The 140,565-nt window shown below is 44.9% G+C and overlaps 11 protein-coding genes and 1 pseudogene across 14 annotated transcripts in view; 5 read left to right on the top strand and 7 right to left on the bottom strand.

Moving 5' to 3' along the window:
- The window catches only part of LOC149285154 (gap junction gamma-1 protein-like), a 2,591-nt gene extending 656 nt beyond the window's left edge, over window positions 1–1,935 (top strand). The window contains 3 exon segments of the mRNA XM_089495707.1: window positions 1–289; window positions 291–486; window positions 1,928–1,935. The exon segment at window positions 1–289 is cut by the window's left edge and continues 656 nt beyond it. Coding sequence (XP_089351833.1) covers window positions 1–289; window positions 291–486; window positions 1,928–1,935 — 493 coding nt within the window.
- Window positions 1,936–7,862: 5,927 nt separating this feature from the next.
- Window positions 7,863–9,870, bottom strand: LOC149285153 (inhibin alpha chain-like). Its single transcript, XM_089495706.1, has 2 exons — window positions 9,501–9,870; window positions 7,863–8,791 (listed from the first exon to the last, which is right to left on the bottom strand). The coding sequence occupies exons 1-2, from the start codon at window positions 9,868–9,870 to the stop codon at window positions 7,863–7,865; spliced, it is 1,299 nt and encodes a 432-aa protein (XP_089351832.1).
- A 14,227-nt stretch (window positions 9,871–24,097) lies between these two features.
- Window positions 24,098–49,483, top strand: LOC149285152 (obscurin-like protein 1). The gene is made up of 26 exons (XM_089495705.1): window positions 24,098–25,250; window positions 25,808–26,074; window positions 26,274–26,534; window positions 29,110–29,385; window positions 29,964–30,236; window positions 31,209–31,481; window positions 32,949–33,221; window positions 33,834–34,106; window positions 34,243–34,515; window positions 34,731–35,003; window positions 35,549–35,821; window positions 36,843–37,115; window positions 38,427–38,699; window positions 41,225–41,494; window positions 42,194–42,469; window positions 44,119–44,394; window positions 44,963–45,238; window positions 45,682–45,960; window positions 46,050–46,316; window positions 46,538–46,917; window positions 47,188–47,341; window positions 47,485–47,646; window positions 47,957–48,061; window positions 48,175–48,441; window positions 48,871–49,140; window positions 49,442–49,483. The coding sequence occupies exons 1-26, from the start codon at window positions 24,098–24,100 to the stop codon at window positions 49,444–49,446; spliced, it is 7,401 nt and encodes a 2,466-aa protein (XP_089351831.1). The 3' UTR covers window positions 49,447–49,483.
- Window positions 49,484–52,488: 3,005 nt separating this feature from the next.
- Window positions 52,489–57,287, bottom strand: LOC149285151 (transmembrane protein 198-like). 2 transcript variants are annotated; one of them, XM_089495764.1, is made up of 4 exons: window positions 57,125–57,287; window positions 56,462–57,037; window positions 53,057–53,264; window positions 52,489–52,642 (listed from the first exon to the last, which is right to left on the bottom strand). In XM_089495764.1, exons 1-4 carry the CDS (start codon window positions 57,285–57,287, stop codon window positions 52,489–52,491), a joined length of 1,101 nt encoding a protein of 366 aa, XP_089351890.1. The 2 variants fall into 2 exon arrangements, with proteins under 2 accessions (XP_089351890.1, XP_089351891.1); XM_089495765.1 differs by having other exon boundaries at window positions 52,489–52,632; window positions 53,065–53,264.
- Window positions 57,288–63,952: 6,665 nt separating this feature from the next.
- LOC149285150 (peroxisomal N(1)-acetyl-spermine/spermidine oxidase-like) lies at window positions 63,953–66,798 on the bottom strand. The gene is made up of 3 exons (XM_089495704.1): window positions 65,615–66,798; window positions 64,600–64,783; window positions 63,953–64,090 (listed from the first exon to the last, which is right to left on the bottom strand). The coding sequence occupies exons 1-3, from the start codon at window positions 66,796–66,798 to the stop codon at window positions 63,953–63,955; spliced, it is 1,506 nt and encodes a 501-aa protein (XP_089351830.1).
- Window positions 66,799–72,230: 5,432 nt separating this feature from the next.
- LOC149285149 (chondroitin polymerizing factor, non-catalytic subunit-like) lies at window positions 72,231–81,591 on the top strand. 3 transcript variants are annotated; one of them, XM_089495754.1, is made up of 5 exons: window positions 72,231–72,392; window positions 72,456–72,532; window positions 78,452–79,016; window positions 79,557–79,739; window positions 80,332–81,591. In XM_089495754.1, the coding sequence occupies exons 1-5, from the start codon at window positions 72,231–72,233 to the stop codon at window positions 81,589–81,591; spliced, it is 2,247 nt and encodes a 748-aa protein (XP_089351880.1). The 3 variants fall into 3 exon arrangements, with proteins under 3 accessions (XP_089351880.1, XP_089351881.1, XP_089351879.1); XM_089495755.1 differs by lacking the exon at window positions 79,557–79,739; XM_089495753.1 differs by having other exon boundaries at window positions 72,231–72,532.
- A 7,942-nt stretch (window positions 81,592–89,533) lies between these two features.
- LOC149285148 (AN1-type zinc finger protein 2A-like) lies at window positions 89,534–94,092 on the bottom strand. The gene is made up of 10 exons (XM_089495759.1): window positions 94,076–94,092; window positions 92,914–92,975; window positions 92,651–92,745; window positions 92,437–92,568; window positions 92,158–92,309; window positions 91,961–92,059; window positions 91,451–91,505; window positions 90,772–90,848; window positions 90,373–90,447; window positions 89,534–89,585 (listed from the first exon to the last, which is right to left on the bottom strand). Exons 2-10 carry the CDS (start codon window positions 92,966–92,968, stop codon window positions 89,534–89,536), a joined length of 792 nt encoding a protein of 263 aa, XP_089351885.1. The 5' UTR covers window positions 92,969–92,975; window positions 94,076–94,092.
- A 959-nt stretch (window positions 94,093–95,051) lies between these two features.
- Window positions 95,052–102,807, bottom strand: LOC149285147 (autophagy-related protein 9A-like; annotated as a pseudogene).
- A 3,407-nt stretch (window positions 102,808–106,214) lies between these two features.
- LOC149285146 (tRNA endonuclease ANKZF1-like) lies at window positions 106,215–113,967 on the top strand. Its single transcript, XM_089495703.1, has 15 exons — window positions 106,215–106,220; window positions 107,497–107,725; window positions 108,842–108,933; window positions 109,128–109,230; window positions 109,326–109,522; window positions 109,815–109,930; window positions 110,029–110,182; window positions 110,335–110,554; window positions 111,304–111,459; window positions 111,934–112,014; window positions 112,311–112,572; window positions 112,839–112,950; window positions 113,043–113,210; window positions 113,492–113,562; window positions 113,850–113,967. The coding sequence occupies exons 1-15, from the start codon at window positions 106,215–106,217 to the stop codon at window positions 113,965–113,967; spliced, it is 2,085 nt and encodes a 694-aa protein (XP_089351829.1).
- Window positions 113,968–114,762: 795 nt separating this feature from the next.
- LOC149285145 (beta-galactosidase-like) lies at window positions 114,763–122,763 on the bottom strand. Its single transcript, XM_089495702.1, has 16 exons — window positions 122,713–122,763; window positions 121,561–121,730; window positions 120,819–120,969; window positions 120,198–120,258; window positions 119,549–119,643; window positions 118,911–119,091; window positions 118,570–118,628; window positions 118,310–118,431; window positions 117,794–117,834; window positions 117,360–117,478; window positions 117,136–117,210; window positions 116,707–116,796; window positions 116,525–116,638; window positions 115,919–116,050; window positions 115,302–115,526; window positions 114,763–114,966 (listed from the first exon to the last, which is right to left on the bottom strand). Exons 1-16 carry the CDS (start codon window positions 122,761–122,763, stop codon window positions 114,763–114,765), a joined length of 1,890 nt encoding a protein of 629 aa, XP_089351828.1.
- A 1,609-nt stretch (window positions 122,764–124,372) lies between these two features.
- Window positions 124,373–128,384, top strand: LOC149285144 (serine/threonine-protein kinase 16-like). Its single transcript, XM_089495761.1, has 7 exons — window positions 124,373–124,458; window positions 125,043–125,262; window positions 126,189–126,322; window positions 126,484–126,604; window positions 127,060–127,155; window positions 127,639–127,760; window positions 128,246–128,384. Exons 1-7 carry the CDS (start codon window positions 124,373–124,375, stop codon window positions 128,382–128,384), a joined length of 918 nt encoding a protein of 305 aa, XP_089351887.1.
- A 3,677-nt stretch (window positions 128,385–132,061) lies between these two features.
- On the bottom strand, window positions 132,062–140,225 carry LOC149285143 (tubulin alpha chain). Its single transcript, XM_089495680.1, has 4 exons — window positions 140,188–140,225; window positions 133,921–134,143; window positions 133,219–133,367; window positions 132,062–133,035 (listed from the first exon to the last, which is right to left on the bottom strand). The coding sequence occupies exons 1-4, from the start codon at window positions 140,188–140,190 to the stop codon at window positions 132,064–132,066; spliced, it is 1,347 nt and encodes a 448-aa protein (XP_089351806.1). The 5' UTR covers window positions 140,191–140,225; the 3' UTR covers window positions 132,062–132,063.
- Window positions 140,226–140,565: the final 340 nt, after the last annotated feature.

Genomic DNA, 140,565 nt, shown 5'->3' with positions numbered 1-140,565 from the left:
CGTGTCCCGTCCGACGGAGAAGACCATCTTCCTCCTCATCATGTACGCGGTCAGCGCGCTCTGCCTCCTGTTGAATCTGTGTGAGCTCTTCCACCTTGGGGTGGGTGGCATCCGCGACTCTCTCCGAGAAAAGAACGAGGAGACGGGGAAGCCTGAACTGCCCAAGAAGGCCCCCAGCGCGCCACCCAACTACCACTCCGTGCTAAAGAAAGGGAAGGTGCCAAACGGGAAACTCTACTCCGACGCCGACGCTTCAGAAGCCTACGAGTTGCCGTCCATGCATTCTGGGCCTCCATGAGCTGGACCGGCTACGGCAGCATCTCAAGCTGGCTCAGGAACACCTTGATCTGGCCTTCCAGATGAACCCAACCTCTGACACTGCCCATGTGTCCCGGAGCAGCAGTCCCGAGGCCAACAGCATCGCGGCGGAACAAAACCGGCTAAACTTTGCGCAGGAGAAAGGAGTCGGAAGCCACGAGAAATCCGGTAAGATCGCCATTAACCCTTCAAAAGCAACTTGCTGATTTCATAGCTGTATTGTTAAAAGCATTATTATTATTTATTATTATTATTTATTTATACCTGATCTGTATTAAGTTACAAATAATAGAATATTTGTTACAGAATAATTATAGATAAACCACCTAACGAGGTTTCTTTGTTGGGTTGATGTCTGTTCTTTCTTTTTCATTTTATTTTTATTTTGTTATTTTTTTTTTTAATGCTTTTATTCATTGGAATGTTTGATATTGCATCATATTTGCCCTAAATCCCTGTTTTAAGGAAATGCTACATTTTCTGAATTCCTAGAGTCTTTAGGCTTTTTTTGCCTATTTTTACGACGGTTAAGTGCACCACTGCACTGGTCGCCGTGGCGACTGCACCAGAATTAAATTTTTAGATCCACTGCATATTGGTTCAGCGTGTAAAATGTGCATGGGATAGCCATATGAATCCTGAATCTAAGACAAGACCAGCGACTTTTTTGAGTTTTGAGTCTTCGCAGCAGGGAACACGGGGGCCGATCTGCCAGCAAATTCGGTTTCTCCTACGAGGGGAGTCCCTCTCGCTCCGCACCCGGGCGACAAACGATCGTTAATGCGCTTTGTCGTAGTCTATTAAAATTGTCGGCTGGGATTTGGATGCTTGTGATTTCTCAAGATAGTTTCTATGCTGTAAGGTGCGGCCCTTTTTAAAACTTGACATTTCTCAGAGTCGCCCTAAAACCTAACATCGAAAAAAGCACCATTTGGCAGTTTTTTAGAGTGGTAATTATGACGGATATCTAATTCTGCATCCCTCCTAGATGATGAGCAATCGGGAAAGGGAGTGGAAAGACTTCTGTAGCTATGGACACGGGGTAAAAAATACTATGTAACTGTGCAGATATATTGCTCACTTTAGCCCATTTTCTCTGTTGGTTGAGCAATTCTGCCTTTTGTTACTTTTTCTTTCCTCCCACCCATTAAAGGAGGATATGTTGGTTATGATTAATAGGTCCTTTCTGTGTCTGAATCAAAAGCTGTAACCGCAGGCTGGTATAAGACATGTTTGCGGAGCGCTTGGTTAATTAACCAATTAATGTCTAAAGCACATGTACAAAAACCATTATATGGACTTCCTAAAATGTATTTTTGCGGGCTGTTAAGTTTTATCAGATCTGTATATACACTTGTAGTGTGCAGCGCCACCCTACTTGTACAGGCTGTCAGAGGTACTGCACCCAAAAATCCTTGATCAGTTATAATCGCCCCTTTTGAGTCGTATATTCTTAGAATATATTATTATTATAAATGCACTTATATGTAGCCAAGATGTCTCTGAACTGAGGGGTCAGCGGGGGTTCTAGAGGGGCTCAATTTGCCAGCAGCGCACACTAATTCCAAGTAACGCTTCTTAATTTATTTTTTTTTTCTCTTTTCTGCAGGTTTGTGATCTTTGGAGAACTGGGTAGCGGATAGGGGGATTTGAGTTCTGCGTATCTTACAACATGACTGGAATTGAATCGCCAAGAACTCTCCCCTCCTCTGCCTGGGAGGGGGGAGAGCTGTACAGAGGATGAAGAGAAGGGATCGTTTGGGGAGGGGGGTCGGGTTTTGTGAATGAGCCTCTGTTCAGCAGACTGCTCAAGCTGCATCTCATCTCTGGAAAGTTTGTAGTAATGACCTTTTACCGGTGCCAGCGCGGGTGACCCCGCCGGTTCATACGGGATTCTCACACCCTTCTACTTGTAGAAGGCAGCCTTGAATATTTTTATACCTTTTGTGTCCCATCTACTTATAACTTTTAGTGTCAAACAGCTGTGACGTTTTGTTTTATTATATTTTTTATTTTTTTTTACATAGGATAAGCAGCCTTTTTTGGTGCAAAAATAACCCAAAGGTTTTTTACTTTGTTCCGAAGAGCCAATAAACTTGAAAAGTTATTATTTCTACTTAAAGAAGCGATTCCCAATAGATGGAATTCTATAAAATAAAACATTTTTGACAAGGATTTCTTCAGTCTTCCCGGGTAGATCTGTTATTTAGATACTGGTTGGTATGAGGAAAATAACTTTGAGAAAAAAAGTACAAAAAACATGGGTTAAAGTTTTGTTGGCCTGAGAAAAAGAATCAGAAGTAAGTTTAGTGGCTTTTGAAGAGAAGACAATAGAAGAATGGATGGAATTGCGCTGTAGCGGCACTCTGGGATTGGGTATAAAGTTGTTACGGTACTCTAGGGTTCGATGTTTTCGGGAGTTGCGTCACCGGAGGCCGGTTGGGGGCTCGGGGGCCGCAGGGCTACCTGCTCCGCTTTGTATAAGAAGTCAACCGCTGTTTGTATTTCCCTCCGGATGTTACGGATTGAATAAGGGAATTTGCGTTACATTCTAGGCTTTGTCCTATAGCTTTTGATGTTGTGTTTTTTTTTGTTTTTTTTATATAACACTAGTTTTAATTTCGTTATAACTGTCATCAGCCCGCATCGTACACTCTCCATCGTCACGACTCTTTTTTCTGTCGATCTGGCTGGCATTTAGACGATTTGACTCGTCAGGTTCTTATGAGCAGTGGGGGAGGGAGACTCGTTTTCTATTCCATCCTTGTTTTTTTGAAAGCTTTAAACATTCCATTCAGTTCCCCCCTTCCCTTTCTTGAGAGTAGTACGATCTCACGTGGATATGTTGAACATTCCAATATGCGAGTAGGGAGGATATTTCTTTCTTTTAGCGATGCTACTGCTCGAGGAGCGATACATTATTTTTATTTTAGATTTTTAAGGCTTTTCTTATTGTATTTTTATATCCCGGTCTTCCAATCTCCGCTTCATTCCACCCCCCCCCCCCTATTTGCAAATGCCAGATAAGACCCCTTTGCATAAAGTTGGTAGGCTGGTCTTAATGGCTCTGTTCCACTCTGCTGCGTGGGACGGGGTCGGTCTATCCTAAGCTAGGCATGCTTGAAAAATTATACAGTTCATCTCAAAACCTTAGCGAATTATTTTATTTTTTTAAATAGGGCATTTTTTGTATGGGGGGGTTTACATGTTTTTTTCTTTTTTTTCTTAAGCTGAATATTTCATGGTACTGGAAATTGTTACTTTTGTTTTTTTACACTTGTAATATTAAAAATTAATTAAAACAAAACGTGCGTGATCTGATTATTTAACCCTTCGAACGCTGATACATTGTATTTTCTCGTGATCTTTAATTCAAGTAGCTGGAGCCCTAAATACTTATTGTGTGATGTGCTTCTTAACCCCTTCGCGACCTTTGCCGGTTCAGGACCGTCATAACAAGAAGGTCACTAAATGACCTTTGACGGTCCTGAACCGTCAAAAAATTAAATAAGCTTAGAAAGTGATCAAGGATCACTTTCTTCGCTTAAACGGCCTTGCTGCAATGCCTCGATGTCGAGGCATTCAGCAAGGCCGAGATCGGCATCGGGGGCCATGTCTGGCCCCTCCCCGGGGCGTCAACAGCCGCCATACATTGTATGGCGGCGGACGCCCGTTTTAAAAGCGTTTAGGAGGCGATCAACGATAGCCTCCTAAACTTAAATGGTGTCGCTGGAATGCCTCGATCAGGAGGCATCCAGCGACACCAAACACTTACCTCTGGGTGGGCTGCCGGTGATCTTCGCCATCAAGCAAGATGGCGGCGGCCCTGGAAATAAAACAATAAAGACGAAAAAGTTCGCTAGAGGGTCTCCAGACCCTCTAGAGAACTGGCTCCACTTGCTGGTTGAATACAGGTACTGCATTCAACCATGCAAGCCAATGGAGCCCAGCTTTCTAATCACTATGTGATTAGTAAAATATTAAAAAAAAAATAAAATAAATAAAAAATGGAAAAAAAAATTAAAAAAAATGTGCTAACATTTAAAAATAATTATGCAGTGATGTCACTAGATGAACCATCCAGTACCAGCAAAATGTGTAAAAAAAAATATAAAAAAAGTATTAAAAAAATAAAATAAAATTAAAAAATAAAGTTTATTTTGAGCAAGTGCTAAAATTTCTCAAAAATCTCAACAAAGAGTTAAAATAAAAGCACTTCAAATACCCAAGGGGTGTCTAATATATAAAAAAAAATGGCTGATGGGGTAAATTGGAGTGGCCTAGCTCAAAGATAGGGCATAGGTACAGACTGACCAAAATGGAGAAAAAAAGCGCACTTCCCAAATGTGGCATTTTAAATCTGAAACAACCCGACAAACCCATGCATGTCGGGTATCACTGCACTCAGGAGATGTTCCTGAACACACATTGGTGTGTTGTTTGACAGTGGCATATACCAGAACCTGTATATCTATAACTAAAGTACAATTTGTGTGAAAAAAAAATTAAAAAAATTACTATTACAAAGTTTGACAAAGTGTAGTTCTATAATTGGTGCATGGAAAGGGTTAAAATAACAGCATTTGGAATACCCTGGGGTGTCTAGTTTTCAAAAATATATGGTTTGAATGGGTTAAATTGAGTTAACCGGCTTCAAAGATGTTCCAAAGAGGAGATGGAGGCAGAATGACCAGATTTGTTAAAAAAGATTTGGAAATCATAAAACGCTGCTTGTACTTATTGCCTTATAACTTACAAAAAACAGCAAAAAAACATAAAAACATTGGGTATTTCTAAACTCAGGACAAGTAGTAGAATCTATTTAGCTAGTTTTTTTACTTGCTTTTTTAGGTGAGTAAAAGATTTTTCAAATAAAAGTCATAAAATGTGTTTTTTTTTTTCAATTTTTCACCATGTTTTTTTTATTTTTTTATAGTAAATAAGATGATACGATCAAAATAATGGTATCTGAAGAAAGCCCATCTTGTCCTGAAAAAAACAATATATAACTTATGTGGGTACACTAAATGGGTGAGGAGAAAATTACAGCTGAACACAAGCACCACAAAAGTGTCAAAACAGCCTCGGTCCCACAGGGTACAAAACGAAAAATGAGCCCGGTCCTTAAGGGGTTAAAAGGGGTGTTTGTTTTTTTGTTTTGTTTTTTTTTTATTATGTCTTCTCATAGCATGGGCTTGGTTTAAAATCAGATGATGATGGAATGTGTCAAATCTGTGAGCAAAAAAAAATAAATATATAATATTATAGCTGTATATGCATTATATTTATTATAGACCGGCAGCTGATCCCATCATTATTTTATCTGGAAAGAGACAAAAAAATTTTTAAATGGCATTAACATACAAACTTTACAAGGCATGCGTGCACCCCTAGGACGTCCTGCTGCAGAAGGGGGTTTTGGTCTTGTGGGCTTACGCTCTACTTGGGAGGTCTAGTGGAGCGTTACAGGTGTTGAGCATCGTGTATTTAATTTGTGCCGAAAACACATGGAAAAAGTACATCTCCTGTGTCAGAATGTTCTGTTCGCACGTTCCGGAGAAATCCTTTATCGCTGTAGAGTAAACACGGAAGGGGTCCGTGCCGTGGGAAGCTTCTGTTGGGTGAGCAGGTGAGGAGTTAATGGGATGGGTCGTTTCGTTGTCAGAACTGATCCGTCGTTAAGCGTTTTATTCGTTGGACCTTTTCCTGCCGCTGTGAAGGAGATCAAAGGTCTGACGCCTTCTTTCCAAAAGGAATAAGAGGAGGCGACGCGTTGGTTTCCTTCCCGCCGTGTGAAAGACGCAGATGGTCGCCTTGGCCGGTGGCATCAACAATAAACACTGAAGTCCAAAAAATGTTAATTTCGCAGCTTGCTTGTTTTGGTCGGCTTTTAAAGCTTTTTATTTTCTGATACATTCATTGAAGGTGTAACAGTTTTTCACACTCTCTCCGTTCTGCTTGTGAGAATTAGTGACGTTCTAATCCTTAGGGGGGCAGAGGTTGAGCTTGGTGGGATTCTGGATCTTTAAAGGAGACGCAGGCAAGGACAACACACTTCAAATACCCAGCTTGTTACCTAAAACTCTCGGTTTTAGTAAATAAAGCTATTTATACCTCCGTTCCCATTCTCTCCCAGGCTTTTAACGGTGCTGTTCCACTTTGATAAAAATACTAATTGCGCTATTTAATATCTTAAGTAAATAAACCTTAACAGATCCATTTTATTAACTTTTAAGATCTGATCACATAAAAACAACATAGTAACTTTTAACATGTTTTCGGTTTCTATGGCAATGTCCTATCGGTGACAGTTTTTTCTATCACATGACCATTAAGCATTCCCAGGAAAATTCTACATCATTTGAGGTTAATTCAGAGAAAAGTTTGAATATTCAGTAGCTTCTGACACCGCTAATTACACAAGTGTTGCGTTCGGCAGAGTAAGTGGATCGGCCGGTAAAGTAATCTCCAGACTTGTTGATCGCATTCCTGAACCCTTACCATTTATTTTGTTTTCTTCATGTCCTGGAACACGTACCGTGCCCTGACACGTAACCACCCCCGTCCCGTGCCAACGTTCTCCAGCGCCAACGTGACCTGTTACATTGTACCCAAATACTTAACCTTCTCGTTACTCATTAAGTACACAATCAGACTCGTTCAGAAGCAGATGTTTCGCGTAAATGCGGCTCATTTTGGCTCAGTTTTGTTTCGTGAATCATTACGTTTAATTTGAAAGCTAGGTGTGCTTCGTCTAGGAGATCACTTAATAAAAAAAAAAAAACATTTTAGAAACCTTGAGTAAAATGGTTTAAGTACTGCATTAAAAATACATTTAAAATATTACTTTTATTTTTTTATTTTTTTTATTTTAAACCAGTAGTAGATTCCCCCCCCCCCCCCCTCCCGGTAATATGTTTTCAGGCAGCTGCATATCAGCCGTTTATATGAGTTCTCGCTCTGTTACCTGAGCCCTGATCTATGAAACACCCCGACTTCTTATACTGCCTGTGGGGAACAATGGAATGAATTGGTCTTAATCACCCAGCCGGACTCTCTGAGTAATGAAAGTCTATGGAGGATCGGACTTCATTAGCATCGCCATAAAGCATCAGCTCAGTGTGGTGCTTGAGCCGGGAAAGTCACCCAAAATATCACATGACTGACAGCAACGGCAGCTTCAGCTCTGCAGATAAAGGAAGTTTATTGGGGCAAAATTAGATAAAACCAGGTTTTTGTCAATACCGACCAACATTACTATATACAGAGTTGGGAGATATATTACTGTATACAGCGCTGGGGGTTATGTTCAAGGCACTTTAAGGCCAACAGCTGGATATTCAGTAAATAAACTTTTAAATGGCTGAGCATTGTGGGAGAGTTAGCTAAAAAAAAGTAAAGAGCTACATGCTAGCTTGTATAAGGTAAGACTTCTATAGCTTATATAGTAACCAAGACAAAGCAGCTAAGACGTAAGTACGGGAATAAGGAGGACTTTCTTGATATTGTGAAGAGGTCTTAAATATGAGCTCATAGAAATGGTTTTAACTACAGGCGCAGTCTTGAGTCAACAGGTTGGGTACAGTCTCGTATCTGTAGGAGAAGCCGCCATCTGTCGTGGTGGTCACCCATAATGACTTCATGGTGCTGGGCAATGAAGCACAACAGTAACCCCAGTGCATTGCTTGGGTCAAGCTGTGGTTAGGAGAACAGGTGCCATGGCAGTAGTGGAATTGGAAGCTGCCAGGGTGAACGATCCACTGATCCCACCCGAGCTCCCCAAAAGATATGTTGAGTGAGCCACGGTGGCATTGGGTGCTGTCAACTCCTGATACTGGAGGACGTTGCAGCAGCTCCAGAGCAGAGGGTGACCAGGGAACCCTAGACCTTCGACTCCGATGGGCAGGGCGTGTGCTGTAGGTAAGGAATGGGGTAAATTCAGGCTGGTTGGTACACGGGCATGTAGGGCAATGGACCAGCAGTACAAATAGGCCCTGGGTCAAGTAGTTCTGAAAAGCTGGTGCCAGGTAGAAAACAGTCCAGTCATCAAGTCTTTTCACCTTGGATGTTGCTACAGTCACCGCTTTATCGCCTGACAGCACTTGGAGGTCAAACAGTGGGTGCTGAGCATCATCATTCTCATCATCATCTTCATCATCAGTGCTGTTAAAAGAAGAGGTGGCAGTATCGCTGATATGGTGTTCGGAATGGCTAGGCGATTCCCTTGATGGTGGTTGGTACTCATGTCCTGTATTTTGGGCTGGTGGCGTGGGGTGAAGCGGGACGCGATCCAGCCGCTCCTCATCAGGCAAGTTCTGGGACAAGCCGAGGTCAACGCTTCCAGTGTAAAACCAGAGTTGAACTGATACAACTTTACGGCTCAGGATATGAGGAGAGGGACGAAATACGTAAGTGAAACTGTTGGTAAGCCCTTCTTGAGAAGCGTTGAAATTCGGCGTCTCGCACAGGACATCTGAAAACAACACAAGTATCAAGTAATTAAATGGCTGTAAGGAAGGACCAGCCCAGTAAAGACTTGGACCTTAATCGGTCCATAACAACAGTTAATAATTCAACAAACCTTGATTAATCTGCAACTGGAGAATATATTGTTTTATTATATATAGATGTTTAATACTAATGTCAGTCTACATTGTATAGCATAGTCCAGGTTCTCATTGGGCAAGATAGGTCACAATCCAACAACTGTGAACTAGTGACACCTACTGGCGATTAATGATTACTACACCGGGGAATGAATAATAATCTGTTTAATGGGAAGGCTGTACTTTAGTCCCCAAAAACTCCTCTCAGCCCAGGTTTTTAGGTAACACAAAGTTAATCAGTGAAACCATATATTTTTGCCTATATTTTAGCCTCCATGCGTTGCTTTAGTTAGCTGGATGAGCGTCTTTAAAATGGCCACGTGGCTTAACATTTTTCTTTTCTAGTTGAACATGCATCTTTAAGGCTCTCAATCTTTATGTCATTTCAGTTCTTGTCCTATCTGGATCCTTGTCGGGACTCCAGAAGGTATCACAAAATTCTAATGATTCTACCCTTGGCCAACGTGGCAAAACATGGAAGACTGAAACCTAGGAAGCACAATATATACAAAGAATAAATGCTATTAAAAACGCAGCGTCCCTTTAAACCCGTGTTTTGCAACGACAATGACATACCTGAAGAAGGAAACAGAATGACCTGGGAAACGTCCTCGAGGCCACCGTTGCGGACCCTGCTGTGTCTTTTCCGTATGTTCCTTTGTTCGGATTTCGTCCGTGGGCTTGGGGACGGGGCCGGCGAGGAAAGTGGAGTCTGGGTCGGAGGTGGCCCAAGGGCCTCTATTATCTTTGCCTTGATCCTGGTCAGAATGAAGAGGCGATCGCCTTCCGGAATCTCACAGGTCTGCCCTGCGCTGGGGCAGTTTAATGCCACCCAAACGAACAATGCCACGCACAGGAGGAACATTCTCAGGTTATAGTTTGTAGGCAGCTCGCCGCTTGTCTTTTCACCGGCTTCTTCTGTCGTATTAAACATTCGTTCCCCCATCTTCATATCCCACCGACGTCTGGATATCCTCGATTCTCTTGCTGTCCCTTGATACTTTACCTTTTCTTGACGAATTTAAATCTTATTTAACCCTCAGCAGCTCTTATAGTTAGAAGGTCTCTTCTGTTGGGATAAACCTGCTTCTGTTGTTTTGGGAGACCACCTAGTCTCTAAGAAACCCCTTCTAGATAGTTCACTGTATCCGTCTCTTTTATCCCAAACTCTTCTAGAGGTCTTCTTCTCCTCTCTGGTTTGAAGCCGATGACACCAAAGATGTTCTCCCTGGAAATAAGAATCTATCTCTTCTCTGCGGAAGTCTCTGCCTGTCTGAGGATGTCTCCGTCTTACTAAAAACAAAGCCTTTTGCACCTTATCAGAGTTGGCAAGGAGAAGATACTGGGCACACACTGAGCATTATCTGCAACAGACGCCTGGAATTCATTGTTTGCCCCAGGGACGAAGCAGATATCTGACCGAGCTAACCAGAAGTTTCACACGGGAACCTGCCCCCTCCTTCCAGGGCAGCGCGGATATCGGGGGCCGGGGCACGATGCTGCGCGGTTTTGGGTTTACGTGAAATCTGTGGAACACGTGAACCCCGTATCACAGGGTCGTACAAAAAAAAAAGTGACAGCTGAGTACTTTGTATGAACACCAGCGTCCTTCACAAGGCTGTTTACAGGATCGCTGAGTGACCCCACAGATCCGCTTACGTCTGCGTTACCGGGGATTGGGGAGACGTCACCCGCGCATGTCTTACCCAAGTGATCACCAGTCAGAGAACATACACTCTTATTATAATTAGACTTGTGCATTCGTCTTCGGGCGAACATGAAAACGAGCACGAAGAGGCCGTTTTTTTGTTCGTTCCGAAGGAACGTAGAACAGAATACAGTGCCGGCAAACCGTAGGCGAAGACGAAGACTCACAATCACGAAGATTCGAAGATTCTTCGTGATCGTCTTCGTTTTTGCCGCGCAACCGCCAAAATTTCAAACAGGAGTGAGCTGATCCTCGTCTGTCCAATCAGCTCACTCTTGTGACGTAACGCTAAGGGTCTCGTCCAATGCCTGTGCTGCTGTTTTTTGAATTCTGAAGGCGCCTTTATAAGACCAGAGCTTGCCTGAGAGATCCATTCATTTTTCGCTGTGACTGCTTTGGCAACACTGCTGTGCTGCATCCGAGCGTTACAGAGAGAGATTGTTCTGTTCTGTGTGAGACTGGTAAGCCTTAGCCTGCCATTTCTCACTGTGTACTTCATCCTCACTTCAGTGCTACTTAATTAATATATTTAATAATAATAATTTGATTAATTTAATTTTTTTAAAATTAATTTGTCATCAACTTTAGTGTAAGTGCTGTTGAGTTGACAGTGCACCCAGTGCCTCAGTGGCACTGGGGTGCCCTTGCCCTGGGCTGGCACTAGTGCCTATTGCCTGTCCTGCTTAAATAAATTAAATAGAATTTATAAATTACAATTTAATAGAATCTATAATTTAATAGTTCATTATAATATTATATATATATATATATTTGTCAGTCATATATATATATACTATAGTATACTAGTGTAGAGTGTACTGTAGACATTCATCTACTAGTGTCTAATTTAAAATCAGTAATATTAATTAATATAATTAATAATTGAATTCATTATAAAATTATATATATATTTGTCAGTTATAGTTAGTAATAGTATACTAGTGTAGAGTGTACTGTAGACATTCAGAACATCTACTAGTGTCTAATCTAAAATCAGTAATATCAATAATTCTCTAATTCTTTCTTATCTTAATAGTTAATTAAATTAGCTATAAATAAAAGTAATAATATTAATTAATTACTACTAGCGTATAGTTCAGCTAATCTTATTAGTACTGGTGCTGCAGCTCTATAGTTTGTGCTTTGTTTTAGCAACAGTAAGAGACCAAGTCAATTTTTCTTAATTAATCTTTCATTTTATTTCATTTGTTTTGCTCACCTCAGTCCATCAGTGAAGTGAACTTGTTGGGCTAGTGAGTGCAGCCGCATAAGTGCTGTGTTTTTTTTTGATCAGCAAGCAGTGACGTTAACTGTTTTGCAAAGATTTTCTCATTTATTTTACATTTTATTTCAATTTTATTAAAAGTACCCTTAGTGTTTTGCTCACCTCAGTCCATCAGTGAAGTGAACTTGTTGGGCTAGTGAGTGCAGCAAGCAGTGAAGATAACTGTTTTGCTGTGACATTTTATTTTATTTCTAATTCTTTTCAAGAAAAATTGACTGTGACGAGCTGTACTAAGCAAAGCTTCAAGCTACTAGCTGTAGTACTAAAATAATTCTAATCTTCTTTAATCTTAATCTATAATATATTATAAATAATAATATTCTAATTCATAATCTATAATATAAGTAATTCTAATTCTAAATTCTAATTCATAATCTATATTCTTCTATCTATAATACATAATATATAAGTAAATTAGTTCTAATCTATTAATATTATATAACTTAATATTAATTAATAAATCATATACTGAATCTGATTTAACCTCACTTTAGCTTAGTGGGTTTGAGAGCGTCTGCCTAGAGGTAGACTTATAGTAAGGAAATATAGCTTTAGGCTAGCATAGTGGTAGGCTAAGCTCTTAGGCCCGTGTAAATTCAAATTAAAAATAAAATACTGCTAGTTATTAAATAGTTAATCTTGAGTTAATAATTTCAATAACTTTAGGATTTTGGCAGATTGCACACAGCACAGTGCAGTAGTGCATAGTTTTACTTTTTAAGCAGTAGCACTGAAGAGAACTTCCTCTAATTTTTTTGTCTTTAATTCGTTTTTCCTTTTTTTTATTTTTATTTTTTTATTTTTTTTTTTATAGTTTTTTAAACACTACACTACACTACACTACACTACACTACACACACAACACAAAATTTGAAATGGATCCTCCTTTTGGGACTAAGGAGGGACAAGCTCCATCTACCACCACCACCACCACCACCAGCACCACCACCAGCACCACCACCAGCTCTAAGATGCAGCCTTTGCGTCAGTCTAGTCGGCCAAGTAGGCCAAGCTCTCGCTTATCATTTGGGGAAGCATTGCTTGAAGGATCATCAAGTAAAGGAAAGGCACCAAAAGCAGGCAGTAGTAGTGCGGCTAGGCCCACAAGCTCTATGGTTTTTTACGGAAAGCCTAAAGCACCAGAAGCACGTTCAAAGTTAAAGGGTAGCACAAGTAGTACCAGCCCAGTGACTAAAAAGAAGTGCCTTTTGCCCCAAGCAGCATCTTCCCCATCCACCAGCAGCATGCAAGGTACCAAGCAGAGCCAAATTAGCAGCAAGACTCAGAGGGGTCCCAAACCAAAGCGATCTCATTCCTTTGTAGGGAAAACCACCACCACCACCACCCCCGCCTCTACCACCACTAGTGCTGCGCCTACTGTTCCCACTGGTACCGCCACGCCATGTCCTCCTAGTACCTCTAGCAAGCCACCAAGTCCTTACAAAATTTTTGTAAAGACAGTTAGAGAGAGGGCTACACATAGTGGAACTCCACCTAGCGAGGTAGCAGAGGAGCCTGAGACTGAGAGGCCAAGTGCAGAGTCTATTCTTCCTGCTCGCACTACTACTAGTCACGAGTCTCACGACGATATCAGTCTTAGCTCCAGCCTAGCAGGAATTCCATTCGATCTGGCTAATGAAGAGCTAGACTATGAGCCAGAGGAAGTAGAGGAGATGAGTGGTCAGGAATCAGATTCCTCAGGGAGCAGTGTCCAAATGACTAGTGCACAATTTTCCCCTGAGCCTCCACCTTCTCCGCTACGATCATCACCATCACCACCACCAGCAGCAGCAGCAAAACCTAGCAAATCTAAAGCAATTAGCAGTCCCACTATGGCCAGTACTGTTACCACCAGTCCCACCACCACTAGTTCTGCCTCTGTTCATCCACCCCGAGCAGTAAGAGCAGCACCCAAGGCACACTCCAAGGCTATGCGCGCCCCAATTTGGGAGCACTTTGAAAATGTTGAAGAAGGGCGCTATGGAAAGTGCAAACATTGTGGGAAGCTAATAAGCAGAGGGAAAGTGTCTGGCCATTTTACCAGTGCTAGCATGAAGCATCACCTCAGCACTCAACACAACGCTGTGCTATTGGGGAAAGATGCAGAGGTAAAACTTAGTGCAGGCAGCATAGCTGGTGGCCGTGGAAAAACCCCAACAGCTTCTTCTTCTGAGCCAATAGCAGCAGCAGCAGCAGCAGCAACTAGTGCTGGCAGCCAGAGACCAAGGCAGGTTGGAGCACTGCATGCCCAGCCCACCCTGGAAGAATTTGGGGCATTCCACTCCAAGAGAACGATGCCCAAACAGCAGGCCAATAAAGTAACGCGACTTATTGGTCAGTTCATTGCTGTTGGAGGGGCATCCTTCTCCATGATTGAAGGGGAGCCTTTCAAACAATTGATGGCGGCTGTGGCTCCACAATACACAGTTCCGTCACGTTCCACTTTCAGCAGGAACATTGTCCCCTCGCTGTATCGGTCCTGTGTTGCAGCAGTGAAAGAGGAGCTTTCCAAGGCTGCTGGTCAGTGTGTTCATTTCACTACAGATTTGTGGAGTGCACCTAGCGCCCAGCATGCCTTTCTTTCTTTGACAGCACACTGGTGGCAGCCCGGTGTGTCTAAGGAAGTTGCTGCAGCAGGCTACCGATCATTCCTTCTCCATGCAGAAGTGATGGATGAAAAGCACACTTCCCAAAATATTCTGCATGCGATTAGGAAAATGTTTAGCCTTTGGGTGGGAGCAGAGGCGGGCACCAATGTTGAAGTTGGTTTTGTGGTAACTGACGGAGGTGCCAATATGGTGAAAGCGCTGCGAGATGGTCATATTGTTGGTGTGCGCTGTGCAGCCCACATCATCCATCTTGTAGTGAAGGCAGCAATGTCAGAAGGAACTAATGTGGCAGCAGTAGTTCTGTCCCGCTGCAGAAAGATCGCTGGGCACTTTCACCATAGTGTTAAGGCTAGCCAACTTTTGAGGGAAGAGCAAGAGAGGTCAGGTCTTCCCGTACACTGCCTACGTCAGGATGTCAGTACACGGTGGAACTCCACGTTAGACATGCTAGAGAGGATTTTGGAGCAGCAGAGGGCAATCCATAATCTTGCCTCAGAGCACAATATTGGGATTACCTCTCCATTGAATAGGGAGGATTGGACAGTGATCGCCCAGCTAGTGGCAGTCCTTAAACCATTCAGGGATGCCACAGAAAATTTAAGCTCAAACACTGCCAGTCTGGCCCAGGTAATCCCAGTGTTCTCCCATCTAGGCAGCAAGATGGATGTGTTCCTTGGAAACCGTGAGGCTGTTCAAGGTGGCACTCTACATCCTGACGTAGCAGCCATAGTCAGGAAGCTGAAGGATCTGCTAAAAGTACACCTTCGCAAGCGAATGGAAGAGAGTCCCGAAATGATGCTAGCGTGCCTTTGTGATCCAAGAATTAAGGGAAAGCTAGCTTTGAAATTCAATGTTCTCAGTAGCTACCGGGAGCAATTGGTCAACAAGGTGCGTGACTGGCAGCGTAAAATGGGAATGCTGTCCGAGGAGGGTGAGGTGCAGGAGGAGGAAGAGATGATGTGGTCTGCTACCCCTAGCAGCAGCATCAGCAGCAGTGCCACAAGCAGCACAACACAGCTGAGTGGAGCAGCTGCGTTTTGGGAAGAGGCACTTGGCAGTATAGTTGGACCATCTGACAGAGCTAGCAGCAGAAAGGAGAGTAGTGCTGCTGAAATGGTCAAACTTTACCTCTGTGAAGTTCCTTCTGCTCCTAATGTTGATCCTCTTAGCTACTGGGATGAAAAGAAGAGTGTGTGGCCTGCACTCTCATGGGTTGCGCAGCAGCTTCTATCATGTCCGCCAACCACTGTTCAAAGTGAGCGCGTGTTTTCTATGACTGGAAACATACTGAGTCCACAGCGCTCACGCATGGCACCTCATCTGATGGAGCAGATTGCCTTTCTTAAATTCAATCTGCCCAAATTGGGTTACCCAGCTCTTAGCTTGGAAAGTTAAATTTTTTCTCTCTAATGTTTAAGGTAGTTTCTCCCCCTGGTTGCACTTGCTGCGGTGTGGCAATGCCTGCTACCTCCGCCAATGTAGCCAGCTTACGCTAGGGCCTTGTGTCTGAGCTCTGGAAGTCTGCTGCCAAACGTCTAAGACTGACAGTGTTTGGGTGCTTTGCCCTGGGGTGAAACAGGTGAGTGGGTCGCCAATTGCCCACTCATTCGCCTTTTCAATGCTGCTGCTGGTGGTGGTGCCAGCATCTCTTCTCTGCCAGTTCGCTTCCTGGCTAGTGTCATGCCTCAAATGTCCCTAATTGTAAGGGCAGTTTCTCCCCCCTGGCTGCCTCTGTCTGCGGTGTGGCAACGCCTGCTACCTCCGCCGGAGTGGCCAGCTTACGCTAGGGCCTTGTGTCTGAGCTCTGGAAGTCTGCTGCCAAACGTCTAAGACTGACAGTGTTTGGGTGCTTTGCCCTGGGGTGAAACAGGTGAGCGGGTCGCCAATTGCCCTCTCATTCGCCTTTCCAATTTTTCAATGCTGCTGGTGGTGGTGGTGGTGGTGGTGGTGCCAGCATCTCTTCTCTGCCAGTTCGCTTCCTGGCTAGAGTCATGCCCAAAATGTCCCTAATTGTAAGGGCAGTTTCTCCCCCCTGGCTGCCTCTGTCTGCGGTGTGGCAACGCCTGCTACCTCCGCCGGAGTGGCCAGCTTACGCTAGGGCCTTGTGTCTGAGCTCTGGAAGTCTGCTGCCAAACGTCTAAGACTGACAGTGTTTGGGTGCTTTGCCCTGGGGTGAAACAGGTGAGTGGGTCGCCAATTGCCCACTCATTCGCCTTTTCAATGCTGCTGCTGGTGGTGGTGCCAGCATCTCTTCTCTGCCAGTTCGCTTCCTGGCTAGTGTCATGCCTCAAATGTCCCTAATTGTAAGGGCAGTTTCTCCCCCCTGGCTGCCTCTGTCTGCGGTGTGGCAACGCCTGCTACCTCCGCCGGAGTGGCCAGCTTACGCTAGGGCCTTGTGTCTGAGCTCTGGAAGTCTGCTGCCAAACGTCTAAGACTGACAGTGTTTGGGTGCTTTGCCCTGGGGTGAAACAGGTGAGCGGGTCGCCAATTGCCCTCTCATTCGCCTTTCCAATTTTTCAATGCTGCTGGTGGTGGTGGTGGTGGTGGTGGTGCCAGCATCTCTTCTCTGCCAGTTCGCTTCCTGGCTAGAGTCATGCCCAAAATGTCCCTAATTGTAAGGGCAGTTTCTCCCCCCTGGCTGCCTCTGTCTGCGGTGTGGCAACGCCTGCTACCTCCGCCGGAGTGGCCAGCTTACGCTAGGGCCTTGTGTCTGAGCTCTGGAAGTCTGCTGCCAAACGTCTAAGACTGACAGTGTTTGGGTGCTTTGCCCTGGGGTGAAACAGGTGAGTGGGTCGCCAATTGCCCACTCATTCGCCTTTTCAATGCTGCTGCTGGTGGTGGTGCCAGCATCTCTTCTCTGCCAGTTCGCTTCCTGGCTAGTGTCATGCCTCAAATGTCCCTAATTGTAAGGGCAGTTTCTCCCCCCTGGCTGCCTCTGTCTGCGGTGTGGCAACGCCTGCTACCTCCGCCGGAGTGGCCAGCTTACGCTAGGGCCTTGTGTCTGAGCTCTGGAAGTCTGCTGCCAAACGTCTAAGACTGACAGTGTTTGGGTGCTTTGCCCTGGGGTGAAACAGGTGAGCGGGTCGCCAATTGCCCTCTCATTCGCCTTTCCAATTTTTCAATGCTGCTGGTGGTGGTGGTGGTGGTGGTGGTGCCAGCATCTCTTCTCTGCCAGTTCGCTTCCTGGCTAGAGTCATGCCCAAAATGTCCCTAATTGTAAGGGCAGTTTCTCCCCCCTGGCTGCCTCTGTCTGCGGTGTGGCAACGCCTGCTACCTCCGCCGGAGTGGCCAGCTTACGCTAGGGCCTTGTGTCTGAGCTCTGGAAGTCTGCTGCCAAACGTCTAAGACTGACAGTGTTTGGGTGCTTTGCCCTGGGGTGAAACAGGTGAGTGGGTCGCCAATTGCCCACTCATTCGCCTTTTCAATGCTGCTGCTGGTGGTGGTGCCAGCATCTCTTCTCTGCCAGTTCGCTTCCTGGCTAGAGTCATGCCCAAAATGTCCCTAATGGTAAGGGCAGTTTCTCCCCCCTGGCTGCCTCTGTTTGCGGTGTGGCAACGCCTGCTACCTCCGCCGGAGTGGCCAGCTTACGCTAGGGCCTTGTGTCTGAGCTCTGGAAGTCTGCTGCCAAACGTCTAAGACTGACAGTGTTTGGGTGCTTTGCCCTGGGGTGAAACAGGTGAGCGGGTCGCCAATTGCCCACTCATTTGCCTTTCCCATTTCCTTTTCCATTTCATTATTTTCCTTCTGATACACAACCAACCAAACATAACACACACAATAACACATATAACACATATAACACACAGTGACATCACACATAACACACATACACACACACTTACAATGCACAAAACACAAGGACCTTTTCCTTGTTATTTGCCCTGGCCTTCACTCACTAATAGCATTACATTAACACTATAACTCACACTTCACCCTATAACATTTTTCCATCCACATACCTGCCAACAGACCCAACTTTTTCAGGGACAGTCCTGCTTTTTTCCAGTCCTGTCCCATCTAATTTAGCTAAACTAGGTATGCAAAATGCAAATACACATAGGTAGTTATAGCTCGGTAGGTAACGCTACTATAAACATTTAATAAATATAATCAAGTACTAAATAATAAATCTAACTTTAAAATACATTTAAATAAACCCCTATTTTTTTTTAAAAAAAAACATTAAAATTTAATTATTATTATTTAGACATAATCCATCTTTAACCAAACCAGTGCACTGCTACTAATCTTAAACATAACCGTACATTAACCCTAAGCTATTTTTTAGTTCTTGTCCAACATTTTTCCATCAGCATACCTGCCAACACACCCAAGATTTTGGTGGACAGTCCTGCTATTTTCCAGTCCTGTCCAATAAGTAAGTTGGGTTGTTGCAAAGTATGCCATTGTAAATAGGTAGCAAATGTTAGGCATGTAAAGTGGTCCAAAATCAATTTAAAAATGTAAAATATTCCCTATTCTTTTATTAAACATCTATGGACAGTACACCTCGGTATGTGTGTGCAACTCTATTGGTCGTTTCGGCAGGGGGCTCGCCTGCCATCAACGAATGAAGTGCATTCTGCAGTTCTGCAATTCACTCGTTGATGCCAGACCAGCCCCCTGCCGAAACGACCAATAGAGCTGCACACACGTACCTTCACGGCAGCTGCTGCTGCTGTGATGTGTTATTAACCCCGTATTAACCCCTGCTAGGCAACCAGGAGGAAAACGAAGATTAAACGAGCACGAAGAATGTCCGCGAATATTCGCCCGAAGAGAAGACAGGAACGGGCGAATATTCGCGGAATACGAAGATTTTTTTTTCCCCGAAGACGAGCACGAAGACGAACACGAAGAGCCCCCTGGTGCCCAAGTCTACTATCTATCTATCTATCTATCTATCTATCTATCTATCTATCTATCCATCCACCTATCCACCTATCTATCTATCTATCTATCTATCTATCTATCTATCTATCTATCTATCTATCTATCTATCCATCCATCATCTATCTATCTATCTATCTATCTATCTATCTATCTATCCATCCACCTATCTATCTATCTATCTATCTATCTATCTATCTATCTATCTATCCATCCACCTACCTATCTATCTATCTATCTATCTATCTATCTATCTATCTATCTATCTATCTATCTATCTATCTATCTATCTATCCATCTATCTATCTATCTATCTATCTATCTATCTATCTATCTATCTATCTATCTATCTATCTATCTGTCTGTCTGTCTATCAGGTGCTGCACCTTAAATTAGACCAAAGAATGAATATAATTAAAAATAAAGTAAAACGACTTTCAGAGTGAATAATAATAATAATAATAATAATAATAATAATATTTTGGGGCAGAACAATGATTCGCTTCACTGAAGACAGGGAGTTTTTCTTCAATTCTTCAGAAATGACACATTGTAGGCAAAAATAAATTCCGGTTGGTATGTCCGGAGGTTACAATTTTTTTTTTACAGAAGGACACAAATCCTTTTTGTGTTAAAAAAAAAAAGTACTTTTTTAAGCTCCTAAAAAAGAGGGACATCAGGGGAGGGAAAAGTAGCAAAAACATTAAAACATTAAAAATCATGAAAACAAAAAAGAAACCTTTATGGATTAATATATAATAATAATAATAATAAAATATAATAATAATAATAATAATATATTCTAGGCAGTAAGCTATATTACTGTAAGCATATAGTAAGCATATTTTTATGCATTTCTATTTTTATTGTTTATTCTATTTTTTTCTCCCATTTCCAAAATCACTTAATTTTGGCCTTGACAAAGGGGTTCAGGGGGGTAGTGTTAACCAGGGGCAGCAGCCCCCCTGAACCTTTAACGAGGGTGATTATTTTCTGATAAAAAAAAAGGACCCCTCAGGAATGCAAAGAGTTAATAGGATCCGCACTGTGAAGACTAGGACCTATGGCACATTTTATGTAAAATCTGTTGTCGCTTTTTGATACATTCTATTTTAGTAATGGAAATCCACGTTCTGCCCGCAGCTGCCCCTCGCACCATTCTTTAGGTGAACCTCGCCGAGGTGGGGCACGTAGGGCACGTCGACTGCCCCTCAATAACATTTCTGACCCCTGCGCTGGATTCTTTTCGGATCGATCATCCCCGAAGAAGGTTAGAACTTGCCCGTAAGAATGGATCGGTATGAGGCAGCTCATTCTGGCAATGATAGGGTTAATTTCCCAAACGTCCCAAACAATTACCCCCCCCCCATTTTTTTTTGGAAGCGTAGATTTCAGGAACCTTTTCCTTCATTTCTAGCCCCCTAAGAATAATAAAAATCGTATTAAAGTAGGTGAAATGGTAGAGAGTTCTTGCTGAAGGGTCAGCATCTCCTCCAGTTGGCAAAGTTCCACATCATCTACTAGAAATATTTTCATTAAAAAGATGTTAAACGCATCATTTTTACCGCATTAATGCATTTACATATACAGTGTATGAATATATATCGATACTGCATCATTTTATATATTTATATATAAATATATTTGGGTAAAAGGTATTATTTTTGTAATGATATATATATATATATATATATATATATATGTTACATTTTCCTTATCGTGCGTCAGCAGATTCCATCGCATTTGCAATAACAAATAACAAAAAAAAAACATTAAAATTAACAGTTTACAAAATGAACAATAATACGCACGCATGAGACACACCGGTACAGAAACAGCAAAGGGCTCTGATCTCGTGAGCTTACAATCTATTAGGATATTGAATGAGACAGAAGGTGAGAGGCTGCTTTGGCCAAGGGGTTTGTATTGACGGCCACATGGAGTACTTGGTGGTCACAAGCTCTCAAGGGTGGGAAGGACAGATGGTTTCTCTTCAAAATGCTCCTTTTTGGGCCATTAAGAGGGTATTTATTGTATGCTTTGGGGTTTTAGTGGGTATTTAGTATTCTCCGGGAGACCGTGTAGCTTCTTGGAGGATTTGCACCTCGTGTTTCGCGGTTCCTCTCGACGCGGTCTGTGAAGGAGCTTTCCATGAAGTCGGTATCGCATCTCTGAAGAGGTCCGGAAATATACTCTATGTTGTGTTAGTTTCTCTGCGGAAAAGGTTAACGGGGGGGTGTGATAATTTAGGTTTACAGAAGTCGTCTGTGTGCCTGGGACTCTATACATAGGTCGAAGTATCTGAATAGCCAGACTGGCCCGTGTCGTCACCCTGATATTTTTGGGCACGGCAGCTGCAGGAATCCATAAGCCCCCTCCTCGTACCCAGCGCTGTGTCTGAAACGTGGTAGGAGATACGGATCCACCACCCGCTGCGCTTCTCGCAAGACGAGAGCCGAGGGATCATCAGAGATCTATCTGAAGGATCCCGGGACCTTGAGACCCCAGACGAGGCCACCGCTAGAGACAGGAGCGGAGATACATTCACAACAGGGGGTATTATTACAACGGCATGGACACAAAGACCGTACGGGGCCACGGTCCAGGAACGAGGCGCTATCTGAGTGTCACTCAATGAGGTGACGCTCATTGGAAAAGAATTAATTGTCCTCTTAAAATAGCGCATTCCTGCCAGCGCCGGGGATTTGCTACTTGAGATCTGCACACGGGCAGAATGTCGTTTTTTGCCCCGCGTCAGGGGGTTATACAGGGTGGCGTCCGAACTAAAACCTGGAGAAACCTACGATCCGCCACCCAGAAAAAGGAGGGGGGGCGGCTGGTGCAACGGAAACGCGGACGCCGTTCGGTTATCTTTGATAAGCAGGCCAGGGCAACCTGATCTGGGGGGGTCTAACGAGGATCTAACGCGCGGCATCGGAGAAGTATTTAAGAGTCTACAAGAGTGGACTTGCAGAGCTGGTTTATGAGTTGAGTGATACGTAGTCGCGATAGGAGTGAGGACAGGCGTTTAATATAGGAAGGGGGTCGGTAGCCAGATATGGGCTAAGCCGCAGTGCGTTATACTATCCGGCTCGTGCCGGGGGGCATGCTGTGACAAGCTCTTGCCAAATATCTAAAGGGGTTCTTTTTTTGTCAGAAGGGACACCGTTCATGCTAAGGGTGGGTGGTAGACTGTCCCGTGGGGGGGGGGGGTAGCGTGATGGATTGCAGGCTATGGCTGTCCTGTGATTAAGTCGGAAGTGATAGGGCAAGAATGCATTACTCACATTCATATAGTAGGTGGGGGTAGTGCTAAACCATTACGTTATCTTATAACGGGGGGGGGGGTCCATGTCACATGCCCCTGGATACTTATTTGTGCCAATCAATCACTTCCATGGCCGCCCCGCACTCCCGAGCATGTAATAGATACAGCCAGGAGCCGCATGCGCTTGGGTTTCTCGGAGTCCACCTGTCCCCGCATTGCTCTCTTTCTTGCCCCCCGGTTGGGAGCGTCTGCGCCTTTCCCGGTGTTTCTGGGGGCTATGACAGGATCAGCTGCTAGAACATTTTATCTTTACACTAAAATTAGGATTGTTTCTTTGTGAGGAGGAGTCTTTGCCCCGGCGCGTGGCCGGCTGCATCAGAACAATTAGACCTCAACCTACAGCAGCCAGAAAGGCACGAGAAGACCGGACCGAGAGGCGCGAGGTGGACTTGGGCAACCTGACCGGCCACAGAAGCCACAAAGAGGAAAACTCGATATTTGGAAGAGGTAAGGACAAAACACGGTAGCTTCTCAACACAAATGGTCACATCTAAGAGCTACTTCCATCTGACGAAGAGCCTTTTGAGTTTCCGAAAGCTTCTGCAGCTCTACATATTTTTCTATTTTGACCCAAAAAATAAGGTGCCGACCTCAACCAGACCCTCGGGTTAATACGGCTTCGTCCATCTTTTAATATCTAACAGTTACTGATACAATTACTGATACAAATGTAACTGGCATATATTTTTGACCTCAGTATTTGTTTCACGTCATAAACCCCATTCTATATTTCGTTGATTACTATAAATAACATTTAGCGGCTATCGAGGCTTCGCTTCATGAAACGGACCCTTCAAGAAAAAAACAACTGTTCGCTGGTCAACTTGTTGCGTCTTTTTTTAAACAGTTCCGCGCTGTGTCTGTTATTTTTAGTCGACGTCCTTTCCATTGAGCTTTTTATGTTGGGGGCAAATCGGACGCTGGCTGAACCTGCATTCCCCATTCCCGTTTTGTGCCCCAAGTAGCCCATCAATACAAGGTTATGTGCATGCTAAGGTATATATTAAGAGTATTAATATTTTTATAATATATAATAATTTATAAAGCACCAGAAATGTTTACAGCTCTTTACAGGTAATGTAAGCAAATTTTACTTTACTCAGAGGTTAGTAGATAAACGGAACAGCCTCCCGGCAGAAGCCGTAGAGGCTAATACTGTGGGATAGGCTTTTGGCTCCTGAATCTAAGACAAGACCAACAAGTGTCTCTCTTAATGGTTAGGCTGGTTTCCTACAATTACAAATGCGTTGTCATCTGTCGTTGCTTTGTGTCCCCCCCTTCTGGTAAAGTGTTATAAAATACTTCAAAAGAGCTAACCAATATGTAACCCCGTCTCTTTTTTCCCCAAGGTAGATGGCGGCACTGTCTCTCCCTCCACCCAATTCACATGCGGCTCTTGAAATGCCAGGGGGAGCCCCGCGCTTCTTAAGTTTCCCCCGCTCTATCAAGGCCCTCGTCGGCTCCAGTGCTGTCCTGAGATGCCGTATCAGCGGAGATCCGCCACCTTGTGTCCTATGGGAACGCGTGGGAAATATCCGGCTGGAACTAGGAGACAGGTGCATGGTCCAACAGGATGGGGACTGGTACCAACTGGTGATCACTGACTTGAGATTGGAAGATTCAGGGCATTATATGTGCCGGGCGAGTAACTGGTCAGGAGAAGGTTATGCTGGAGCCAAACTCACTGTGATACCAAACGTTAATGAAGTTACTGAACCTCACGCCCATGGAGCCTTTCCACCCTTGGCCATAAGACATGGTCCAAGTGCTTCCATACCTTGTGTTGATCCAGTTGCAGACACTGTTGCATCTTCCTTTGTTCCACCAAGTCAAGACACCCCCATTTCCCAACAGCTAAGCTCTGATGCTAGTTACTTGCTGTCTTCCAAAGCTCACTACTCCGAGATCCCCGACTTTCCTCCCCACTTTCTGCTCGTTCCGACCTCTCAAAGATTATGCCGAGGTCAGAGCGCGGAGCTTTCATGTCGGGTATCTGGAAAGCCAGAGCCTACTGTCCGATGGGAAAAGGATGGAAGGAAACTGGAAGAGATATACGATGGTTCTCATTACCGATTATCTCCAGAGGGTCACACCTTGTACATTTCCCAAGCTCATTCCCCTGATGCTGGCGTGTACGTGTGCCGGGCCAGTAACTCAGTAGGGCAGTGCTTGGCCGCTGCTGTACTGCTAGTGGATCCAACGCTGCGCCAAGGGCAAGAACCAGCCCCGGGAGATCCTCCACCACAAGTCAAAGTCTTCACGGTCAACGAAGGGAAACACGCCAAGCTCCGATGCCTGGTGACGGGTAAACCACGACCAGAAATTATATGGCGCAAAGATGGCCGCGCAGTAAGCCCAGGGCGCAGAACGCTGATTTACGAAGACCGCGAAGGACACTTCATTCTGAAGGTGCTGTTTTGCCGACAGCAAGATCGAGGTTTATACGTGTGTGGTGCTTCCAACACGGCCGGGAACACGCTGAGTGCTGTCATGTTACATGTAAGAGGTAAGTCAATCACACACTGAACAGAAGTTCCACTATGATACAAAATAAGACTCTACAAACTTGGGGTACTTTGACGCGGTGGCGGGTTAAGCAATATATATGGCCGTATAGCGTGACGGAATTCCCAATATTTATGCCTTAGATCTTGGGGTCGATTTATGATGGGAATACCCAATGGTCCCCAAAGATGCCTTACTCCATCCCTCCCTGTAGATGGTTCGGATGCTATTTTCCTCCATACAATGGCGCTTCTTCTAACTTCTCCCGTCGGTTTCCCCTCTCTTTCTTCTTCATTTTCTTCCTGTGCCTTTTGTTCTTTTGTCTCCTTTTTGGACACTTTTCTGTTCAGATGGGTTTTATTGTCAATGAAATGCTAAGGGTTTGCGTTCATGGTTGACCAGTTCCATTTTATTTAATAATCAGAAACATTGTGTTCCTTATCCACGATTTTATGGGTTGTCTCAGCTTGGCCAAAGTCTACTTGTAGACAGAGTAAAGCTGACATTATCAGAGTGTCTGTAGATGTTCGTAGTTACCCGCTTTCTTCTGTCCTCCAGAGGTAGGTGAGCAATTCCCAGCTCCCCTCAGGGACATCGCGGTGAGAGAGGGGCAGGATGCCGTGCTGGAGTGCTCGGTCCCTGATGGCTCTCGAACATCCTGGTTTCTGGAAGACCAGCGACTGCACCCAGGGAAGAGACACCTCATGGAGGAGCAGGGCTCAATCAGACGGCTCATTATCAGAGGGGCTCGAACAGATGATGATGGAGTGTATCTTTGCCAGACTCAACGAGGGGCCCAGAGCATCGCAGAGGTCGCTGTTAGAGGTGAAACCCCCATTCCCAAACCCTCCAGTTCACTAAGCTGCCAATGGAAACTCTGACCTTTGCCGTATGGTTACATTGGTGGATGGGCATCAATCTATCATCACTAAACTCATCGTTTTTAATGAATTTTAATGAATTGCCCCAGATCTCCCTGATTTCCACTTTTCTTGCACCTCACATTCCGTCTTAATGATTTTAGGGTCCATTGTAAAGAGGCTGCCTCGCCGTTTGGAAGTGACTGAAGGTGGGAACGCGGCATTCTGCGCAGAGACAGACAGCGACGTGGAGCAGGTGGGATGGACCCGCCATGGGGAGATTCTTTCTGAGGATCACAGGACTGTTCTGAAAAGTTTTGGGAGGACGCACGTGTTGGTGCTGGTTGGGGTAACTCAGGAGGACTCCGGTATCATCCAGTTCCACGCTGGGCTTTCTGAGTCAACTTGCCAGCTGCGTGTAAAGGGTAAGGAAGAATGGAGGGTCTGTTCCATACTTTTTATTGGGGCTTTTTCCTTCTTTACCCCCCCCCCCCCCGCCAGCCGCACCCTGTTGGGTATCTTCTGTATCTTTATTTTTGGAACCTCTTGGGGATTTCTTATCATATTGCAATCTGATCATAAAACGTTAGAAGGCAGATTATCCAAAAGGGACGGCGTCCAACTATGACTTGAACATATTTCAAAATGACATCAAGGCGGAACGGCGCGCGTCAGCGATTCCCAGGGTTCCCCGTCCTACAAAACGATTTTGCTGGACTAAGCAGCTCGGGTTGCGGTGCCAAAAATTAAAAAGACAGGTGGGAGTCTGACAAGGAAGGGCGTCCAGGAGGAGGAGGTGGTGAGATGGAGGATTGCAGGATGGGGGGTTTGTTTACCTCTTTCTTTGGGGTTTGTTGCACGACTGCTTGGCAACGCAGTGAAGGGGAGGCTGAATTTTAAGACGTTACAGCCCCGCTGAGTCACATTTTCTCAGAACAGATGGCGCGCTGCCCCTTTAAGTGCCGCAGACGTAACCTCCGATGGGTTAACCAGATGTCTTACTTTCTCCAAACGCCAAAAGTGCTCAGATTTCTGGGTTTAAAGGTCCTGGCAATAAATAAATAAATACATGTTTTCTCCTTGAGCAGAACCCCCAGCTGTATACAGTAATAACCCCCAGTGCTGTTTACAGTAATTTAACCCCGCAGCGCTGTATACAGTAATATAACCCCCAGCGCTGTATACAGTAATATAACCCCCAGCACTGTATACAGTAATATAACCCCCAGCGCTGTATACAGTAATATAACCCCCAGCGCTGTATACAGTAATATAACCCCCAGCGCTGTATACAGTAATATAACCCCCAGCGCTGTATACAGTAATATAACCCCCAGCGCTGTATACAGTAATATAACCCCCCAGCGCTGTATACAGTAATATAACCCCCAGCGCTGTATACAGTAATATAACCCCCCAGCGCTGTATACAGTAATATAACCCCCAGCGCTGTATACAGTAATACCCCCAGCGCTGTATACAGTAATATAACCCCCAGCGCTGTATACAGTAATATAACCCCCAGTGCTGTTTACAGTAATATAACCCCCAGCGCTGTATACAGTAATATAACCCCCCAGCGCTGTATACAGTAATATAACCCCCAGCGCTGTATACAGTAATATAACCCCCAGCACTGTATACAGTAATATAACCCCCAGTGCTGTTTACAGTAATATAACCCCCAGCGCTGTATACAGTAATATAACCCCCAGCGCTGTATACAGTAATATAACCCCCAGCACTGTATACAGTAATATAACCCCCAACACTGTATACAGTAATATAACCCCCAGCACTGGATCCAGTAATAACCCCCAGCGCTGTATACAGTAATATAACCCCCAGCGCTGTATACAGTAATATGCCCCCAGCGCTGTATACAGTAATATAACCCCCAGCGCTGTATACAGTAATATGCCCCCAGCGCTGTATACAGTAATATAACCCCCCCAGCGCTGTATACAGTAATATAACCCCCAACACTGTATACAGTAATATAACCCCCAGCTCTGTATACAGTAATATAACCCCCAGTGCTGTTTACAGTAATATAACCCCCAGCGCTGTATACAGTAATATAACCCCAGCGCTGTATACAGTAATATAACCCCCAGCACTGTATACAGTAATATAACCCCCAACACTGTATACAGTAATATAACCCCCCAGCGCTGTATACAGTAATATAACCCCCAGCGCTGTATACAGTAATAACCCCCAGCGCTGTATACAGTAATATAACCCCCCCCAACGCTGTATACAGTAATATAACCCCCCAGCGCTGTATACAGTAATATAACCCCCCCAGCGCTGTATACAGTAATATAACCCCCAGCGCTGTATACAGTAATAACCCCCAGCGCTGTATACAGTAATATAACCCCCAGCGCTGTATACAGTAATATAACCCCCCAGCGCTGTATACAGTAATATAACCCCCCCAGCGCTGTATACAGTAATAACCCCCAGCGCTGTATACATTAATAACCCCCAGCAGTGATAACCCTCCATTTAGTTTAGGAATCTGACGGCAAAATACTCTTCCAGTGCTAAATACGTGCAGTGACCCTGCGCAGATCCTATAGAATGTTACGGTTTCATATGATATTATGTTGCAGATGAATGGCGATCGTATGTAGCGTAGATTCAGGGTCTATTTTAAGAGATTCCCCTGCAGCTCGTGTGACGGTTATTATATTGGTGTCGGGTATATATAGAGAGTTCATGCTCTGTGTTTTATTAAACGTTTTATGCACCAGCAGATGGATAGCACGCCTAGACATACAACAAAGTTATTTTACACACATTTAAACATTTCATTTTAAGAATGTTTGTTAGTTAATAAAGTGAAATCAACATTGTTTTATGTTCCCAGGGATAAAATTAATTAAAACATGTCTGTGGGTTACGTATTTTAAGCTAAAACCAGAGACTGCAGTGGTTTTTAACCCTTTTGGTGTGGTGGGTACGTCGATGACGTTCCTCTTCCTCTTGCAGCTCGTGGGGTGAGCGTCTCTCCTGCCTGCGGAGAGCCCCCTAGCAGAACGCTGGACGCCGGGCAACCCCTCGCCCTCAACTGCCACGTGCCCAGCTCAGGAACCAAAGCTCGTTGGATGAAGGATGGCCAAGAACTGGAATCGGGAGGCCATGTGTCCATCAAGTCAGATGGCAGAATGCGTCGGCTTCTCATCTCATCCTCAGATCCGTCGGACTCTGGGACGTACACGTGTCACGCCGCTAATGACTCCGTTAGCTTCTCTGTCACCGTGACGGGTAAGCAGGATTACCAAAAAGAATGATTTTTTATATTTACCGATCCCTTTTTATTTATGGCTTTCAGGAACTCAGGAACCTACAGAAGAACCTTCAGAACGTTACATTGTTACATTAATCAGCTATAAACATAATAATATAATGTCATAATATCATGTAACACATTCTGTGAGCGTTGCCCTCAAAATGAGTTATGTGTTCCTACAGGGTCACCTTTGTAACGGGTCATATTTCCACAAAGCACTGTTTAGTGAATAAACCCCACTGTCTGTTGTTCACATTTGCTTCGACATTGTTGTCCAGCCTGCAGCCTGTGGGCAAGTTAAGCCCCCCCCAGGGATTTTAAATGTCCCGATCCAGAACAAACACCCACATGATCTTTAATATCGTATTACATCATTCATTGAATAGCGTCTGGCCCCCAGGGACATGATATGTGGCCCTTGGCTTTAAACACTTAAACAACACCGCTTTCCACTGAAAACGTAAATTGTTTTTTAGCGCTTTCGTGGCTCGCAAGTTATTGCAACAGAAAATAGGGGATTTCGTTTATAAAGCTTCTGATCGCTTCCCCGCAGAGCCTCCGGTGAAAATCATAAACACCAGCGACGATACGGATCGTACGTGCGTGCGCGGGGAGAGCGTGGCGCTGAGCTGCGAGGTGTCCCGGGAGAGCGCGCCAGTGCGGTGGTACAGAGACGACGTGGAGGTGGAGGAGGGCGAGAACGTAAGGCTGGAGGCCGAGGGAAGGCATCGCCGGCTGGTGATCTGCGCCGCGCAGGCGCAGGACTCGGGGGAATTTGTCTGCGAAACCGGTGATGACTCTGTCTTTTACAGGGTTAACGTGACAGGTGAGTGACAGCTTGAATCCAAGAATGAATTCTAAAATCTACCGGCTTCTACGACCACATTCATTAATACGCTAAATCATCATCATCCTCATCATCATCATCATCATTTATCCCACTTCTGCCACCAGTTGTTATGGACCTGGGGGCCACCATCAGCCAACTCTACCATGACTTAGGTAGTTTTTCGATGGGTAGAGAGGTGACATCACATGACCCTCCACCAATATAATGCCCTGCGCAATCATTCTTACATTTACACATCATAGTTCCCGACTATCCTGAAAATTCAAGGATCAATGGTCAAGGACAGCTATGCGCTTTTTTTTATCCCCCTCCCCGCGTGTTCTATCTTTGTTTGGCCTACTCTTGGTCTAAGGCCGAGGGGTCCCAGGCAGCTGGCATCATTTACGGCACAACTAATTCCCATTAAAAATAGTGGAAGCAAAGTCGGGTCAAGGATAAACCGAAATAAATAAATAAATAATTAAATAATAATTAAAATGACCTTAAAAGTGTAATTAAGTAGCAATCGCAAGCTCTGATGGTAAAATTGTTTTAGCTAAGGAGCCTAAAGTGAGATGTAATCAGTCATTTGGTAATTAAGTTGATAAACAGTGCAATAAATCTTGAAAAGTCGCTGATTTAGCCGAGATATCCCGTGGATGCTGGTCGTCATGGGTCCGTCTTGACTACATTGGAAACACATTGTTGCAGTTATCTGGACAGTTATAGGTTTTTTGGGAACCCTTATCGATTTATTTCCTAGAAACCCCTCTAAAAATAGTGATTGGTAACGGGCATTTGGGCACATGGGGTGTATTATTGATGGGTATTGGGTACTAGTAAGGCCCGGTCCCCAGTATCCTTTTGCATGGGGGGCATTATAACTTCCCACTACAGCTGGAACTTTAACAAAACGCACCATACGCCATGACGTCGCCCTAAACGTACTGAAATGTCCTTTTTTCATAGAACCCCCGGTGAAAATTGTGAATACGAGCGAAGATACAGAACCCCAGAGCGAGAGCGGGGAGCGCGTGGCGCTGAGCTGCGAGGTGTCACGGGAGGACGCCCAGGTGAGGTGGTACAAGGACGGTGCGGAGGTGGCGGAGAGCGAGAACCTAACGCTGGAGTCAGATGGAAGACGTCGCCGGCTGGTGATCCTGGCTGCGAGGACGCAGGACGCGGGCGAATACGTGTGCCACGCTGGAGAGGACTCCGTCTCTTACAATGTGACGGTGACAGGTCGGTGACAGAATGTTCACACCTCCGGCTTCCTGTAACAACGAAACAAACCCAGATGTCTGCTAATCCTCTAAAGAGTTACCCAGACACTGTGTCTGGAGACACCGCTAGCAATAATGAATGAAAGTAAGAGATAAGCGTCCCTAATATATAAAAAAGATAACGTGAAAGCCAAAGGAAACAAACCAAAGCAGCTATCGGTCTAACGGACCCAGAAAAAACACCCTAACCCTGTAAACGGGGTCATAATTTGGTACCCTGCCAGGGATCCGGATTTTGGAGCCAGTGTAAATGCATTTTCAACAGTAACTGGACTTAGTCTATATGCGAAAGATACATATACTTACTTTATTTTATATATATATATTATATATGTTTATATATATATTATGTATGTTTATATATATATATATATATTACCGTATATATGTTTATATATAATTATTTTATATAATATATAATTATTATATATATAATAATTATATATAATTACATATTATTATATATATTATATATATTATTATTATTATAATATATTATTATATATATTATTATTATTATATATATTATTATATTATTTCATATCATATATATACATTGTTATAAGCGGGAGATCAACAGAAACATGATACAGAGTTAGAGAAAGGAACGGCGGCGTTTGTTCTCGTTTATCAGACGTTTCTACGCCCGGTAAATGAGCCGTATCCTCGTTATACCGCGTTGTTACTTCTTAACAATCGCTTTGCAGCCGAGCTTCTGATCTCTGAAAGTCTCCCGGTCCGCAGGAAAGGTAAATAACCACTAAGTCTGCGGTTACTTGAGCTAACGGAGATAAGATTAGAGCTTTCAACGCACTTAACCTTCAGCCAGGACCTTGTATCGTCATTCAGCGCGTCACAAAGCAATAGAAACATCGTTATTTTTGTACAGGGTATTTTTTTTTTTAGACAGAGCTGATAATCCAATTTATAATATAGAGGTTGGCTTCCTAATTTATAAAGTTACCTGTCTGGGAGGTTAGCAGGAGACAAATTCATTGCTACATATTTGACACCAACGTTTCCCACCGATAATACCAGCTAGATGACTACTTCTACTCTCTATTGCAGGGGTGTCCAACCTGCGGCCCTCCAGCTGCTGCAGGACTACATCTCCCACAATGCTCTTTCAGCTAAGGGGCTGGCTGAGTTGCATGGGAGATGTAGTCCTGCAGCAGCAGGAGGGCCGCAGGTTGGACGCCCCCTGCTCTATTGTATCTGTACCTGAACCCCATTATAATCAGAGCCATGTACGAGCTACACCTCCAGTGTTGGCGCAAGCGGCTACTCACGCCTGGTCCTTTATATGCCTTTGTTTGGATGGACGTGATGGACACTAAGCTCTAAGATCTAACAAAGCCTGTCCGAAGGCAACATCCTTCCGCATTAAATGTATTGAACCGTCATTATTTTTTCTTTGTCCCTCTAGAGCCCCCAGTGAAGATTGTGAACACGAGTGACGACGTGGAGCACAAATGTTGGAGCGGGGAGCGCGTGGCGCTGAGCTGCCAGGTGTCACGAGAGAAAGCCCTGGTGCGCTGGTACAGGGACGGCGTGGAAGTGCAGGAGAGCGAGAACGTCTGCCTGGAGTCGGAGGGGACGCTTCGCAGGCTAATTATTCACACCGCGACACCACAAGACTCAGGGGAGTTTGTCTGTGACACCGGAGATGACTCCGTGTTCTACAACGTGATAGTGAGAGGTCGGTGGCAATTATCTGCACTTCTTATCAATAATGTATAAAGAAAAAAAAAAAACTAATAATAATAACTCTTAAAAAAAGATGTCCTCGTTACCCTAAAGTGTCAAAGAGTTAATCATCTGAGATGTTTGATGAGTTCTTTGTCTTTTAAGTGCCTTGTAAGCCCAACTGGTGATTTATCCAAAGCTTTGTACACATCCAGTAGCTTTGACGCCTTTATGGCTGCTGCCTGACACTGTGCTGAGGACACTTTCAGATCAGTATCTTTTGTCCTAATAGGTCAGTATGCTTCTGGGAAGCTTCTCTTAGAACTTAGAAGCCTATTATACTTGGATATTGCTCTAGGCCTGACCCGGGACAGGGCTCCTGGCAGTCTCAACCGCCCCAGAAACTACCTCTAAGACTGCTATGCCTTCTACTGATTGCCGGAATATGACATCAAATGCCAACACTACACCTCAGCAGGACACAACATGTAAATGGGTTGGAGTGATCAAAGATCTCCCCTATAACTGGCCATTGAGCAGCAGAGCACTAAAGGAGCCAAATTGCCTAAGAGGTTCGTTAAGTGCTTAGTATATAATCTCCTAAACGTTTCTTTCTTCTTTGAAGAGCCACCTGTGAAGATCGTAAACGCAAACGACGACGCAGAACTGGAATGTCTGCGTGGGGAGCGGGTCGTTTTGAACTGCGAGTTATCTCGAGCGAATGCCCGCGTTCTTTGGTACAAAGATGGCGAGGAGGTGGAGGAGAGCGAGAACATACTACTGGAGTCAGAGGGGAAGCATCGCCGGCTGATTATACCCTCAGCACAGGCGCAGGACTCGGGCGAATATGTCTGTGATACAGGAGATGACTCTGTCTTCTACGATGTGAGAGTAACAGGTTAGTGCGCCCCCCTCGCGGGCTGCAGACTGACATTGAGCTGACAGCTTCCTAAATCTTTATGGGATAAAATGATTAAAAAAAGCGCCACATTTATTATATGTTGTTTGTATTTTTCATTTTCTTTCATTTTTAGAGCCCCCCGTGAAAATCGTGAACACAAGCGATGACACGGAACAAAAGAGCGTGAGCGGGGAGCGCGTGGTTCTGAGCTGCGAGGTGTCCCGGGAGAATGCCCAGGTGCGATGGTACAAGGACGGAGTGGAAGTGGAGGAGAGCGAGAACGTCTGCCTGGTGTCAGAGGGGAGGCTCCGCCAGCTGGTGATCCGCACCGCACAGGCGCAGGACTCGGGGGAATTCGTCTGCGATGCTGGAGACGATTCTGTGTTCTACAATGTAACAGTAACAGGTCAGCAAGAGTCCTTTTTGAGAATGTCACGAAACAGTTGAGCCCAACCTCTTCATAAGATTATTTCACTATTTTAACACTACGGGGGTCTCTACTCATACAGTGATATGTGTAACCCCCCCACCCCCCATCTACAAAGATCTAGAAAGAAAATGGCAAAACCCATCAGGATTAAAAGCATCAGAGTGACGTTTCGTTTATTGTCCGTCCCACAGAGCCCCCCGTAAAAATACAAAATACAAGCGATGACGCCGAGCCCAGGTGCGTGAGCGGGGAGCGCGTGGTGCTGAGCTGCGAGGTGTCCCGGGAGAGCGCGCAGGTGCGATGGTACAGAGACGGAGTGGAGGTGGAGGAGAGCGAGAACATTCGGCTGGAGTCGGAGGGGACGCTTCGAAGGCTCATTATTGACGCCGCAACACCAGGAAACTCGGGGGAGTTTGTCTGCGATGCCGGAGACGACTCCGTTGTTTACAACGTGACGGTGACGGGTCAGTGAAAGCTGCTTAGAGGAATCTGACCTTCCAATAAAAGAACGGGGGTCACGGTGTCAGAGATTTAAAGGAAAAGCCAAGTTTCATTAGTGTGATCATTATGGTTTCCATGGTGATTGCTCCACACCTTACACTAATGTATGTGAATCACTACAAATTCTAGTTCGGGGAGATGCCCCATTTAATACAGCATTATTCTCATAAACTATAAGTTCTTGGACAATGGCAACGAGTTGCATCAGTAAGCTCACGGGAGTTGGATGAAAGTCCAAAGTTGGATGATTCACCAAATCCAACTCGCATAATTAAAATAGGAAATCACAACTCGCATGCCCTCGCCTTTAACTCCAAAAAATGACTGCCAAAGCAACAAGCCATATTAGTGAAGTTCCTTTGTGTTCCCATGCGAGGCATGCAACTATAGTCAAGCCTTGTCTGTCACGTTAACCATTAACTTGATCGGCCACTCAAATTTTTGTGAATTGTCTCCATCTCCAATGGCTATTCCCCACCCCCCCTAAACACTTTCTCTTGGCCAACAGAGCCTCCTGTCAAAATCACCAACACGAGTAATGACACAGAGGAGAGGTGCCTTACCGGAGAGGAGGTGATCCTGAGCTGCGAGGTGTCCCGAGAGAACGCAGCCGTGCGCTGGTACAAAGACGGAGAGCGAGTGGACGAGAGCGACCGGATCAAGCTGGAGTCAGAGGGGAGACTCCGCCGGCTGGTCATTCTCTCCGCGGAGTGCGATGACTCTGGGGAGTTTGTCTGTGACGCTGGAGACGACTCCATCTTCTACTATGTATCAGTAAAAGGTCTGTGGATCGCATCGAGTGTTCACTCCATTCCAGAACCCCATTCTATTCCTACAAATACCCCAGTATAAAAATAGACAATTATTTAGAAACTACCGAAAACTTTCAAAACTTATATTCCCTTTATGTAAGAGTAAAAAAAACCATGAATTTAGAGCATCGGTGTGAGGTCATCGGTCCAACAGCGAGAAGAAGGAGGACATTGTCGATGGCCAAATTATCCTAAAGATATTAAGATATATATATATATATAGAGGGGGGGCGGCAGCTGAGAGGACAAAGGTTACCCCATTTTTTTTCAGAGGTTGATGATTTATCATCTTTTCGAATGGAATTACTGAATACTGAAGGCGGATCTTTATCCTAGGGAGCAGCCATCTTGCTGTTCTCAGGATCTGCGTGATTATTCCTCCCCGATAGGTTTTCTGTGCCCTATTGTTAAGTCGCTGCGGTTCGTTTATGAAGGTTCTCCTAATTTATGATAATAGAACTGTAAAAAAAAGCTGGTAATCAGAGATGATTAGCGGGGGGGGGTATCAGATATAGAACGTTTGGCGCGGCTCCCTTAATTACAGGAAAGAAAAGATTTAGTGCTTTGACTGTAATTTTTTGAGATCTTTTGCATGTTTCCACGCAGATAACTCGGGAATTTATTAACTTGCGTGATTTGATTTTAGAAGACATTTTTATGTCTCGGCCACTGCCGGTGCCAGCAGATCGAGAGGGACCGTAATTGGCCTCTAGCACTTCTGCTGGGAAGCTGTTCCACTTACCCACCCCCCTTCTAGTGAAATAAAACTTCCTTATATCACATCTAAGCCTCTGAGCCTCTAGTTTTATATTCCAGACTCATGTTCTAACTTTTCTCCTTTGAAGGTCATTGAAGGACGTTCCATACATCTCCCCACAACAGGGCAGCGGAGGCTTGTCGGGGTTGGCCCTTCGTGATGTATAGCGAAGTCATGCTGTTCCTGCAAACTTCAGTGAGTAGTTTAGTAAAAAGTATTTCCTTTTTCTGCAGAACCTCCTGTGAAGATTGTGAACACCGAGGACGACACGGAGCACAAGAGTCTGAGCGGTGAGCGCGTAGTGTTAACGTGCCAGGTGTCCAAAGAGAATGCCCAGGTGAGGTGGTACAAAGATGGCGTGGAGGTGGAGGAGAGCGAGGACCTCATCCTGGAGTCAGACGGGGGATATCACAGGCTGATCATTACCAGCGCACAGGTGCAGGACTCGGGAGAATTCGTCTGCGATGCTGGAAGTGATTCTCTCTTCTACAGCGTAACAGTAACAGGTCCGTGTGTTACATAAATACCCAAAGGAAGAATTATTATTATTATGTTTATTATTATGTTTATTATTATTATGTTTATTATTATTATTATTATTATATTATTATTATTGTATTATATTTTTATGTTTATTATTATTTTATTATATTATTATGTTTATTGTTGTTATTAGTAGTAGTAGTTTGTTTATTATGTTTATTGCTGTTAATATTAGTAAGAGTTGTATGTTTATTATTATTATTACTATTATTATTATGTTATTATTTTATTATTATTTTGTGTATTGTTGTTATTAGCAGTGGTAGTTTGTTTATTATTATTATTATGTTATTATTATTTTATTATATTATTATTATTTATCGTTGGTATTAGTGGTAGTAGTTTGTTTATTATGTTTATTGCTGTTAATATTAGTAAGAGTTGTATGTTTATTATTATTATTAATAATATTATCATTATTATTTGTATTATGTTTGTTATGTTTATTATTATAATTATTATTATGTTGATTATTATGTTTATTGTTGTTATTAGTAGTAGTATGTCTATTATGCTTATTATGTTTATTATTACAATTATTATTATTATGTTTATTATGGTTATTATCTGTTTATTATTCATATTTTAAATCTTCTTTCTGTTGTAGAACCTCCGGTGAAAATTCTGAGCGCGAGTTATGATACGGAGCCCAAGTGCGTGAGCGGGGAGCGCGTGGCGCTGAGCTGCGAGGTGTCACGGGAGAGCGCGCATGTGCGATGGTACAGAGACGGAGTGGAGGTTGAGGAGAGCGAGAACATTCGGCTGGAGTCAGAGGGGACGCTTCGCAGACTAATTATAGAGGCTGCGCAGGTGGAGGACTCCGGAGAGTTTGAATGTGTTGCTGGAGATGACTCTCTAATGTATTGTTTAGCAGTGACAGGTTGGTGGCAGCGACACGCGTTTCGTATTCATTAAATTGTTTCATTTTTGCAGGGAGGGCTGCGTAAAAAATATGTAATGCAGTTATTGTAAATGTTGTAAAAAAGAGCAGTCTTCTTAGCTTCTACAGAGTTAATTCTGTAAACTTCTGCTCCATTTTCAATTTTTGCTGGGAACACATAATTGTCATGTGACACAAAAGCATGCACTGATTGGTTGTTGCCATAGAAACTGAAAAAAGCTTCTGTGTTGTTTTTTTATGTGATTAAACCTTCAGAGGAAAGAATAAAGTCATCAACAAAACACGTTATTTCTAATTCAGTTATGATGTAATAATTCATAAAGGGGGCGATATTAGTGATCATTATTTGGAACGCTCTCTCGTTTCTCCTCAGAGCCGCCTGTGAAGTTTGTGAACACGCGTGATGACACAGAGCTGAGCTTCGTGACCGGCGACCGCGTGGTGCTCGGCTGCGAGGTGTCCCGGGAGAACGCCGCCGTGCGCTGGTACAGGGACGGCGTGGAGGTGAAAGACGGCGATGGCGCCAGGCTGGAGTCCGAGGGGCCTCACCGCAGACTCATCATCCCGGAGGCAAAAACCCGGGACTCCGGCGAGTTTGTCTGTGACGCGGGGGATGACGCCGTGTTTTTCAGCGTAATCGTCACAGGTCAGAAGCCTTACATGCATGTAGAATATACAGAATTATAGAGGCCCTTTATCACTCCCATCACTCCTGTGTTCCAATGGCCCTTTATCACTCCCATCACTCCTGTGTTCCAATGGCCCTTTATCACTCCCATCACTCCTGTGTTCCAATGGCCCTTTATCACTCCCATCACTCCTGTGTTCCAATGGCCCTTTATCACTCCCATCACTCCTGTGTTCCAATGGTCCTTTATCACTCCCATCACTCCTGTGTTCCAATGGCCCTTTATCACTCCCATCACTCCTGTGTTCCAATAGCCCTTTATCACTCCCATCACTCCTGTGGGGTTTTTTTCATGAAAACCGCTGTGTGACTCCAAACTTTTGAACAATAATGAATTGATCTGTGCGCTGTGTGGGCCAAATAGACAGTAAATATTTTACTCAAATAATATTTTTCTTCTCCCAGCACAATCGACTTTTACGGTAATACGTTAAACGATGTTTGATCTATACAGCGTGTCCCAAAGTACAGGAGGGGAGTTTATTGCAAAGGAGGAGAAATGTTAGAACGAGAGCCCATAATCTAAAACTAGAGGCTTAGACTGGATGTAAGGAAGTTTTACTTTACGGAGAGGGTGGTAGACAAGTGGAACAGCCTCCCAGCAGAAGTGGTAGAGGGTAACAGAGTGAGGGTATTAAACATGCGCGGGATAGGCATACGGCTCCTGAATCTAAGACGAGACCAACGACTGATTAAAGGTAATAACGGGACTGGACTGTGTTATTGTAAAGGCTGAGGATACGCCGGGTCTCGCCGTACATCTTTGGCTGCGTATCGGCTTCGCACTAATAGCTTGTGTGGTCTCTGGTGCGCATGCATGAGGCGCTCCCTGAGACCACACAGTTCCCCTGGGAGGTTGCCCTGGATTTCTGGCGGTCGCTACAGACGCGGCTTATCAGTTTTTGAGGTTTTCACGCAGGATCGTCGGGATGGGAACCGCCACCGCTGCAAAAAACCCTGATTTTTCACTAGTTGTCATAACAACCGCATATACATCATCTTCATCTTACTGGGGGGTTAGTGGGACCCTCACTACCAAGACCCCAACCCCCTCCTGCTCCCCCACCTTCTTTTGTAGAGCCGATTAACCCCTTGGTAACGCTTTCATTGGATCTGTATCTCTCCGCGGAACAAACCACGGCCCTGAATTCGACGTCCAGCTTTGTGACCTGAAATTCCTCATAATTCTGTTTGTTTAAAAATGTTATTATTTATCATCAGAAACACCCGAGCCCCGCAACAAGCATTTTCTGTAAATTCAGGGCTGTACAAATTATTATTTAAAAAAAAAAAAAACATCCAACAGACATTCTTAATTAAACAAAAATTAATTTAAAAAATCGATATTTTTAAAATTGGGGGAAAAAAAGGAAAAAATGAAGATATTTTGTATGTAATTTTTATATTAATCACACGATCTGATTTATTGTATCATTAAAATGCCGTTTTCAGATTGTGTCCTGCTGATAATCTATACGCGGAACGGTAAATTAAATCTGTTTTAATTACTAGATAAATATCGCTGCGGAAAACAAAACATACTTTATCTTGATGAATGGCGGTCGGAGCGTATGATGTCACACAATTAATTTATTCTCTGTGATAAACACAGTACAGGGACGGTTCTGTTAATAATGTAGCTTTTGCCGAGTTTTTCTTGTAACACAAATGAAGGTTTTTGTTGCTCGTTCAGCGTCTGGCGCAGTAATCACCAAGGTCGTCGTATTTTTCCATTTTAACCCTTTGTTGATAAAAAACAGATTGGAGGAGGAAGTGAATTTTTTCTTCAAAAAGTCAATCGTGTTATAATATTTAAGCCAGTTTTATGAAGAATTAATCTCGCCCGCGATTATTCTCTTCGGTAGAGCGACCCGGCAATAAAGGTACACGGGAAATATAGAAATCTTTGGTCTGTTTATTGGAAACCCAAATGTTACTTAATGTGTTTGGGGTAATTCAGGTTTGGAATATAAAATAATCCGCCTCAAAGTAGCTGGTCACTTTGGTTTCAATGGCGATTGGTCATTGTTGACTTTAGTAAGGCCTCAAGGAAGGTGCGTCATGAGTCCGGGGCCAGTTCATTTTAAAGGTGTACTATTTTAATGCTAAGTGCATATTGGAGCCCATTTTGTACCAAATCCGGTGCCTTTTACGGCATGCAAATCGGTGTAGGCGTTCTTTAGTTATCACAGTTAGAAGATGAGACGTCTGTCACTTTTAGCTCCTCCCCCGGCTGCCTGTACTGAAAACAGGAAGTGTTCATCAGTACACTTACTGCACATGCTCAGTAGAAACTCTCATTTTACTCAATGGGAGCTGAGCTTCTATTGAAATAAATGAGAGCGACAGCAACCCATCACCTCTTTATTATCCGAACGCCGACGTTGCGCTAGGATTGGTGGATTCCCAGCCGCGTTACTTGCTATTGAGGCACGTTTAGGCTCTTCCATGTTTATAGCGATAGTTTATATTTTTCTTTCCAGAACCCCCGACAAAGATCTTATTTCCGGAGGATCGCTCTCAGGAGCTGGAGTTCCCCGCGGGGGACCGGGTGGTGCTCTGCGTGGAAGTATCACGGAGAGATGGCACGGTCCGCTGGTTTAAAGACGGCTTGGAGGTGGACGACAATCTACAGGTGACATCGGATGGGTGCCGTCGATGCCTGATCTTGGCAAACGCCGACGTGGACGATTCCGGAGAATATATCTGCGACACGGACGACGACTCCGTGACATTTGATATAAAAGTATCAGGTGAGAAGGTCAGGCCGCCATACTTTATAATAACGTTCACGGGGTCAGAGAAGAAGCAAAGCATTGAACATCTCACCACTGAGTAACTATACATGACACGGAATGACACGGAAACATTCACACTGTAAGTTCCGTGATTTCTATAAATGTTTCTAGAATTACAATAAATGAGAATTTCTCTGCAAAAAAGTTCTGCTCGGCAGACATTCCCCCCCCCCCATGGAGATCGCATCAAAATAACCACCACCTTTTCTGCAACCTTATAACATAACTTTTGGGTACAAAATTGTCCTTAAAGGGTCAAGCGGCCGGATGTTCTCATTCTGTTCAAGTGCCCGGCCACTTGGGGGCGCACTTTATACTGATACATAATAACTCCCCTTACTGACCGGTTGATAAATGGACAGGCGAGCTTTTTTTTAGTATAAAATATAATTGCTTTGGAGATATTGAGTTTAAGTGTGATGTCATGGAAGCTGAGAACAGTGGCAGCTTGTGGCAGAGTCAGCATTATCTGTACGGAAGTTCTCTCCGCTCCCGTCCTTAGAAAGGCTGCTTGAACCAATCAGCGACAATCAGCAGAAAAGGAGCGATAACTTAATGGGGAGGAATAATTGTGGCGATCCCAAGAAAGAGACAGTTTAATTAGGAGTTTGGGAAAAGCAAAATTCTAATATGACATATCATGCTCACCCACAGAGCCCCCCGTGGCCATCGTGCCCAGTGGCTGCTCCCCTTCTGTGCTGCGCGTCACAGAGGGAGACCCCTTGTGTATAGAGTGCGAGCTGTCTCGGAGCCCAGCGGCCATAAAGTGGCTGAGGAACGGAAAGGAGGTGACCCCTGGCGACAACGTAACTTGGGATGGAGTGGGGACCAAATGCGTTCTTCGCCTTGAGTCCGCGCGAGAAGAAGACGCGGGGCGGTACGAGTGCAACGTCGGCACGGACTCTCGTGTCTTCACAGTGCACGTGGATGGTGAGTAACGAGGGTGTCATTAGTTATACTCTCCCGGTACAGCTCGGCATAAGTCCTGCCCATGGTTCCTATTATCTCCAGACAGTACTCGTAAAGTATAAAGCTGATAGAATTATTACAATCCCCGGATGAGTTATAGTCGCTGGCAATCCCACCCTGCTCCTCGCTACCCAATGACTTTAATGGCTCTTTAATTTACGAACTAATCGCCTTCCAGTCTCCAATTATGTGAAATAAGTCTGCAAACTCCATAAAACTTTTATCTCCAGACAGGAAAAAGCCTTGGTTTTAAAAAAAAAAAATCCTGACATTTATTTAAACAGTATGGTCGAGGTGATACCAGCCAAGGTCCCATAAACTGACTGTATATTTTATTATTTATTGTTTTATGTAGCACTATCATATTCCACAGCGATGTACAACATACACTATATACGGCCTCTAACTAGGATAAAGAAAATCTGCTTAAGGACCCGAGCGCAAGTTGCCTTCCAGTCCTCCTTGGCCCGTAATCCCCAAGAAGTATTAAGGTTTAACTCGTAGACCCTCGCCTGTTGTTTATAAATGGTCAGCCGGATCAGAAGGGCCCTCGCATGGTTAATAAAAATAAGAAGTCCCGTTTACACCTGTCTTCGTCCTTAGCGTCCTTTAAGACAGGTGTGTGAAATAAGGCATGTTTTAGGACTGGCCTCCTTGACCATTCCTTGGAGTCTTACTTGTCCAAGATACCCAACGCGTTTTATTAATTGACTGTGAAGGGTATTCAGCTTCCTCTCTGTGGTCATCTGACACATTAGCCACATTACAAAAAAATGTGCTGCCCTCAGCATATTTCTAGACTAGTCCATGTGGCTACTTTAATTTTAGGAGAATTGGGCAGACTAGACGGGGCCGAATGGGGCCGATCTGCCGGCAAGTTCTACGTTTCTATAACAGAGATAGAAAGAATTTTACTCAAGGCTGCCACCCGGATGACCAGATCCTGGCTATTTTCTTGCCCGGTGGCCATCGCATAGGTTCTCCTGACTATTTTGGGAGAACAACAAGTGACAGGGGCTTCAGATTGCCGAGGGCCACCGTCATTTCTGCGCGTCACATAACATCTTCCCCAACCCCTCTCCTGTATGTCTTTCCATGCACCCAAAATCCAAACAGCTTCCCGATGCATGCAGAGCCGACTGCCCTCTATGTTACTATTAGGTCCTCTTGGTATTTCACATGATGACATGCAACGCTACATACGTGTGCCAGTGTATATAAAAATCACATTGAAGGTCCCTAGACAAACCGATGTTATATCCGTCTCTCTGTCTCTCCGGTATTAGGGACAGAGTTAAGTCACCCAGATATTTTCTTGTTGCAGAACAATTGACGCGTGTCCGGAACTTGGCCAATTCTTAATTGGCGCTTTATGTCTACAATCTGTTCCTAGCTCAATGTTTCTAAGTTTGTTCCGTCTCTGGAACGCAGAGAGGTGGAATATTCTCAATACCTTGCTTTATAATATTTGCTTTTTCGTTATTTTAGATCGCAAATTAGAACTTGCTTTCAGCCTAAATTAAAACAGGGTTCAAATTGCAGTTAAATTCTGTCCTCTGTCCATTGCCGCCCCGGGGCTCTAATTCCTGTCGGTGTTTGGTTCTTGGAAGAGGCTGTAGTGATGATCTTAGGGCGAGAACAGATCATGCCGCGGAGGGTGTGCATTGTGTCTGAGGACCTCAGGCTGGCACTCTCCCTGTCCCGATCTGACGCGGAAGTGAGATGGTACAAGGACGGCGAGCGGCTGAGAGACAATCCGCACACACTAGTGGAGGAGAGCGGTGCAGAGCGCTCGCTGACCATCCTTGGAGTGACACGCGCTGACGCGGGGGAATATCTTTGTGATGCCCGCCATGACAACTTCAGCTTTTATGTCACTGTGGGAGGTAACAGGAGAGGCGAAGGGGCACTGCAACCCACAACTTGTTTGCATCTACCCCCCAAGTGCCTGCACCCACCGTCCTGCATGTTGACGTCCCCAGGTGTCTGATTGCAGCCCTGCTTTCTAAACAAACTACTCGCCACTAATTGCCATCTTAGTCCCTTTAATCGCCAATGTTCTGCCCAGTTCCTTGGAGTATGTACCCGATGCATCTCCCCGATGAACATTTTCCATAATATTTGCCCGCTTCCAGTCCTGCTGATGCTAATTTCTTGAAATGTATGGCGCGTTCATCATTTTCCAAGACCCTTCCTAACCGGCACCATTGTGTTCTTGCTCTGCCTCCTTCCTCCTCCTGAGACGCCTCATTTAATGCCTGTGATGTCTCCACCATTCTCCTTCATCGCTTGTCAAAGTCTCAGTGCCCCTCTCCAGACAATGTTGTCCGTAGTGAATGTTGCGGTCTCGGCTGAGTACGGCTGCACTCCAAACGCTTCTTTTTTTGCCATCGTTTTGTGGTTATTGCCGCTCTGGGCTTTTTTCTTCTCCCTCAAGTGTCCTCCTCCCCTCAGAACCTCCGGTTGTCATCGTGGGAAACACAGGAACCCCCGAGCACCATGCGCTCATGACAGGCGATGACCTGGTCCTGTCCTGTGAGCTTTCCAGGCCTAACTTCAAGGTGCGCTGGTTGCGCGATGGAGAGGAACTCCTGTCAGGTGGACGGGTGAAAATCGTGGCACGGGGTGTACATAGACAACTCACCATACACTCACTGCGACCGACCGACTCCGGCACTTACACCTGCGATGCTGGGACTGACCAAATGCAAACTACGGTCCACGTAGAAGGTAAGAAAGAGTCAAGTGCACTTCAAATGCGCTCTAATTTAATCCGATTATTATTAATGTTGTCAAAAGTTTAAAAACTATGGGAGGTATGGAGACCACCTCGTGCCTCCCACATGCCCACATCGTTTTCATGGTGGAATTGGAGGATAAAAAGTAATTAATACCCCCAAGGCCCATAAAGCCAACCTATACCATCCTTCCTCCATAACCTGCCCATAAGGGTATAGTATGGTTAACCCTCTAAGGAGGCATGGTGGGATCTCAACCTGGGAGGTTGACCATCACCATACAAGCTGTTTCGTGTGTATTAGAACGCAAGGACGTCCGTCAGTCTGGTCAGTTACGTCTACCTTTTACTGTACCAGCCACCCAACTTTCTCCTGCTATCTACGATGTTAACCATCTTTAGGTTTGGGGTTAAGCGTTACGTCTTTTTGTCTCAGTCCCCCGACAGGTGGAGTTCATCACCGAGCTGGAAAACATCACTGTTCTGGAAGGGGAGACGGCCACGTATAAGTGCGTAGTGTCCCCCGACGATGTGGATCTTCTGTGGGAGTTGAACGGGTCCTCGGTTTACTCGGAGAGTTTACTTGATAGAGTCAGGCTGTCGAGTAACGGGCTTTGTCACTCCCTCACCTTGCATTCTTGCCGGATCTCTGACTCGGGCATCATCACGGCCAACGCCGAAGGGAAAATCTCCAGGGCGAGACTGAGAGTGCAGGGTGGGTAGAACGCACCGTAAGAACACTGTCTGTTCTGCCCTCTTTGTGAATTCCTTCATTGATGTGTCTCCTTTACCTGTCCACCATAGAGGCCCAGGTGCTCTTCACCGAGGGTTTGCAGGACACGGAGGTGGAGGAGGAGCAGGATGTGACCCTGCAGGTGAAGGTGACTACAGAGAAAGCAGAGGTCCACTGGGTGAAGCAGGGGGTGGTCATCCAATCCGGCAGCAAGTACACCCTGCGGACCACCGGACACGTGCACTCGCTCACAATCCACTGCGTCGAACCATCCGACCGAGGGCGCTACAGCTGCGAAAGCCTCCATGACCGGACCGATGGTCGCCTCAACGTGCTACGTAGGTGTTATCTTAATCCAATGAATTATATTCCAAAAATATAGTTTATATATCAGGAAAGGATTTATTCGATTCCTTTGTTTCATGTTTGGGGTCCACCAAACTACATGATGGGGGGGTCTAAATACTTTGTTAGAGATCATTAATTGGTTGTTGTCTTCATTTAATTCATGTCACGCTTTAACGTTGTGATATATTTGTCTATCTGTGGCCCCCCGCAGCCAAGAGCATAGCCGTGAAGAAAGGGCTAAAGGATGCGAAATGCATGGAAGGAAGCAATGTAGAGTTCTGTGTCGAGCTTTCACATGAAGGGTTGGTTGGGGAATGGTGGAAAGGCGGTGTGCGTCTGACCTCCGACGACCGATGTGAGATCACCGCAAAGGGACGCCAGCACATTCTGCGCTTCTTCAACCTCGCCCTCCCCGACTCTGGCGTCATCGCTTTCACCACCGACGTTCTGCGCACCACGGCTCAGCTGACCGTCACTGAGCACCCGCTCGCCATCACTCAACCGCCTCAGGACTTTGTGGTAAACGAGTCCGGATCTGCTTCGTTCCAGTGCGAGGTGTCCAAACTAGAGGCCGTTGTCACTTGGAGCAAGGTGAGCTCAACGCTGGCTTTCTCCGGGGGAAAAAAAACCCTCAAATTACATTTTTGGGGTTTTTTTGGAGATCATTCGTGGGTCCTAAAAAAAATGTCGAATCTTCAGATAAAACAGAAGTGAAACAAAGTAACTCGGGTCTCACTTGCGATAAACAAGGAAAGTGACCCCAAACTTTTGAATGGCAGTGTACGTGGGTTGTGGGAGTATGACTGACGTAGGAGCGATGCATAAATGTTCCTGGTCTTAGTGACGTAATCCTTATTACAGGACGGGGAGCAGCTGACTCCCACCGCAGAGCATCGCGTGTACTCCGTCGGAAGGCGCAGAATCCTTCAGCTCAGCAACTGCCGGCTGCAGGACGCGGGGACTTATGCCTGCCACGTGGGTGACATATCTGCATCTGCCACGCTACGTGTTCTGGGTGAGGTTTCATTCATCATCTTCAGCGGTTAATGTAACAAGTCTTTGTATCCCTGACCCCCCCTCCTCCCACGGGAATCCTCTCTTTTTAAAGTTATTTTTTTCCCATTTTTTTGACCATGTCACATTTTTTATTTTTCGCAGAACAAGAGCCCGTGATGGTGAAGGATCTGCAGGACGTGGATATCGTGGAGAACGAGAACGCCGTGTTTACCTGCGAAGCGTCCTGCGCTCAGGCAAAGGGGGAATGGTTCAAGAACGGGGAGAGAGTCAAAGTCACGACCACCACCAAGATCCGCCAGGAAGGTAAATCCACGGCACCAACGCGGCTGTAAATTTGTTCATTCCGATCCGTACACATTACATTTTAATGGAATTTGCCAATTTTGTTCGTATGAATGTCCTAAAACGAAGAGAACAAACGAAAACGAAGCAGAGAGCTCGGAATCTTCTTTTCTCGCTTTTCCACTTATTCTTACTCATGCTCTATCACCCTCTCACTCACTTTCTCTCACTCTCTCTCTCTCTCAATGTCTCCCTATCATCTCCATTGACCGATTCCGAGTCCCTGCCTCCTTTTCTTCTCTTGCTCCTTTTTGTCTCACTGTCTTCCCAGGAAGGAAGCATTTTCTGCTGATATGTGGAGCTCAGTGTGAAGATTCGGGAGAGATTGTCTTCAGAGCCAGAAGGGCAGAGTCAAGAGCCCAGCTCCGAGTCGCAGGTGAGCTGAAGATCTTACCTTAGTCTGCTTGATTCTAACACTCCTAGCGTTAGAAGCACCGTTTCAGTCGTTCCTCTGACATTTAAGGTTATTGTCTCTTCTTCATCCATCAGAGCTTCCGGTTCGGATAGTGAAGTCACTCAGGGACAGGACAGCGCTGGAAGGTCATCGAGTTGTACTCGAGTGCAAGGTCAGCCCCCCAAGGGCTCAAGTGACTTGGCTGAAGGGAAGTCGGGAGATTGCCCCGTCCTCCAAGTACCAGATCTGCACCGAGGACGCATTTCGCAAACTAATCATCAGTAACGTTGGCCCAGAAGACGAGGATTTGTATTCGGTGAAAACATCCGGAGGGCAGAGCTCTGCACGGCTGCTTGTGGAGGGTAAGGTCAACAGCTTAATGCCCACAGGGGGGCATCCTGAAAGCCTCATAGAACCAGGGGTCTTTAGCCAGGATCCCTGGTCGGCATGTTAAGTGTCTGAAGTGCCTACCTTTCCATGTTACCCTATGGAGAAGGGGGCAAATCTGCGGGGATCGGCTCAGGCAGCCGGGCCCAACATCTATCGTATGCGGCCACCCGATGCTCGGCCTAAAATGTCTTTCCCCTGCTGGCAACCAGCACTCCCACTCCCATCAAGCCTCCCCTATCCATTATTACTACCCAGTACCAGTAAATAGAGCATTCACGTTACCCCGGCCCCATCGACTCCATTTGTACTCAACCTTTTGCCACTTAACTTCTACCCATCCGTGGACAGCTTCTGCGTCACCCCTTCACCGGATTTATTCTGGATCCTTCTCATCTCTCCAGGTCTGGCCATCCAGCTTCTTCGCCGGCTGAGTGATGTGAAGGTGAAGGCTCCCGCCAACGCCTGCTTTGAGTGCGAGGTGTCCGTTCCTCTGTCCCGAGCCCCTCAGTGGAGTTTGAACGGCAGACCGCTAAGTGCCGGACCGAATGTGATCCTGGAAAACAGAGGAACCCGGTACAAACTCACCCTGCGTGGAACTCACCCCGGCATGACGGGGACCGTGGGATTTACAGCCGGCAGAGCGCATTCCGAGGCCAAACTCACTGTGCAAGGTATACGAGTAGTCGCCGGGGGGGGGGGGGCGCAATACACAGGCGGTGGTCTCTAGCAAAAAGACACAATGGGGGGGTAGGTATAAAGTGCAATTCTAGCCCAAAGTGCTTAATGGAAAGCAATCGGCAGGAATATTCTATTGGTTGCCATGGTAACTGCTCCACATTTAAAACTGTGGCATATTGGTTGGACATTTAGCCATACGAGATGCTAAAGGGAGCAGAGTTAGTGTAAGGAGGTACAGGGACGGTAAGAAGTGTTATATAATCAGACCTGGATTGTGATTTTTTGTTTTTTTAGAATAACCGACCCCAGAATCCAGAGATATCTCTTCCGACTGTGTACACCCTACCTGTATCTACCCCCCAAAAAATGCCTCCCTGCCCCTGCCGGTTCCTCTGCGTGACTTGGTGGAGCTGTGCTCACACCGCCAAGAAATGATCCAGCTCTTTATAAACCATTATGATTGCCGCATTCTAATGCCTGACGCGCAGAAAAGAGCGTGAAAGTTGTGGAAGACGAGAAAAGAAAATAGAATTGTAGAAGAAAATGATATAAAGCAGGTGAAATTATTAAAAAGACAGAAAAAAAGAAAGTGTGGACGTAAATACCATGAATAATCAGCACCACGGGGTCATCAGAGCCAATCTGTGAGCAATAAATATATTTATGTATCTTTTTCTGCCTTGTTGATTCATTGTCCGGCTCTGGTGAAGAAGAAGAAAGAAGAAGAAAGAGCTACAATGTAACGTTAAAGATAAAGGAATTGCACTAACGGTGAGGGTGATACGGAGTGATGTCGGGGTTTGCGAATGACATTTTAATGGACACTTTGCGAGTGGAGCATCCTACGTGCTGACGATCAACACCCATCCCCAAATCTTCTCGCCTGGCCATATCCCCCGGTGATGTCATCTACGTGCACAGCGTGTCATCCGGCTTCACAATTAAATTTACTGCTCACTCTGGTCTTCGCTTCCTTTATTTGAGAGCATAGTGCCGAAAATGCAATATCGTGACCATGTGCACTACCGTTCAAAAGTTTGGGGTCACTCCTGTGTTCCAATGGGCCTTTATCACTCCCATCACTCCTGTGTTCCAATGGGCCTTTATCACTCCCATCACTCCTGTGTTCCAATGGCCCTTTATCACTCCCATCACTCCTGTGTTCCAATGGCCCTTTATCACTCCCATCACTCCTGGGTTCCAATGGCCCTTTATCACTCCCATCACTCCTGGGTTCCAATGGCCCTTTATCACTCCCATCACTCCTGGGTTCCAATGGCCCTTTATCACTTTATTTTGCCATCATGTTACAGACAGAAATGTCCTTGTTTTCCATGAAAGCAGCTGGGTGACCCCAAACTTTTGAATGGTGTGTTGCATTAATCAACGACTAGAAGAACCCAATGTGGACCCAAACATGCAGACTGTGGTTGGCGGCGGTCCTTCTGAGGTTTTAATTTAGAACCACTAAATTCCGATGTTTTGACTCCATCCTTCGTAAATTGTTATTCTTAGTAAATATAAAAACCCACCTTGTTAATAAAATATAAAAAATAAAAAAAAAACAGTCACTTTTATCTGAACGTATAAATCATCCAATGAAGATACCGGGAATTCACCAAACACCCTCTCAGCGAGATGATCTGCGACAAACTTATAATTAAGAAGAAAACAGACATTCCGATTGAAGATTTGAAATAAATTACTTTAACGATGAGGAATCTGATCGTATTTACAGGGGGTCCAGGGGGTTTGGCACAGATAAAAAATATTTAAAACATGACAGTCGCCCTCCCCAAGAAAACATACAAACTCTGATCGCTTCACACAAAAATCCAGCAGTATCCCAAAATACACCTACCCTCCGTGCCACTAGCTCATGGGAAATAGGAGGCTGGGTGAGTCCAGTTCTATCGCGGCGTTCCCGATTGCCCCTTTAGTCCATAGGTAAAAATGTAAGGAAGTTTTACTTTACTGAGAGGGTGGTAGATAAGTGAAGCAGCCTCCCAGCAGAGGTGGTAGAGGCTAATATAGCAAGGGAATTTAAACATGCAGATGGCGTGAAAGACGAGACCAAGGACTGGTTAAGGTTTTGAGTCTTTACAGCAGGACTAGACAGGCCGAATGGGGCCGATCTGCTGGCAAATGTTTCTCGAAAGGATAGTGGTGGCGGAAAAGGGTAGGTGGGAAAGAAGGGTGAAAGAGAGGAGGGAACGGGACCGTAAATTTGCACGTTACCCGATCCAATGCCGTAGAGGGGGCAACCAGCGGGGGTTCACAGGACAACAGCGGAGATGTTAGCTAGCCATATGAACACTACACGTTTCAGCTTTAACTAGCCCAGAGATCATCGACAACACAGTATGGAGATATGGGTGAGCTGCGCCTTCCGTCCGAGATGGTAAAGGCAGGTGTTTACTAGTCCATTGAATAATGGAGGCTGCTGACCCCGCCGACAAGATGACAAATGAAAAGGGATGATGTACTGATGGAGTGGGGGATGGGTAGAAGACACGGGACCTTGGTACCCAAGTAGTCCTATCCTGCAGTCTATCAAACGCACCTCAACTTACGTATCCTCAAACTGCGCTACTTCATAACTCCCCGCCACCTCAATTACAATAATTTAAAAAACCGAACGCCCGCCGAAAAGTCCGTAAAAGTCTTTAGTTTTTTTGTTTTGTTTTTTTTTCTATCCAAATCTTGTGGCTTTTTTTTCCTGAAATGCATGGGCTAAAGTCCAAACCCCCAGCACTGACCGATCCAGCAGATAGATATCTTCCCGGGTGAAACGGACCCTTTTCTCCGAAGGACAGTCCCCGTTGTTCTTACGCGCGAGCACTAGGTGGCGCCGACGCGCACCCCGGAACCGGACCGGGAAGGGCACCGTCCGTACAGTGGGTCGGTGGGATGTAGGCACGCAGGTCACCGCCTGGCTGGGTCTTCCCAGATCCAAAGATGATGCTAGGAAGTCCATGTAGGGAGGAGAAGAGGCTTTCCACCTGAGCGCAGGGAGGTGGGGGGGGGACAAACTGTAGTGCATGTAGTACTCATGGGGAGGTAGGTAGAAGTTCAGGTTGTATAGTGTTAATATAGTGTCACGTACCGCGGGATGCGGTTTTTACTGCGTCGGGCGCATGTCTGCATAGGCTCGATGAAATGGTGGCAAGCAGCGGGGGGTCACCGTACAGCTCCGGGGTGCGAGACCATGTCGGGTTTCCGTTAATCCATCGGCATTTTCACTGTCACAGTATTTTTGGGGGGGTTAACACACGATATCAGGGCGTACAAAGGACCCCCCCAGCTCCCTGCTTCTCCTGCCCACTCTTCCTCGGGATGTGCTATACTCTGACGGCCGAAGCCGCTCCGGATGTTAACGGCACCCGCGAGCCGCAGTCATAGTCCAAATCCACCACGGTGTGAGCCCCGGTTATGCAGCCTCTCGAGGAACCCGTCTGTTGGTCCCGGAAACTCTGGATGTAACTCTGAGGACACAAATAGACAAAGATCTTTGGAACGATGGACACGGCGAAAGCTCTGTCACAAGAAACGCATCACAACGCGAGGTTCCCATCTCATCCGACCTAATGGTCCATCCAATGGACCGTCGCCTGACACCTCATGGTGTTCTATCAAGAATTCTACGTATAATCAGCATTCCGGACTCAACTCATCACGTTAGTAGATCCTAATTCCAGCGGCTATTAGGAGCATACTCACTAAATATGAAATTAACTGAAGTTCATCTTTTTTGTATAAAACACAATAAGTAAAGTAAGACACCGAGTTGAGCGTTCTCCTCGAGGTTGAGGAATAAGTTCTAAGGACAGAAACTTAATTGAGGGCTGGTAAAAATGCTACTACTACCTTTTCACCCCCTATAGCAACTGTGCCATCTCTGCGCACCCCGCACTTACAGGGGAGATCACATCCCCATCGAAGCGCCGGATGGGGGTGGGCTTCCTGCGGAAGGCCGGCTCGGGTGGGTGAGGGGTCTTATGCTGCGGGTTGGGATGGTGGTGATGAGGTCTCTTCTTCCTCTTCTTCTTCTCCTTGCGCTCCTCCCGCTGCTTTATCTTCATGAGCTGGACCCGGCGCTGCTGCCGGCTGATGATAACTAGAAGGGAAGGCGTTTGGATTAGTGAAAGGGTTCTGGATTTAGCAGTTATATCCCGTGCGATGGCTGACTGTCTGATATTGGGATGTCTAAACTGGATTTTTGATCCATTTCATGTGATTTTAAATGGACAAAATGTGCTTTTCTTAAAAAACAAAAGGACATTTCTAAGTGATCCCAAACTTTTGAACAATACTGTACGAGTTCTCACTCATTATTATACTTCCCGTGAGAAACACTAGAATGACTCAGTCTTAATCACCCAGCTGACCACCCTCCCAGTAAAGTAAAACCTCCCAGTAAAGTAAACCCCCCCCTGGCCATTTACACCAAGTTGTCAAAAAATGACCTTTAGACTCCATTGAGCCGGGAATCGGGTGACTGTTCGATTCGGTGCTTTCAGGAGAAAAAAGGGGAGAGCAGCAGCTCTGGAGGAAACAAAACACGGACAGCCGTGGGATTCCTGATCACCGCGTTCAAAGGAAACGGACCCGGCACTTAACCCGTCGGTACCGCGGGACGCCTCCGTACGTTCTAAAGCATGGAGCACAATAGATACTTTTCCTTTCCCATTAAAGATTCAATTTAAAGGAACAGATAAATGCCGCCTTTGTTCCCAGGTGAATGAGCGGATATATGAATGTGTCACCTAATTCCTACACAGCCGGGCCGACCCGCTGAGAGCTTTAAAGCGACACATTCATTCGCTTAAAGAGCGCGTCTGGGAACAAAGACCCTATTCTTATGTTCTGTTCCTTTAAACTGGGAAAAAAATAACATTTAAAGACCAATTTAAAGCAAGAAGTGTGTGCAAAGCGGTATATGCCTTCCTGGGAACTCTCAGGGTTTTTTTCCCCAGTATCAGGGTGAAGGGGCAGATTCTCCGGGTCACACAGTCGGAATCTAACACCCTCTTATTCTTCCCCCCCCTCTGTGATCATATATAAGACTCCCAGTTGGTGCTTTTGCTCACAGTAGGTTATGGTCGATATCCCTGCTTGAATGCAGGTGAAGCAATTAAGTGAATTTTTAGTGACAAGTCAAGGTTTCCATGACAACCAATTATCTTTTTATCGACTGGACCTTTGTCACATCGTATATATATACACACACACTACCGTTCTAAGGTTTGGGGTCACTCTGTTTTTTTAATGGAAAACAAGGACATTTCTGGCTGTAACATAATTACAAAAGGGTTTCTAACCATCAATTAGCTTTTTCGAACTTAAACTTGGATCAGCGAGCACAACGTGCCATTGGAACACAGGAGTGATGGGAGTGATAAAGGGCCATTGGAACACAGGAGTGATGGGAGTTATAAAGGGCCATTGGAACACAGGAGTGATGGGAGTGATAAAGGGCCATTGGAACACAGGAGTGATAGGAGTGATAAAGGGCCATTGGAACACAGGAGTGATGGGAGTGATAAAGGGCCATTGGAACACAGGAGTGATGGGAGTGATAAAGGGCCATTGGAACACAGGAGTGATGGGAGTGATAAAGGGCCATTGGAACACAGGAGTGATGGGAGTGATAAAGATTGGAACACAGGAGTGGTGGGAGTGATAAAGGGCCATTGGAACACAGGAGTGATGGGAGTGATAAAGGGCCATTGGAACACAGGAGTGATGGGAGTGATAAAAGGCCATTGGAACACAGGAGTGATGGGAGTGATAAAGGGCCTCTGTACGCCTACGAAGAGATTCCATTAAAAATCAGACGTTTCCAGCTACAATAGTCATTTACAACATTAACCCCGTCTGTGCTGGATTTCTCATTCATTGCATGTTATTTTAATGGTAAAAATGTGCTTTTCTTTCAAAAACAAGTGCGTGACCCTAAACTTTTGGTGCTGTACTTCCCAATATTTTAAAATGGCCAATGAGGGAATATAGTAAGAGAAGCATTTATTTAGTTTCATGCATTTAATGTATTAACCCATTTTCTGATGTTTCTATATAACCACAAGATACCTTCATACCCAGCAATCATTCACAGAGAAGGGGGTCGTCTTGGTTTGGGCCACAACGAGCCCTTCTAATGAGGGACACTTGGGAGGTATTATAGATTTCATATGGAAGTGTATGCTGAGGGATAACTCCTATTAATCAATAATGCAAAAGATTATATTTTTTATATATTTTAGCCAGATGGCCACAGCTGAGACTTGGGCTGCCTGTTAGCTGGCAACAGCTTTCAAAATTATTGTGTTTTTTACCCCAGTTGTAGTTTTTGCCCCATAATATGTTTTCAGGCATTTAATACAGGAGGTCCCATAACATTTCCAGGCATGTGTGGGGCCGTTCAGATATTAGGCAGAGGACACTGCATTTGGTTGATGCTTTTTACTTCTACTTTACTCAACGTTCTTATCATTGGGGTATTTAGAGATGTAGTTTTGGGGTCTGTGTTTAGCTCTCATATGGCTTAGCGTGCTAATACCAAAAAGTCCCTTGCGCTTGGATCCTGACCACGACTTGACCCCTCCGGCCTACAGAGTCGCATCGTGACATTTTCATAAACCTTACGGACGATCCGGTTTTAGTTCAGTCACAATAAATAATCTATGACAGCGTTCAGACAATAAGACCAGAGCTCCAACCAGGGGCCCGATCCAACTCTACCGGTGACCTACGGCGTTCCTAAACCTACAATAATTCACACTGAGCTAGGCCGGAGGTCAGGAGATACGAAGCTCCAGTTTTGGAGGACTTGTCTCCTCTCCGTGTTCCTTCCTTAGAACCTCGAGGTTGTGATCTCAGGTTTCTATTGGCTGGACGAAGTCAAAATGACCAAGAGGAGCCTCTATCGTCCACCATGAAGAACTGGTCTTCAAAAAAATGAAAACATTGTAACCCAAATGGTTACGTTGCGAAGCATTAATATCCTACGTAAGACCCCCAACTCGATAAGAACGTTCCTGCCTGGAAATGTCATACGTGCGGTGCTACTTTTATCTGTAGGTTAATTGCTTGAGATCAATAGAACGAGGGACATCTCAATGGGAAAGGACTTAGTTGTCTCTAATTGTTTGGGTTGGAAATATTATAACTTGTAACCTTAGCTACTTCTGGACTTTCTGTAGGGATACAAATAGAATTCCGATCAAAGTTTTATGTTACAATTCAGTGATTTTCTCTTATATTCTCCATCTTCTTACACAAGACCTCGTTTTGACCGTATTTCTGCAGACTTACCTTCTGTATGCGAGTAGCCCTCAGCGGTGACCTTCCACTGTACGAGAACTCCCAGTATGCTGAGTACCGGCCAGATCCCGAGGATGACCCAGCTGTACCAGCAGACGGCTTGCGGAGGGGCCACCTTCATGCGCTGGTACACGTACTGCACCAGGAGAAAGAGTTCAATGAAGTAGTCAACCGTCACTGTCATGATGGCGCTGCCAAAGACGGCGGTGGAGAGCGTGGTGAAAAAACGCTGCCACTGCAGGGTCAGGACGGCAAAGAGCATCCCGATGCCTAGTAGAAGGGCCACCGGTACCCACACGGTGCGGGGGTGATAAAACTGCTCCATGACGATCAGGGTGGCAATGGCAAGAAGCAACCCCAACAATAAGCCCACCATGAAGAGTCCCACGCTCCGCACCAGCATGGTGACCAGCCCGCACAGGACTCCGATGCTCAGTCCGATGCCGACGCTGGCTTCCACGCTCAGCTGGGTGTCCAGGACACGTTCTTTGTAACACAACATGAAGATGACCACCGAGCCGAACATCAGGCCCGTCAGGAACATGACTGCCTTAAAGCAGCGGTAACCTATTTGGGGAAGAAAAATAAATCGCATATAGTTTTACTCTGCTGGGTGACGGGGCTCGTGGGTAAACTTATCAGGCCGGCACTCACCAAAAAAGCAGTAGATGATTCCAAAGAGGCAGCACATTGCGCAGACCACCGACGGGACCACCTGGTACCTCCTCTCTATCTCCTGCTCGCATGGCGGAGGCCAGTCCTGCCCCGGGTCTGGGGGTAGCAGCTGGAAGCGTAGCGTTTGCATAGTGGTGGTCATGTTTCCCCCGGGGGGGGGGGGCCTTGCCTGGATCCTCCACGCGTCGTCACCCTTCCACAACCTTTTTAATGATCCAGCCCCATGCGGAGTCTGTTATCAGCAATCCAGCCTGGGTTTAAAAACATGCGTGGAGGAACCGATTACACGCGTGATTAATTTAACCCGTGCACCACATACACCACGCGGGAGTACCTCACCTAGAACACGTCTGTTCAATGCGTGTCCCTAACATTCTATGACACAATTAGATTCCTGATCATGACGTTCTCTTTGTGTCCCCCCCCCCATTCATTCCCCTTCTAGATGTTATTCTCATTGAACTCCGGTCTCTCTCATGCACTGTTAAAGCTCATTAGATGGAATGTAAGGAAGTTTTACTTTACTGAGAGGGTAGTTAATAAGTGGAACAGCCTCCCAGCAGGTGTGGTATAGGGTAATACAGTGAGGGTATTAAACATGCATGGGATAGACATACGGCTCCTGAATCTAAGACGAGACCAACGACTGATTTGATTCTTTACAGCTGGAGAAACGGGCGACTAGACGGGGGCCGGATGGGGCCGATCTGCCGGCAGATTCTATGTTCCTTTTCCTCCCCGTCTGTGCCTTGCAGGGGATTACTGATTAACTCTGCGATGAGACCCAATAGGGGCAAAGCCTGTAAGTCACAGCTGCGACCGGCTCCCGGGAGAGTTCAACCCGGAACAAGCAGCGTTAACCCGAATAATCTCAGCGTGTAACAACCAACTCTCCCAAATAATATGACCATTCCCTCCCCGTGTACACATTTCAAGGCCCCATCGACCACACCATCTTATATAAACATCTAGATTGTAAACTCATGAGCAGAGCCCTCAGAAGCCCAACGGTCTTTCCAGGAACTCCCCAACTCCGGCGGTATCTGCCTGTGTCAATGTTTATACGTTATACACGTTACCGTTCAAAGGTTTGGGGTCACTTAGTAATTTCCATATTTTTGAAAGAAAAGCTAATTTTGTCTATTAAAATAACATGAAATGGATCAGAAAACCAGCGCAGACGGGGTTAATGTTGTAAATTACTATTGTAGCTGGAAACGGCTGATTTTTTATGGAATCTCTTCACAGGCGTACAGAGGCCCTTTATCACTCCCATCACTCCTGTGTTCCAACGGCCCTTTATCACTCCCATCACTCCTGTGTTCCAATGGCCCTTTATCACTCCCATCACTCCTGTGTTCCAATGGCCCTTTATCACTCCCATCACTCCTGTGTCCCAATGGCCCTTTATCACTCCCATCACTCCTGTGTCCCAATGCCACGTTGGGTTCGCTGATCCAAGTTTAAGTTTAACAGGCCAATTGATGGTTAGAAACCCTTTTGTAATTATGTTACAATCAAATTTCCTTGATTTCCATGAAAACAGCTGCGTGATCCCAAACTTTTGAAACATAGTGCATTTGTCAGCCATTCCATATTAAAATTCAAACCATTAAAACCAGGGAATGGCTGTGGAAATCCAAGACGGTTGGTATGTATACCCTGACTTGCATGTCTATACCAAAACATTCAGCTCCACAGACTGCGCATCCTATCTCGGCAGGCTAAGTGTGATGGGAGTTGCACGAGACTGCTTCTATATCCACGGAAGCCAAAATCTGTCAGCCGTGGCCGCACTACAACTCCCAACAATATAGTCCAGCCGAGATGTAATGGGAGTTGTAATCCAACATTAGCTGAATCCTTTAACCAATAACATCATATTTTAACCATAAAAATGAGTTACATTGTAATGTTTGGGTCCTTATGAGACATTGGTGGGTCTGGGTGAGCTGTGAGACCCCCAACCTTCCTGTCGGAAGCCCACCCTTATTGTGAGCACTGAATAGGCCTGTCTTTGTGTCTCTGGGATGTTCAGTTCATCTTTCATTCTCAGAAACACAAACAAGCCGGGGTATTTACACCCACGGGGCAAATCCAACCACCCCTGGGCCCCTGTATCTGGCAGGCAGAGCCCCCCAGTATCTACCCCCCAAACCAGCCTTTGCCAGATAATAAAAGGATGGGGGTGCTTTTAACCCCCTGGCTTCCAGAGCAAGGCCCAGCTGGTCAGTGTTTGTGGGATTGGTATAATACCCCATGCTGGGGTGACTGGGGCACAGAGGGGGCATGTGGGGGGGGTACCTGGGTGTCTGTGCTCCTGGGTGGGGTGAGTCACAGGAGATGTCCTTTAATCCGGATCATGGTGTCACCGAATGGTACCAGGCTGCGGGGTCTGTCAGTCTCAGGCTCGGTCTCCAGCACTCTCCGGGGGTCTCTCGGATGTCTCTTATTATCGCAGTCTAGCAAGCCATGGCAACGAGCGGGACTCTCTCCCTGCCATTTCCCTGCACTCTCTCATCTCCCCTCACCGGTGACCCCACTGCCCCCCCCACTCACACCCCACCTCCTTTGTCTTCCTCCCACTGTCTCTGTTGCCCTCCTCCCTCACTCCCCTGTTCCCTTTGTCCCCATCTCCCTCTCTGTTGTGCTCTCTCCTTACTTCTCCCTCTGCAGTTGGGGGTCTTTGTGAGAAGAGACCTCCCCTTCTCTCCCCACCCACCACTATCCCACCTCTCACACTCAGCCTTCCCTCTGTCTGCTGCCTCCTTTCACCACTCCTGATTTTGCACTTTCTTTAGCCTTTTTCCTCCAGCTGCCCCTGGTTATATACCCCTTAACCCCCCCACACACACACACACTGCCTCTTACCCCACTATTTCTCTCCTTACCTCCCTCTCAGTATGACCCAGTCCTCCCATTCTGATCACCACTCATCTTACCCCACCGCCCCCTCCTCTTTAGTTTGTCCCTCTATGCCTGGCTATTTATTGCTGCCCCTCTTATTCCTATTTGTGTCCCTGTATCCTCCTTCCCTCCTCCCGGCTCTCCTCCCTCTCCCCTCCTGATGGTGCTGGACAGCTCCTAGACTAGGAGCAGCAGGCGGAACAAACCAACCGGTGACAGCAGCAGGGGGAGGGAAATCACTAAGAATAACAGCAGAGTTGGGCTGTACCATTGCGCATCCCAGTGTCAAATGCATAAGGGATATGCAGAGCAGGTCCAGCTCCCCCTCCCAAAAAAGCAAATTTACCCCCCAAATGCCCAAATCCTGGGGTAACACAAATAGGGGACCCTTTACTGAAATCCTCCCTCCACATTCAGCCCCTAAATGCAAAGTCTGAATCATGGTTATCGCCGAACGCCCACAGATGTGTATTTATAAACCGGACAGAGTGGGTGTGTTTTAACAAAAATACTGTTTTTTAATGAATGTGCCACGTACGCCCCCCCCCCCACGTATGTTCCTTAAACATAGCATGCGGTGACACACAGCACCGCCATCATGGGGGGTACAACCAGTAACTGTGTTTGGGGCCTGGGCACTCAGGGGGGGGCTCTGGCCTCCTTGATCCATCACGGGCCCCATCATTGGCCCTTGGTACGCAGGACTGGGCCCTTGCAGCCCACTACCTGTAGCTAGGCTATGGCAGGTTTTGAGGCCTGGTGGCCCGCTTCCAGTATTTGTGGCCCCAGTTGCCCCTTCCGGGACTTTGGGGCATGATGGGCCATTGAGAGTGTGGTGTTGGGGTAGTGGGAGGAGCATAAGGCAGGGCAATGCGTGGGAAGAGGCAGGGCAATGGGTGGGAAGGGACAGGGTGGCCCCAAGATTTCTGGGGGCGCATAATAAATACTTGGTACTTGGTTTACTACAGTGCTGACGAAGGGACCATTGCAATGCATGCTGGGACAGAAGAACTATCAGCACAAACAACATATAAAAAAAAATCATGTAACTATGGAAACCCCCAGAGTGTAAGCGATTAACCCTTAATGGATGGCTCATTAGTAGGTGAACAAATATCGGGGCTTTTAGGGCTGTAGAACCCGGTGATACCCTCATTCCGGCAAACATTCCGAGCTCCTTAAAAATTAGAGGGGAAAAAAAAAAGGTTTGGGGTCAACAGAGGGACTGTTTCCTCCAAACAAGAACAGTTGGTAGCTATGTTTGGGTATAATGCATGACTCAAGGCTTTTGATTGAAAAACAATGAATTGTCCCTTATCTTGTTTCCGAGATGAAACGATGCGGCGAGCGACTGGATTTGGTTTCACGTTCTATCAAATTATATCAAATGCTGTCAAATGGACTCGGAGTGACTTGCGACGCAGGGAGTTCTTGTGCATGCGCATTGTATATGTGCCCTAGAAGTCTCTTCATTTAAAGAGGAACTGACACATCGATACATTCTATTTATTAAATATAAAGAATGTTTACTCTTTGGACCCCCAGTATCTTTTGGGGGTCCTCTAGCACTGCAGGGGGGGGGGGACAGGGGCTGAACTTGTTGCAATCAACAATAAACAGCAGCTCAGGATCCTTAGGCGTACATGCTGGATACATGGGGGTATCTATTCCTGCATTCTACCATATTGGTGGGTAGAACAAGATGCATTAGATGCGCTATATATATATATATATATATATATATATATAATTATTATTAATAATACTAATAATAACTCTGATGTGATCACCAATTACAAAGTTCAAGAAACATCGGGGCCAGCTCAGCTCGTCAGACATTAGGGAAACTGCTGAAGCACTAAAACGATTTTCTATGATCAATTTCTCTGCATTTAATACCATTCTAGAATATAAATTATATAGTTACATTTTTAGCTTTATTTTTACGGCTCAGGCTTTTGCCTCTTAGCTTTTTAACAAAACTATTTGGGAAAAGAAATATGTAGTTTGTTTAAATATTTCATTGTCAGAAAAAAGCAGAATAATGAAAAGCAGAGGACTTTTTTACATGACCACCTGGTGGCGCTGTAGAGATATCCCAATGCCCTGTATTAAAAGAATTTATGAACTATTATTATTTATTGTTATAAATAATAATTATTATTAATAAATAATAATTATTTATTTATTGTTATATATAGCGCCGTCAAATTCAGTAGAGCTGTACAATGGGTAAAGGGAGACTAGAAGATCTCTCATTGATTAGTTGAACCCAGCCCAAGCTGATAATAAATAATTATATTAATATGTAAGAAAATTGTAAACATAAAAACCGTTAACATATACATTTTTATGCAAATTGCTTAGGCCACTATATTGTGTTGGAGAAAAGCTATTAGAGTTTTGTTTTACTTTTGTGTTTGTTAAAAAAATTAAGAAATTTGTTACTAATCTGCATAATATGAAAGAAAACTGAATAATACCACAAAAAAGTATTTTGTTGACCATAATAAAGCTACAGAACATTTAAATCCCATTTAAACCCCAACCTATACAGAGTGTTCATTTTACTGCCAGAACATTTTAGGGCCCAGGGAAATATTGTGCAGCGCTGCGGAATATGACGGTGCTATATAATAATAATCGTGATATAAGATGATATACAGTCCAGAAGTCGTTGGGCTTTGACTTGTTATAGTTACAATTACATGTGAGGGTTACATGCCCTTTAACCAGCAGATTTAACCCTTATCTTGTTATTTCACATGCTGGTTGCTGCCTAATTGTATTAGCCCTGTTTTTAATATGTTATCACTGGGACCTATGGATGGGATTATTTCCAGACTATCAGGAGTCTGTGATTTCCAAACCAATAGGTTGTGTTTGTCCTGTAATCAACGGCGCGTTAATGGGATTCCTCCTGAGACCAGAGCTACAGAACTTGCAATGTTAAATAGTCTCTGTGCCACTCCATCTGAAGAAGAGACCTCTAATGTCCCAAAAGCTTTTCTAATGTTGGCCCAATACAATATATCAATTTTCTCTTGGGCTAATAGAGCTTTATCCACTCATCAAATCATCTCTCCTTTCCCCCCTGCCTTAAAGGCTGTTCACATCCAATGTCATGTCCTCCATTGGGGTGGGAAAAAAAAGTAAACTGCTTTCAATTCCCAAATATGCAAAGTTTACAAAGCCTTTTGTGAATACTAAGCGTGCAGATAAAATAAGGGAGTCTCTGCAAAAAGTGACATGTTTTGTGAATCCAGAGACATTTTTTTTTAATGTATTATTTATTTTATTTATTGGAATAAAGTATTTTATATATGGGATTATAATAAGTATTTTATTTCTTGGGATAAACTATTATATTTATTGGAATAAAGTAAAGTATTTTATTTCTTGGAATAAACCATTTTATTTATGGGGATATAGTAAGTATTTTATTTATTGGACTATGTATTTTATTTGTGGGAATAAATGCCCTGAATTCATCTGAATGCATCTCCCTGCAGGTGATGTACTCAGCGCTGGCTCTACAGAACGCTGAGTGCAGGGGCTTGTTGGGGCTCAGAGGTAGAACTCGATGGGACAGAGGGTTGCGTGGCAAAATTGGGACTGTCCCATGCAAAGTAGGACAGTTGGGAGGCATGCTAACGTTCAGTAGAAGAGACTAAGCAGAAATGATACCTTGCGCCCCCTGTGGTCATATGCAGAATGGCAGGCAGACAAAAATGCGACCCTATCGTATTCTTCAGAGGAGACCAACTGCAACTTTTACACTCTCTGTTCCCAAAAATACATATACATTATTATTAGCTGATGTTTTTATTTTAGTCTTAACGATAGAAGTTCCTAAAGGCTTCGAGTTTTGAGGTGATGTCCAGGCAGCAGGTGGAGGTTTCAAAGACGGGGGTTCACCTTGCCATCATACAGCTTCAAGATCCTTTCTGCTTCTCTCACTCCGGTTAGGAAGGCACCATGGGTGGTTGTGTAGAAGTTGGTGTGAGTGGCTTCTCCAGCAAACAGCACCTGCAGAGGCTGAAACACGGAGACAGAACGGGTGGAATGAGCAGGATTCAGGCGCTCAAAGCTTAACCAAGAACAGAAAGGGGGTTAGGGCAGGTAGAAGAGGCAAACGCTGTTAGACCTATTAGAAGGTTCAGGTAGTATTACATATCTGCCTGGTGAAGGTTTAGGATGAAATAAGATGGGTAAAATGCGTGAAATGCACCTGGTTAAAAAAAAAAGAATAATATTGACCTAAAATGAAGACTTGGAATATTTGTAACAGATGGGTTAAATACAATTAACAAAAAGAGCTGGTGAGATGGACCCAACCAGGCTCGCACTCCAGTCTTGTTTTGGTCATAGTTAGGACCATAGCGTGGCTCTCCTTATGAGGAGGACAACGTCAGCTCATCTTATCACAAGAAAACAACGAAACAAATAATACGGATGTTGACAAAGAAATGGATGTTTTAGGTGTGTTCCTCTCCAAAAAAATGAAACTAATGGAAAGTGTCAGGGACACATAGCACGCTAAGTACCCGGAGTGTCTTCTTCTGATGGGTGGATGGGAGAGGTTCCGCTAGCGCCGTCTGCTCCTTTACTGCATCCACACCGACCGGCACGTTGGTGTAAGACCCTCGGATGTAGGGGTTACTGTGCCACGTGGACCTTAGCACCCCGCTCAGCTCCGTCACACGCCAGCCCGTGAAACGCTTCAACAACCTGCAAGACAATGGGGGGGGGGGAGATATCAGCCGGGTGAAGAAGTGGTGCGGGAAACATCTATGTAACAGAATAAAAATAAAGTGAATGATTCAGTAAATGACAAAAATGGTGCATATTCTAATCAAGCTGGGCCGAGAGAAAACACTCAAATACATTAACGGGAAGAAAACTGCTATAAATAGCATCCTCACTGACGGACAAGATAATTCCCCTCGCTCAGCAAACTGAAGATAAGTAAGAGCTTGAAATATCTAAATCGCTCAAACCAAGATCTAAGAATGGTGTTTCCACGGGAAAACATATGGCTCGTTATAGCCCTCGGCTTAAGTGCCCTCCAGACATGGGACAGAAGCCAGCGGGGGGGGGGGGGTAAATGTTTCCACATACAGGAGAATTCCGACACTTCCGACAGATAAATCACTTTCACAAACCAATCTGCTTCCTTCTGATATACATTTTTACGGCTCATATAGAAATGGCAGAGGATTAAGTGAGCCCAGCCAGGTTACGATCTAAATGTCGGAAAGGAGAAGAGGAACAATCTGCGTATTTTGGGTAAATAAAACTGTTTTTAATATATTGATTCTTGCTTGTTTTCTTTAAAACTCACATAATTTGCTTATTTTGGGTAAATAAAACTGTTTTTAATATATTGATTCTTGCTTGTTTTCTTTAAAACTCACATAATTTGCTTCTTCAGCCCCACAAAATGCATTCAGGAGTCTGTTTAAAGGTCTGTATTGGAACTTAAGTACATAACCTACCCTTACATCATCTGATGTCATGCACAGCATGCCTTAAACGAGGCAATAGTTCCTTCCATCCTACCTGACGCACACGTCTCCCACCTCCTGCTCAGACAAAGTCTCCATATGTTCCGCGGAGCGTCCCGTGATCCAACCGCATAAAGTGCTGCGGTGCATCGGCACGCAATCAAACCCTCCGATCTTCTTATACCACTCCAAGCGCCAGAAATCCCCCCTGTTGCAATCAGCATACCCCCCGGGGCTCTCTGGACCACGCTCCCACACCAGCTGTATTCCTGCACAATCATCCGGCCAAAAAGGTTCGGAGAACTCCAGGAAGATCTTGGCCACCGTGCCAAATCCTAACCTGGCGATAGCTTCCGTTTTCCCACGTGGCAGGTGCGGGTCGAACAAGGTGGAGGCTCGTTCCTTCAGGCAGCCGAGAGACACCGTAACAATAACGTGGGTCGCTGGAAACCGCTCCCCGTCTTCACAAAGTACTTTCACCGGATACGAAGGCTTGTTGGATGAATCTTTAGGAGACGCTTCCCACTGGATGCGCTGAACTGGTTTTTGATACCGTAAAGAATTGTGAGGCAGCTGCTCCAACAAGAGGTTGAGCAATGCTTGGTAACCTCCACTACCCAAGCAGTTGAAAAATGGTCCTTCGAGTGGAGTGTAGATGCCGAGCTGACTCAAAGAGAACTCATACATTGAGTCGCAAGCCTCGTCGACGCACTCGGCCCGCTTACACCACTCATAGACTCCTTCAGACCCCTCTTCTCCCAAAAGCTTGGCCTCGGCGAACTCTTGATCTAAATATTCCCCTACTGACCATGACCCGCAGTCCGGATTAAAATCTCGTTGGTTAATCTTGGACATCAGATGCCCAAAAAACCCGGTTACCTTTTCCACTTGTTCAGAGGCAAGAAGTTTCCCGTGTTCAGTGAAAAAATAATCCTGGGCTGTGACGCTAACGGGTTGACAAGTGACCATAGTGAAGTCCTCATCAGCCAGAAGCCCGTTCTCTTTGGCCATTTGGTACAGCGGGTTGTCCTTCTGACCATGAATCCACGTGGCACCTAATTCCAAGGCAGGAGCTCCAAAGGGCTTGTGAGTCCTCACCCGGCCACCAGCTCGATCTAAAGCTTCAAGGATGACCACATCCTTCAATCCATTTTTCACCAGGGTGGTGGCTGCACCAAGTCCAGCAAAACCAGCTCCTATTATAACCACCCGAGGCGCTTGGCTAAGCAGGGAGTCCATTGGACCTGACACAGTTTAGCTTGGCCTACAAATGACAACATAATTATATTATTATTTTATTATATTTTATATATTCAGTATATGTCATTATTTTCAACCCAGATTATTTTGGGCATTCGATTACAGCCACACTTCAGGTTTGTATCTATTTTTTTTTCCATATATGGATATAAAAGAATGAAAAATTCTGATTATGTTAACAATCCTTAAATATAATATTGAATGGAAACCCAGGCTGGTTGCTTTGCTTTTCATGAACAGTTTAAATGTATTTTTTTTTTTTGTATCACTGTTTTCTATATCTCCATATAATACGATTTTGTTTATGGATTTCTGTGCCAAAGGCAAATAATAAAGGAGAAAGTGGGCAACTTTGTCAAGTGCCCATCGTGTTTATTGCAGCTAAAAAAAAAAATGCAACAATCTGCCCGTTATAAAAATTGACCATATAAACCTTGTTGGATTGTATCAGAAAATACCCGGTAATTCCCTTTGCAGGTTATATCTAGTAAAATCCTCGCCCATAATCCACATCTGTCACAAGGTATAATCTTTCCACTTTAGAATTACAGGGTTTATAAACATAAGATACTCCTGAGAAGTATTTTAGAATAAACCGTACTAAAATCTTAAAGAAAAGACCACTAACAGCCGTTACGTGCGCTTACCGGAAAGATGCAAACGGTCGGAGAACTTTGGAATTGGAAACAATGACTTGTGTTCCAGATCGAAGCCCGGGCTTTTCCGAGGATGGAGTCGGCCAAATGTATTACTGAGCAATAAGGATCTGCGGCTACCGACCAGTTCCAGAGGTTGCCTGCGAGGCATAAACACAAAGTTTCCAAGTCCCGGGGAAATATATAATCGTGAATGCTCTTATCTAGTAATGTTTCGAGGGATCGGTCACAAACCTTTAACCTGCTCCGTGCGATCGAGTCGCTCAGTTCCGGCTCAAATTGCTTTGTGGCTGATTGCGGATTTCATTTTCCATACACAAAAACGATTTCTGGTATCGGCTCCTCTTCCTTTTCCCCATCCCCCCTCTGTTGGCCAAGAGCAGGAGAACTTTGATCCATACAGTGTGATAAAACGTGCAGTACAGTAGGCCATGAAGAACATGTAAGAGTCTTTATATGAAGACTGGATGAAATTTCTATAGCTTTTAGAAGACCGGCATTGAACGTATCATAGCCCAGGACTAGGGCGGCAGTCCCTATGCTGCAAAGCCCAGGGAAGACCCCCCGCCTTGGACCGATCAGGCCCCCGGTGTCCCTCTGCTCAGTGCAGACTCCTGGGGGCGCTGTCCTACGTTGGGCTTCGGGCAGGAGGCAAATACTAGACTTACGCAAATAGACCAAAACGATTCTGAAGAAGGTTAAGTTTTTGGTCCATAAGGTGTCGGACAACGAATTCCGTTTCCTGCCCTCTCAGGTACGGTCTAGACCCCCCAACAAACCCCACCAATGATGAATGCATATTAAAGTACTTTGTAAGCACACTAATCTGCGTATGGGGGAAAAGTACTTACCTTTACGAGAAGCTTCAGCTCCAGAGCTGCAGTGCATGGCACCCTCCGTGGTCTGTTTTTTGCCCCACTTTTGGCGGGGAGGGGGTAGATTCTACTTAATTCCCCCATGCACTTTCAACCAGAGATTAAAGCTGCTGTTCCACCTAGAGGAATTTTTCCCAATGTTTCTAAATAGTTAACCTATTATGTGCCACCCTTGTATACATTTCAAATAAAGAACGACGGGACGCTAGTATCTTAATTCACCTTTTAATGCAGCTTTTAAGCGACGGAACGTTGAGGGGAATAATAATATGGGAGACAAGTTTCCTCTACTTCTCTTCACACGCTGCAGCACTTATCTGGTGATATTTTACAAGGCTCCCTAAGTGGAACGGCATCTTTAAAGGGCATATGATGGCCGGAGTGTCTCTTTAAGAGCTGGAGCCGCGTCGGCTGAATGCTCACCTTATCGCTAGTAATCCACGTGACGTCTTGAAGCTCTTTACCGATGAAAACAGTCCTGGTGTCGACCAATCAGAAGCAGGAACTTGAACTTGAAACTAGTGGAGAAAAAAAATATTAACTCATCAAAGGTCATTATTAGCTTAGCACTATTAGTATTTCGATCAGATAACTGCGAAGGGTTAACAAAGCAATTTATTTCCGCAATTTGCCATTAAACAGACCAGGCTTTATAGCGCTGCTCCGATGTTTGAAAACTTTGTCCCCGCGTGACCGGCCCTGATAAGAATTCTGTGGGATCAGCACAATAAATTGAGGCGCCAAGGGAGGAAAATGACGGCCGGACCGGTACCCGAGCGTGAAATCAACTGAAAAAAATCAAAAATCTTTTTTTCATCTTAATGAGAAAAATGGGTATTGCCTTCTTAGCCGAAGTGTTTTATGTTTTTTTTTTTTATATTACGGCAAAATTTCCATTGTAGTTAAAAAGAAAAAAAAAAGCCCAGTCACATGACATCATTCTGTCAATGATGTCATAATTATTATAATAATGTATTCCCAATCGGTTTTAACCCCTCCTTAGAGTCTTAACGAAATGGCTCTAATAGCGGTCGTCATGGAAACCTTGACCTGTCATCATTTGAAGATACCTTAATTAAGTCACCTGCGTTGAAGCAAGGATATCAACCATAACATACTGGGGCAAAAGTCTTATATCACAGCGGGGTAGAATAGGAAGGAGTCAGCTTCAGAATGTGTGACCCCGAAAATCTGCCCCTTCACCCTGAGACTGGGGGCAAAAAAGAGAGAGTTCCCAGGTATGTCCATAAAATAATTGGCATGACTTTAATAGGGGCTTTTGTTGGACTTCTCTGACGATTTAATAGGATAGTTCTGTGGCAATACTACTTCCCTACCAAAAAATGCAAACTACAAGGTAGTCACTTCTCACCTGATGCCCTTTAGGTTTTTAATACACGAGAACTCAACGACTTTGCCTGGAACAGAACTGACACTAATTAAGGATGACGGGTACAACAGCTTATGCCAATAATAGAGTTCTAATCATTTGAGAGACAGCAAACGAAAACGTGTCTCCACTACTTGGCATTAAATTCTACGGTAGCGGACATTTTCTTGGAGACCAAAACGCGTTGAGGCTCATGCATTTTGACTCCATCAAAATGGCTCCCGTCGGCGAGCGATCATTATGTCCCTTGTGTTATAGCAAATGCTGGTCTTTTTTGACGTTAGTGCTGGTCGCAGCCGCTAGGAATTCTGGGAAGTGTAGTTTCATTGTACAACGACAGTGAGGTAACGTCAAAAGAACCCATTTTTTTTTTTATAAACTGCAGCCTGATCCATTCATAATGTTTCTTTTTACAAAACATAACGACTATACTTTGTATCAACACAAAAAGGGAACCCTAAAATGTGTATTGAGACCTTTTAGCCTACTGATATAAGCTCTCAAGACCTCAGAAGTCTCTTTTTCAGATTCATCATTAAATTATTGGGCAAATCTCTATTTTTGTGCACAAAGCCGTCTCATTGTACAGCTCTGCGGAATATCAAGGCGCTATATAAAACACATATTAAAAATGTCGTGGAAAAAAAAATGAGCATATACCATAAGAAGCCACTTTAATCTCTTCTGAGCCGCGGTGCAGTATAGAGGGTTTTCTTGCATCCCCGCCCCCACCCCGCGCTGCCCTGCATGATGTCCAGATGGTTTCTTTTAACTGGTGACAAGATGACGCCTTTTACTGCTGTAAAAAATCATAAAATAGTCGATAAATTAGTGATTTTTCAGTAAGTCGGGTCAATGGGGTTTGGATCCCATACGTCCCGTATATAGGACCGTCATATAATGAAATTATTTAATGCTAATACAAGACATGCACTGCTCCTGATGAGCTTCTTACGGGGAAATATTTTGACACCACGATGACATCACCTGCCCTCCGGTTAAAAAGATTAATAAGAAGAAATTTTTTAAGTTTTCACTTTTTTCCCCTAAATTAAAGGCCATTAATGAAAAGTCAGTGTTTTTTTTTTTGATGATTGTTTAGAGCACAGAGACTCTTCTTATTGGGGGCGCCGCTAAAGGTGGTCATCGCTCTTCATCTGCTGTCCCACCATGCCAGTCCCTCCACATAAGGTCCAGGGCGGCCCCACCAGCCAAGTAAAGGGGCCCGACCCCAGGGCTGCCGTATCAACCATTACTTAAAGGGGGTCACTTTTTAACAGATGACCTCATACCCGCTCAGACAGGTTCTTAAAAAGGTGATATCTTTTATAGGGACAACCTAGAAAAAGATGTAGAATACAATAAAGCTATAGGGACTTCTGGGGTCTCTTCTTCATATGTAAGAGACCACCTGATCTGATTCCCATCTGAAAAAGAGACCTTTGAGGTCCTGAAAGCTCTACATAACTTACTACCTTAAGTCTCTGGGACCAATATAGGTGCCTCCATTTTTTTTTTAACCATACGTACCACCAGCTGAACAGGACCCAAGAGGTTGTGACATCACAAGTCGGTGTACCCATGACACCACTCCCTGTCATCATTCATAAATCAGGACTTGTGTGATGTTATGGTCCAGCTGCATTGCGCAAGGACAATATAAAATCACAGTGTCTGATCACACACATGTATGACATTTCACACGCAGTTACTCACAGTACACAATCAGCTATACCGAAGAAATATTTGCGTTATGGGCTCCCTCTATTCTACCCTCACCCAGTGACCCGCCCGGAGACCCTTACAATACCCTCTTTGACTAATTTCAGCTTTGTCCCCCTTGACCAATTGGAACACGAGTCCTCAAAACCCATCACTTCCTGCTTCTGCGTTCCGAGCCTCGTTGTGAGCCGCAGCAGGCGGGGCTTGGCTAATGACGAACTACTGCGACGGGATGATGTCTGAGGGAAGGGGCGGGGCCGCTAGGTGACACGTCAGGCGGTTGCTGGGAGCTGTTATCTGAGGAGGAGGAGGAGGAAGACAGAGAAGGGGGGTGAATGGGGAGAGAGGTGTAAGCAGGGGGTAGGTGTGCGGCAGACACTCAGAGCCCGGGTGCGTGGAGGCAGATAAGCTGGGGGGTCTCTTAGCGGCAGCTCAGAGGGTATTCTTTGTAGCAATAGGTTGCCTGGGAGTGATGGGGATAGAGGGTCCCAGGGACATAGCCTAGGGGCAGAAGTGTGCTTGCAAGAGCCTGCGTGAGGGAGCATTAGAAAGTTTGGGCTCAAAAGAGACAGACTCTAGAGGGGGTCTCTGTATAGGTCTCTAGAGGGGGTCTCTGTATAGGTCTCTAGACCCCCACTTCCCTGGTGAGCGTGCATGGTGATTGGCCATGATCTGGGCACGTTGGAAGTGATCCCAGATCTCGCCTCCGGTCCTAAGACTGAGGCCGGCGCCTTAGAAGTTGCTCGGCGGTTTTGGGTCCTGGCTGCGATGAGACTTTCCATGTTGCTGTCGTTGCTGCGGCCCGCGGGCCCTGTGGTGGTCGGCATCTCCTTGGGCTTCACTCTCAGCCTTTTGAGTATAACGTGGGTGGATGAGCCGTGTGGGAGTTTCTTAAAGCTTCCGGGGGGCTCAGGAGCGGCTTCTGACCCCGTCCACGACAGGAGCAACGTTAACGCGGCCAGGAAGCCCAACTCGGTCCCGGCCGGGATGGAGAACAATGAAAACTTTGAGCCCCGGATCATCCCCTACAACCCGCCGGACCCCCAGAAAGTGCAGGAGAAACCTATGCGGTGAGTGCTGTCCCCCCAACCCTGAACACGTAAATGTCATGTATTCCCCCTTGCCGGTGCGGATAACGATCTCCACATTCCACGCAGTCTACGTCCAAAACTGGAATTTCAGACTTTTCAATGGTTTGCTGTTTAATTCCACTGGAAACCAGTATACGGCGGAGCGACTGACTGCGTGCTCTGTTATTAGTCCGCTTGGGACAGACGTAGCCGTGTTACGGGGAAGATGCGGGGCCTGTAATCATGTGAGCGACCATACGTGTGTGGATATGGGATGCGGTGTCGTGATATGTTGTTAATGTGTTGTTATCGACACGCTTGATTGGACGCTCCTTGTTGTTTTTTTGTGATGATAGAAGAACTAGGTGCTGGTGATACCCGTAGGCATCCTTTGGCGCAGGGACCCCTGAGAGCTGCCCGCTCAATGGGTCAGCAGAATGCTCTTCATTGCCGTCTCTCCCTATCCTTCTCTGTCACCAATTCTTTCTCGTTAAAAACACAGTAATTAACACCCCACCCCCCAACGCTGTATACAGTAGCGACACCCCCCTCAGCGCTGTATACAGTAGCGACCCCCCCTCAGCGCTGTATACAGTAGCGACCCCCCCTCAGCGCTGTATACAGTAGCGACCCCCCCTCAGCGCTGTATACAGTAACGACCCCCCCTCAGCGCTGTATACAGTAACATTGTTTTTCTCATTTCGTTCTGATATCTACAAACCTGAAGACCACCATTGTTGTCGTGATATTTTGGGTGACTTAACACCCCACTGAACTCTTTATGGCAACGCTAATGAAGTCTGATCCTCCATAGACTTGTATTAGTCAGACTGGGTGATCAAGACTGAGCCATTCTGTTGTTTCCCACAGGCGGTATGATAAGGAGTCGGGGTATATACGCCCGTCTAAAACTAAAGGGATCGATCCAGTGATGTAATAAGGTGTCAAATTGGGCAACGTGTCCAATTCTCGGATTATTCATCAACCAAAAGTACTTTCACCAACAATAAATATTAAATTATTTACAGCCCGAGCCGAAGGTCAGAGTTTATATATAAAATTTTTCATGTTGTATTAAGGAGCTCGTCGGATGTTTTCTAAAGCCAGACGACCTCTTTGGTTTTCCACAAACTGCTGAAAATGTCGGCACTCGCCGGGCCGTCCGAGCCCCGCCGGCAACCTTTTCTGCATCAATTTTATATATTATTATATGATGTTTATTTTATTATTTACAGCAGTTTTTTTTTTATCTCATGCTGACTTTTGATATTCGTTATCCAATCCAAACGTCTGTCAATATAGCACATAATGTCATTTTTTCCCTCCTTGACCCCCTTCCCGTCCTGGCGGTGCATCGCGCTGCCCTTCTGTGCCCCCCGACGGATGTATTTATCCGACCGCCCGCCCCGTCTCATGCGCGGCACATTCGGCTTCACTTCAGGAAGTAATTTCCCAGCTGGACCGTTTCCTCCATTGAACGCTGATTGGGTTAACTCATTCACTGCCGGCAAATCCCATTGAAGTCAATAGGAGCAGCGACGTGCTTTGCCTTAGGAGGACCCCCTCGGTAGCACTAAGGTCACTGCTGGTAAACATTAGACCTGTTTATTTGTCTTCAGGGGGCTTTTTGGGGATTTCACAAGAGATCTCAGGTTAAAAGTGAAGATGGTTCTCATTAGCGGCGATCACTTCTTTCTTTTAATGCCTTTTTTATGAATAGTAGTAAGGAGCCGCTATGGCAAACGTACGAGAGAGTGTCTGCTTTACCCAACACTGCCTTATCGTCCGTGTTCGGACCCCCTCTACAGAAGGATTTCGGTATCCTTTGGACGGCCAAACTGGCCATTATCTGAAGATAACCATTCATTTACACCGGCATGAAGATGTTCAAGTCCTCCATCTTTGCTGTCTAACTGCTTTGGCCGGGGAGTCTCATCTGCGTGTTTGTAATCCTTCCAAGTAAAAGCACCCTGTAGGATACGATACCCCTGTTTTGAATTAAAATATATATTTTTTTTATTTTATTTTTTTTATTTTATGTTACTGGGCTCTAACATTTCCAGTTTATCATTTAGCCACGAAGGAGCCCCACATTTTTTTCAATTATTATTTTATTTAATTTATTTTATAAATTATTATTATGAGCATGTTTTCACTGTACCGTACCGGATAATCATTTTGATTAATGCAGTATAGAAAAAAATAGGCAATTTCTAAAAATCAGGGAAAAAAGTTTTATGCCTCTCAAATAAATATATATATATAATTAATAAAAACACATCCTCTGTCACCCTCTTGGTTAGACAGAATCTGATTTTCGAGGCAATAGGTCGAGTCTCTGAGCTCCTTCTGTAACTTGGACGTCCGGAGTGGCGAGTTTCGCGTTCTCGCGCTAATTTGTCGCTGATACAATGAAGCAAATCCTCCCCGCAGGCCGCGCGTCCGCTCGGTTTAATTTACTGAGCGTTGACTCTTGTTTTTCCAGCCGGATTAGTTTGTGAAGTTGCAGTCGGAATATTGTTTATTATTATTATTATTATTATTTATTATTATGTTACTTTCTTCTTCTTCTTAATGTCGCCGTTATGCCAGCCTCGCTTAATTTTGTGTTTTGAAGAAATAATTGCACGCTAGTCAAGTAATCTCTCATTATTGGCTCTTGGATGCCCTCCAAAAACAGTATTTATGGAAATATTTGGGCTGTAGATTAACCCAGACTGTCTGTTCTCAAGGACAAATCCAGCTCCTGATGTACAGAACGGTCTCTTTTAGAAAGGGCTTCCGTCGGTCCGTTTTCTCGTGTGCGAGTAGCTCTTGTGGTCTTGTGATGTCTACATAACCCGTCACACCGAGGACTCTCTGACCCTCAGCGGGACGTCCGCGTTTGACTTTGTGGCCAAAGCTTCATGCTGTGTCTCGCTTTGACCTTGAGAATTAGTCCATGTATGCCCTGTCTCCGAAATCATACCCCCCGTGGAGGCATCAGGAGTCTGCCAGCTTGTCCTGGCAGCGCAGATGAAGTCCCGCTGATATCCAGTGATTTATTCACATGTGATATGATTTATTTCTCCTTGTTAGTACGATGGGGGGGGGTGCCTGGGGGTCTCGCAGCCTCTCCGAGCCGGGTACACAGAGCTGGTTACGTATAAAGAACAATCATCGGCATCCAAACCTGCAACTATATACATCGGAAAAATGTATATTCTGGTAAAAGTGGATCGGCGGTAACATTCCATTGGTTACTATAGCGATGCTGCTTTCCACTTTAATTGCACTTTTATAGATGGGGTCTCATGCTGTAAAGTACGGTTGGCTTCTTGTGTGATGTGAACGATCGGTTACAATGTTACAACTTTCAAAGGCTAATCGATTGTTAGAAACCCCTTTTGTAATTATGTTACCTATAGAAATGTTCAAACTTGTGAACGGTGGGCTGGTGTGTGTTGGGACCCCTTTTTCCTTGGCAATGTCTAACCAAGCAGCGGGGTTAGAAGGGCGTAGGGTGAAGATCATTACTGCTCGGCGCCGTGATATCCGACATCGGTCCCTGTTTGCTAAGCCCCCGCTTCTTGTCTGCATCTTCAATTTATTAATATTTGTTACGTCGCGCTCCGCTTCCGCTCCCCTACTGTGTTTGCTCCAGGAGAAGACATCGCCTACCGTGATTACCTTCCCAAAATATATATACTTTAAAAGGTAATATTTACTGGACCTTTGTAACGGCCGATGTAGGCGCATAAAAAACCATGCGGAGAAAATAAGGGATGAATGCAAATATTTCAAGTTTTTGGCTCAAAATATTCTCAGTAACCTTCTGGTCACCGCACCGAGGGCCGCCGGTGATTATCAGAGATTCGCTATCGTCGCGATTATCTGACTGTATTCCAATCCAACATTTATATGTTAATGGAGCAAAAAAGCCTCTCACAATCCTCAGAAGCCCTCAATGGACCGGAATACGGGGCTGGACACGCAGAATTATGCACCTATAGCGCCATACGTGCTCTATGTGACACGCTTACATTAGTGAATTGAAGGAAACACGGGGGTTTTATTATTAAAGCCCCCTTCAGCTCTGCCAATACCCTTTAAATGGGGTAAGTTTGGTGCGTGGGAGACGTCGTTTTCTGATCCCTGCCCAGTGTTTCAAAATCAACCTCAAAATGTTGTAGATCAGGAAAATCAGGCAGGGAGCGCGGAGAGGAATGGAGGGTTTGGTTTATTAGAGAGAATCGCGGTTATTAGGAAATATATCCCTTTAAGGCACACAGTCCCTTTCATCCAAAGTCACCCCGGGGGGCTTAAAACTGGCTTCGTCTGCTAGGGCAGTAAGTCGTGATCGCCCCTCTTCCCAGCGTTCCCAGCTTTTCTCCTCCGGCAGCACCAATAGGTCATCTGACCGCCGTTTGCTTTTAGCGAGTCGGCCCTTGGAATTTGTTAATCGAACTTCAAGCGGTTGGCAAATATTTGTATTAAGGAGGTAAATTAGATTTTGTCTCCAGTCAGGTGACGGGTTAGTTTATGGGGCAATATTCCGTCGGTGCTCCCTGGGTCCTTTTCTGAAGGGGCATCTTGGTGGCTTCAACGTTCTGCATGATCATGACTGACGGCATCTGTATCTCCTCCAGGAAAATGTTACCCCTTCTCCATAACTGCCCCCTCCCAATCCATCTGATGAAAGGAAGCCGCAATTTCCATAGGGCATCTATATAAATATATAGGGGTAGAGCATATGCTTCCTTCCCAGACGTATTGGAGCCCGTAGGCATTGACCCTTGTCATGGCGGAGTGGATGTTTCTTCAGTGATCTCCCGTTCCCTGGTGCAGCTTGTGTTAAAGGTCCGTCGTTGGTTGTATTAGGGCTGGGTTTGCAATTAAATGAATTCTTTATTTTCCAAAAATAATTTTAAAATAATATAAAAAGTGTAAATATAGCCCCAAAAATACTGCTATACAACTATATTGCTACCAAGCACCTACTATTGGCCCCTAAGTATAAAATATGAATTCTGGGTGTCCTCTACAGTCCATTGGGCTTTGGATATAAGTTTGGGCTTAGTTAGTGTATAAGTCCTGCACGTATACGTTCCTCGGGCTCGTGCAGGGATGTATATATATATTATATATATATATATATATATATAGTGAATCGTGTAAGCGTTTGGAGGGGGGGGGGGGGTTTGCTCGAGGTGCTGCCGCTGGTATAAACAGGTGATTGTTCTGCCGCCGGGGGGGAGGGTGATAGTGCGAGGCGTAGTATCTGTTCACTTATAAATCTGCTTCTGTGTCCTCTCTCGGTCTAATCCCCCCCCTCCCCCTCTCTGGGGTACGTGCGGCCGGCCGACGGAGACTCAAACAGAAGACCTTATATTTACAACAAAAACAAGACAGAAACCAGATGTGAGAACGGCGGCGGTAGGGAGGCGGAGGCGCGATGAACACATTAAGCCCGGTTTACTCTTCAAACATGTGATCTCATCCCTTTAAATCACCGTGTAATGCTTCGTGGTCTCCTCCTCAGACATGTTCATGGATGGTCCAAACAGGGTCTAGAGTCCAAGAAGGGTGCGTTACCCACGCCGGTACACCACTCACACTCAATCCGCCCGCCGTACCCCCCCCCCCCCGGGATCTTCTCGCCGTGTCTCTCCCTTATCCATAAAAACAAAAAATGGAGACATGAGTTACCTGGAAAGCTTAATTCCCGGTGTTTAGCTCTGAAAGCCGCCCTGTCATGAAACAAATGATAGGGTTGTTGTACTTCAAAGAGGGGTCAGAAGTGATGTAAACTTTGGTCCCGTTTCATATCCACATGACGTTGGGGGGGGGGGTATATATATTGTGCTTGCATTTAGAGATCACACAAAGATTGTCTCTGCAGTAAATGACTTCTTTCTCCCCTTTTTACCCTTGTTTTAGATCTCGTTATATCAGTACAGAACTTGGCATAAGAGAACGTCTCTTTGTTGGAGTTCTAACGTCCAAGACCACCCTCAACACCCTGGCTGTTGCAGTAAACCGGACGTTGGGACATCGGCTGGAGAAGCTGGTATACTTCACGGGCATGCGTGGACGGAAGCTTCCCCACGGCATGACCGTGGTGACCCATGGAGACGACCGCCCCATCTGGAACATGTACCAGACCGTGAAGCATCTGCTGGATCACTACGTACAGGAGTACGACTGGTTCTTCCTGGTGCAGGACGACACGTACACCGAGGCCCATCGCATCTCACGCCTGGCCGCTCACCTCAGCATAGACGCCGACCTCTACCTGGGCCGGCCCGAGGAGTTCATCGGAGGCGACACCGAGGGGAGATACTGCTACGGGGGCTTCGGCTACCTGCTGTCACGAAGCCTCCTCAAGAAGCTGCAGCCGCATCTTGAAAACTGTCGCAACGATATCCTCAGTGCCCGACCGGACGAATGGCTCGGGAGATGCATCATCGATTATACGCACGTTAACTGCGTGGAGGAGCACGAGGTGAGAACGAAGGTCCTCCGGCATCTGCTTGTTTGTATGCAGACTATACATCAAGGATGTCCAACCTGCGGCCCTCCAGCTGCTGTAGGACTACATCTCCCATACTCCTCTGCCAGCCATTGAGCTGAAAGAGCATTATTGGCTGTAGAGTTATCAATACATTGATATTCTTTACGTGGCATTCATTCATTGAGAAAGAGATCAAACCATTTTAGTGAGAACTAAACACGTCTGTTAGAACCTACTTAATACCGATATAACCAGTTTTCATGATGAGAATAGATGGCTCGGGGTGAGATGGGGTGAATATTTGGACAGGTAGAATTACGTTTGGCCTTTCTTCGTCCGCCAGGTGCTTTGCCAAAAACCTTTCGATTTTGTGTGGTCCCTGAGCACCTGGAGGGCCGCCATCGAGAAGCCCTGACCAATGGCTTCTTTTGTTCCCATTCAGTGAACCTTTTATATCCTGGGCCTCCTGTAATCACTAATAAAGTGCAAAGGTTTCTAGAGAACATTAAAGAATGTGTCTTTCATCCACAGGGAATACGCTACCGTTACTTCGAGCTGGGGAAGAACGCAGATCCCGAGAGAGAGGGGGACCCCATGTTTAAGAACGCCTTCACAGCCCACCCGGTGCTGGACCCGTCGCAGATGTACCGCCTGCACAAACACTTTGCCCACCTGGAGCTGGAGAGGATTTACCAAGAGATCGAACAGCTGCAGGTATGTAAAGCTTCTGGGGGGGGGGGGTCTTTGGGGGGCAGAGAGATTCTTGACATCAGGATTCTGCTGCAGCTAAAACCAGTATTTTTTTGTCATGGTGTCGCTTTTTAAGAATTTATTTCCAGTGGCCTGCTTGCCCTTCCCCCATTTTCTCAGCGACCCTGACCCTGTTTGAAAGATGTGTCAAATACTACCGACATTTCAGGTTTCCCCAGAAATACAGACTAAACCTATGTATTCCGCTCTACATTCTTTACACGGTCACCTGAACAGGTGGAATCCCCCGCCCCCCCACCGTGCTAACAAACACCTTTACCTGAAGCACCTCTCCCGGATGCTGCTTCACCTGGCAAATGCTCCGCCCCCTGGTGGCCGATTCGCCGGCTAACGCTGGGAACAGATAGCCGGCAGAACAGATTATATTTTGTTCTACTCGAAATCTACATTTGTGATGGCGTTTTATTAAGTCAAGTGGGGGGGGGGGACCTGGAACTGCTGTTTAGCTCAAATTCCCAATATTATTCATTTAATTGATGAATTGTTTTCGATTTTTGGTTTATAACGTGACTCACGGTGTCTTCTGTCTTCGCAGCGGCAGGTACAGAACACCAGCAGCCTGTCCGTGGAAGGGGAGCAATCGGCCACGTGGCCCCTCGGAATCAACCCTCCCTTCCATCCACGGACGCGTTTCGAGGTTCTGCGGTGGGATTACTTCACCGAAGACCAAACGTTTTCCTGTAATGACGGCTCCCCGAAGTGTGAGCTCATCGGGGCCGACCTGGCGGATGTGACCGATGTCATCAGCACCGCCGTGGACGAGCTGAACCGCAAGTACCAGCCCGTCCTTCATGTGCGTAAACAGCAGCTTCTGAACGGCTACAGACGTTTCGACCCAACGCGGGGCATGGAGTATACGCTGGATCTGCAGCTGGAGCTGGTGACCCAGAAGGGGCACAGCCGTTCCATAACAAAGAGGGTCCACCTGGTGCGCCCGCTGAGCGAGGTTGAAATCATTCCGATGCCGTACGTTACTGAGGCGAGCCGGATCAACGTGATCTTACCGCTGACCGCGCAAGACCGAGAACACGCGCCCCGCTTCCTTCAGGCCTTCACGGACATCCAAGGCAACGAGAACTCCCTTCTCACTCTCCTCTTTATCTACGACCCCTTCCAGGCTCAGCAGGTCAGTCAGAATGACGTCTTTGGCCAAGTAAAAAGTCAGATTGCCGAATACGAGCGCAAGTACCACGACCTGAAGATCCCATGGATCAGCGTCAAGACCGATGCCCCCTCTCAGATCCGGCTGATGGACATAATCTCCAAGAAGCACCCGGTGGACACCCTGTTCTTCCTCGCCGGCGTCGGCAGCCACATCAACACCGAATTCCTGAATCGCTGCCGCATGAACACCATCAGCAACTGGCAAGTGTTCTTCCCCATCCACTTCCAAGGCTTCAACCCCGAGGTGTCTGAACACGGCCAACAGCCGCACCGCGCCACGTTGGAACTCGTGAGGGACGCCGGGCACTTCGACAGGGATGTGTTTGACGAGGCGTGCTTCTACAACGCCGACTACATGGCCGCCAGAACAAAGATGGCAGCCGACGCTCAGGAAAACGAGGAGATCCTGGAAATGCTAGACATCTACGAGATGTTTATCCGCTATTCCGGGCTCCACGTCTTCCGGGCAGTGGAACCGGCGCTCCTGCAGCATTATCGTCCTCGCGCCTGTAACCCACGGCTCAGCGAGGAGATCTATCACCGCTGCGTGCAGAGCAACCTGGAAGGACTGGGCTCTCGCTCCCAGCTCGCCATGCTGCTTTTTGAGCAGGAACAAGGGAACAGCACTTGACCCGTACCTTGAACCTTACATCTTTGATCCCCGCACTGGGACAGGGAGGGATATGAAGGCTGCCTTAGCCTTTCCAGGACAATGCTGTCGGCGCCTAAGGGCAGGACCTTACTTGAACATTCAGAATACTCCATATTCTAGCACATTCTGCGCATCGTTGCTAAACTCTCTATAAACTGCGAGACTTCAATCCGACGTGAGGGAACGTTCCTTCCAATAGTGACTGCCTACAGCGTCGCGTTCTGTGTATTGTGTGATCCGCTCGGCCGCCTGCTCTGCTTCCGAATCTCCGGTACTCGCCGAATCAAGGGCCGTGCCCCCTATTTCCTCGTGCGTCTGAGATCCGAGACCCTCTGAAGGGTTCGCGTACACAGTAAACTTGAATGACCTGCAATGATACTTTTTTAAAAATTGTCTACAATTCCTACCGGGGATCCGTCGCTTTTTGTGGGGGGTTTTTTTTTTTTCTTTTTCCTTTAATCCCTGCTTTTAAAACCTAAACTTGTTTTATTGTAATTTTTTTATTTGTTTACGCTGGGATGGGCGTTTGATACGGTATGCGGCCTCCAGACTAGTTCGGTTTATGTGAAACTGCCCGCCTCACCTGCTTTTACCCCGGGTCTGTTTCTATTAGAAGTTCCCCTTTTCATGGGTTGCATTGGGGGTGACGCAATCTCTAATTTATTTCAAAATAAACACTTCCAGAAAATAAAATTTAAAGCGGGCCGGCCCTGTGCTGGGGGGATGATTTGGGGGGGGCGTATACCCGTGTAGTTACAGCAATGTCACGCTGCGGGAGACACTCCGGGGGGTTAAACATTTTACCTATACACACGCTGGCGATACGGCTAGCTCTATGTATGGATCGATTTTTATCCTGTACCCGAAGCAGACCTTGTCATCGATGCGTCTGCAACCGGCAGGTCACTAAAACTCCAAAAAATAGATTTAAAAAAAAAAATTAATTTATAATTTTAAATATATGCAGAAAATATTGTTACATATCTGCATTTTTTCCCGTAGCCGCTGTGTGCGGAAAGGTACTTTTATATGCATTTTTAGTCTGAATTATGCCTCCACTTTTAACTATTTCAGTTCCAGAGAGTTTGGGCAAAAAGCACGACTAATTTCATGTCTGTGTCTCGACGAACCTCTTACCGCGTTCTCCTCCTTCTCATCAAACTTGAAACGTTTTATTTCAAATGCGTTTATAACCTCCTCACCTTCGCTTACAGCTGCACGTGATTAACCCCTCGTCGGGTCTGCAGCTACGAAGAGGTTAATAAGAATCAAGCTGGGGCGATGTACGTCCGACGGGAGATTCTGTTTCATGACTGGGGGGGGGGGTGTTATAATTTAATTGTCGCGAAGAATCTTTTTGTACGATAAATCTGAAAACACCGCAGGCGCCTCTTGAAAGCAATCATTTTTATATTATAAATCTATTTAATATTGTTTTGCGTTTTGTCGTTGATTAAATATTCTACTTTAATAAAAATGCAAGAAAAAAAAGCCTTTATTTTATGTTTTTCACTCAAATTATGTTGGTTTTAATAAACTTTTTTCAGTTTAAAGCTTAGATCAATTTTCCATCCAGCCCCCCCACTGACATTGTTATTAGTGTTTTATATAGCGCCATCGTATTCCGTAGCGCTGTACAATGGGTAGACAGTACATAAGTAGTATAGAACATAACAATTTGACTTACAGAAACAACAGGTGAGGAGGGCCCTGATCAAAGGAGCTTACAATCTATACTCTTCATATAGCCCATGGCAATGCTGGGCAAGCAAAAGATTTCAAGGCAGAGCCAAAAACACAATCCCAAAAAACATCAAAAGCCTCCTCTTTAGAGGCCTCGGTGGTCTCTTCTTCCATCCTCTGAGACTAAAGACAAAAGGGTTTCTGTTAAGGCCACCAAAGTTCATTTTTATGGATATTACGTGCATTAATCTAAAGGTACTCCAGGTGGCAGTAGAGAGCAGAGCACAATTATTATTATTATACTTAATTTATAAAGCGCCGACAGATTCTGCAGGGATGTACAAAGATGAAACAATATTAAATTGTTTTATATATCGCCATCATATTCCTTAGCGCTGTACAATGGGATGCCCTGCAACTCCCAGCATCCCAACAGCTCATCCCACCTCTGATCGCGCAGCATGCGCCATCGTATTAATGCACCGGGCGGCCTCACCGGCAAATGCAAATACAGTTGGGGGGCTTCTGCAGAAACCCCTCTGTGATTTTGAAATGGGGACCCCGTGGAAATTTAAAGGGACCTCCTGAGGGTCGTATGCATATACATATCATATGATGGCTGGCGTGTCAGGTGAGGAAGGCAGCCCCTGTGTAGCTCTGATTTACAGGCTTTTGCATAAAATTTCTCATAACAGCCGGGTCCTTCAGTAATATTCCTTCCAGCCCCGGATCCTTTCTATGTTCCTATAAACATCTCAGAACCGTCAGATTTTGCCATTGAATCACGGGGTTTTTACCCCAATCTCAATACGTAGGGGCAAATGGGCAGATTGTTTGGGTGACATAGTCTGAAAGCAGAACCCCAGTATTTGGTGCGTTCCCCTGGGTATATCCCTGCTTTAACACAGGTGGCCAGAGGTGGCCATTTTCACCTAATCACCAGAGCTTTGATAATTCTATATTACATATTATTGTATATACTTTCACAAGGTGGTACCCTAAGCATTTGGATTATCTCGTTTAAATGGCTGATCAAATATCTAATATAAACGGGAACTCATTTTAGACGCGACGCACACGGAATCTCTGGCTTTCTCCCCGCAGCAGGAATACTCGTTATTTGTGTAAAACGCATCGTGGTTCATCCAAGTTTCGAAAGCCCAGCAAACGTCGTAAGCAGTCAGAGAACGTCCCGATTTCCCCGCGTCGTCTTCTTTGGGGTCCGGAAAAAGCTCATAGCCAAGAAAACGCGCGGTTTCTAAAATCAGCGTTCCTGGACGGGATCCGAGCCCCAAGTACTTATTTTGACCCCAAAACTGCGGCCCCAAACGGCCCTTCTCTCTTATTTTTTCATTGGCGCGGCCCCTTACCATTTCATAAACGCGGTCTTCACAAAACGTCACTTTCTTCAGCGTGGCGATCAGGTTTTCCACCAGCGGCGGGCTGATTAGCGGAACGTTCCGGAACCTCCGCTTTTGTAAGAGATCCTCAGCGTTCTCCACCAAGAGATCGTCTTTCTTATTCAGAGCGTCGTTCAGAATCCTGAGCGTCCTCTCTCTTGTTTTACTGAGTAAAATAAACTCCTTGGAACGAGATCTGCAAAAGCAGAAAGAAAACATCTTGAGAAAATAATACGGCTTTTTGGGTCATCCCAGAACTTGTATTTTTATTTATTTTACAGAGAAAAGTGTTTTGTTTCTTAGCAAAGAGGGATATTCTTTGCCATTTATTACTCCTTTGCACATGGAGGCGCTCTTAAAAGGTGCTGTTCTACTGAAACAAAAGCAAGTAACCCCTAGAAGATCAGCCAACTTTTTCTCTCCTCTGACGGTTTCATGAAATCGAAAGAATTTTTTTAAGAAGCTTTTCATTCTACGGCAACAGCCTATAAGTGACTGCTTTTGTGTCACATGACAATTAAGTGCCTCCAAGCACTTCTCCTGTCTGTCAATCAAAGAGAAACATGGTAATTCTAGCAGCGGCTTTATGTCCGTTCTCTCTAATTATACCAAAAGGCACTTGAGGTGGCTGGATATGATGTCATAATGCATTATTCTGTGGCAGATACACCTGTTATCGTAACAACACGACGTCAAAATGGGAATGGTGTGATGGCTCTGCATGTGATGTCATAATTAAAGCACATAAGACAAAAAAAATGTTCAGTTATAGAAATAATGTTAAATTGTGACTTTACAATGTCTTGCACAGTGACATCATTTCTCAAGAAGGGCTGAGGTGTGCCCTGTAAAAAAAAAAAGAGGTGTAAAAAATACTCAAGCGTGCGGGAAATGTATCCGAACAGGTTTTAGTAGATATATCTCAGCAGCCAAATTCCTCACCAGGGCCGGCCCGGGGGATGACATGGCGGCCCCCGGCCCACCCAGGCCAGCGCCCGGCAAATAACATAATTACGGCCATTTCTGCACTGTTTTTAAGTTACTGATTTACGTTTTCACAGGAAAAAATAAAATTTTGAATCTGCAAAATCTACACAATTCAATGAATGTTTGGTCGTAAGCGGAACAGCACCTTTAAACCACATATTTATTTAAAGTATAATAATCGATTTATTTCTAAATTAAGAAAGCGTATTTTCTGTTTATCTTGCGATAAAAAAAATTACACTAATCTGTAAAATATTTACACCAGTTAATACAAGCGAGTTAATACAATGAATTAAGTGAACTATTAGAAATATAAATACCTAAAGCGGTCGCCGGCCGTCTCCCCGCAGTCCTTCTGGTTTATCGACGTTTCCAAACCGGATAAAGCATTCCGAAGAGAAAGGCGGGCCATTCCGGTCTCTGGAGATCTTTGCTTGGTTCGCGGCAGGAACCCCAAGACCCCTCGGATTAAATCTCTCGGCCGAGATCGTTTACCGAGATATTGGTCGCGGAAGGCAGAGCCGGTATAAATGACCGGTCCGGAGGGGATCGGGCTGACGGAGCCATCGGTGACGCTTTTGTTCTCTTTGTCTCCTTTTAGGAACGTCACCTGCTGGAGTTCCTCGATCTTTCGCTCCGCCACGTCTTGGCTGAACGCCGGACACTTCCCACCTTGGAGAAGCCACCGGATCCCCAGAGCTCTTTCTTCGGGCGACTCAAGGAGATTATCTGGAACCTCAGAAGCCTCTTGGTCCCGACTCATTGTTCCAAAGTCTGTTGGATTTTTCAGACGGCTCCCGTATATTTATTCTATATATATATATAGAATATAGAAAGTTTCGCTTTCGTTTCCCAGCAGGGGTGTGGATTTTCTGAAACCTAATTAACTCGTTTTCTTCCTTGTTTTGGCTGCCCGCAAGCCCTCTTCACCTGGCCGGACTTTCTGTCCCTGCTCTGTGTCCCCGGCCCCTATATCCACCTCTATCTCGGCTAATTTCACCTGGGGGGGGGGATCCGTCGCTTCCCGGACCTTTTGGCTACGATCGGCCGAGTATGTGTGAGAGGAAGGCTTGGTCTTCTCGCCTTAACCCCTTCATGACACAATGCATTGTTTTTAATGGGTTTAAGGACAACCCATTGTCCTTAAGGGGGGAGAAATTTGTTTCACAAAGCCCGGGGTCTGCACCAGAATCAAATCTATACTTTTGTCATTGTTTCCTTCTTTTAAATACGACTATGACTGATAGACAGACAAAAAATGATAATTCCAGCAAAAAGCTGGAATTACATGAAAAAAACATGTTTTTTACTGGAATTCTTTCATGGCTGGGGGCAGATTAGGGCAAAAAGCAACCTACCAGCTGCCTGGGTCTTTCATTTGGATTCACGGGCCATTCGTGTTACAGTCAGTTCCTCTTTATGTGTCTTTCATTAGACAGTGTCTGGCTGGGTGATTAAGACGGAGCCATTCTATTGTTTCCCACAGGCAGTATGATAAGGAGTCGGGGTGTTATTTAGTAGATTGGGGGTCAGATAACAGAGCGAGGACTCATACTATGGTACTTTTACACAAAGTTCCTGGGTTTAAGGTCCCCGCTTGTGAGTTCATGGGGGGGGGGCAAAAACTCCAACCGTCAAAAAAAAATAAAACAATCGTTTTCAAAGAATATTTTCATCCGATGCTAGTAATAACCAAAAATAAGTGGGATCTCCCCCGTAACGACCGGATACGCCACAAGCATCAGTAAAGGTGTCACCAGCGCTGGCCACGTGCCTGATTTGCCAGTCCGGTTTTGATGGGTTATAGAAATAAGTTATTACAAAGTGTAAAGTTTTACCTGCGAATCACACCCGGGGTTTTTAACGGCACTCGTTCATCGTTTGAATACATTCTCCACGTAGGGTTTCGCTTCTCGAAATGATTTAAGGACGTAGACGTCGTCATCAATCGTAAAACATATTATCAGCTACTTTGAAATATAAAGACCCTTTTAAAGGCAGTTTGGGTCGTGGGGGGAAAAAAACGGAACAGAATAAAGAACGGGATGCGGATTTACAATCATAATTTATTCGGCTGCTATAAATTAAAATAAGACAGAAGCTGGAGCTTCGGCTCTCATTCATCCTCCAGAAGCGCGAGGAAACGGCGCGTTTCTTACATTTTAATAACAGAAAGTCACAGATTCACGGGAGGCGTCTTTGTAATCGGAAGCCTCGTCTTGGACGGTCCGGGGCTGCCGATCGGAGCTCATCGAGCGGCGCGTGCGGAAACTTTACTAACCCCGGGTGGCTGCGATCAGCCAGAGGCTGCGGGTCACAAGTGGGTGGCCAGTTCATGGTCCCCGGGCTATTAGCCTCTGCTTTTAACTCCTTTAAACCTCAATCAGCCCTACTAGTTCGGAACTCCCATCATCCTCATCCATAACCATCCGGAAGCACATAGTTGCTTTCCTCGCCACACCCTAGGGGCTGGATGAGGAGGACAGCTGTTTAGATAAAATCCAAACTAAAAGAGCTACAGATTGACAGCACAACGTACTGCGGTAAGGCTGGTTTAGGATGATAGGTGAGCAAAGAGAGGCTGAGCAGCCCTGGTGAGTATCTCACATAGAAACGCTCTGCAGAACAGAAGAATTACCAAGACTGTTTCTTTAAACCGCGGCTCCTCTGTTTACGTCCAAACGGATATGCAATAAATGATCTAAACAGTAAAATAGTAATAAATATAACGTTAATTTACATGGCGAGCCATCATTCTAATTAAAACGCAAACCTGCATGGATTACTTCTATAAATACAATAAGCCGGAGTCCTGAGTAGATATAGGCATATCTGCCGGTACCAATCAGTTGCGGTATATCCTTTGCCCTATCCGGCCGGCTGAGGGTCATGGGAATAGTCATTCAAACACCACCTAGCATTTGCTCGGTCTTTGTCCCAACGAGAAAAGTGATAAATACTAACAAACCCCATTGACACCCTACAAATCCCATGACGCTCAGCCCAGCTGCAGACTTCACAGTTCAACAGTCGGGTTGCTAATGTTGACACATAGTAGATACATTTGATTTCTTTTCCAATCGCAAACTTAATTTCATTCACATACGTATACGCATCAGGCAATGCCACAAACATACAAAACGACCCCAATTCAGAGCGGCCCTCGGGGCACTTCATCAGAAAGACTCTAATATGTAACTGGCTGCGAGGATCTGCATGATTTCTTAGCCATTATATAGAAATCTAGGTTATAAAATGCCTTTCTTTTTGCAAATGGCCCTTTGTGTATCTCTGAGCCACGAGCTATGATTAGGGACACAAACTCTAAACGGTGCACCATCCGGGAAGGCGCACGGGGAGTTAAAATGGTCGTCTCCTTTAAAATCCGGGCTTAGTGAATAGACTGCAATAATTGCGCAGTTTGGAAGCCATTCTCCGCAAGAACTTAAACTTTAAAGATTACCTGGTTCTAGTGTTCATCCCTTAATATAACATTTTCTTGGAAAACGAGCAGCGGAAGGGACGGGGAGATCACGCGACTTTCCCTAAAAGCTTCTCGTCAGGAATGGCTCATTGTGAACGCGCTCTAAGGTTTTTAAATCCCCCGTGTGATTATTAGTAAATGGCGGAACCTGGCAGGAGCCGACCAGCCCTCAAATATACATCACTGAGTGTTTCTTTGGTAACCTATAGCAAACCACCGTGTGAAACCGTCCATGCGCGGATAGCCTGGTGCCACGAAGAACAAATCTGCTGTATGTTAATCACGGCGGCTTCATCCGATTGGTGGGTCTGATGTTCGATGATCCCCCGTCGTGCCGTGTAATCCTCCCAAACTGTAAACTGCCCCGCTATGACACGCTGCAAGTGGTCTGTTTGGCATCACGGTTTTGGCCCTGAACATAAAGTAAAAACATAAATCTGTAGTCTTGTGTTTCAGACATTTTCTAGAACACATACGAACACTCAAGGAATAAAGTGATTAGACCTGGTTTAATGCCCCCCCAATGTGTAGCTATAACTCCCAACACCCTTGGGCAGCAGTTGGGTCCACCGCTTGCAGTCAAATCATCGCTTTAGAAATCAAACACCTGGAATACATTAATCTGCGGAACGTATCAAGGACAATTTGCTTTTTTAAATTTACTTTAAATAAATCCAGATCATACCTTCCAAGTGTCCCTTTTAGCATAATCCTCTACACCCCTTTCCTTCTCTACAGTCCCTTTTTCTTGCCGTCCTCTGCCAGGAGTTTTGTGTGATGAGAGAGGATGAAGTGAATGCGTGTAGGATTGGGAATTTTATTGGGTTACATTTAGCAGAAGAATAAAAAAGGAATAGGAAAAAGTAAAGAGGATTAAAATGGATATTAATTTGAGCGCAAAATTTAGAGTAACAATAATGTCTCTTTTCGGCATCATGGAGAGGCGGAGGCTCCCCCCCCCCCCAAGTAAAAGACCATAGATATGCAGCACCTTAAGCACTAGGATATGGCGTTTGTTTTCTGTTCTGTTTACACCGAGGACAGCTTCGGAATCTTTTCATTTCACGCCCGGGAAGGCAGTCTTTGACCTGCACCCAGTCCCTTCTCTGGCTCGTCCCATTCACGGTACCCCCGAGATGGCACAAGGGGTTCCCAATGTGCTTATAACCTGGCCATATCGACGACATATGCCTGAGCGGACTCACCGCCTGCTGCCTCCTGTATTCCTCTTCGCTGGCAGACAGCGCTCGAGCTAAAGCCAAGTCTTCATCCTCTTGAGAGCTGGGAACGATATAAGGGGGGAATGAAGACATATAGGATGAGAGTCGTCTCCGCCATTCTATAGTCTCTTAGAAACCGTTTACATTGAAGTGACATTTCCGGTAATTATTACACCTAATGTTAGTATTATTATACTCCAGAAAAAAAACATTCGTAGCCTGTATGTTGATTCAAACTGTTGTAAAGCGTGAATCAACGTACAGAAAATTCTCCGGCAATTTAGGAGACGGACGGTATTTTTGCTAAAGTTTTGGTTGAAACCGGCAGTTTTTTAAATGCATTTTTAGCAAGAATTCAAATCCAAAACGGAGTCGGGGTTTTTACCGGTCCTGCTGGCTCGTGTTCGTTGCGGATTCTGCAAGAGACATTTCCAGGGCTCTCTGGAGAGCTTCTTCTTCTGTCTAAGAGAACGGACAAAACGAGATCGGTCACATTAGCATAATGGCAAAGGACCTGCGAGGAAGACGTGCGAGGATCTGCCATAGGAGGGGGGAGGGGGCAAAAGTCTTTGATAAAAAATTATTTTTAATATTAGAAGTGGACAGAAACACACATTATTTTATTTTCTGTTTAGAAATGAATGTTTAGCTGTGAAACCGAGAACCCAGCAAGATACTAAAATGAGTCTGATCCCCCGGAACCCATGCCTCTGTTTTGTGCTGAACCGACAGACTGATATATTAGGTAAAGAGGGTCCGGCTCAGGAGCTTACAATCTAGAGGATATGTATGATTTCAAAACACGGCCCATGTTGTGCATCTTAAACTCAGTAATCACACCAAAGTCTGAAAACAGGCACTTCTTTACCTAGATTCCCACAAAATTTAGTACTTCTATGGAAGCTCAACTGTACAGTATGAGGTACGACGATATAAAGTTATAATCACGATATAATATTATAAAATATATATATAAAATCGCGCCTCACATTCTGTACTCGTGGCTATTCCACGTTATCCAGTCTCTCAGTCAGTAGGTCGGAAGTTAAAGAGATTTTACTCACCAAACCATTCTGCAAGGCGGCTGCGGCCGACGGCTGATGAGAAGGGACACCGGCCCTGCAAGAGAAAGAGAAGCGAGCTTCATATACAGCAACACTGGCAAGGGAAAAACATTATGTATTGATTTATACGGCACCATCATACTCCGTATCGCTGTACAACGGGTAAAAAGGAACAAGCTTATTGATGGGGACAGCCACCTCTCATTCATTACTTAAAGGGAAATTCCTCCCAAACCTTTTGTTTGAAAATATTTCCCTCATTAGACGTTCTCTTTCATTTCACAATTACGGGAATCTTTAAAGCGACACAAGCCTGATATTTATAACAAACAGAGGCATAACGACACGTAATTATTATAATTATTGCTGTTATTAATCAGTTGGTGACACTCATGCATTTCAACCACTGAACTGCATTAGAGATAAACATAAACATTCTAGTCCAAACCTGTGCCGTTTACAAGACATTTCTCATTAAGAGGAGCCGCTCATTAACGCCTACGGCGATACCTGCTACGTTGGGGTTGTGCAGCCGGTTTGGGGGCCGCGTGGCTGGAAGCCGTGGAAGTCTTCGAAGAGGAAGCGTGACTTCTCATTAAAGCTGCGTGTCTGTAAAGAAATCTCAGATTATATAGATATATAGATCAGCCTCATATAGCGGGGGGGAGGTTTCATTACATATAAGGTTTGTTCCATATGCTGCTCACCCTGCCTTGGAGATAGGAGCGCTGGTCCCTTTGCAGTCGTGATCCAGGGGATGTCTGTGTTTGAGACAAAAGTTCCCGTGGCAGTCATTACAGATCACCTTAATCAGCTCCTTCTGACGGCAGCCGGGCTTCACACATTTATTAGTAAAGATCTGTAAACAAAGGAAATGACTCTCAAAAAAAATAAAAAAAAAGCCACAGAAGCTGTTGCATCACATATTGGAGAGGAGGCAAAAGGCTGCATTAAGGTGATTTGGGGGAAATCAGCACAATCCTCACCTTTCGCTTTTGCTGCGCGGGGTCCGACTTGCAGTCCCGATCAATGTGATCTCCAACTACGATATCGGGGGTCTGTCCGCGAGTCACTGGGATGGGAGTATTACAGAGGGGACACACCGGAACCTGCACGTCCTTAGTAACACAAAACAGGACCACGTCAGGTAGGATCTAAAGGCACGAAGCGAGACTACGGGGCACGGCGTGAAACACTCACCTTCTTATAAGCAGACGTGCAGTTATGGAGGGCGTACGTGACGTGGTCTTTGCAGAAGATTTGTTCACAAGCGTCACATTTTAAAGGCAGAAAATCTACGGGGAAGACAGAGACAAAATGTGATTGCGCCCTAGAAGGACGTCCATGGGAGAGCAACTCGTCATCCCCGGCTGAAGGGGGCTCCTCGTCCTTTAAACAAATAAAGTTACCATTAATATAAAACGTAAGAAAGAGAATAAATGAATACGCGTCTGACATCTCACCTAACTGCTTGCATGTGGCCTCCGAACAATGCTTGCCCAGGTCAGGGAACTCCATTCTCCTGCTAAAAAAATAAAAAATAGTTAATGCCAGTAAATGCATCAAATATCAGGAAAAGGAATCTAGTAAACTATGTTTTTTTACTGACTTTTTATTGTGCTTTTCTGATAAGTACCAAGAAATTTTTTTATAAAAATAAAGATGGTAAGTAAATCTCCGACAGGACGGAGTGCTGGTTTAAATACATGAGATAAGTTGTCGCCTCTTGTAATCAAAGACCCGCAAAGGACGGTTCGTCAAGAAGTCTGTCCAAAGACGCTGAGTCCCAACAAGCGATGATCTTATTTAACAGGATGATTTATAATAAGGCAAATAAAATTATATTATCTTTTATTTATATAGCAACAATTTATTATTATCTTTTGTTTATTATTTATAACAATTTATTATCATTATTTTATTTATATAGCAACAATTTATTAACTTTTGTTATTTTTGTTTATTATTTATAGCAACAATTTCTTATTATTATTTTTATTCATATAGAAACAATTTATTATTCTTTCATTATTATCTTTTATTTATATAGACAATTTATTACTATTATATCTTATTTATATGGCACCAACAATTCCCGCAGCGCTTCTTACAGTCCATCAAACGACAAAACTAGAACTGACAGCCTAAGACGAGGCGATACATTATATAAAGTGGGCCTGTGAGCTGACAATCTACAGGATATATAAGATTCCAAGATACGGGTTCTTGAAACGCCGCACGGACCCCGTGTGAATAAGGCAGTTGTACCGTGTGATGGAAACTATGAATATCTAACACGCGGCGTTTGGCAGAACCGCAGTCTCAGTCCTTGGTCTGGACCCATAGTGAGGACAGCTTCATGCCTATGTATGTTTAAACCCCCTCACTGTTTTAGCCTCCACCGATTCTGATGAAAGGCTGTCCCATGTATCTACTACTCTCCCAGTAAAGTAGAACTTCCTTCCATTTCATGTAAGCCTCCGACCTTCTAGTTTTACAAAGGTGTATGTACCTCTCAGGACTATAACTCCTATCACTACACCCAGCACTAAGCACACCCTCACCACACTTTTTTTGGAGCTTTAAATGGTTTTTTTTTCAAATAAACAAACCCATTTTGCTTACCAGACCCCAGGATAGAACTTCAGACACCCGGAAGGAGCGTCACTTCCGCCTTGCTACCATAGAGATGGTGCTTACGCTAGTAGATCGCCTTCTCTCACAGCTCCGATGATTTGTCAATCTTGAGGGGGCGGGCCGTCGGCCATCTTTGTACTCCCAAACAGACCGGAAGTACGGGTACCGGAGTGACCCCGATCTCTGACTGTGCATTTCTTATCGACCCGGCGATTCCGCTGGATTCCTGCTTGTTTCGTTTTATGTATTTTTGTTCATATTGACTTCTGTAAAGCCCTCTGCAGTTGTTGTATAAATCATAATGCTCAATTCCAGTGGCTGATCAGGTTTTTAAATGTCCCCTGGGTCATACCTGGAAGCCTTCTGAATTATCTGACCCTTTAATAACCCGGGGCAAATGCAGCTTTATATAAACATCAAAGCGCATGAAAGACAGGACATATAATTCATTTTTATTCAGCACTATACAATGGTACAAAATATGCAATATACAATTTCTATACAAAACACAGCAGAACGCATGTGCCTTTTCAACATATAAGCAGTTTGCTACAACACCTATGTTAACCCTTTGTTAACTCTTCTGTTAACCCTTGTGCAGGAAGGGGATCAGAGGAGCTGTTGTACGGGTTAGGAGACCAGTCTCTCGTGCCTGCATACAGAATGGTTATTTGTTAAAGACACGCATTCCTTTAGTAGTATCAGCAGAGTAATATACATTTACGAGTTTACTGCGCTGAATTAGAACAGGTGCCAATCACAGAAGTGAAATATGTAATCGACAAGCAGCAGAAATAAGAACATCTGGATAGTACATCTGCACCTGTGTGAGCGTCCCTCATTATGTTCATCGAAACCAGAATACAGATCCCATGCACACATACGTCAGGGCGGGCTGATATACACATACAGTCAAGGGAAGGGATCAGCAATCACACAAAAAAGCTTGTGATTCCTCTCTCTCTCTCTTTCAGATGACAAGAAATAATTGGATGACTTGAGACTTGACCACAAATGTTGCTTTTCAGTCTTCTTAGCTACACCTACAAAAGGAAAAAGGCAGCGAGTGTGTTATTAACATGACTATAGAACAGATACAGTAACATAAATCTCACAGGTGGTACACATGATAACACTCCCGGAGTATGCGAGGGACTTGAGATTAGGTTTGTGCTCATCCGTCTTGTGCACACGCAGCTAAAAAGGGAGCGAGAAATATTACCTTCTGCACCTGCGGGGGCAGCTCATCTTCAGACCCCTCCTCTGGAACGGTCTCTGGGTGTCTTGCAGGCGGTCCTTCTTCACTCCATCCTCCCATTGGCTGTCTCGCTAAATTGGATGTTGGCCTTTGCATGGATCCAAGATCTAAGGTGTCAAGAGAACGGCGTTAAAACTGCTCCCTCTAGAACCCTGTCAACAACCAGAACAACTTGTAACACCAATTTTCATGAGATTAATGATATATATTATTATTATGCGATAATGGTAGAGGCCACAAGGTAATGCCTGACTTGGGAAAAGTTTTAACGGGTTTGAGATATGTGTAAGACGTCAGTTTAATCCCGTTTGCGGAGACGAGTGTAACACACAACGTATCTCGAACCTTTGTCACATCCCCCATTGCCAAACCCTGAAGCCACGCATGTAAGATGGGGGTACCTGCGCTCGCACTGTATCTCTGGCTGTTCAGTGATGGCAGCCTCTCTTCCCCGAAAAGTGCCGCAGGCGATGGGCAGCTGGCCGAGGAAGGTATGTTAGATGTAGCGTGTATAAGGCTGTCACCATGGATACTTTCCCCGCTGTCGTCGCTCTCCTGACGGTGCCAGATATGTCTATTGGGTGCCATACGTGTGTGTTGCTGGTGCAGCTATAGCAGAGACATACAAGAAGGTTATTATTACGAGGCTGATAAGTCATTAAACAGCCACCTATCCTCCATAATTAAAGCGAGAATAACCCCCTGTGCACTTAAAGCACGTATTATGATAATAATGATCCAGAACAAAAAATACGCATTATGAATTTGAAATTGGGCAAAGTTATTATTAAAATTCTAATGCCTGGTGCCTCCTTAATCCTATAGCAGAAACAGCAATACATTTGCTGGACCAACCTGACGGTGAGCCGTGCCAGCGACGCAAGATGCAGGAGCCAGTAACAACTACTCACTTCGTGCATGTAAAGTGCATGTAGGCTCATCTCGGTGGATGCATATTCAGACAACGTGCCGCTTGTCATGGGTCCTTCCCACAGACTGCTCCCAAAACTGCTATTCCTGAAATCAGCGCTACCGAAAAAGAGAAACAAAAGAGAAAAAAATGACATTCAGTTTTTTTCATTAATAGCTGAAGGAAATCCCAACTGGTTTAAGGTATTATGAGAAGTGCTGTCAGACCTCCTGGCCATCTACTGGTGTCGCCTGGTCTGTCGGAGGCCAATGGAGTAAGGCATGGTGAACTGCCAGCCCCTTACGCCAGCCAGTGGGACCCCCAAAGACACCCCTAATGTTTACCAATGTTACATAAGCCTGTTAGGCAGACTCCGGTGCTGACAATAGGAGCAAAGGTCTGTACTACATTTCTCTAAAAAAACTCTTTGGGGTTTTTGTAAATTTAACCTCCTGCAGACAACACAAATAACAGAAAAACGATTCATGGGAATCAATAAACCAGAAATAACTTTTTAATCTGCCAATGACTATAAACGCCTCCACTGCCCCTGCCTGTATCAGGTATTGTTCTATGAGAATTCACTTTCTGTTAGTGATTGGTGGTCTCACGCAAACCTATATGACGATAAATAAATAGTGGAGAGAGATGCTGATCAAACTTCATACCCAAAGAAATGGATCTGTTGAGGCCTCCCTTGCAGCAATCTGTTTCTATCCACCTCCTCTGTCAGGGGGATTTGAACGTGTCAACCGTTTGCGTCAATGAGCTCAGATCACATGAATTGCATTACTTTTTCTGTTTTATGAAGCCGTTTCAGGATTTCCTCACCTTGTCCTGCTCTGGTGTTGTGCCGGGTGACAGGACTGTTGTGGCGACAGAGAGCGCAAAGCTGAAGCCACCTCGGACGCGGCAGAAACGTGCGGAGAACACAGAACCTCTGGATGCGACGGGAACGTTCCAGGAGACAAACCAGAGATCATGTTCGCCACGAGACTGTGAGGCTGCGACACAGAGAGGAAACCATCAAAGTTAAAAGGGAAAAAATGGATAATCATGTAATTATTAATATGGGCAGAATAAAATGTGTGTTGGGAGTTTTAATACAATACTTTACACAGTTTATGCTTTACAAAGTTTATATGCCAAGCAATGCCCCCTAAATTCAAATCATTGTTAGTGATTAGTTCTTTCCAAACCAATCATTTAGTTTGTTTCCCTCTACAGGGATCTAGATCCCCAGAACATGATGGAGTACTTTCATTGGCTGTCTTCACATGACCTGCAGAGCCAACAAGAAAATGTTTCTTGTGGATTAAATCTAGTTTTAATCAACTCAATATGGCACTTTAATAATTAAACACAACGCTACAAAGTTCACAGAACACAGTCTCTGCCATACCTCTGGGTCAGACTGAATTAGTAAACTGGATCCATGGAGGGGATGCGTCAGTCCAGTAGAATTTTTGGCACCAATGCTGTCTCTTTGTACTCGTTCCCTGAGATGACTCAGGAAAGCAGAGCACTCTCGTGGGGGCTGCCAGCGAGGGTTGGTGATGGCAAAATGCATTAGAGAAAGCTCCGTCTTGCCGTCCTCTGCCTGCTGGTAAACTGATGCCTCGGTCTTGCCTGCAGACATCCACTGAAAGGACAGGATAGCCGCATAACACAAATGTGTAAATCCCACGCAACATACATGAGATGCTCTCTCCAATATACAGGTTCAATGTGTAAGCTCCAAAAACTAGACTTAGTAAGACAAGTGAACTCTGAATGGCAGGATTTACTCAGACGAGAGGTTCCCTTTCTGGGATAGTTTTTATTATAACACTTATGAGTACGTTGAACTATTTAAAAACTATTTTAATAGTTAGAACCTGCTGCACTTCCCTCCACATATTGCCTTACCGCAGGATTGCCGTGCTGACGGACATCCATTTGGGCAAACGAACAGGTATCTCCAACCCCGACCACCTCCACTGTGAAGTTTCGGAAAAAGTCAATGATCTCCAGAGACTTGGGGCGGAGGCAAAAAATCAGAACTAAGGGGGTTAAGAGTGGGCTAAGGAGCTCTTCTATAATAAACACCTGCAGGAGAACAAAGGACTCGATTAGACACTTGGAAGGTATAGAGATGATACAGAATAACTTATTTAGACCTCATATACTCATTTCTGGTAAACATAAGAGACCCTACGGGAGAAGCTTTAGCTATAGAACACGACGAGGAGAAAATGCTTCACATTCTATTAGAAGCATGAAAGTAACCCTGGTTGCAAGGAACCCTGGGTAATCCAAATGGAAGATATTATTTGGACCCTTTGACCCATAGATTATATAAAAAAAGTGACCTCCTTGGCCCATTGCCCGCTCCATCATTTCTGATTGTTCTTGGGATACCAAGAATCAATTATGATTTGAAATCACTTTGAAATTAATAGACAGCAGACAAGGAAGCCGTTTGACTTACCGCCTTGTACTGGAAGAGCTGAGCAAACTCTCCGCGGGTCTCGGACCGGTGAGCACTGCGCTGCCAGTGGTCTGGCATATAATGGATATGAGCCAGTACGACCCTCAGGAGCTGCTCTGGGCAAAACACCAGGTGTTGGTCAGGGATGAAGGACCTGCGCAGAGACATGCGATAAAATCTGATACATGCAATGAACACTCATCGTGTAAGGAACAGCCACAGCTAGCACCCCATTCCTTACAGCAACAAGCCCAACTGCTGGACTCCTATTCCCATCATGATCAGGCATCTGGTGGTAGCTGCAGTCCCTGAAGAATTGATGTGTTCTACGTTTAAATAACTTGGCACAGTTTGGATGTGTGTACATGCAGCATTAACCCTCCTGCATATTTACTTAATCGTGCTAAGAGCAGGGACTGTGTAAGGCAATCTGTAACATCTTTCTGCCTCTCAAAGTTTGATACAGTAAAATAAATTCTGCCTTTTATCAGACCACTGCTGTCTTGCTGCAAAATATTTTCTCATAAACAGGATAACAATCCCAAAATTTGCTTTAGTTTCATTTCCCGCTGTATCCTGACCTGCAAACAGTCACTACGACCCCCAGCAGGGTCACTGCGCTCAGCACGTGTTCCACAGCCAGCACATCTTCATCGTAGACGGTGAGGGCAATAAGGACCGCCAATATGGAGCCAGCCAGGAAACCCAGGTGTTTGGCAGCTACAGCCAAGAGAGGGGACAAGAAGCAATTCATGTATTTGCTGGCCGGTTTATATGCTCGGCTAAGCCTCGCTTGCAGTTGATGATCCAGTTCATTAAAGTGTCGCAGATAGCAGCGGCCATACAAGGACCAGCATCGTGCCCCCAGACTGCCAGGTTCCCGACGCAGAACCTCTGTGTAGCTAAAGAACGCATAAAGTATCTGCCATACAAGCACCAGCGGGCACAGAACCAAGTTGGCAAGTCCGATCCACAGGATACGATGCGAAAGCTTCTCGGCCAGTTCCAGACGCACTCCTGCCCGCTTATATTCAGGTTTAAGGCTCCACTCGTTTTGGAAAAGGCACCCAGGGCCCCAGAAAAAGATCAGCTGGAAGTTGTACTTGAGTCCACGGCTGTAAAACACCGTGTCGCCAAGGACAGGGATCTTGTGCTGAAGCGGAAGAAGGTTCTTGTTAATCATGGCCACCATGTAGTTCTTAAAGCGCAGGATTCGGTGGGACACGTCCAGCTCGGACAGCTCCTTCTTGTGAATGCAGATCTGATGTTCCTTTTGAATTTGGACAATGCGACTCTGAACCTCCTCCCAGGTGTGATATGGGAGATCTGACTGTACCACGGAAGAAAATGGAGACAAAAAATGTACATTGATTAATATCACTTCTTTATTTACACAGATTTATTTTGTTTATTTTCATTATTTGTTTTACACAGACCCTGGAGGGAAAAGGCATGTAATTGAATTGAATTATTATTATTATAGTTTATTTATATAGTGCAAGCAGAATCTATACCACTTTTACAATATACAAAATTAACCATAACATGAATACTGTCCACATAAGGCATACTGGTAAATATTAATTGTGGGGATATGAGACAGTCAGAGGGAAATGATTACATGATTGCATTACCTGGCACTTAGGGGCTGGAAGGAAAATGCCACCTTTTTACATGTTTCTAAATAGAAAGTAATTGCAATTTGTGGATTTGGCTCAACAATATTTAGTAAATGGGGACTGAGGGCATGTATATATTTGAAATTCTACAATTTAATTACGGGACAGGTAGTTGAGTGTTGTCCTTTTTACTGACCATTGGGATGCGCAGGGCTTGGATATAGAAGTTGTGGATCTCCCAATAACAGCAGATGTTGTAAATAAATTTTACGAGCCTGTGAATCCAGAAGATGCCAGCAATGACCAAGAGGCACACGAGGAAGCCATTCTCTTGTATTCTGTCAGGGACAGCGGAAATAGAGTGTCAGGTACACAGTACATAGATAAATAATGCCCCCCACACACACTGCAGATGTGGCATGTGTGGTGTGGCAGCTTATAGAAGTGGTATCTTCACCTGGCTTGGCAGACTCCGGGGGGTAAGAAGGCGTCTGGCAGGGTCACCTTGACATGTTCACTCTGGCTGTGGTTCACCATCTTGTTGGCAAACAGAATGTCATAATCCACGCAGCTGACCAGGAACGTGGTAAAACTAACCACAAAGATGAACTGCCTGCGATTAGGTGACGATTAGTATTGTACATCAAATTCTCTACAAGTCATTTATATTTTAGCACAATTTATAAATGATGGCAGCCCCCTCTTGTTATTCTTCTGTGCAAGATGGTAGCATGTAGCTCGTAATGAAATTGGATGAGAACATCTGGTTTATTTGATTTATTCTAATCTAATCGGATTTTTAATAGCTTTAAGAGAATAGGATAAAAGATATTGGCATTCAAGGTTAATAATACTGAGAGTGAGTGCACGCTGCTCTTACAGATTGGTGCCTCGCCGGTACTCACAGTAACTCGAAGATCTCCCCGATCAGCATGCAACTGAAGCCATTCTTTTGGTGCAGATTGTAGACCTGGTGTTTCTGAGTCAAGCTGAATATAACTCCAAAACCTGACAGCAGGAATCTGACAACAATAAAGGCTCCACTACTAACAGTAAAAAGGTGCCGCTGAAATCACTATCATCTATATGCCGGAAACATCACGAACAGAGAGTCACGCGGTCATAAAGTATTCAAATATAGAAATAAATATATATTATAAGTCTTGGAAACATTTGCACCTCTTTACTTTATATGCATCACATAATGACCATAATTTTATCCTAATAACCTGCTATTATATTATAGAACGTGATCCATAATCACTTAAAATGTAACATTTTTATCTGACCATTTTATTTTTCCTTTTAAAAGCTCTATGGCAGGGCATCCCATGATGTTAAGGGCAATCTTTTTAAGGATGTTGGTTAAACATCATGGGATTACCTCTTATGTACTATTAGCTTGTGACAATGTTTTCCCACAACAATACATTCAAAGGATACCCGAGAGAAGAACAAATCCAGGTTCTCAATGTGATGCCACGGGGCTGGGGAGAGGTAATAGATAAATACGGGTTATATCAGCAGTAGAGCCAGTAGTCTATCTAAAAAGCCCAGCCTTTACATTCACTGTATGTATATACATTATATATACCGTATATTGTGCTCAGGTCTAAGAGTTAGGAAAGAGCTAAGGCGATGTAGCAAATCGAGAGACTGAAGATGTTAATTTCACAGACACTGGTGTTCAATCCCAGGGTGGTAATTCAGCGTGACAGGGTATTTTCGCTGACATGCGCGCAGTGCCCCACTTACTGATGTTTCCAATTAAATTGCACATCTAATTATCATCTATTCTGGTCGGTGACAGAATCTTCATGTAAAATCAATTCACTTTTCACCAGTTACAGAATATGATCCAGTGTAAGTGAGAAATGCGGTTCCCCAAAAATAATACAATGTGTAGAACCCACACTTAGAAAGCTTGTATGAGCTGAATTATGCCAGTCTTCGAGCTATTAAGGCTTAGGGAGATAGGAGTTGAAGTCAAGCAGCAACTGGCATTTGCAGAAAGGGGAGCAGCGAGCAGAAGACAATCTATATTTATTTTTATCATCTGAAAACAGGGTATTTAACCTCCTTAGGGACCAATGACTGCAACAATCTGGGTCACAGAGATACTACGTTTGCACAAACCTTCCTTATAATTAGAAATGAGAAGCTCTGGCGAGACCGTTCGGAGCTGAAATGTGCTCTTTTAAGCTTCACATTAAGATGATGATAATATCAGTGGCTTTTCACAGCTTAAAAAGGGCACCATAAACCAGGATTTCAGTACAGGAATTCAAAAGTGTGTAAAAAATGTAGTTTTCTTTCATTCAGACGCAGGACCAATGTCACAGGCAGGTATACGGGCTTACATTTACTGCCCTCAGGGACGTGCACCAGCAGCTCATCTTCCCCCAGGGGTGAATCGCTGTAGGAGGCATCCAGCCTCTGGTATGGGGTGTCAAACACAGCCATCTCCTCTGCAGCTTCACATCCAACCCTCAGCCTTCAGAGGGAGCAGGTACTGGGGAGAAAAGAAACGAATGGTTAACACACGCACAGTCCACTCGTTTTCTGAAACCAACCTAGCAATTTAAAGTGTGGACGACAGGCGGATATTCTAGATCTCTTGCGGCAAGTCCTGGAACTTGCTCTGCCTACATTTGCCATCATGTTTTATGTAATATGTATCCTCATGCGATATCACCGTGCGATCTGCCGTCTCCATGAATTAAAATACATATTAAAATAAATAATAAAATAAATATTATATATAAATATACCGTACAAGTTGCTCTCTAACAGCGTTTTACAAAATCAAATGGAAGATGCTGGAAAATAAACTGTAGCTATAAAAGCAAAAAGGCCATTAAATTCTCATTATTATTCTACATAAAAAGTCATGTTAGTAACATTGTCTCCGTTCTTAACCCATTTGACAGGGATTATACTGGGGAGAAATAACCATGCGAGGAAAGAAACACATGAATGGGATAAACAGAAACATAAAGCTGGACAAACATATGAAAGAGGTTCAGGTTCTCTGCTGGGAAAAAAAGGCCACGATGGCCACCCAGTCCCCTTTTCTTCATGGAGTGCAGCCCCTTTCTTCCGTCCTCGGCCAGAAGGCCTGCAGGAGGGCCGGATCTTCTGGAAATCGAAACCGAAACTGTCGATGGAGGGAAGGGAGCCGACCAGCTCTTCCCTCACCAGAAAAACCCAGAAACCTTTTAGGGGACCCGGCTCCCCGTGGCATTGTCAGCGTTGCAAAGAATCCGCTACTCAATTCTGGTGCTCTGAACTCATATAGTTTCCTGATCAAAATCATAAGAATCACACAGAAACACACGCATTGTGTAAAAATGGTGCAATCCTACAAAAACTACATACAAAAAAGTGCTCCGTAATAACGTCCTGGCCCTTTATGCTGGTGTGAAAACAAGGGGTGTACACCCCACAGGCTGGGGCTAGCGATACATATATAATATAAAGTGCCTTAATGTGACACGTCTTCTGCCCTGGACCATGGTCAGGGGGCTCCAAACGAACCTCAGGACTTCTAAGCTATCCCTGCCTCAAAGCCAGAGGACCGAGCTGCCCTTTTCTTAGAGGTACTCACCCTATCCGTTAAAAAATGGGTAAGAAGCGAATGAATGATCAGATACAGCTCTGCCATTCTGGCTCACACGTGGTGTCCAAGAAAATGAACGCACCTATTTGTAGCCTAAAGTCAACCTTTGTGTTTGCGTGAAAGCAGGTGTGGTGCCTTAGGGCTGTCCTAATTCAGGCTTCAAGCGTCAGAGATAAACTAGGCTGTGACGCTTACCAGGTTTCAGTGATACAAACTAAAAAGGCACTTTACTCCGTCACTGTACGGTAATAAAAAAGATCTATACGCTGTATATACATTTGCTGGTACACCGCCACCTTATAGCATTTGCATCACGCACCATATGCAAATGAGCTATGCCAATGGTGAATGAATAATTTGCATGTGGTGCCGCATGGTGGTGTCATAAAGAAGTGAGTAAAATAAATACAATAACCCTTTTATCTACATTTGCTTCCAACAATATATTCATGCATTCATTTTACTTAATTGGCTCATTACATGTTACATAAGGGGCTTTATTCACACGTCCCTTCATCTAATACGGGACACATATGGGACATTTATCCTGTTGGGCTGTATTAAAAGCATAATCTCTCAGGCTTTTCATTGAGCAAAAGAAGACATTGCTGCCCTGCACGATGCATGCTTTCTAAATGCATACAAACTGGTATAAGAGCAGCTCAACCAAACACAGACAACCCGCTCCTGCCACCTGCACAATTTACAGGTTTCACACAAATATCTCACTACACAGTAACTTTTATAGAAAGAAAGAAAAAAACCCTTTCATCTGCTAAAAAGAATAAAAAAAGCCACATTAAAGCAAATTGCCTTCATAAGGACCAACATTCCTTCTTAATCCTAAAATGATAATTGTACCGGTTTACTATTACGGAGAAAAAATGCCCACTTAGTCTGTTTTTTCCTAGAAAGAAGACCTAGAAGTAAAATGAAATCATTAGGCTCTCTGTCCCGGGAACTTAACAACCCCAGGCATGTGTGTTTTTTAAGCTTTCAAGAACCTTATCAGCAGGATACAGACGATATGCCTCTAAGGCACAAGCGAGCAAGGAGGTCCATGTCTGGACTCGTTTTTAAAGATGGGGTCTAAAGTCTAAAGGAGTGCCAACTGTACCCTGCTGGTAACGGCTGCAAACATTGAAAGTTATATCTGGGTAGGATTTTTGGGGGCAAAAGTTAACCGACTACCTATGAGGGCAACCTGATCTTCTGGTCTTAAGGCTAAATGAGTATCCTGGGGGGGGGGGTATAATGCTCCCAAAGAACGTGTGCGACCCCGAACCCTTCATTTTGCACATCTTTACATCTCTTCCTTAACTTATCACGACCTGTAGCTAGAGATATAGGGGTATTATTTATAAATATTAACCATGGGCTGGGGCAGATATGGTACTAAGCAAATAGCAAAAAAGTTTGTTTGGTATAGGTGTGTGCCTGATTTTGTCCCTCTGGTTTAGAATGTTTGATACCAGAGAATTTGAATCAAAGCACAAGATTCTTATAATTTTTCTCTTTATTTAGCCTTTTCTCTTCATTATTAAAGCCACTGTAAGATATAGCAACCAACGGTAAATATATTCCCTGGTAAGGAAGTGCTCCTAAAATGCAAACCCTTTTTCTTTTCCTCTGTTCATTAAATTCACGAAGATATTTCACTTTTTTTTTACTACCTCCCCACCCCACTGGCTGATTTTTACATCTTACAAAATGAAAGAGCACCAGATGTCGTTTTTTTGTGAATTAATTCCCGGCTCAGCGTCCTGCTTTCTTTGCACCATGTCCACTACATCGATTGGGTTTTTCCAAAAAGCGCCGAGTACAAAGTCAGAGCCAATTCCTCATCCACCTGCACAAAAAAAAAATTTGAAAGAAACAAAAAGAATGGTTACTTTGTTACTTTGCTGTACCTGAATTGTTTAAGGTATATGCTACTACTTAGTGTCATTCGTGTAATGCAATTTTAAATATAAGACCCTATCATGTAATCGGGAGCGGGTCCGGGGTCCCTGTCAGTCACTGCTATGACACAGAAGGCGGTGTGTCCCCCATGAATGCCGCATTTGCCTGGCATTTCGTTTCTGGGCTGCCCTTGTGGGAGGAATCAGACTCCTCTGTCGATGGATAACAGCATGGCATCTTTGTCCCCAAACAGCCTATATGTCTTTTTCTCCCTTCATGCAGACTGATCCAGCATGCAGGAAATGGATGTGACGTCACTTCCTGCATGCTGGATCCTGGATCAGACAGCATGCAGGTAGGAGATCTGAATCAGTTCATCGGACTAACGCTACGCTCTCCATGCTGCCACCTGGACGTGTTACCCGCAGATAGCAGCTTTTAAAGGGGAGGTCGCAGGGGTCATTCTGGCCCCCTAAAGTGTGACCCCTGGTTATAGCCGTCTTTAAATTGGGCTCTAGGGCATTATCTGAACATTATAATCCGATCTGGGGTGGGTTTTAACATTGAATAAGCTATTAGAACAATGTCTGCGGGGCTTTAAAGTGTATTTGTTTCAAGGGCCGGTGGGACAGACTCCTTCACATATAGAGATTTGGGTGGTTGCTCTCTGTTGGCAACCGGCATGTAACAGAGTCACCGGCAGACCGGCGTGAACATACAAACCACGATGACGATAGGATGTAAAAGACAATATTACCCACCTCAGAGAGTTTCATTTTCATCTTTTCAAACAGCGGAAGGTTCCGCAAAAATGAAAGCGAAACCAACTCCTGCTGCTCTAAGACATTAAATCTCAGTAACTCCGTGTTACTCAGCAAAACGGAATTTGGAAAAATGTATTCTTTGAGCGAAGCCTTTAGCTGAAGCTGATAGCTTTTTATCTGAAGAAGAGACCTCTGTGGTCCCAAAAAGCTTACATAACGTTATATTTTTTTCTCTCCTTGTCCGATAAAACGCACCAACTTCAACTCCATTTTTTTTTTGGCTAATATGGCTATATCCGTTTCCCTTATCTGTTATGTACATAAGTGCAACCTCCATTAATATTGAGATATATATATATAACCCAGATGCCTGGGTTTGAATTCCAGGCCTCAGACGCCTCACCATGGTAATAGCATTGCCTGTGCTTCTATGGGGTCTTCTCTCTCTGTCTCTCTGTCTGATCCCACCGCTGACACCTGCAGATCCACAAAATACACGAGAATTAAAGATTCAAACACAAAACAGTAGCAAAGTATACATATCCTACACGATAAGATATCTGTATAATGTATATATGTGTATAGTATGTATGTATGTATGTACATAAATAGAATGTATGTAGGTATGTATGTGTATAGCATGTATTTATAATGCATGTATGTGTATAGTATGCATGTGTGTGTATATATATATATATATATATATATATATATATATATAAAATGTATATGTGTATAGTATATATATATAATGTATGTATGTGTATTGTATGTATGTATATAAATATAATGTATGTATGTGTATATATATATATAGTATCTGGGTGTGGGTGACCTTCTGTTATTTAAGGCCTCACCTGTCCTCAGTGTCCTGGCGGTGCCGTCAGTCAGTCTGTGACAGGGCGCCAGTACCTGTCAGCCTCCCGTCGGCCGCTCCTCTACCACTGTCAAGGTAACCGGGCCCTTCGCTCAAACCCAGTGACACAAATCCGGTCCAATCAAGAGCGAGCTTCTAGTAAGTGGTCTCTAAAGCCACCAATCCCAGCAAAGAAGGCCGCTCGCGAGCCAACTGCAGCGTTCGGGGCGTGGTTCCGAGGTTTGTTTTGGTAAAGCTATAACGCAGAAAGCTTTGCAAGGCTGTCAGAGACCGGAAGTGATGTCATATGCGGAAGCGAAGCGGCTGATGTGGTCCATGTGGGAGACATGGAAGGGTGAGATTGAAAACTTGTGAAGTCTGTTTAGTAGTATAATTACCCATAATTTAATAATTGTTAATATTTATATGCCATCATATATTAGAGGATATAAGGTTATTTATAAATAATATTGTATACGTGTTACTGCTTCTGTCATAAGCAAACTAGATGTTATAGGGACACATGGGAAAAAAAACAAGTTATTCGGTTCAGCTGTAGGTTAGACTGAAGTACAGTGTCTGTTAAATTAGCATAAATGCCATATTTTAAAAAACATGTAATTTATTTGAGGTTGTTTTTCTTGCCAAATATAAAGCAACTATTTTCACACTATCATGATCTGATAAAATATAAATACAATAGTAATCATTCCTGATAATTGTGTCTAGATTGTAAGCTGTTGTGAACTGAGCCCTCTTTTTGTCGGTTCCGAGAACACGGGAGTGAATGTATCCAGTGGATGAAATATAAAATCCGGGTGATATTGCGGGACTCGCTGGCTTTCTAAATGTCTCTGTTTAATGTGTTTAATTTGTAATAAATGATTTGTGTATTCGCAGGGCCCCTTCAGTGCAGACCTTCTCGCTGTTTGATCTGGGTTTAGAAAGTCCGGTGCTCTCAGGGCTTTCACTGTATAGCAGTAATGGAAGGATGGAGATCCAGGATGACCTCAAACCTTCAGGTGCTGCCTGATAATATAATGAACACACAGTTAGGGACAGTATTATGATATAGTCCTTGGCTACAAGTATATAATAAGTAATACTTTCCTTTGGTTCATAAATAGTGTGTTACCCGCTTTATGGTGTATGGAGTAACTTTGATGGGAATCCTTGTAATGTGAATTTAATATACCACCTCGTAAATCCAGGATCAGAGGGTTTTAATGCAATTCAGCTGATGTAAGGTCGGCAACGTTTGTAATTAGTCTCTAGGTAGATGCTTACGATTCTACTGTGTAAAATTCTATACAAAGTCTTCATCATTGATGCTGAACTCTTCCTTTTCCTCCCTAGAAATCAAACTCGGGGAAACTAAAGTTCTGGAGATTTCAGACCGTTTGAGTTGTTCTGCGTGCCAGTGTGCATTTGCCAGCAGAGAGGAGCAGGTAAGCTTTGTGTACAGCAGATATTTTAGTAGGAACACAGAGTCTTGGTAGTTTGAGGGTTAATCCAACCTCCCTAAGAATCTTAAAAACAGTTATGTGCACCACAATTATATACATTTCTTGACTCAAACTGCTTAAGGTCTCCCTACCTTTCTCCCTGTAGTCTAACATTTTCTGACTTTAACATGTTTCAGAAAGAGCACTACACTCTGGACTGGCATAGATTTAACCTGAAACGTAGGATTAAAGGTGCAGTCCCGCTGAGTGCTGAGGATTTCCAGGAGAAGACACGTGCTGGTAAGTGGTGTGTCTCAGCCTGTGACTTTTCTTCCACAAGAAACACCTTAAGGACTAGATCTAGATTAAAGAGAGCTTTTTCTTTTTTTTTCCAGGAGATGTTTCCAGTATCTCTGGCTCAGATTCAGAGAGCTCTGATGATGACAATGGTGGTGGGTTGGATGTGTCCCCAGGGCCAGATGCAGATCCAGACCCCATTCCTGGACCCTCTAGGCGTTCTCAGAGATGCTTTTTCAGGAACGGTCACAAACAGCTCCTCTCTGTGTACCACTGTGTGTTAGGGCAATCCAAGGTAAGCAGCAGTAACCTTACAAATACCTCTGGCCTGTGGCGCACTCAAGGATGGCTTGCCTTTTACATTTCGGGCTCAGTGCACAGCAATGTAAATCTCATGTATTGTATTCCTAACTACAGCATCCTTGTCTGGGGATCTGTAGAGCAGTACCGCCATCCTCTCATATGGGTGAGGTCCTATCTGTGTCATTTTATCCTCTTAGGCAACAAGTATTATTTTTTAGTAGACACCCCATCATTAAGGAGTATACGTTCTTCTGGATCACTGTCAATCTGATAAACTGTTGCAGGACTCGGATCTCGAGCCGGAGCAGCTTTTAAGCTGTGTGAAGTCCATGCAGGAACAACCGCTTGTGGTGATACTCATGGCTGGGGGAGGACACTTTGCCGGGGCCGTATACAAAGGGTAAGAATAATAAGTGATCACGTAAGAGCAAAGGTTTGCTGTTCACAAACCCTGTTATTAATGTTCTCTTTTCACCCTCCTCTCACCTGCAACTGCAGAAAAGAGGTGTTCAAACACAAGACCTTCCATCGGTATACCGTGCGCGCTAAGAGAGGGACCTCGCAGGCTGTACACGATGCCCAGAACCGCAGCCACATGCCCAAGTCAGCCGGGGCTGCCCTTCGGAGATATAACCAGGCGGCTCTAATCACGGTGAGGATTGCAGGGAAAAATGCTCTTTAAATCTTTATCTGCCTCTCACCATGGAAAAAGCACTCTGCTGCTACCAGTCTCATCACGGTTCCTCTGTGTACGGCGGTGCTTTGCGATCCCTGTGACATGTAGCGTGTTTCCTTGTCACACAGGACATCACGCAGCTACTGCAGAGCTGGGCAGCGGAAGTGAATGAGGCGTGCTGCATATTGGTTCGTGCCCCCCGCTCCGACAGGACCCTCTTTCTCGGACGCAACTCCCCCATCTCCAGGAAAGATCCACGCGTGCACAGCGTGCCCTTTGTGACCCGAAGAGCCACTTTCCGAGAGGTGCAGCGAGTACATGCGCAGCTCTTCACGCTGCAGGTCTATGGTGAGGCTCGGGTCAAATAAGCAATAAAACCTAAAAACAGTCAAACTAAACAATTCAGCTAATTTAAAAGGAAAATGCAAAATACGCGAGGTTTCAATAAATAAACATCATTCACCTAATGCAAATAATTGTCGGTAAACCTGTGCTTTTCGGCAGTCTGGCAGTCAATTTATGCAAGTACTGTGTTCCCGAAAGTGTATTTTAGACAATCAGAAATAACACATTCCTTGTTTAGCACAATTTAGTTATTTATTTTTCTAGGTTCCTGTTCCTTTTGCACTTGATAATTTTGTTACATGAGGGGACAGGAGTCATTTCCCCCAGAACGGCTCTAAAAGATACCATTTCTTGTATTAATATATGGAAATATATTTAATATGTCTATTTTAGTGATTCTATTAAAAATTTATATATTTTTTTCTTTTAGAAAAAGACATTCCGGTGTCGCTTGTCTCAGGGCCAAGAATAAAAGTTACCAAACCAAGAAAACCAGTCCGGACAGAGACCAAGGAAGAAAGAACGGGTAATTTATATAAATGTATAGAATAACAGGATGTTTTGGGCTGTTCTCATTCTTTCTCTAATTTTCATTGCTGCAAGATGAGAGGGGCTCTTAGTGTTGCCCAAACTTGTCGTCTTCTGCACCTTATATCCATCATTAAACCCTATTCTCTCATTTAATGTATCGATGCCCCCAGTGTGTTATTTTACAGGAACCCCTGACCTTGAATTTATTTCCCCCCCCACAGATAGTCCGGATTTATCTGAAGAAGAGGAACCTATAACAGAACATCTTATAGCAGAAGAGCTGACGCTCAGCACACTGGATCTTCGAGAATATGAACTGCAGCCCAAGCGAAAAAGGAAAAAGAAGAAGAAAAAAGATGCAGAAATAACTGAATCGGGTAAAGCTGCTCTGAATATTCCTGACGTATCATGCGCTGCAAAGTTATGGCTGTGATCCCGTTATTATACCCTAGAATTGCAGCTTTTTTTAATGTCAAACAGAAGTCTCTCTGGTTTAATCTCTTAAATGGGACTATTTTTTATTAGTACACATTTGTAAAAATTATGCATTTTTTTTCAGCTTTTGCCCCATAATATGTTTTCAGGCAGCTGCATATCAGCCATTTGTTCCCTGAGTCCAGTCTACTAGACAAACTTAGACTCCCTGACTCATAGAAACGATAGAATGGCTCTGTATTAATTACCCATCTGGATACTCAATTAATGTTGTCACATCTTGACAACAATGGCAGCCTCCAGGTCTGCATATAAAGGGACTTTATGGGGGAGGGGGGGGGTGAGATTTTACCGTGCGGCTACATTGTGTTTTAGCAGTGACTTTCCTTCTAAAAAAGGCAGTTGTTTTGCTTTAGAAAACCTTAAACCGCAGCATTCGGACCAAGAAAAGGGGCTTCAGGAAATGGTGGCATGTGATGACCTCTCTGCTCTGGAAGGTGAGCTAAGGTCCTGTTTATTTAAGCTTCTTACCCTTCGTGATAAAGGGAGTATAGAAGCAAGTAATTTGCCCCTCTGGGACATGTTGTAATTATATAAAGTAACAATCTTGGCCAAAGAAATGACACAACGGTTTTGTTTGTTTTCTTTTAATTAAAAGTTTCTACAGTCAAAATAAAGTAAACACGGCTTGGGTGTCCATTTAACCAAATAAAACACGGGAGATGAGTTCAGCTACAGCGAGTTTACTCGCGTTTTAAAGAACGGAGACGCTGAGCGCTGTGTTGCCTTGTAGGCGATGAGGTGGGCCGAGCTCGTAACGCCTTGTTCACCTGCTGCAAGACGGGGGATTCAGAGACGGCCAAGCAGATCCTCCAAGATCTCCCCTCGAGTACTTCACAGACATCGGCAGCAAAGCCAGCCGTCGGGGCGCTCGGTAATCTGATGAATGAACGTCTGCCCATTGAGGGACGTACCCTGCTACACGTGGCGGCGTCGGCGGGACACGGAGAGGTGGCGTGTCTGTTAATGGATGCCGGCTGGGATCCTGCACTCAGGTACCGAGTCCTACTCAAAACTACTTTAGATCATGTTAAGAGTTTGCAAGTGGGTCGAAAAATCAAGAAAATATTGCAGAAGTCAACAGATGACATTACTGATTACTTTATCTGCTTAATAGAAGAAGGAAGATTGAATTAAATACGGCAAACATTTTATTTATGAAGAATAACACTCCTATTATTCATGGTTTCTGCGATGCAGTTTTTATGCTTCTGGTACCTAAAGGCTCTGTTGCATATCGTGTTTATCGCTCGCCTTCCAGGGACTCTGCCGGACGAACTCCTTATTCCCTGTGCGCTGACAAAGTAACGAGGAGCCGCTTACGCAAATATCGGGAAGACAATCCAGAGAGATATAACTACAGCAAAAGCCAGGTGAGCAGCGAGAGACTTGGGCAATGATAGCTCCAAGCCATTTTTTGGGGGGGATTCTCGTGACCCTTTTTATATCGTGTAACCGATCTTAGATCCCTGAACCGATTTCGGAGGAAGCAGAGACTCAGAGGGCCAAAAAGAAGCAAGCTCAGAGGGCACAGAAGAAGCAGCGGGAAAAGGAGGAGAAGGAAGAGCGGAAGAGGAGAGAGGAAGAAGAAGCTGAAAAGAAGAGGTTTGCAGCCCTGAGCGACCGTGAAAAGGTGAGAAAAACACAAACCCAGCCGGTTCTGTCCAAAACCCATTCGCGATTGGTGCAGGATCCAGAAACATTGGTTTGTGGGAGTAACGGTTATCGTGCACCCAAGACCTAACTCGATTATAGGGGAAGATTCCAAATGATCTGCTTTACGTAGTTCCATACATTGCTTTCTTAGTTACTATGTAGGATGTTCATGAAGTGGAACCCACAAGGTCCTTTAAAAATGCTTTTAATTAAACCAGTGTCTAGTATTTCCATTCTGTACCATTATTTTTCCCGCAGAGAGCGATGGCCGCAGAACGCAGATTGGCTGCCCAGCTCAACACCACCAAAGCGATGGAGATCCAGGGCAGGTAATTAGTTTACCGCTCCAGCCCATTTGGGCCCCAAAAACCACAGTCAGGTTTTCAGCGGTACTCACGAAAGAATATGTAACTTAACACAATTCTAACAGTCAGGTTCCCTGGGAGCCAACCTGTCTCCAAGCAGGACAATAAGAAATAGCAAGTAGCTGGGGGTCAGGAGGAAAGCTTTTCTCTTGGAAACCGTGTTACCCTGCTGCCTGAATAACCACGTATATAAAACTTCATGGGCTGCGTGATTTATGTTAAATTTCTGTTTGTGTGTTTTTTTTGTACAGATGCTGTTGGCTGTGTGGAGAGTCCCTTTTAGGAAAAGTACCCTTCGGGTATCTAGACTTTTCCTTCTGCTCCACTCGTTGTTTGCAGGAGCATCGAAGGAGCAGCGCAGCCAAGTGATCCGAGAACAGAACCCCGGAGATCGCGGCATACAAGGGTTTCAGCAAGACGTGTGTGAATAGGAATTGGGTATAAGATCAAAAGGTACTCAACAGATGGGACGAGACAAGCGTCCATGGTGCTGACCTCTTTGGACCTGCATCCACCCTCTCTGTATTACCCGGCCGGGAAGCCGAATCCAGGCGCTGCTTGAATTTAAATCGTTGGGTTTCTGTGGTCGGACGTTCTGAGACACCAATTAGGAAAATGTCGCCTTTCCTAAATCTCACACTTTACGGTTCTGTACACTAAGTGAACCCGCGCGGAAGCCGATTAGGACTAGTATTGCTAATACTGTTGAGCGTCCAAAGTCTTTGCAGAAATCTTTAATCGTGAAAAATTTAGTTTTCTTTAGGGCATACTTAATTGTCATGTGACACAAAAGCAGGCATGGATGGGCTACTGCCATATAAATATAAAAAGTTTTTTAATTTGATTAAACCTTCAGCAGACCAAGAATAAAATGAAAGCTATGCCAAGGCTGTGAAACAAAATGTTTTATCGATGTGGAACAGGAGTGTAACCGTCTGAAATAATTATTAAAAAATTGGAGGCGATTCTGCTGGCAGTTAACCTAATATACTGAATGTCACTTAAAATTATAAACCTATGGAATCCTTTTAGTTGAGTTATTTTTTTACTACGTTCTACTTTAAATTGAGGCAGATGTGCTTAGAAGGCAAAATAGCTTTGCTGAAGAAGCTCAATTAAGACGAGTGGATTGTCCAAAGGTCCCTTTCCATGCGCAGCGTCACGTCAGACGGCTTGTGATGTTCCATTAAGTATGGGCCGATCTATAAGAAACGCTCTAAACCCAGAGGGGGCGCTTTCCAGTTCCAGCACAGTGACGTTGTTATAATCCTTGGTACTCAAGATGCTTCCCGGAACATACAGCGTGACCTGTGGCCCTCGGGCTGGCCAGTACCGGCCAACGTTAAAGCCATTAATCCACACCTGACCCTGTGAAATAATAACGATAATGAACACATAATAAGTGGACACAGAAACACGTTTCTTGATTACGTTTGAGAACCGCCGCTGTAGGTAGAACATGTATTTTGTTTGTATAGATCAAAAACGTTAAGAAAAACGCCGCAATTAGGTGCATCCATTGGATGTTTGGGTTGGTTTGTGACACTTAGAGCTCTATAGATCAGAGTAACGTCAGTCTGCCCTATGGAGAAATGTAAGTTATATACATTAATTGTGCGGCGTGATGGAGCTCGTCCCATGCATAGATACATGTCCGTGTGTATGTAAAAGGGTGATATAGAAATGCAGGATCGGAGTCCTACCTTTCTCCAATTGGTCAGTTTTAGAAAAGTGTCTCCTCGAGCGGCCGTTTGGAATGTGCCCATGTAGAACGCGGGTCCTCTGTTGCTTTCTGTCTTCGGACCCCTTAAAATGTAGTTTTCCCCACCGTGTGGCCAGCCTTCTGCGATTGGGCCGTCGATATTCAAAGGATAAACCACCCAGTCTTTGAGAAGGTCTCCTGCGAGGGTCAAATTGGACACCAAACCCTGTAGAATAAATGAGTACAGAGCCAAACATTCAAAATGGCATGTTTTCAGACCAAACCAAAGAATTATGGTATCTAGTATTCTAGAAGATCCACATCAAATATGCATTACCGGTGAGGCGTAGACATTGTGGACTTTGGTTTTTTTTATTTATATATCGCCGTCATGATCCACAGAACCATGTAATGTATAAACAGGACATCCGTAGTGCATCACATATCGATTTGGAGTTACAGAAACAGAAGGTGAGGAGGGCCCTGCTCGTAGGAGCTTACAATCTAGAAAGCTCATGCTTAATATATGCGTTCACTTATTATGTCCTCCTTAGAGTACAGCTGTAGAGTCAATAAATATATACAAACAGATACAAATGCTCCATCCGAGTGACCTACCTTGAAGTCACTGAGGTACGAACCAAAGTTGATTCTCCCCATGTTTTCCACCAGAACGTCCAGCCATTCACCGGCGCTGCCCGTAACGTTGATTGTTCTTATGTGATCCCTTTCCAGAACCCCAGCAAAGCTCTGCGGCGGAGGGTAGAGAGGAATACGCCGCACATTACTGGTTGGCTTATTTCATGTAATCAACGCAATTATAAAAAAGGGAGAAAATAAGGAAAATGGGTGTTATCCAGCAGTATTTATTTTGACAGCCAATTCCATCCACACCGATCAATATTGAGCCAGACCATACAATTTATTGAACCCTTTTGGTAGTATTAGGTATATAAGAAATCACACAAGAACAAATATAGTCCCAGAACGAGACTGCCGGAGTTGGTGACGGCACTTGAGAAAAGCAGGTCTTATTTATGAAGTCTTAAGTTATTATGTAGCGCTCGGGGGGGGGGACAGGTATAAATGCAACAAATTGGTAACATTATTACATTCTGGGAATAGAAGAGAATGTCCCCAAAGTGGCCATCCTGATGTGGGATCTGTAGATGGAAAACCAGATTATTGCCCTAAATAAAGAGTGGCAGTTTTTGTTTTCCTTACCCCATCAATTGTAACGTAAGCCCGATCGTGGACGCCATTAAAAGGATCTGTAAGGCTGGTGATGTCTGGTGTATCCCAGGGCAAACGTGTCCGGTACAGCATGAATCCAAAATACTGAAAGAGAAAGGGGTTAAACAGAAAGACAATGGACACCAATAAAGCAATTAAGACCGGGGGGATACCTGTTTGGCGTCCTCGAAGGTGATGGGGTACTGAGTGACCGTTGGGCATCCAGGAGAGAAGATATCCAAAAAGTCTGCAAGGTTCCCAACCTAAATAACAGAATATCATTGGACGCAGGGCTAAAACTACTCTATAAGCATCTAACGAATTGTCACGAGCCCCATAGAGGTCACTGGGGACCAATCTCAGGAACTCGAGAACTTGAACCACTCATTGTACAGCGCTACGGAATTTGATGGCGCTATATAAAACAAATAATAATAATAATTAAGTTACAGTGAGCTGGACATGTCATGGAATCTGTTAACTATTTATAAATGGGCCGCACTGGCCCCTCAAACTGTTTAGCAAACTCCTAGGTGTTTCCAGGTCAACTCATCCCTGAGATCCATGAACCCATGTAACTTGTTTTGGAACAAAGATCTCACCTTCTGCAACTTGACGACACCGTAGTCATATTTTGGAGATGGTGGAGGGAAAGGTCCTAGTGGAACGGAAAGAAACTATATAAAATAAAACAGAGTTTAGTTAGAAATGATCTAATTTCACACAGATGGGGAGATTTTTAGCACATGGTTAAACCATTGAGTCCTAATCGGTTGTTAAAAAAGCAACAATTCGTAAGAAACAGCCATTAATACTCATTATCCACCTTGCTAATCACGGCACGTATTGCTAGTAGTTTTTCAGTGGGGTCACCAGCCTCGGTTAGGGGGGCATCATAGTCATAGCTTGTTGTAATTGGCAGGTATTTTTTCTTGAAGTCGGCTCCTGGAAATAAAATGGGTACCGATTGCATGTATTTATCATGAGAAATGCTCCGTGCTCTTTAAGTTAATTAAATATTTTATCATTTAAATATGCTGCTTCACATACTTCTGTAAGATTCGTACCGCAATCCCCCGGTCTCGAGTTCATATTCCCCAAGTGCAGGAATATGCACATGCGCCGTGGCGCTGCCAGTTTGAGTGACAGTCTACCTCCCAAGCTCCGCCCCCAGCGCCCCGTTCCGCCGACGGTAGAAGTTGGGAGGAATGCATTTAGTTTTAAAGCTTCATGTAGTGACCCCCACCCCATCTCGCTTACCATTCCAGTAGCCAAAGTTTGTGCCTCCTTCAAACATGTACCTGGAAGTAGAGAGAGAAGAAACCATAGCGCCATCATATTCCACAGCGCTGTACAATGGGTGATTTCTATACAATGCTTAAACTGGAGGGATTTAGGATTTAGTTGTACCAAATCTCTTTATGTTTTATTCATACGTATAGCTTGGTAAATGAGCGCACCTGGCTGGCACATTGTATGGACAGAATTCTAACATTGTGTATGGGTCAAAGAGAAGACATGTCACTATCAATGTACAGCTTGCTTCTACTCCTATTATAAAAGGATGCATGTTAATTTAGATGATAAAAATATTAGTTTTTTTAAATATTAGAATTTTATGTAATTATAACCTTAAAATAAAGTTTTAAACACTTTACTGCCCCCCCCTATAATAAGTGCTACCATTGATACAGTTCGCTAAATATTGTTACCATTGGTTCTTTGTTAACATCACTATTTTATATCCTAATTCTACCCCTACTGTACAGCACTCACATATTGACGCTGGCCCCCATCTCCAAAATGTCCTGCAGACCCCGGCTGACCACCTGTGCGCTGCTTGAAGAATGATTCTGCCCCCAGTAATCCAGCCAGCCAGTGTAATACTCGGAGTTCACCTGGAAGAGATTGGCTAATAGTAGCTGGGAGCAAGGACAACCACGCATAGTGCCACGTTTTCACACAACATCTACACATTTATTCATACAACAGAAGGCTGTATGAATTTATTTATGAATGATGAGGAAACCTCGCACCAGTGGTCCAGTGGGTTGAAATCTGCGCAGAAGCTCGAAGGATTTTGTTGCGTTGTCCGCTAGAAAAAGAAAACATTTATTTAATACTAAAGTATATATTAACTTATCTGCTGTGTTTTGAGTAAATACTTTATAATGGTTTTTGAGTACACACATTTATAGTAACATTACAACTTCTTGATTCCTGCACCAGTGACGAGTTATGGGTTTAGTATATTATATATATATATATTGTATTTGGCAATACTGCTCTAAGGACTGGAGTATTTTTCAGATGTAAGGAGATATTTTTCAGCTTTAACAGACTCAGCTGTAACCCCTAAAGAAGAGCCGCTGCTTACCAGGTCCGAAATCTACGGTGGCGTGTATACCCTGCAGGGTCCCGCACTTCAGTTCATTGTGCGTATTGCCGTCAGTGGTGAAAAGCACAACTTCGTCCCCTAGGTAGAGGCGGAAGATCTTGTGGAGATGCCGCATGTAGTCGTAATCACAGGCCGGGAAACTGCCGTACTCATTCTCCACCTGTCGGGATAAACGGAAGCTGCAGTTTCTAAGTGACCCCAAACTTTTGACCCGTTCGGTATGTACGCCCATTTCCAGCGACAATGGTTTTATACTCAGATTATATCGTATTCACTAATATCACCCGTGGGACGGGCTGGGAGAACACGGGTTGGGGCTCACGTTGACAATCCAGACCAAGACCACTAGGATCACGTCCATGCGGTCAGCATCTCCTGATGCAAAGATCCAACATCACAATGATGCCCAAACCTGGGCATGATGTCATACACCTCTGCGTGTCCTGGAGTTGGGAGCCAAAGACTGCTAGCCGACATACAGGGTCCCCAATACACTGCTTTACTCTTCTCAGGGGATCCAAAGAGATGCGATGCGCTCTACCCTTCCCTATAGAGAAACATAGAATTCTGCCGCATGAAAAAAGGTTTTATAGTAAAGAAGACGCAGGGACGGTCACCTGGACGCTAATTATGTTTCCTCCGTTGTTATACAGTCGCTGGCGCAGTTTTGGAAGCAGAACAGACATCCAGGAGTCAACAGCATTCAGGTAGTCTGTAAATGGGAGTCAAATAATAATCACGTCTGAATACTCATTTGGTAATAACTGGCATTATACGATGTGAGGAACATACACGGCTCTGCGGATTCGATCGCATGGGAAGTGTTATGATGGAGAAAGAGCCAATATCTGTTGCGTCGACTAAGTATTGTCATTCATTTTTGACTGTTCCACTGCTAGGCTGCTCATCTTAGAGGGAATATTGGTTAAAATGCCTACACACGATGAACATAAAACAATTTAAATGCAAATAGTCATTAAAAAGATGTCTTAAACTTTGAAATACGTGATGTCTGGCTTTGATCTGTGGTCCAAGAATACCCACAATCCAATGGGAAATACCTATTTATAACAGCGCTACAGAATTTGATGGCGCTACATGAAACAATAAATAAGAAGCACTTTGCTGATCTCCAATCCCTGTGATGTAGGCAGCCATTTTTCCTCTGTAAGCCCCGCCCCCTCTCCTCTCACTGATCACTGATCAGCTGTAGACAGATCCTGTTGCTTATATCGTTACATTGATAATGTGAATGTTGCTGGTTACCTGGGTCCGCGCTGCGCAGAGCTATGTCTTTCTTATTCAGTAGCCAGGCTGGAAGACCCCCCTAGAAGGCAATAAAAAACATTATTAACATTATTAGATTATTTTAGCACTGTTTTTTTTATAAATGATGTCATTCCTTACTGCTTCAGTAAGCAATGTTTCTTACAAAGGTGCAGTTTGGATCATCATTTGGATATTAGCCAACTGGCCCCTGGCTGCCCTGATGCAAAAATTTGCACTATGCACATTTCTGATTTTCCATTAACCCAACTGGATCATTTCTGGGCTCCTTTGCTGGCCTCTCAGCAGCTTTTATCTATTAGATGTCAACGTGCCCTGACCCGATTCCAAAATCTGCTTGCCATGGTTTTGGAACCCATCATACCTGTCTTTTAGTGAGGCTGTCTTCTGGGGCTGAAAGTTATTATACCAGCTGGATAAATCCTACAATCGTCGATCAGCTTAGTTGCTCAGCCTTTGATTTGTTAAATTAGATGTTTAGCCCTAAAACTAAGCTTGAAGGTGACACATTTCAGGTGAATTTACCGCTTTTGACATTTTATTCCATTCCATAGAAAGTACCCAATATATTATCTTTACTAAGATTGTGATATTTCTCACCATATCCCATTCTGAGCAGATATAAGGTCCAGGTCTTATGATAACCAGAAGGCCAAGTTCATTGGTCAGGTCCAGAAAACGTTCTAGATCACGGTCTCCTTGGAAACCGTACAACCCAGGTTGCGGCTCGTGGTAATTCCATGGGACATATCTGTTAACGAACGGGCGGAATCTAGTCAACAGTACATTGAAAGACGCAGAAGAAACAGGTCTTAGACAACCACAGATGTCCATCAAAGCATCTTCTGCCGGGAAGTGACAGCATACGTGCGCACATTGCTCAGGAGAACATTTGTCATGATGTCATCCACTCTAACTAAGGGTACGCAAGGCTGGGTTACATTGTAACAGGATAAACCAGAGCCTGGAGTTAATATCTGATGGACTTTTGGAGCATGTGATGAAGACACGATGGTTGCTAATGTGTAGCTAAGTGAAGAATATACAGGGGATACTTAATAGCAATATTTCCTACAAAACGTAATTTCTGGAACTAAAGCGCTATCGAATAATAAAGATAAAAAAATTAAAAAATTCTGGTGCTAAATATTCATAGCGGTGTCGTTGCAGGAAAACGAATGGGGAAAGCATGAATGAGAGGTATTAAAAAAGACGTAAAGGGATTCCAAATCCTCTGCCCCTCTTTAACCCTTTAGTATCTGGTCTGCTATAAAGATCATATTGTCAGAACAGCCATTGGTCTTGTTGTTGAGGTGGGGACAGTACGCAGTTCAGTACTTACACTTGGATAGCGTTCAGTCCCGTCATGTACATCTTCAGGAGCCGGTCTCGCCAGTAGGCAGCCGGTATTCGGAAGTAATGGACGCTGCCAGAAATGTAACGGAAACACGTGCCGTCCTTCTTGAAACAGTTACGGTCATAATCGATGGCGAAGGACGGATCTGCCCAGGCCTGCGAGCGACGGGAAGAAAGATAACGTCTTACCGAGCCGAAAGCGTGAACATAATTATAGAATCTACCATAATGATTTCACGCAGACAGGTACCCATTTATTAGTAATAGTATCAATAACGATTAAATTATATATATATATATCAGAGGCTAGTTACACCAATACAAAAAAAACATAAAAACAAAAAACTTCCTCAAAATTGAGTTATTTATATAGAACATTTGTTTCTCCTGTTAACCGCTGAATGCAACATGCGCGGTGTGGCATCTACAGCCAAGTCCACAGTTGTTACAGCATTAAAGGGATTAATAATGTAACCTCTGAGATTTAAATGTATTTGGACTACAAATCACATTATGCTCAGTCATTGTAGTCAACTGCAACCAGAGGTTTACAGATGGGGGGCCCCCGGAGCCCAGTGAGGAAGGGACCACAGATCTCTGCTGCAGCAGACATCACCCCTAGGCCCTCGGTTGCTGATTGGTCAGACACTTGAACTGAGTGGGGGGTTCAGAAAAAGAATTATGGGGTTTTATTTACCCCGTTTAATTTATAAAGCAAAGTTTCTTGCTGTTTCTATACACATTATCGGGGCTTTTAGGGCTGCAGAACCCTGCGATCCCCTCATACCCAGCAAACATCCTGCACTCCTAGAAAAGAGGGGCATCAAGGGAGGAAAGAGGTGCATCAGGGGAGAAATGAGGGACACTGAAGGGGGAAAGAAGGGCATCAGGGGAGGAGAGAGGGGCATCAGAGGAGAAATGAGGGGCACTGAAGGGGGAAAGAAGGGCATCAGGGGAGGAGAGAGGGGCATCAGGGGAGAAATGAGGGACACTGGAGGAGGAAAGAAAAGCACAGGAATTTGAGGCCAATAGAGGGACTGTCCCTTCAAAAGAGTGTCACATGGGAGGCATGGTATACATCAAATACTACTACTAGTAGTTTATGAATGAACATATCAGTTACTATGTAGCCACTTACCCGAGGGCACAGACTGCCCATCAGCAGAAGACACAGAAGTCTCCCTCCCATGGGTGCAGCACATTAATGCCAGTGATGTTTACTGGGTTCTGGATACCGATCCCTGATGTGATCGCTCGGTGTCCCGCTCACTTCGTGTTCATTGTATTCTCTTTGATGCCCTCAGTAACTCTTTTCTCCCCTTAGGTTCTTCCCCTCAGCAGATGAGATCACGTGACTCTCCAGCCACAAGTCACGGGGTCCTGAGTCCTGAGTCAGTGTATACTGTATACAGCTGCAGAAAAGGTTTCTAGGGGGTGTCACTGGGGGCAGATCGCAGACACAATGGGCACGGCTGGGGTAATAAGGCTGGGAGCACAAACAGCAATTTGCTGAGCCAGAGGTTCCACCAACTCTAAAGGTAGCTCGTTCATTGTGGGCAGAGTTGTGACATCACGTGGTCCTATCTCTTTAACTTGGTGCCTGCTGATGTGACACTACATAAAAGAGATAGGGCACATCTCTCTGGCACTTAAAGGGTTAAACGCTTATTTTATTTAGGCTGTTTATGTATTAAAGAGTCACATCGGGTGTTCAGCCTGAACAAAAAACAAACATTGGGGAAAAAACATATAAATGTAAAAGATTGGCACAGCAAAGAAACAGATGGTTCACCTCAGAAGGTTATTTCACTTTCATGTCTTTTTCATGATTACTGTGTTCCTTAGTTTATTTTTATTACGAGTTCTAAACATGGGGCCCAATAAATGTTTTTTCATGATGTCTGCCTAAAAAGTGAAACCCTCTCCTGCCATAGAGCTCCCAGTGGCACCCGGCCCCATCCTATCTAGGGAGTCTATGTTGCCAGGCAACTAAAGCCAGAGTTGACAGCCGGCGCTTTCCACGACGTCATCCGCCGGCGCCTGGATCTAGCGGCCGCTGGTGAGTTATGGTTCCGGTTTGGGGGGGGAGAGCTGTCGTGTTGGCATTACCTGAATAACCCGGTTCGGAGCGGGGTAACAGACTGCGGGGATCGCTTAGCAGCGTTAGTTATGGCTGTTTGCGTGGATGGACACCCGTGCCACCTGCTGCGTGGCTCATTATCCACCCACTGCAACACTGGGAGGGTAGTGAGCCTTCATTAAAATATACATATTATACATTATTCCAGTTTGTACTGTGATTTAACCCTTTCAGGACAGTGTGAGGCATGTATGCTGTTCTCTTATATATATAAGGAGTAGTAGAAGTATTATACAGAAGGCTTGTTTTTCCCTCAGAAATCTCATGGTGCTTCCACAACCACAAGGGATTCTGGGTAGGTGCATGCAAATAAGGTTAACAATTATCACCTTTGCCTCTATATTCACTTTATACATGGATCCCTTGAAAGTAATCGCCCACAGCCTTTAGACAAAACTCGGGAAGAGGCCAGATCACCACTCATGGACAGCTGTTTCGTCCTTCATGGGACTCGTCAGCATGAGGTTGTGATACTGGCTTAATAGTTGAGGCTTGGGGTAGCTAGGAATGTAGGAATATATCTATCTACTATATGTATGTGTGTGTATATATATATATATATATAGTGATGTCATGTTTGTATGCATTACACCTGGCTGTAATTTTTTGAATTTAGATACATTTTTTCTTTTAGTGATGAAATTATGTGTAAACGGCAATGGGTTCTGCTCTGTGCATCTGCTCGCGAGGGGTTCTAACCATTGACAATAAGCGCTACCTCTTCATCCAGAAGCTCGGTGAAGGGTGAGTGTCGTCGGCCCCTCTGGCCGCCGTATGATTTTCCGACGCATGTGAGGTGCCTGCTCTAACTGTGGGTGCTTACGGCTTTCTATATAATATACGTAATGTTCATTCATAGTGAATCCTCTTTTCATAACCGTATTCAGCTGCTGCTGTTATTGCTAGAATATAGCTATGCCAGCGGCTACCCGAATATTATTATTATCTTTTATTTATATAGCGCCGGCAATTTACGCAGAGCTTGCTACAATACATATATATTCAAGGGGTCTGACAAGACGAGAATTGACAGACTAAGACAAACCGAGGCATTAGAATATAATGACAGTTGTAGCAGTGCTTTACATTGACTCAGGATTATGGGAATTGTAGTTCACCTGCGGAATAAGGCTGTGATTCCTGTGCTTGGTAGTCTCCCCTAGTACATTAATTATATTCTGATCAGGTGCGGATATCATGCATGTTATTGCAGTGTTGTAGTGAAAACGATGTATTGTAGTTTAGTCACCCAGTACAAGTTGCTTTAGCGGAACAATCTGTAATGGATTTAATGATTATTGTACTTATTGTGTGTTTATTTATTACAGGGGCTTCAGCTACGTGGATCTGGTGGAAGGGGTGCAGGATGGCCGCTTTTACGCATTGAAGCGTATATTATGCCACGACCGCGACGATCACAAGGAAGCTCTGCACGAGGTGGAAATGCACCGGCTTTTTAATCACCCTAATATCCTGCGCCTGGAAGCGCATTGCATGATCGAGAAAGGGTCCAAGTGGGAGGCATGGCTGCTCCTGCCCTTTGTCCAGGTAACACTAAGCAGCGGGATCTCACCTAACGTCGAGTGCGACCAAGTAATTGGGGGGGGGGGGTCACAAGTTTTACTGTTATCCTTAAACTCTTGTGGGAAAGTAATTTTATTACAGAGAAATCAAATCAAAAAAAGTACCGTATTTGCTCGATTATAAGACGAGGTTTTTTTCATAGCAAATGCTCTGAAAAATACCCCTCGTCTTATAATCGGGGTCGTCTTATAATCAGACCTCAAATAGGTCTGACTATGAGACGACTAAGATCCAGATCCCCCCCAGCTACAGGGGACCTGGATCCTCCTGTCTCCCCCCCCCCTCCCCCGGTCCACTTACCGGTGCTTCTGAGTCAGAAAACACAAAGTATTTTTTTACAGTTTCTAGAACAGCCCGTAGGTGCCGGCTTCTGTGCGCTGAAGTGTTCCTGGAAATATTGCGGATGAGAAAAGAAAAAAAACTCATTAAAGAATTACTTCTGGGAAGGCTTTGGGCATTCAGCGGTACTAAGAGCGATGTTTCTGATGCTGCATTTAATTACAGCGTTGCGTTCAGCAGAGTAGGTGGAACAGCACTTTTATAACCCTCTTCAAGATGTCTCCGGTTTTGAGGGGCATTTGTGAGAGTCCTTCCTAAAAAGCTCTGCGTTCCATCTTAAGTTCTCTTTGTGAATAGCTGATGATGGATTATTAGCCTGCCCGCCCTTAAAGCTTCCTAAATATCGAGACGTTAAAGTCATATAAATTTCTCTCTGGTTTGTTATTAGCGAAGCGTGTAATTTAAAAGGTAAACTAGCTCCGTGATCGCTAGGTTCGCACGTTCAGATACGGAAGCTCGCTGGCTTTGTGCCGCCATTAAGTCTTTTGCGCAACATTGCTCATATTGGCCGATCTCTCCGAAAACTGACATTTTTGAATTTACCTTTTCAGAGAGGAACGTTATGGAACGAAGTGGAGGCTCTGAGGGACAAAAATACATTTCTGCCGGAAGATAGGATTCTGCACATTCTGCGCGGTATATGCCTGGGACTGAAAGAAATGCATGACCGTGGATACGCACACAGGTATCATGGAGAAAGAGGTCTTAGTAGTGATGACAAAGTAACCACTGTGATCAAAATAAAAAAACCTCTTATTACAAATACCTTCTGAAATGACGTTATCTCTACGTTCAGATACGAATGGAAGCACTAAATGATCGTTTTTGTTTTCCAATTTATTTTAGGGATCTGAAACCCACTAATGTCTTACTAGAAGATGATGACCGGCCGCTGCTGATGGATTTGGGCTCTATGAACCATGCTCGCATTGAGGTGACAGGGTCCCGGCAGGCAATGGTCGTGCAGGTACGGTAGCTTCTTTAACCGGGATCAGCCATTGATCTTTCCCAGGCGTAGTCCAAGTTTAAGCGAGTGACGCTTGCCGTGAACACTTCTGGTGAGGAGAGGAAAATAGGAACCAGTACTGGAGCAGGAAAGCTGCAAACTGGGGAGATGTTCAGACAGTGAAAAACTATTTGATATCTTCTGCTGAACACAGATGTGAAGAATATATACTAATGTACAGGATTTAAACGTAGCGCAGTTTTCCGTTACGATCATCTCATGCGCAGCAGCGGCGACGCAACTAGAAGGTTTCTCAGCGCAGCGTACAATATGCTTTGTGTTCAGATGGTCTTCACTACAACACAGATGATGTTTAACCCTTCTGTGTGTGTGTGTGTGTGTGTGTGTGTGTACATGCCCTCTAATTCATTTGTTCAGAATATAAAGCCTGTCTATTGTTCGCGTTGTGTCCTCAGGATTGGGCTGCCCAGCGCTGCACTATTTCCTACCGAGCTCCGGAATTATTCAACGTTGAGAGCAACTGCGTGATTGACGAGAGAACTGACGTCTGGGTAAGTCTTTTCAAAGCTCAGCTCCTTTCCGTTTTGCTGTTCCAGCGATGCAAGAAGGAAGTTATGTTGCCAAGCGAAGCTGGGTAAAATTTCCAAAGTTTGGGATTAATTCCCCTTCCTTGCTAACTCTTTCTGGAACCAGGCAATCTATTATTATTTTTATAATTATTATTAATGCCTGTACATTGGGGTGTAAATGTCACGATACTCATGACACTAGTGGTGTCCTTTTCAGAAGTACACACAAACGTTCCCCAATTTTGTTTTTCCTAACATAAAATCTTGGAGGATTTGTGTCCTGTGCTGGTGTTTTGCCGTATAACAAACATTTTGTGCCTCATCTGACCATTTAACCGTTTTCTTGACTGTTCATATTGAGGACAGTAATGTAGTTTGTAATCTGTAGTTATCCCTTGTGGTATCTGCCCACGTGTCACTAGGTGCGGATCTGACTGTTTGGCTTTTTTTCTTCTTCCGCCCCAGTCTCTCGGTTGCGTGCTGTTCTCCATGATGTTTGGGGAGGGACCCTACGATATGATTTTCCAGAAAGGTGACAGCGTGGCACTGGCCGTCCAAAATGATATCTCTATTCCGCCTAATGACAGGTAAGATGATAGACCTTAAAAATGGGAATGTGATTTAACTCACTTTATGGGTAAGCAAGTTAATCAATGCTCTGCTTTCCACTCTGGCAGCTAAATGGTTAATGTTCGTGTGCTGAAATAGACTTTGACACATCATTTATTTGGAGTTTGAAGTGCAGCGATCTTCACCGAATGCTAGGTGGCGAAAGTTATAACCTTATGACCCGTATTCCGAGTGCTGCCAACATGTAATCCTAAGTACACCTGCCAACGCGTTCCTCTGTCGGGACCGAGAAAAGCATAAATTAACTGGAAGAGGCCTTAATCATGGGTAGCCAACTGGTAGCCCTACAGTTTTGAGGACCCTCGGCCAGCCTGTGTGTAGCTGGGGAGCCCCCTGGAGTGTCAGTATAAGCAGCCTTCGTTATTTTGTGTTTGGGGGTAATTAAGGTGTTCGTCTCGTTTTATGACAGCTGTGATTAGTATCCCTCGTTGTCTTGTTCTAGGTACTCGCAGAGTCTGGAGTCGCTGCTTTCATCCATGATGGTGGTGAATCCTCAAGAGAGGCCTTTCATCTCTACTATACTTGCCCAGGTGGAGACCTTGGTGTCTGTCGTCGATGGACAGGCCACTACTAGGATATGATGTCGCAGGAAGCATGTCACGAGGATGCTTTATCGAACCTCCTATCCTCTGCTCAGCAATAGGCGTGGGAAGGAGTGACTGCTGGGATTCCTCGCTGATCTACTTCAGAAACAATTGTTTGCGAATTCTAGGGGAGGAGGGGACCTTTTTTTTAACGTTCTGTTGAAGGTGTAGGACTGTGGTCCCGCCTTTTGGAAATGCAAGGTTTTGGGTTAAGATTGCCTGTTTTTTTTTCTTTTTTTGTTGGGATCATAGAGGAACCTTGAAATGCCCCGAAAGGCGCACATTCCATGATCCCCGGGCTACTTCTCTCAGGCCAGTACCCACGGTCTCTGGGATCCATTCCATGATCTGTGTTGTTTTTGGCTGAATTGTGCTTATTCTTGTCTAAATCATCTTCAAAAGGGGGGATTTTGTGTCGTTTAATGTGTTACTTTTTTAAATCTCATCAACAAACTGCTGAGAATCAGTACTGTATCTGTGAAGGCACCAAACGCTTTGCTAACCGATGCCTGTTCATGGGGTGTGATGTCATTTTTAATACAGTCGTTATTAGCTAATTGTCCAAGCTTCGGTATTTCGACCCAGAAAAGTCCTCTCAGTATCTAACTCTTAATTCCAGATTGTAAAATAACTGGCAGCTCCAGTAAAACAGGTATGTTTTCTTTTTATTAATTCTATGTAAACGGAACGCACACCCAAGGAGTGACGCTGCATCCCAGACAATGAACCAGGCTCAGTTTCCTTTAAATGTTAAGCATGGTTTGAATCCCTTATTGTTGACCTGTCACCGTAAAACCAGAGGGGATTGTTTTAAAGGGACAGTAGGGGTGTTGGCAACTTCAGGGCTACCTTACGTTATCGATACAGATTTATCGTTTGCCTTTTGGGCTTCTTCTGCAAGCTGGATCGCTTAAAAGAATGATCCCAAATTGCACTATTCAGGGTAGCTCGCCCCGTGCCGCAGAAGAAGCTCATTGTGGCCGAGAAGTCGAGAAGCTGGAAATGTACAAGATCTCCTTAGATCTTGGGTGACTGCGTGTCTTTGAGGGGAAATGTTTTGGGATTGCAGCCATATTCTGTCTATTGTAATAAGATTCTGCTTCATCAAAGACCATTAAAGAAATATTAGTGATGAGAAAATTGACATTGATCACATTTCCGTTTTGACCCGTTACTCTGAAAATGATATAGAAAATTTGCCGGAAGATCGCACCCAAATCCCCCCCCCCCCGGTTTCTCCTTCTGTAAAGACCGAAGCCTTAATCAGTCGTTGGTCTCGTCTTAGATTCAGGAGCTGTATGTCTATCCCGTGCATGTTTAAATCCCCTAACTGTATTATCCTCTACCTCTTCTACTGGGAGGATGTTCCACTTATCTACCAACAAATAAAACTTCCTTACATTTCATCTAAGCCTCTTAGATTTAGATCTTTAGATTACGGTCTCTCGTTCTAACATCTCTCTTCCTTTAAAAGAAACTTATCTCCTGTACTTTGTTAAATCCCTTTGAATGTTTCTCTTACATCCCCTCTCCCTTCTTGAATATGTTTTTTCTTTCTCAAGGCTGCCAAAGCTGGTGCCATAGGAGTGCCCATAGGCCCTCACTGCAGCTAATAGGGAAAAAGAGGCTGTTTCAGTTACTTTGAGAAGCAGGAACATTAGCGGCCCATATGGACAGAGGCCTCAGGCCAAGCACAAGGCACGTGAACGGGTAAGAAACGGGTCTTTTTAAAATTAAAGCTGCAGAACCATTTTTAAAAAAATGTGAAAACAGCCTATGGGCCCTTTGCGTTATTTTTGGCACAAATTTATAAATGATCACAAGAGTTGGTTACTGATTAACTCGTAAGAGCAATGGTGGCAATTTAGTTGGTTAATTATTGCTTACAAAAGAAAGTGAAACAGAATATATTCTTAATCAGTGTTCTAAAGGTGCTGCTCCACTTAAACAAGAATATTAGCTGTTCTCTCCAGCATGTTAATAAATATCAGCAGGTCTCTCATGTCCTTTTTGTTTATGGCTACAATCTATGTGTGTGTAGCGTAATTAAATAATTCTGGTATTTATTTATAAAAAATTTGAATTCAGCAAATAAGATGGAACAGCACCTTTAATTTATCCTTCTCACCATGATATAAATTGATCGCAGTGCTCTCTGACACTCAGAAGTGCGTTAGGAGCTGTAAATCCCACCTTGGGTATAAATGGCGGTGAATAGAAAGCACTCTGGTCGGCCTCGGTAAGTTTTCGCTTCCCGGGGAGAGAGGCGCAGCTGCCTTGCAGCTAAATATAGGCGCTTTTAAGACACGTCGCTTCTCAAATAACAGACACTCCAGCCGAGCAGAGAGCAAACATTCTGGGGAGTAAGTCCTGGGGACACTCGGACTTGTATCCGGTTAGTGCGATAATGAATTCATGAGTTTATTTCCTTTATGTTTTGATGGTGGCGTACATGTCGCCTGAGATCACAGGTTACGATATGACAAATACGGCCCAATCTCATGGCTGGGATAATAACAGAAGCTGCTTAGCCCTGTCCGTGCTGTCGGCCCAAGGAAGGGTCCTGCCATGTTATTGTTGGGAGGGCAACTATTAAACTACTGAGTTTATTTTTGGATGCGAATTGGTTGGTATCTGTAGACATTTAACCCAGTCCTAAGATATGAGCCCAACATCTGAAGCTAGAAGGCAGACTGTGGGGTTGCAATACCTGTTCTGGCTGTAGGATTCCTAGCGACGTAACGGAAGGCAGGTGGGTCGATATTCAAGACCATCAAGGTTTTCCTGCTTTAAGCAAAAAGACTAGTTAACCGGACAGAATGACAGCCGGTACTAGAGACTCATGGGTCAGCGCGTGTAAAATACAGATCAGGAGCCATAGGTGGGGGACATCAGTGAGCTGGAGACGGTGAGCTAGGAAAGTATGCCCCCGCTTACAGCAAGTGTTTGATATCCCTTACAGCAAAAATAGAATTGCTGAAGGCACAACCTTATACTCACAGGTGGCTCGGGGGTTGAGACTTCTTGAAATTAATTTATTAGAAGGGAACTTGCGTTATATTCTTAGTAATTTGTGGCAGCGGTAAACGGTACTTGCAGGACAATGGTCAGAACAGCTCAATGGGTTAAAAAGGCAAAAAAGAACAGTTTCAAATTAATTAAATCTCAAAATCCACTCTGGGAAGAAGACCTTAAATATTTAATCTTAGCTTTGGGGTCAATTAGGAAAGTGACCAATGTGCTATAACCTGCTCAAAAAATCCAGTTTCCTAGATGGGGCTGAATGACGGGGTGAAACGGTGCAGGGTCCTGGAACATTGAGACCCAGCAGTGGGTGGATGAGGGTTAGTGGAAGAAAAGCTACCAAGAAGCCATCTTTGATAGCTCACCTCGTACGAGGAAGCCTTATATCAACCCTTATCGCAAATGTAACTATGTATCGATTAGCATGACTGATGCAATGGTTACATTTAAATATATATATATTTTTAAATGACATTCGCACATGTAAACGAGTCGTACATCTTTCATACAAAACATACACATGCTGACCAAGAGAGGAACCAATAGTCCGAATTTACATTTATTTTATTTTAAAACCGCACTGGCAAGTAACCAGAGTCATATCCTTTTGGACTCTGGGATGAGAAATTAAAACGTTGGCAGTAGACACACATTATTCCTCTCCTTCATCTTCATCTTCGTACGAGTCTAATCCAACCTCTTCATAATCCTTCTCCAGGGCGGCCATGTCCTCTCGGGCCTCGGAGAACTCTCCCTCCTCCATTCCTTCTCCCACATACCAGTGCACAAAGGCACGCTTGGCGTACATCAGGTCAAACTTGTGGTCCAGGCGAGCCCAGGCCTCGGCGATGGCCGTGGTGTTACTCAACATGCACACGGCTCTCTGTACCTTGGCCAGATCTCCACCTGGTACGGCAGTGGGCGGCTGGTAGTTAATACCAACCTTGAAACCTGTTGGGCACCAGTCCACAAACTGGATGGAGCGCTTGGTCTTAATTGCAGCAATAGCAACATTGACATCTTTGGGCACCACATCCCCTCGGTACAGGAGGCAGCAGGCCATGTATTTACCGTGCCGGGGGTCACACTTCACCATCTGGTTGGCCGGCTCAAAGCAAGCATTGGTTATCTCGGAAACAGATAGCTGCTCGTGGTAAGCCTTCTCTGCAGAGATAACGGGGGCGTAAGTGGCCAGGGGGAAGTGGATACGGGGATAGGGAACCAGGTTGGTCTGGAACTCTGTCAAGTCCACATTCAGAGCCCCATCAAATCTGAGCGAGGCCGTGATCGAGGATACAATTTGACTGATCAGACGGTTCAGGTTAGTATAGGTCGGACGCTCGATATCCAGGTTCCTGCGGCAGATGTCATAAATGGCTTCATTATCCACCATGAAGGCGCAGTCTGAGTGCTCCAGGGTGGTGTGGGTCGTGAGGATGGAGTTGTATGGTTCAACCACAGCGGTTGAAACCTGAGGAGCCGGGTAAATAGCGAATTCCAACTTGGACTTCTTGCCAAAGTCAACAGACAGACGTTCCATCAGCAGGGAGGTGAAGCCTGAGCCGGTGCCTCCTCCAAAGCTGTGGAAAACCAAAAATCCCTGTAGTCCGCTGCACTGATCGGCCTGAAACATACAATATGGTAAAGAATTAGAGGCGATACTATGGATGTGAACTGCTTCTTTCCGTTAGCAATTCTAAAGACCTTAACGTTCTAAGGCCAGGTCGTCCAATCGCAGCCTATAAAAAAAACCTGTTTAGAGCCAAGAAAAAAAAAATTTAAGTAACCAGAAAAGACCGGCACCTACCAGCTTGCGGATTCTGTCCAGGACGGAATCTATGATCTCCTTGCCGATGGTGTAGTGACCGCGGGCGTAGTTATTGGCGGCATCTTCTTTGCCGCTGATGAGTTGCTCCGGGTGAAAAAGCTGCCTGTACATTCCTGTCCGCACCTCATCTGCGGGAAAAGCACAGGAGGAAGAAGATTTAATTACTGCATGGAGGAATAACTGGGCGAGTTCACCACCAAGAACCACAGTTGACAGTATCCGTCATTAAACGGCTGTAAAAGCCACCTTGGCGAGTATACTGAAGGCCTATGACAGGGGTGTCCAACATCTCCCATACTCCTCAGCCTGCTTCTTAGCTGAAAGGGCATTATGGGAGATGTAGTCCTGCAGCAGCTGGAGGGCCGCAGGTTGGACATCCGTGGCCTATGATATCTTAAAAGCTGTTGACCTGGAAGGGTAACAATTCAAGCAGATCCTTTTCTAGGCTCTGTATATTAAAGGGAAAATGTAAATGCCCCATAGAGCCCTGCCATACTTACCAAGTACTTGGTAAGTATAGCCAATAACTGTCAGGAAAGCAATTCCTTTGTACCCAATAGGAGTGCTTTTGTGTTGGAGCCAGTTGGCGGTTAATATATTGCAGGGGGGGAGGGGGGGGTGTCGTCCCAGACCGTTACTGGGTTTTCAGAAGACCTCATCGAATAATATTTCCATACTCACCAATCACAGTGGGCTCCAGATCCACAAACACAGCTCGGGGAACGTGTTTTCCCGCCCCGGTATCGCTGAAGAAGGTGGTGAAGGAATCGTCTCCCCCGCCGATGGTTTTATCGCTGGGCATCTGTCCATCAGGCTGGATCCCGTGCTCCAGACAGTACAACTCCCAGCATGCATTGCCCATCTGGACTCCGGCCTGCCCGACGTGAACTGAGATACATTCCCTCTGCGCGAAAAAGAAAAAGACGGGCAAAATTATAGGAATGCTTTTATAGCGCATTATATTTGTTGTGCGGTCCAATGTATAGCTAGATGTGTAATAATATACAACCAATCAACATCAAATAATAAAATAATTGCTTTGTTCCATTATCCACGGAGCTGACGGACGTCGGGTCAGGTATGTGGTTTTTCACCTAGACAACCCCCCCCCCCCCCCGTCAGTCCAGAGATCAGGATTCATTCAGAAGGTAGCGTAGGGAGCTTGCGCATGTTTAACAACAGTATGGAGAACCTTGAGATGGTTTCTTATCTGCACAGGGCTGGGGAGCTGTTACAGGTGTTGACACAAGCACACCTCATTCTGCATCTCCGGCAGGACTCGTTCAAACAAGCATCACCACCCACTCCTGAGGGCAGTTACGAGAATTTTACCCGCCCCACCCCAAACACGCCGGACTCAATAAACCGGGACGAGGAAACGTCTGTCTCCATATCCGGCAGAACACCCTGTGATGCACCGGCGTCCGCACGTTCCCTTCACATTATTACATCGAGAAAAGACCTTTGGGCTGATGGCGATGATGAATGAAAGGGACGGTATGGCTTCTAGATAAATAAACCCCACGCTCCACTAGTTACAACTCACGTGTTTAGGAGCCATGCCACTAATATTGGGCGATCCATGCAATAGCAAAGGGCCACACCGTGATAGTTTAAAGGGGCCTCTCAGCTATCACATGAATTATTCCGATTCTTTGGTGCTCGACGAGACGTTTGCAGACACACCAATGAAGGAAGCCAGACCTAAAGACAGCAATCGTTTGTCACGTTATCTGTGATTCGAGGCAATAACCGAATTCATACAGTCCCAGGAAAGCGTGGACTTCGGACTATGAACTCAAACATATACGATTCGCTCGATGGAATGACTTTTTACCCTGAAGCTGCGCCCCCCCCCCCCCAATTTATCCCCCCTACACACTTGTCACATTTAAATGTTTCAGATCATCCATCTAATTTTATTAGACAGAGATAACCCGAGTTTAACACAAAACGCAGCTTTTTAAGTTATGATTTTATGTATAGAAGGAAAAAAAGCTCTACAACCCTACCATGCCCTGCCCCTGTGTGAAAAAGTAATTGCCCCCCCCTTAGTTACTAAATCCACCAATTAACTAAATGTAATTGATAATTGGGTTTAATTTCGCTCGACGCGCCCAGGCATGATTACCAACGGTCCTGCTGAACCAAAACATTGATTAAATAGAACCTGTCTTGCAAAGTGATGATGCCGCGATCTAAAGAAATCCAAGAACAGATGAGAAACAAGGTCAATGACGTCCATCAGTCCTGAAAAGGCTTACAGATTCTTTTCTAAGGCTCTGGGACTCAAGCGATCCCCGGTGAAGCCACGATTTACAAACAGAGAAGACTTAGAACGGTGAAGAACCTTCTCAGGAGCGGCCGGCCGGCCAAAATTCCTCCAAGAGCCCATCGACGACCAGAAGGTTGCAGAAGAACCCAGACCGACGTGTAAAGAACCGGAGACCTCACTCGCCTCAGTGAAGGTCAGCGTTCCCGATTCCAGAACGAGAAAGAGACCGCGCAAAAACGTCATCCATCGAGAGAGCTGCCAGCCGGAAACCCACCACTGACCAAAAACAACACAAAGGCTCGTCCCACATTTACCTAAAAAAAAAAAAAACATCTCGATGACCCCGAGGCTGTTGGGACCGACGAGTCAAAAGGACGTGGGTCCTGTTACATCAGACACAAAACCTGACGGACAAACAAACTGGGGGGTTGCGTGATGTAGGGCTGCAACAACTAATCGATAAAATCGATAATGCCAACGAATTTCATTATCGATTAGTTGAATCGATTATTATCGATTATAAAATGAGGGTTTTTCAGAGCAAACTCTCTGAAAAATACCCCTCATTATATAAACCGTTTCAGTGACTCACAGCAGCAGCTCCTACTTACCAGCCCCTCCCTGTAATCACTGTGACAACTGGCCCCGCCCCCTTCTCCCAGAACCACATGGCTGTGACACTCAACTAACTGTAAGTATAAAATTAATATTTGGGCTACTGAAAGTTAGGGGAGGTGGGGGTTAATTTAGGGGCAGTTATGGTTAATGGGGTGTTTAGGGTTAATTTAATGATGAGGACTGAGGGTTAATTTGATTAATTTAATAAAGTTAACTTAAGGTGCAGTTAGAGATAAAGGGGGTGCAGACTAAGGGGAGTCTAAATCCTGGGGGCAGTGAAGATTAACCCAGTACTTATTTATAAAAGTATGGTGTCCGTGTGATGTGAACGGGTCTGTGACTCGATGAGGGGACTATGAGGTATCTAGGGGGTATACGGCATATCAGGGGAGGACGGAGTGACATATCTGGGGGTATAAGGCATATACATTATATAAGGCATATGTGGGGAGGGCAGTGTGGCATGTCTGGGGAGGACGGAGTGGTGTATCAGGGTGTATAAAGCATATCTGGGGCCACAGTGGCATATCTGGGGGTGGAGTGGCATGTGGGGAGGGCAGCGTGGCATGTCTGGGAGGTAGTGTGGCATGTCTGGGGGAGGATGGAGTGGTGTATCAGGGGGTATAAGGCGTATCAGGCACAGTGGCATATGTGGGGGTGGAGTGGTATATGTGGGAGGCAGCGTGGCAAGCCTGGGCTCAAATGTGCATCAATTGGGGGGGCTGGTTGGGAAATAAAGACAAGAAATGTATTTTATCAAAGTTTTTTTTTGTTTCTGTGCTCTTGCGACGTGACTGCGCAGGGAAGGATGCTGATCGCAGCGGCTATTAATAGGCAACGCTCCCCACCTGCGAATGCGCTCAGTGTGGGTGCGTTTCTCCAACACCCTAAACATCAACTCATTAGGGCTGGGTAGGCTAAGTGGCAATCAAAGGCTGCGCAAGCAGGATTTATAAACCTCTGCAGTCAGATCTCATAGGCATATCCGGAGCCCATGCCAGGGGCCCCGCCGGCACATTACATCCATTGATCGTTATTGCTACATAGAATAAAACCTGTAGGTAGATCGGCCCCATCCGGCCCCCGTCTAGTCGCCCGTTTTTCCTGCTGTAAAGACTCAAACCTTAATCAGTCGTTGGTCTCATCTTAGATTCAGGAGCCGTATGTCTATCCCATGCATGTTTAATACCCTCGCTGTATTACCCTCTACCACTTCTGCTGGGAGGCAGTTCTACCTAAGAGTAAAACGCTCTTTAGATTATATGAATGACATCCATGCTCCATGATATCCCCAGCCTGGCAAGTATTCGACATGGAATGTTCAGCACCCTAAACAGCTTGGGGGTAAGAAGTGTACGGGAAGGGCAGAAAGTGGCATTTAATTGAATCGGGAAACAATCACAACAATGAACAGGTGTTTGTGATCTTCACGAGTATTTATGGCTGCGGCTCATAGAGATAATGTATCCGATTACAAATCACATTAATATCAGCCGACGCGACCTACCCCAGGAATAACTCCTGTGCGCATATGAAGGTCGTACTAGAAGGAGGTTTAAATCATATCTCCCACCATGAGGGGTATTACTCTATACAGCGCTGGGGGGGGGGGTTATATTACTCTATACAGCGCTGGGGGGGGTTATATTACTGTATACAGCGCTGGGGGGTTATATTACTGTATACAGCGCTGGGGGGTGGTATATTACTGTATACAGCGCTGGGGGGTGGTATATTACTGTATACAGCGCGGGGGGGTATATTACTGTATACAGCACTGGGGGGGTATATTACTGTATACAGCACTGGGGGGGTATATTACTGTATACAGCACTGGGGATACTGGTTTCCATTTTTACTAGTTTATTGAGCGATGAAGAGCTTACAATCTAAAGCGAAGGGGAGGCGATGATACTTTGTCAGACGTAAATCCAGGTATCTGTATATTAGTTAATAAGATACGTTCCTAGTAGATTGTAAGCTGGTGCTATATAAGTCAATGTAATGCGTAGGGGAAGTCATTTATATTCGTTTGGTTTTTTTTTTTTTTTTTATTATTTACCCCAGCAGATATTTCCCAAATTATAACTCCCAGAATTCCGAGCCATCCTTCTGGCCGGCCAAGCATCACGAGAGTTAATTTTACCCGTCGGTCTGACCCATTATATGTAACACGACAAGCGGCAAAGGTCCTTCAGCCGTTACCAGAACCTCAACTGTCCTAGCGCCAGCTGAGTGTGATGGGAGTGGCGGTCCAAAAGGCCCTCAACTGCGCAACTCCTCACAGGTAGGTTCTATAATGAAATAATCGCTCTGCTGTTTGCAGAAAGACGGCTAAGGCCATCACGTCACGGCCCTGATTACATGAACACATTGCGCTCTCGTCCGGTGGCTGCCCCCCCGACGTGGCTGTCTAAATATATTCCGGGTGTCTAGCAGGTGCTGCGACTTCTCTCGCTGACAGGCCGAAGACAAACAATGCGTAAGAAGAATCGCTTTGCAGACGCCTCGCTGGATGCGATTCCCTAGTTAGGAGAAGTCCCTGAACATACGCAGCCAGCTGCGCCCTAAGCTCCCGGCAGGGAAGGGTGGTCTGCACAGAAATCCCCCCTATGGCAGGCGATTCCAGACGTCACTCACAAACGTCCCTGTGAAATCTCGCATGGCCTGCGGCAGGATCTCTCGGGACTTGCTGACTGATCCAGGCAAAGAAATGACTATGGAATGCGGTTAACTATTTAGGTGCCTTTACCTCGAAACATTAGCAGAGACCCATCCGGCCCCCCGTCTGGTCGCCCGTTTCTCCTGCTGTAAAGACTCAACCCTTAATCAGTCGTTGGTCTCGTCTTAGATTCAGGAGCCGGATGTCTATCCCATGCATGTTTAATACCCTCACTGTATTACCCTCTACCACTTCTGCTGGGAGGCAGTTCCATTTATCTACCACCCTCTCAGTAAAGTAAAGCTTTGCCAACACGTCCAAAATCCCCACGCCTGTCTTCTAAGACCAGGCGTACGTTTCCACATTCTGTGCCTTAACATAATCCTCCCCCAAAAAAAGTCTGTATATAAATAAGAACTAATCCCCTGCCGTAACAGTTAAATAGAGCGGGAAAGGTCCATGACGTGACATATAATCTTAGCCAGAGGCAGAATAGTTAACTCTACGTCCTTTAACCCTTTAAATGCCAGTCGGGTGCCGGGGGAATACCAAGGATGGCAGCTTTCCAGGCCCCCCCCTCGCTTCACTCCGGAGCACAAGGGAATCTTCCAGATATTTTGTGTCGCAACAACGAAAATGAGTGTAATCAGGAAGACCCTCCGAGCCACCCGGATTATTCCCTCCAAACGCCTTCGTTCCTGCGCTTAACCCTTTGTGTGCCAGAGGGCCCATGCAGTATATGCTTTGCTTGCACTCTGCTGGGGATCGAGGGGTTAATAGCAAAAACACCATGATGTGGCTATTCCGTCAACACAGTGAAATAAAAAGCGTTTATATTCCGCGGTTCGGTAAAGAATATAATTATATATTTTTTTTTTTTGTTTTTAAATGCCTCCTTTAAGTGATATTACACAATAGAACCACGGATACAGATCGCAGCCGCCCAGGTAATGTGGTAACACAAGGGGTATTGCGACACAACCCGCCGCATGACAACATTGTCACGTGCACATTATGGTGACACGTCATTCACAATCCCCTTAGAATCTAATGAGTTGAAGTATTATTATTATTATTATTATTAGCGAATAAACATCAAACATGCAGAAATAATATTATGCTATTTATTTTCTACCACGTTCAAAACGCGCCCCAGGGCAAGTAGGTCGCCCCCTCGCCATATTTACATTCCAAGGACTGTGGGCCGCAACTCTCCTCAGCCCCACCAAGACCAGACACATGCTCATGCCCGATGGGATCTGTAGTCCTGGGACCGAGCATTGCACTGGGGGAGGGATGAAGCCGCAGAACCACGCCTGATGGGAGCTGTGCAGCCGCCAGCCGCGGAGAATGTCACCCGTTAAGTATCAGTTAGCGGTTGCTGAGGACTCACCATGTTTGCGGTTCGTTGGTGGGTCGGTGGGTCGGTAAGAAAAGATCGGGGCGTAAATCTCACCGGAGCCTGCGTGACGGATCTCTGTGAGAATGAGCTGACAGCTGCGCAGTCAGAAATCTTATATATAAGGGCGGGGGTCAGCAAACACCTAGCTACGCCCCTTTGCAGGGAGGAATCGCATCTGTTATTTATGGCTCTGTAACTCGCCCAAGCAGAGAGGCGCGACTAGTAACTCCACCCCCTCAGGGCGACGCCCACCGCAGGATCCGCTCAATAAGATTAACATCAACAGTATATGCCGAGAGGAAATCATTTGCATAGACCCGCCCCTTATTTCAAACGCTTGTGATCCTTGCTGCTTTCAGGCGTCTGTGT

Source organism: Sceloporus occidentalis, unplaced genomic scaffold (genome assembly GCF_023333645.1).
Source record: "Sceloporus occidentalis isolate IW3139 unplaced genomic scaffold, rSceOcc1.0.p SCAF_83, whole genome shotgun sequence".
Taxonomy (NCBI): Eukaryota; Metazoa; Chordata; class Lepidosauria; order Squamata; family Phrynosomatidae; genus Sceloporus; species Sceloporus occidentalis.
Note: the sequence above shows the minus strand (reverse complement) of the source record. Positions and strands in the feature narration are given on the sequence as shown.

What these genes read in the sequence shown, in the direction of transcription:
- LOC149285153 (XM_089495706.1), bottom strand. Translation starts at nt 9,870, where the DNA reads ATGGGGGAACGAATGTTTAATACGACAGAAGAAGCCGGTGAAAAGACA. An exon ending in CATTCTGTTTCCTTCTTCAG is followed by an intron (nt 8,792 to 9,500) that starts GTATGTCATTGT and finishes TGTTGTTTTCAG; the next exon opens with ATGTCCTGTGCGAGACGCCG.
- LOC149285152 (XM_089495705.1), top strand. Translation starts at nt 24,098, where the DNA reads ATGGCGGCACTGTCTCTCCCTCCACCCAATTCACATGCGGCTCTTGAA. An exon ending in CTACTATGTATCAGTAAAAG is followed by an intron (nt 35,822 to 36,842) that starts GTCTGTGGATCG and finishes CTTTTTCTGCAG; the next exon opens with AACCTCCTGTGAAGATTGTG. An exon ending in CCGTTGTCACTTGGAGCAAG is followed by an intron (nt 46,918 to 47,187) that starts GTGAGCTCAACG and finishes TCCTTATTACAG; the next exon opens with GACGGGGAGCAGCTGACTCC.
- LOC149285151 (XM_089495764.1), bottom strand. Translation starts at nt 57,287, where the DNA reads ATGACCACCACTATGCAAACGCTACGCTTCCAGCTGCTACCCCCAGAC. An exon ending in AATCATCTACTGCTTTTTTG is followed by an intron (nt 57,038 to 57,124) that starts GTGAGTGCCGGC and finishes TTCCCCAAATAG; the next exon opens with GTTACCGCTGCTTTAAGGCA. An exon ending in GTGATCTCCCCTGTAAGTGC is followed by an intron (nt 52,643 to 53,056) that starts GGGGTGCGCAGA and finishes CTTTGTCTATTT; the next exon opens with GTGTCCTCAGAGTTACATCC.
- LOC149285150 (XM_089495704.1), bottom strand. Translation starts at nt 66,798, where the DNA reads ATGGACTCCCTGCTTAGCCAAGCGCCTCGGGTGGTTATAATAGGAGCT. An exon ending in GTGGGAGACGTGTGCGTCAG is followed by an intron (nt 64,784 to 65,614) that starts GTAGGATGGAAG and finishes ATTGTCTTGCAG; the next exon opens with GTTGTTGAAGCGTTTCACGG. An exon ending in ATCAGAAGAAGACACTCCGG is followed by an intron (nt 64,091 to 64,599) that starts GTACTTAGCGTG and finishes TCCGTGTTTCAG; the next exon opens with CCTCTGCAGGTGCTGTTTGC.
- LOC149285149 (XM_089495753.1), top strand. Translation starts at nt 72,231, where the DNA reads ATGAGACTTTCCATGTTGCTGTCGTTGCTGCGGCCCGCGGGCCCTGTG. An exon ending in GTGCAGGAGAAACCTATGCG is followed by an intron (nt 72,533 to 78,451) that starts GTGAGTGCTGTC and finishes CCCTTGTTTTAG; the next exon opens with ATCTCGTTATATCAGTACAG. An exon ending in AAGAGATCGAACAGCTGCAG is followed by an intron (nt 79,740 to 80,331) that starts GTATGTAAAGCT and finishes CTGTCTTCGCAG; the next exon opens with CGGCAGGTACAGAACACCAG.
- LOC149285148 (XM_089495759.1), bottom strand. Translation starts at nt 92,968, where the DNA reads ATGGAGTTCCCTGACCTGGGCAAGCATTGTTCGGAGGCCACATGCAAG. An exon ending in GGCCACATGCAAGCAGTTAG is followed by an intron (nt 92,746 to 92,913) that starts GTGAGATGTCAG and finishes TCTTCCCCGTAG; the next exon opens with ATTTTCTGCCTTTAAAATGT. An exon ending in CCGCGCAGCAAAAGCGAAAG is followed by an intron (nt 92,310 to 92,436) that starts GTGAGGATTGTG and finishes CTTTGTTTACAG; the next exon opens with ATCTTTACTAATAAATGTGT.
- LOC149285146 (XM_089495703.1), top strand. An exon ending in GCCGGGGCCGTATACAAAGG is followed by an intron (nt 109,931 to 110,028) that starts GTAAGAATAATA and finishes CTGCAACTGCAG; the next exon opens with AAAAGAGGTGTTCAAACACA. An exon ending in CCCTGAGCGACCGTGAAAAG is followed by an intron (nt 113,211 to 113,491) that starts GTGAGAAAAACA and finishes TTTTTCCCGCAG; the next exon opens with AGAGCGATGGCCGCAGAACG.
- LOC149285145 (XM_089495702.1), bottom strand. Translation starts at nt 122,763, where the DNA reads ATGGGAGGGAGACTTCTGTGTCTTCTGCTGATGGGCAGTCTGTGCCCT. An exon ending in AAACTTTGGCTACTGGAATG is followed by an intron (nt 117,479 to 117,793) that starts GTAAGCGAGATG and finishes TTTTATTTCCAG; the next exon opens with GAGCCGACTTCAAGAAAAAA. An exon ending in CCTTCGAGGACGCCAAACAG is followed by an intron (nt 116,639 to 116,706) that starts GTATCCCCCCGG and finishes TTTCTCTTTCAG; the next exon opens with TATTTTGGATTCATGCTGTA.
- LOC149285144 (XM_089495761.1), top strand. Translation starts at nt 124,373, where the DNA reads ATGGGTTCTGCTCTGTGCATCTGCTCGCGAGGGGTTCTAACCATTGAC. An exon ending in TGCTCCTGCCCTTTGTCCAG is followed by an intron (nt 125,263 to 126,188) that starts GTAACACTAAGC and finishes TTACCTTTTCAG; the next exon opens with AGAGGAACGTTATGGAACGA. An exon ending in GACCGTGGATACGCACACAG is followed by an intron (nt 126,323 to 126,483) that starts GTATCATGGAGA and finishes AATTTATTTTAG; the next exon opens with GGATCTGAAACCCACTAATG.
- LOC149285143 (XM_089495680.1), bottom strand. An exon ending in TCTGGAGCCCACTGTGATTG is followed by an intron (nt 133,368 to 133,920) that starts GTGAGTATGGAA and finishes CTTTTCCCGCAG; the next exon opens with ATGAGGTGCGGACAGGAATG. An exon ending in TGGACAGAATCCGCAAGCTG is followed by an intron (nt 133,036 to 133,218) that starts GTAGGTGCCGGT and finishes TGTATGTTTCAG; the next exon opens with GCCGATCAGTGCAGCGGACT.